We start from the raw sequence: 144,179 nt of genomic DNA, 5'->3' as shown, positions 1-144,179 counted from the left end.
TGGAGACTTAACAGCACACTTGAAAGCTCTAGAAAAAAAAGAAGCTGATTCACCCAGGATGTCTAGAAGACTGGAAATAATCAAACTGAGGGCTGAAATCAACAAAATAGAATCACAGAAAACAATCTGAAGAATCAATGAATCAAAAAGCTGGTTCTTGGAGAAAATCAACAAGATTGACAAACCCCTATCCAAATTAATCAAACGGCAGAGAGAGAACATGCAAATTAATAAGGTCAGAAAAGAAAAGGGGGACATAACCACAGACACAGAGGAAATTCAGAGAATCATTAGATCTTACTATGAAAATTTATATGCCACAAAGTTAGAAAATGTAAAAGAAATGGACATTTTTTTAAGATAAGTACCATATACCAAAGTTTAAACAAGACCAGGTGAACACTCTAAATAGACCTGTCAGTCGTGAAGAATTAGAAGCTGTTATCAAAAATCTCCCTACCAAATAAAGTCCACGACCAGATGGTTTCAATGCAGGATTCTACCAGAACTTCCAGGAAGAGCTAATACCTATACTCCTTAATGTATTTCACAATATAGAAACAGAAGAATCACTGCCAAACTCTTTTTATGAAGCTACAGTTACCCTGATACCAAAACCACACAAAGACACAACCAAGAAAGAGAATTACAGACCAATCTCACTCATGAACATTGACGCAAAAATACTCAATAAAATACTGGCAAACCGAATCCAAGAATACAGTAGAAAAATTATCCATTATGATCAAGTGGGCTTCATCCCAGAGATGCAGGGCTGGTTCAACATACGCAAATCTATAAATAAACTGAAAGAAAAAAACCCATATGATCATCTTATTGGATGCTGAGAAAGCATTTGACAAAATTCAACACCCCTTTATGATAAGGGTGTTGGAGAGATTGGGTATACGATGATCATACATAAATATAACAAAAGCAATATATAGCAAGCTGACAGCTAACATCAAACTGAATGGAGAGAAACTCAAAGCCATTCCACTAAAATCAGGAACACGACAAGGCTGTCCACTCTCTCCATACGTCTCCAATATAGTACTTGAAGTTCTAGCAATAGCAATAAGACAACATAAGGGGATCAAGGGGGTTCAAATTGGAAAGGATGAAGTTAAACTTTCGTTATTTGCAGACAATATGATAGTGTACATAAGCGACCCCAAAAACTCTACCAAAGAACTCCTACAGTTGATAAACACCTTTAGTAATGTGGCAGGATACAAGATCAACTCCAAAAAATCGGTTGCCCTCCTATACACAAAGGATAAAGAAACAGAGAGGGAAATCAGAGAAACATCACCTTTCATGATAGCCACAAATAGCATAAAATATCTTGGGGTGACTCTAACCAAGAAAGTGAAAGACCTATTTGACAAGAACTTTAAGTCCTTGAAGAAAGAGATTGAGGAGGATACCAAAAAATGGAAAGACCTCCCCTGCTCTTGGATTGGGAGAATTATAGTCAAAATGGCAATTCTACCAAAAGCAATCTATAGATTCAATGCAATTCCCATCAAAATCCCACCAAACTTCTTCACAGACCTTGAGAGAACAATAATCAAGTTTATATGGCAAAACAAAAAACCCATATAGCCAAAACAATCTTATACAATAAAGGAACTTCTGGAGGCATTACCATCCCTGACTTCAAACTCTATTACAGAGCAACAGTATTGAAAACAGCTTGGTATTGGCATAAGAACAGAGAAGTCGACCTATGGAATCGAATAGAAGACCCGGGTATTAACCCACAAACTTATGAACACCTGATTTTTGACAAGGGATCTAAAGGTATACAATGGAAGAAGGATAGCATCTTTAACAAATAGTGCTGGCATAACTGGATGTCAACCTGTAGAAGAATGAAAATAGATCCATATCTATCACCATGCACAAAACTCAGGTCCAAATGGATTAAAGACATCAACATTAATCCGACCACTCTGAACCTGATAGAAGAGAAAGTGGGAAGTAGTCTACAAGATATAGGCACAGGAGACCACTTCCTAAGCAGAACCCCAGGAGCGCAGACAATAAGAGAAACAATGAATAAATGGGACGTACTGAAACTGAGAAGCTTCTGTAAAGCAAAGGACACTGTCAGTAAGACAAAAAGGCTACCTTCTGACTGGGAGAAGATCTTCACCAACCCCTCATCAGACAAAGGTCTGATCTCCAAAATATATAAAGAACTCAAGAAACTAGACACTAAAACTCTAATTAACCCAATTAAAAAATAGGGTACTGATCTGAACAGAGAATTCACAACAGTTGAACTTCGAATGGCCAAAAGGCACTTAAGGTCATGCTCAACCTCCTTAGCGATCAGGGAAATGCAAATCAAAACAACTATGAGATACCATTTTACACCTGTCAGAATAGCCAAACTCAAAAACACCAATGATAGCCTATGCTGGAGAGGATGTGGAATGAGGAAAACACTCATCCATTGTTGGTGGGAATGCAAACTTGTGCAGCCACTGTGGAAATCAGTGTGGTGGTTTCTCAGGAAACTGGGAGTCAACCTCCCTCAGGACCCAGCAATTCCACTCTTGGGAATATACCCAAGAGATGCCCCAACATACTACAAAAGCATTTGTTCAACTATGTTCATAGCAGCACTATTTGTAATAGCCAGAACCTGGAAACAACCTAGGTGACCCTCAATAGAAAATGTTTAAAAAAATTTGTGGAATATATACACTTTAGAGTTTTAATCAGCGGTAAAAAACAATGACGTCTTGAATTTTGCATGCAAATGGATGGAAATAGAAAACGCTTTACTGAGTGAGGTAAGCCAGACTCAAAAAGAGGAACATGGTATGTATTTACTCATAAGTGGATTCTAACCATTATTAAAGGTTTTTGAGCCTATTATTCATGATCCTAGAGAAGCTAAATAAGAAGATTAACCTGATGAAGATTATCTAGCTATTCTCCAGGAGATCGGAAATAGACAAGAGTCCCAAGTAACCTTGGGTGCATGGGGGGTGGTGGGAGGGTTGTTGGAAGAGGAGAGGGTTAGAGAGAAGGGAGTAGGGGAGGAATGGGGAAAGCTCAGTGGACTGGGATCGGGGGAAGGAGGAAGGATGGGTATGGGATCAGGGAAGAATATATTTCAACTAAGGGAGTCATTTTAGGGTTTACATGAGACTTGATTATAAATGGGATCCCAGGTCCAAGGAGAGATCCCCAGATTGTTCTCTGGACAGAGGAGAGGGTGCCTGAACCGGCCTTGGCCCATAGCCATAGTGATGAATATTTTGCTTATCACCATAGAACCTTCATCTGGCGATGGATGGAGATAGAGACAGAGACCCACAGTGGAACACTGGACTTAACTCCCTAGGTCCAAAGGAGAAGCAGAAGGAAAGAGAATGTGAGCCAAGAAGGCAAGACCAGAGGGAACCTTCATCCGATGATGGATGGCGATACAGATGGAGACCCACATTGGAGCACTGGACTGAGCCCCCCAAGGTCCAATTGATTAGCAGAAGGAGGAAGAATATGAAAAAGGAAATCAGGACTGCGAGGGATGCGATCACCCACTGATTCAAGGGGACTGATCTAATGAGAGTTCACCAAGGCCAGTTGGACTGGGATTGAACGAGGATGTGATCCAACCAGATTCTCTGAATGTGACCAGATTCTCTTAATGTGGCTGGCCCAGAGTCTTTCTGAAAAGCCATTGACAATGACACTGGGACTTGTTTCCTCTGCATATACTGGATTTTTCGGATCCAGTCTGTTTGGATACTCACCTTCCTGGTCCTGGAGGAAGGGGGGAGGAACTTGAACTTCCCCACAGGGCAGGAAACCCTGACTGCTCTTAGGGATGGAGAGGGAGGAGGAGAGGGAGTGGGGGGAGTGGGAGGGTGTTGGGAGGAAAGGCGGAAATGGAAACTTTTATAATTTAATTAACTTTGAAAAAAAAGAAACTATGACCTGTTTTAGACAAGTGGCCCTGCATAGCCTGCCCCCCCCCTTTTTGTACAGTCTCGCTGGATTTCATAAACAGTTTTACAATTAAATTTGTTCCCTCATGTTTCTAATAATGGTTACTATTATTAGCAGTTTCTAAGTTTACCACTTTCCCCTTTGGCCTCCCACTTTCCCACATGTAACCATTACCTAGTTGATTTATAGCTCCAATGTTAGAAGCATGAGCAGTCTTGCAAGCCACTAAGGAAGTGTTCTAACTAAGCACCCTTATTAGTAGAACGGTGTATCTAGTCAACCAGCATTTGTGATTACGGGCTGTATTTGTTTTTACACTGTCATGCAGAGTGATATAGTTTTTTTTCCTCTCTCTCTTTTTCTCTTTCTTTCTTTCTCTCTCTGTCTGTATATATATTTATTAATGTTAGGGTCTGAGTTTTCACCATCAGTGCATCAGCCAAAGCTGGATCGATTCATTCTACATTCTGAACTAGTCTATCACCAATTGGATATATCAGGTTTTTTTTTTCAACCATCCTGTAAGTAACATAACACAAAGCTTACTCTTCATATTTGGTACTGTTTAGACCTTGTGCTCACGTCTCTTCCTCTTAACTTCCTGCAGTATCAGCATAGCTATTTGAAATGAGGGCGTCTTGGATGTGTGAGATCTACTAAATTCCCTGTTCATAGACTGTTCCCATTAACTCCTGATGTCATTAAACAATAGTGTTTCTCCTAGACACTTGTGGTTAAAATCATTCTCTCCAGAACATTTAGGTGACTTGGTAATGTCAGGAAATATTGTGACTCTTTCAGGGTTTTCCCAAGGTGTCTTGAAAAGCACCTTTCTCTTCTTCAGAAGTCTCAATTCATGGTCACACTGGAAAGAAATAGCAAAGCCTTTACAGACTGAACAAGGACCACTGTATATTTTTCAAAACATTCCCTCTGGCTCAGGCTACATCCACGGCTGTCTCGCCAGTGTAGCAGAAATGCTGACTGAATGGGCAAATATTGCTGGAAGGATCAGGATCCGTGCTTCTCGGAGTTGTGTCCTGGGCTGTCCCTTGGCAACCAGTTGTGGTGTAATGCTACCTGAGTCGCCATTTGTACTGACTCGACCTGGCTGTCCTTGGAGCCATATATCTGTCTTTTCCCCTTGTCTGTGTGCTCTTTGTGATCCTTGCATATTGCTAACAGATCAGACTATTCCAGGCAGTTGCGAATACAAACAAGACTGCTGACGACATTTTTGAGTTTTGTGCCCCTAATTCATTAAATCCTTTAAAGAAATAGCCAGTTCTGGAAATAGGGAAGTCATCGTTAAAATAATTCCTTAATGATGTGAAGCAAAAGGAGTTGCTCTTATCAGGAGAAATCTTAGAAGCCTTCTGTAGGAAAACAGCTGCAGCAACACTAGATGTTTGCCTGAGAATTATGTGCAGGAGGCCTATGCAGCCTTCATTATAACCAGAATAAACCTAGGCTAATTACAACATCTGACCATGAGATTCGGGGAGGGAAGAAAGTTGAGATTTATGGTATGAAACCAGATTCAGACAAGTTTGAGATCATGTCTAAAATTTCCTAGCAGAAAGTTTTCCCAGGAAGATAGTGGCCTTCTCCTCTCACACCCCAAGATATTCTGAGCACAAGGTCACTTAGCCCAGCCAGCCGCCTGGTACAGACTGGGCAAAAGTCCTTGTGCCCAAGTCAAAGCATTTTCAAAGATTCTTTTTGTAAACTGTTCTATGCTTTTTTTTAATGATCTGATGATGTATACCTTTGCCAAGTTCTTTGTTTGTAATAATATAAAAACCTCACACCGAATAAGTAAAACACAGCAGCATTTTCAAAAATACATTGAAAGTGGTCTGTCTGTCAATTCCTCCGCCGTATCCTGAAATCTTCCGTCCTTTGCCCTGATTCCCTCACGGTCTGAGTGGCTCCCCTGAGCTGGTCCTTAGCAGGCTCACCCAGAGGAGAGTCATCAGGAGAAAGTTTTCTCTTTCAAACAGCTATTTCATCTGTAGCTCTGAGAAAGTGAAACTAGAGGAAACCAGCAATATGGGTTGTGTAATGAAAGCAAGGAGAGCAGGACGCACCTATGCTCCTAGGGTCATGACCAGAGTTATGCAGAGAACTGTCCATAGACTTTACCAAAATGGGTCCAGTTCTCCAGTGTTAGAGACCAGTTTCAACAAATTACCATTTTGTTACCAGGGTAGGGTTACTGGGAGCGAGAAATGATTACTGAAATTGCCTGTATTTAATTTCCATTTGCTTAAAATACTCCAGACCAGAGAAGGCAGGAGTAAGATAAAACTACATTTACATAATACTAGGAAATGAACAGACCAGTTGAAAGTTGCAGGCTACATTCTTAGTTAAACATTCTGTCTAATAACAAGATAGGTAGCGCTCACACCCTAGACCAAAATGGAATCCATAGTTATCTCCCCACATGACTAGGAATTAAGTTGGATCCTTAGAGGTTTTTTTTGTTGTTTGTTTGTTTTGTTTTGTTTTGTTTTTGAGGCAGAAACAGATCTTTTTCTCTACATCTGAAATACAAAAATCTGAATATTAGCCACTCCTGTTGGCAATAACCTTGAAAGAGCAGAACTCTCAGATCTAAATCTCCATGGGACCTTTGTTTGAGGTAGAAACAGACTATAACCTTGAAGGAATGGAAAGATGTCTCAACACTCTGACTTGAAAAATCTCTGACCTTCAGGCAAGGTGGAAGTAGGCTCACATGTTTGGACCTTCATACTTCAGGGCCTTGCAACAGGTAGAATCTGCTCATGGTATTCTCAGGCCTTGACCCCTGAAGAAGTCACATGGTTCCTGAGACGGCACTTGAGATACCAAGTAAAGAAGGATTTAAAAATAAGGAGATGCTTTTTTAGATGGAATATTGACTCTATTGGATGGTATTACTGAAGACTCATTCAGGTGCTTAGTGGAAATGAAGCTGATGTGGTAGAAAATAATGAAAAGTCTGTTTTGCAGAGAAAATTAGTACTAGATAGTGTCAGAGGGCAGTCATATGGTGAGATGGAGGTTGAAAATTTCAAGGTGTTCAGTGCCATTGAAGAGAAGACCCTTGCTCAGCATTGGATGCCTAGAACAGACTCCTTCCAGCTAAGCCTTCACTCTGTGCTAGGAATAGACAAAGAAATTCCAATCTCAAGTAAGCAACTTAATGGTGCGGGAGAATTGTCTGTATTCTGTCAATCATGTTTTAAATAAATGCTAATTGGCCAGGCAGGAGGTGTAGGTGGGAAAACCAGACAGGAAGTGGACATGATGCAAGGAGAGCAGGAGGAATTCTAGGGAGGAGGAAGTTGATTCCCCCACTCCTGCCCAGATCACCGAAGCAGCAGGATGTGAGCTGCCCCACTGAAAAAGGTACTGAGCCACATGGCTAAAATAGATCAGAAAAATGGGATAATCAAGATGTAAGAGTTAGCTAATAAGAAGCCTGACCTAAGGGGCCAATCAGCATTATAACTTATAGAGATCTCTTGTGTGATTTTTTCTCTGGGTCTAAACAGCTGGGGGGCTGGGCAGGACAGAAACAGAAACAAACAGGCCCAGCCCTTTCATGTTACAACTTCACACTGAATCTGCTGTAACTCAGTTCCGAGTGTGGCAGAGTATATTACAACACAGATTCAAAATTTGGGTGGATCTTTGTGGTTTTATTGTTTTTGTATACAAAAAAGATGCAGAATTTGAAGTCATGGATTGTTGGTCTGTGATTGCCTTTCAGTATTGTTACAGACATCTGTGTTTGCCAAAAATACACATTAAGACCTTGGCTCCCTTGAGATAAATCACTCTAACAAATAAAAAGATAGGTACACTGGCTTCTGCCGTCTAAGTTTTGGAATTAAATGCATGAGTCAATGCACACAGCATGCATATTATTTTTGTTGCTTGTTTTTGTTAGTAATAGGATATACAGATTCTCTGACATTTACTGAGTACTACATTTCTCTTGCAAAGTGTATCTCATTCAAAGGTTACAGAAATAACAGGGATGAACCTCCTATTCAGCTTCCTTCTATAGTGATGTGGTGATGGCATTATAATGTCCCTGTCATAAAATAAATGTGAGAAGCACCAGAATTATATGACTATACTGACAAAGACGTATATATTTATAATGTTGTTGGTATCACACCTTTTGTTTTCAACATGTATGGGATATATTAGAATGCAGTGACCTATGATGATGTGCATGTGAAATTCACCCCGGAGGAGTGGGCTTTGCTGGACCCTTCCCAGAAGAATCTCTACAATGATGTGATGCTGGAGACCTTCAGGAACCTCACTGCTATTGGTAAGATGGTGAAAATTTCTTCATGTTTAAAAATGAGGGAACTAGTGTTTCCTAGTTTGAGGGTCTTCTATAATTTGTATTGATAAATACAAAGAATGTGGTAAATAAATTATTTATGGTGCTAAGATTCATTAAAAATAATACCTTAATTTTTCTCAATTTCCAATAATACATACTTTCTGGTATTATTTTTAGGCTACAATTGGGAAGGTCATGATATTGAAGAGTATTCTCAAAGTTCTAGAAGATGTGGAAGGTAATTTACATATGCAAGATTATATACACATGCATTTGAACAAATATTAATGTTTTCTGAATGTTTTAAAGGAAAGTAACAAGATAAAAAACACAACTTTAAATTGTATTGATGATTATTAAATTCTCCAGAAGCTATATAACTTATTGTCAGGTAGGAAATTTGTGTTTGCAAGGCATTAAGAAAGAAGACAAGGAAAGAGTGCCTTTAACAGATATCACCATCTGAATCACAGCTGAGGGAGAGGTGTGCTGTAGAGGTGCCAGTCTGTTTAATTTGGTACGACTCTAATTGCACTAGGTATACACGTTAACAGGTGATAAGTATGTTTCCAAAACCCACTACTAAGCAAACAATTCATAGGAAAGCTAGTGTTTTAAATACTGGTGATGGGTTTGCTAAGTATATTGAGTTGAGTAGATAGAGTCGAGGGACAGTTTTTTGCAGAGAAACTGTAATCCCTATACCACGTGTTTATGAGGAACAGATAGTCATACTGTGTAAATGCAATGTGGAAAGCTTTTGTTATTCTTCCTTTAATAGGTACATCAATTCTCACCCTAGATAGAAAGCATATGAGTATAGGTGTACAGAAAGAAGTTACACTGTCTCCCTCAGAACAGTTTGAAGAGATGTGGTAGTCTCTATTTATACTGGACTCGATGATTCTGGTTCAAGGTTATAAGTAATTGATTTTCCAGATTCATTGAGAATACATTAACAAACTGACAATTCAGAAAAGCTTACAAGTACTAGTGATCTGTAAACACTTCTGTTTGTCATGAGTCACTTTGCAAATGTAGTATGAGACTCACATTCTTGGAAAATATATGAATATAATAAGTGTGTTAATGCTCTGAGTTTTTCCAGTGCTCTTCACATATGTGAAAAAGCTCATCTAGAAAAAAGAAGCTCTGAATATGAACCATGTAATAAAAGCTTACCATGAAAGGCATCTTCAAAGATGCAAAACAACCCTTAAAAATATAAACCATAAGTTTAAACAAAGAGATAAAACCTTAACTTCTGAATTCTCTTTAAAATTTTAAGGTTCAGAGGCTACGAGCACTGGTTGTTCTTCCTGAGGTCCTGCATTCCATTCCCAGCAACCACATGGTGGCTTACAACCAATTGTAAGGAGACCTGGTGCACTCTGTACTGAAGTATACAGGCAGGAGGAACATTGTATACATGATAAAATTAGACAAAACTGTAAAATTAATTTTTACTAATGTAAAGATTTACCAGTGTAATGAATGTGGTAAAACTTTTACTTGTGCCAAGTAACCTTCTGAATATAGGTAATGCATTTGTTCCTTTACACATTACAGTTCTCTTGAATGGCATGAGAGAATTCACATGGAAGAGAAGCCCTGTGAAGCTATTCAAGATGATGAACCCATTGAATATCACAGTCAACTGCGACTATATAAAAGAACACATACCGGAGAGAAGCCCTACAAGTGTACTCAGTGTGGTAAAGCTTTTACATCTCCCAGTCATCTTCAAGTGCATAAAAGAACACATACAGGAGAGAAACCTTACAAATGCAAGCAGTGTGATAAAGCTTTTGCATATCCTAGTTATGTTAAAATTCATGCAAGAACACACACTGGAGAGAAACCCTACAAATGTCATCAGTGTGCTAAAGCTTTTATGCATTCCAGTCATCTTCAAATGCATAAAAGAACACATACTGGAGAGAAACCCTATAAATGCAATCAGTGTGGTAAAGCTTTTATATCTTCCACTCTTCTTCAAAGGCATAAAATAACACATACTGGAGAGAAACCTTACAAATGTAAGCAGTGTGATAAAGCTTTTGCATATCATAGTTACATTCTAATTCATGAAAGAACACATACTGGAGAGAAACCCTATGAATGTAATCAGTGTGGTAAAACCTTTATACATTCTGGTCATCTTCACAGGCATGCAAGAACACATACAGGAGACAAACCTTATAAATGTTATCAGTGTGGTAAAGCTTTTGCATATCCTCATAATGTTCTAACTCATGAAAGAACACATACTGGAGAGAAATCTTACAAATGCAGCCAGTGTGGTAAAGCTTTTGCATATCATCATAGTGTTTTAGTTCATGAAAAAACACATACCGGAGAGAAACCCTTATGAAGGTAATCAGTGTGGTGAAGCCTTTTCACACCAGAATCTTCTCCAAATACATAGAAGTACCCATATGGGGGAGAGAAAAATTATCACTGTGATCAATGTGATAAAGCTTTTATATACTACAGTAGTCCTCTAAGGCATAAAAGAAGACATAGCAAAAAGAAACCCTATGAATGAAATCAGTGAAGTAACGCCTTTGCAATTCATATTAATCTCCAAATATAAAGGAACACATATCAGAAAGAAACCCTATCAATGTGACTAATGTTGAAAAGCCTATATATGTATCAGAAGTCTTCAAATTCATGAGAAAATACACTGTACAGACACCTTATAAATATAGTCAGTGTTATATTGTTATTATTTTATGGTACTTTTTTATAAGAATAAGGTTTTAGTGAAAAATTGGTTAAAACCTTTTCATATTAGAGTATTCTTTGAGAAAATGTAAAAAAAATACTGAAAAGATTCTAACTCTTTCTGATTTTGTTAATTTGGATATTCTCTCTCTGCCTTTTGGTTAGGTTGGATAAAGGTTTGTCTTTTATTATGATATTTTAAGTAAATTTTTTTTCTCACTTTCCATAGCTACCCCAATCTCCCTCCCTCCCCTCCCGCCATCCCACACTTCCACCCACCTCACCCTCATCCATTTCCCAAAACTGGTTTGGCTTCCCCATGGGGAGTCTACAAAATTTGACACTTCAAGCCAAGACCAAAGGACTCTGTCCTATATCTAGGCTGAGCAATGTATCCCTTCAGAGATTATGTGCTCCCAGAGGCCAGATCAAGCACTAGGCACAAGTCTTTGTCACACTGACACTGGTCCCAGAGAAAGTCCAAGCTTCATAATTGTCCCCCACTTTCAGTGGGCCCAGTTTGGTTCTATGTAGATTCCCCAACTATCAGTCCAGAGGCAGTAAGCTCTCACTAGCTCTGCTCAACTGTTTCTGTGGATATTACTAATGGGATCTTGACCACTTTACTCATCATTCCTCCCTCTTTTGGGCTGGTCTCCAGTAGTTTGGCCCAGCACTTTGCTATAGATCTCTACCTGCTTCCATGAGTTGCTAGATAAACATTCTATGATGACAATTAAGGAAGTCATTAATTTGATAACAGGGAAAAACCAATTTAGGCATCTCCTCCACTGTTGCTTAGGGTTTTAGATGGGGTTATGCCTTTGAATTCCCGGCAGTTTCCCAAGAGTCATGTTTCTCACAGGCCCTTCAACAACTCCCTCAGTCAAGATACCACTTTCCTTTCTCTCTCTCTCTGTTCTTCCGCCCTTTTGAGCATCTCGTTCCCTCATGATCTCCTTCATCCCCTTCTCACCTCCCCTTGTACTCCCTCTACCTTACCCCCCCCCCCATTCCCAATTTTCTCAGGAGATCTTGTGTATGTCTCCTTCCCAGAAGGAATTATATGTTTCTTTCTGAGTTCTTCTTGTTACCTGATTTCTCTGGGACTGTGTTCTATAGGATGGTTATCCATTGGTTTATGTCTAATACCCACTTATGAGTAAGTATATACAATGTCTATCTGGTTCTGGGTTACCTCATTCAGGATGATTATTGAAAGAAAATGTGGCAAATTTATACAATGGGGTACTACTCAGTGGTAAATAAACAATGGCATCTTGAAATTTGCATGCTTCCTACTTTTTCAAAGTCAGTGTTGTTAAGAGTTCTTCCATTTTCTTTTATCTTTTTAAAAAGTTAAAAATTGATATTACTTTTAAATTTATCATTCTATACAAGAAACTGCTGGAATCACTATTTGTTTCTGTTCTCCAATGGTTTGCAGACATTAAGAACTTCAGTCCACTTTTCTCCAGTGGTTATTATTTATTTCTATTTTGAGCAATGTCAATGTCACCTGTAACCTATGCTTGCCTCAAACTGTGTAACTGAGAATTGCTTTCAGCACCAATCTTGTCTCAGCTTCAAAGTGCAATGAAGACATGTGTGTCAATCATTCCAGACTGGGTCTTGATTGGACACAGAGAAGGAAGAAGTTACAGGGGAATGAGTATCCTCCAATTTCTCTGTGTTTCACTGGGAACTTAAAAATGAACAGGGATCTGTAAAATAATTGAGTTCACCGACCACTTTAAAGGAGGTGTAGTGACCATGCAGAAGCAGAGGAGTAAGAAAGAGGGTAAAAGCTTCGTGTTTTGTCAGTAGTTGATTTCAGCCATGAGTGATGAGATCACCAATCTCAGATGACCCATAAATGTCCTGACTGGCCACAGATCAGGCAATCAAGAATCTAGATAAAGAACAGAACTTATTGTAAAACTAAATTACAGTAGTTGCACCAGTTCACCCAAAATAGAAGATCTGGGTAAAATCATGTGGCCCTGTCTAACAGGGCTGTGGTTTTCCTGGCTGAAGAAACACAGTTGGAGAGAAAAGGTGTGAGTGCTCTGTTGTGTGCTCTAATTCAGATCCGCAGACTGTGCACAACACATGGCCAGGGAGCCTGTTGCAAATTTTTACTGGGATTTTTGGAATTATATTTCCATCATTCCCACCATCACTTTCCTACCTCCAAGCACAAGAATGTCAGTCATTCCAGGCTGATCCTTGACTGGTCAGTGACAAGGAAAATGAGACAGGAGATTGAGTGTCCTAACCAGTCCAGGCTTTTACTGGAAAGTGACAATGCAGAGACACTTCTGCAAGAAAGGAAATTCATTGTCCACACATTACAAGTGTTATGATCACAGTACAGAAAAGGGCGGGCAGTTAGAAGTGTGAAGATTTACCAGTATTCTGTGCATTTGGGATTGCCAACGTTCAATCAGTCAATCAATTATATGTGATGCAAAATGCTCTAGGTGGCCATTTGTTGGGGTCCAAAGTCAGGTTCGTTGGCAGGAGACTAACGTTTCCTCATTGAAATATTAGGTCTGCCTCCAGGACAGAGATTCTGTTCTCTTGTCCAAGGGACTTTTTCTCTTAGCAGATCTTTAAATGTTCTGCTTCCTAAGGCCCCTATAAACACTTAACTTCAAAGATCAGAGCTCCCAAAACCATTTTGTCATCTTTGGCCTCTACCAAGGGTGAAACTGCTCAGAGTTCCAGTGATACATCTTGATTTTAGACAAGAAAGCAAACCAGTTACTTTTCTTTGGGGTCTTTGTACCCTAAACTGCCTCATCGATTTCTCCCTCCAGTTCCTATCCCACCTCCCTCTGACGAGGTAACACTAACTGCTATTGTGGTATTGGGTTGATGTTCAATATGGCTTATACGCAGCTGAATTTGGTGAATCTAGTGGCAGTACTGGGATGCCATTCTAGAGGGCCTCTCATAAAGTGGAAATTCTCAGATATTGACAGGAAAGGAATTCCTTTACTGGTGTCTCAAAAGATCTGCAATGTCCAAAGTCCGTAAGATTTTCCTTATGGATTCACAGTAGCCCCCTTCTGTTAGATATTTTTCTATGATATCTATGGTTTGGGTCCAGAGTGAGGAACCCACGATCAGCTTTCATATACTTTCACGGCTGTTTCATAAGTCAGATGTCAGCATGGCGCCCTTCATGCATGGTGTCTCTCAAGGTCATTGAGCAACTAGTCTTCAGGGGACACTGGGTATGAGGTGAATGTCAGACTCTTCTAGCCTTTCTTTTAGCAGTTGTCTACCAATGTTGAGGATAAGCCAAAGGCTTTGCTTTATGTACAGTGGGTTCCTCTGAAACCTTGAAGAAACTTTTTTTCCACATTACCCCTCATATTTGTTGACTGCAAAATGTTTCAAATTCATGAAGAGGGTCTCTATGGCCTCCTTGACAAGACAACAAGTGACCAATTGCCCAAGGGACTTAGACCTTATTGATCTTTTAGGAGAGGGGAGAAATATTCTCTGTTTTAGTCTCTCTAAGCACATTAGAATAGCGTCTAAGAATGACTATGAAACACCCAGAAGACCTATTTTCACCAGTTCAGTACTTTTAAGTGCTGTATAATATTTTGATAGCTAACAATCTTAAACATCTATGCACCAAATTCAAGAGCAACCACATATGTAAAAGAAACATTACTATAGCTTAAATGGCATATCATACCCCACATGCTAATAGTAGGAGATTTCAATACCCCATTCTCCACAATGATTAGGTCAACCAGAAAGAAACTTAACAGAGAAATAAGAGAACTAGCATGCCATGACACAAATGGACTTAGCAGATTTCTACAGAGCATTCCACCCAAACACAAAAGAATATACCTTCTTCTTAGCACCCCATGGAAACTTCTCTAAAACTGTCCACATGCTCGGTAACAAAGCAATCTGCAACAGATACAAAATATAGGGAAACCCCCCTGTATTTTTTATCGGATTATCATGATTTAAAGTTAAAATTTAACAACAATACTAATTGCATAAAGCCTGCAAACTCATGGGAAAAAAATCAAGAAAGAAATTAAAGACTTCCTAGAATTCAATGAAAATGAAAGCGCAAAGTACCCAAACCTGTGGGGCACTATGAAAGCAGTGCTAAGAGGAAAGTTCATAGCAGTAAGTGCCTACATAAAGAAAGTGGAGCAATCTCACACTAGTGACGTAACAGCACACCTGAATGCTCTATAACAAAATAAAGCAGACTCACCCAGGAGGAGTAGAAACAGAAAATAACCAAATTTATCACTGAAATCAATAAAATAAAAACAAAGATAACAATAAAAAGAATTAGAAATAAAAATGGGGATATAACAACAGATACAGTTCTTCACAGACCTTGAAAGACCAATAATCACCTTCATATGGAAAAACAAAACAAACAAACAAACAAACAAAAAAACCAGGATAACCAAAACAATGTTTTACATTAAAGGAACTTTTAGAGTCATCACTATCCCTAACATCAAGCTATATTATAGAGCTACAGAATTGAGAACAGCATGGTTTTTCCATAAAAGCAGACAGGCTGACCAATGATATCAAATCTAAGACCTGGATATTAATCCACACACATATGAACACCTGAATTTTGACAAAGATGCCAAAAAATGTACAATGGAAAAAAGAAAGCATCTCAGTAAATGATGTTGGTGTAACTGGATGTCAACACATAGAAGAATGAAAATAAAACCATATATATCCCCACTAATGCAAATCCTGCATGAAGGTTAGGGATTCACACCATTACCAGCTGACCCAAGCATAGTCCTGATTTCAGAGAACGATACTGTTTCTTTCTCTATACATTAGGGCCTAAGAGAAATGCTTCCAAGTCATAGACAGGCTGCCAAATTTGGAGAGATCTCACTTCTCAAGAATTTCTGGAAATTCTGCACTTTTCATTAGAATTTACCTGTAAAATACATTTTGAGATTATTTGTAGAGGTTTTTCTCACATACTTGGTAGCACTGCACTGTGAAACTGTAATTTCGAAGAGCAGACTTGATGATATAAAAAATTTACCAATGGTTAGAAGATATGAAGAGACACAAGGTAGAATTTAGCTAAGGGAGGACTGTCTCTAAAAGACCCAGAAAGTAAGTAGTATGCCAAGAAGTCCTGATTGAGATTAGGATGTTAGGGTGCAAATGTTTATTCACCTTTCGTGTATGTTGTTATTGGTCACATTTCTGTGTTAAAGACAACAAACTGGGTGCTTATGGTGGAGATGGAAGAGAAACACTCTGTGTAAAGCTCTTTCTATAATAAGCTGGAGCACCATAGTTTTGAAAGGAATTTCTGAGATTTGTTGTACTGGATGATGATTTTAAAAATGTATTTGCTGCTTCTTTATTGCGTAATTACATCCATAAAAATGCAAAATCGTAGCTATAGTAACAATGCTAAGAATTATATGAAGACTGCCTCGTGTTTTTGCTAAGGTTTAGTTTAACACATTATACCTAGGAAATAGTAATTTATTGCACTTTCCTATATACAGTTTTCAGTTTGTTTTCTTTATTTAATTGTTGTTGCTCAGCACTATCAGGAGACAATAAATTGGTACCATCCAGTGATCAGCTGTGCCTGTTTACAAAGAAAAACAGCCACCACATTTGCTGTCTGTTGATAGTCGATAATAAAGGAGGTATTATAAAAAGAAAGCAGTGTACAAAAGGAAATTTGGAAGAACACACGCATGGAAATATCTTTAGTAAAGAAAGACTTACATATATTAAGATGATAATGACTCTTCTGGAAACCAAAAGACTGGAAAGCATTTGCAAGTTATGAAGGTCTAAATCAGTTGCTTGTGGTAAATAAAAGATGGCATTTAGACATAAATTATTCTATTAACTTTGGCAAGTTCAGATACAAAATACTTTGAAATGTATATCAAACAAAACTTTATTTATTTATGTCTGTCTATCAAAATATTATATAGTAATTAAAAGAACTAAATTGGAGAAAACTGATCTTCTGTGTGTCATTATTTTTGCCCCCTTCCTGAAAAGTTCAATGAGTTCTAAGACACTGGGGTCAATGGTCACTCATTGTCTTGTTCAAGGAGGCCATAGAGACCCACTCAATGTATTTGAAACATTGTCCAGTCTAAAAAAGAAGGGTCATTTTGAAACATATTTCCTCAAGGCTTCAGAGGAATCCACTGTACATTAAGAAAGCCTTTGCCTTATCCTCACGTTGAAGGATAACTGCTAAAGAAACGGTAGAAGAGTCTGACTTTTCCCTCATATTTAGTGTACCCTAGGACTAGTTGCTCAATTGGTCTTGAGAAAAGCCATGTGGGATGAGCTTCATACTGACATTTGGCTGATGAAACAGCTATGAAAAGGCATTAAAGTTGAATGTGGGTACCTCACTCTGGATCCCACCATTGATGTCATAAGGAAATATCTAATAGATGTGGGCTACTGTGAGCCCTTTGGGAATATCTTATGGACTTTGGACATTGTAGACTTTTTGAGACTCCAGTAAATCAATCCCTTTCTTGTCAATATCTGAGAATTTGAACTTTGTGAGTGGCCCTCTAGAACGGTTTCCCAACACTGCCACCAGATTACACATATTCAGCTGCAATAAACAGTATAGAGCAATCACACAATAGCAGTTAGGTTTATCTCTTTACAGGGAAGTGGGATAAGAATTGGAGGTAGAAATCGACTAGGCAGTTTAGTGTGAAAAGACCCCAAAGAAAAGTTAACTAGAGGTTTTCTTAACTAAAAGCCAGGCATGTCCCTGGGATTCTTAGCTGTTTTATCCTTGCCAGAAGCCAAAGATGCCAAAAATGTTTTGGGAGCTCTGATCTTTGAAGTTAAGCAATTATGGGGGCCTTAGGAAATTTAAAGATCTCTGTGAAGAGAAAAAGTCCCTTAGTCAAGAGTCTAGACTCTCTGTTCTGAGTGCAGACCTAATAGTGCATTGTAGACATTGATAATTACTTAAAGCCTCTCTTGTTAGAATCCCCTGGTTATCTTAAGCATGTCCCTTACATAAATCAAGGATTAGGCATTGTAAGTGATCATCAGGTCATTTTAGTTAGTTTAAAAATGCTGTTATTCTTCCTTTTCTGTTTGTAGTAGGACAGACTTCACTTGGATTAATGAACAAGTAGTCCCTGCAAAAACATCCTAGAAGCTACTGGAAGGGGTTTGCCATTCCAGTCCACCCTCTATCCAGATTGTTGACCTGTCTGTGTGTGCACAGTGCACAGTCATATTAAAATCAATACAGCCTCCCATAGCCAGGAGGGCAGATCCTAGGACGCCCCCCAAGGGAAATCCACATTCAGAATGACTCAGAGGCGAAGAACCACTGCCAGTGTCACCCCATGAAGCACCAGAACCACAGTCTGGCTCAGAGTCCACCGAGTCCCAGCAGATCTGAGAGCTCTGCAGATTTGCTTCTCCTTGGGAGTCAATGTTAAAGCATGAAATTTCTCTCTCTATTTCCTGCCCATCCCCTATTGTACTGTGATTTCACCAGCTTCAATGTTGGTTAATGAAATCAGTTCTTGTACAAGATACTCTTCATTTGTAAGTCCCCATTAAATATTAGAGAGGTTGAGGAATTCATTAACTGGCTATTTATCCTTATTACTGACCAGGCAAGGCCGATGCTGGAAGGAGTTACAGGACTAAGTTTCCTCCCAGGAATGGGCCACAGAGGCAGGATTAAGTGTTTAAAACATCTCTCTGTTGCTTTGTGTGTGGCAAGTCTTGAGTGGAGGAAGTATTGTATTAAACAGAAATGAATAAATCAATAGCACTTGACAAAAAAGAATAAAATTCTTACTGATCGAGAAACATGAGAGAACAGAAATAGAGATTAGAGAAGCAACACACTTAAGAATGAATTGTGAATTTTAAAAACCAAAATTTTGTATTTAAAATGGTAAAAAAATTAATGAGGTTAAAATGCTTAATCTATATTGATTTTGAAAAATTTTAGGCACTTCCTAAGTAGGCTGTTTTTTGTTTTGTTTTATTTTTTGTTTTTTACCCTTTTTACTCTTTTGTTCTTTGTTCATTGCTCTTCTGGGTACTCACAACACAGCACCCAAATTTCTGTGGGAACTCCTTCAATCAATATCCTTATGATACTGACAGTTTTGGCATGGACTCATGTACTATAAACTCAGACAAGAAGCATGCATGTATCTCTTGGCTGCAGGATCTGTGTCTAGTTCCCAGTGCTTCCGAGAAGTGTGGATCACTGCTGTTTCTGTGAGTTTATACCCAGGTAAATAAACCTTTGTTATATTACATTCTGGGCAATTGGGGGACTCCTTTGTATGTCAACAAATTATCAGACACTTTCAGAGACATGGATCCACAAAAGACCTATAAAAGCTTAAGGGGAAAAAAGATCCACAAAAATAAAGACCAAGCACAGATTCTTGGTAGCCACATTTTTTCAGATATGTTCTGTTTGTTGTCTACAAGAAATGGTACAGCTCCTTTAAGAGGAATCTTCCTGGGGCATGCTGGCAACTGATGGCAGTATGAATGGCTCTTGAAGACTACTGTGATATGAAAAGGCTTTACCACACTGACTACTCTCATAGGGTTTCTCTCCAGTATGCGTTCTGTTATGACTCTGAAGACTTTTGGGATATGTAGAAACTTTATCACACTGATTACACTCATAGGGTTTCTATCCAGTATCAGTGTAACATGAAGGGGCCTGCTTGTTGGGGTATCTGTCCTGTCCAGTACCCCACAGCTGTCAAGCCTCAAAGAAAATCACATGGAGTCTACATTAGGTTATAAACTGATTGGCCCATTAGGTCAGGCTACTTATTAGCTCTTATAACTTATGTTACCCCATTATCCTTATCTACATTAGCCATATGGCTTGGTACCTTTTTCAGCTGTCAGCTCACATGTTGCTTCTTTGGTGGGCTGGGTAGGAATGGTGGAGGGAGCTTCCTCTTTCCCAGAATTCTCCTGTTCTCATTGTATCACCTCTACTTTCTGTCTGGTTTTCCTGCCTATACTTCCTGCCTGACCAATCACCATTTAATTAAAATATGATTGACAGATTACAGACAATTCTGCCACACCATTTCCCCTCCTCCTCCTCCTCTTCCTCCTCCTCTTCCTCCTCTTCTTCTTCTTTATTTTTTTTTAACAAAGGAAAATATCCATAGTCCATTTTTTGGGGAATGTGGGCGTAGTTTTCCAGGCTACTTCCTGCTGACTGGGGGCACTGGTAATCTTATGGGGACCTAAAGAAAATTTAGAGTTATAATCAAGTCCTGACTACAGTATCCTGTGAGTATCGATCATCTCAGTCAGCAGTCTTGAATCAGTTCTGGATGTAGAACTCAGACATCCAGATCATCTGTTTCTACCGGGAATTTCTTGGGTTGTCTTCCTTGATCAAATCTGATTTTTCTTAGCTCAGAATGAATCCACAGCCTCTCATTTCCTGTGGAAACAAAAGCAAAATCTCTTCTCCAAAGTAGCATACCTTTTGACTTCAATTTTGAAGCCAAGGTATTTTCAAAATATCTATGTTGGATTCATTCAGCAGCATTTATAAGCAAATACCTTTTAGCAGCTGTTGCTCCTTCCTCAGCATTCAAACAATTCAAAGAGAGCATAATAGCATAGTATCAAGATTCTCTGTGTATTTTCCATCTTCATGCGGCTTTATTTCAACCTCTATTTCTTTTATTTTTACTTTTAACTTTTGGCTTTTTGAGACAGGTTCTTTGTGTATATCTTTGTCCTGGAATAACTCTGTAGACCAGGCTGTCCTTGAACTCACAGAGATCCCTCTGTCTCTGCCTCCCAGGCATTGGGATTAAAGGTGTGTGCTACGACACTTTGAATTCACAGAGGTCAATCTACCTCTGCCCTTTGAAGTCTCAGAGGTCAATCTACCTCTGCCTCCCAAGTGTTGGGATTAAAGGTGTGTACCACCACACCCAACTACTCTCTTTCTTTCTTTTAAACTTTAAGAACTTTAACTTTTAGCCTGCATATATTTTTAACACACTGTAAAACATTTAGAGGTTTTCTTTATCTTTGAATCTCTCTTTACTGTATATCTCTTTTTCTGACCACATGAGTCTTTAAGGAGAGGATTAAAGCAGTGACTTTGATGGCTAGATCCAGCCCATTCCTTAGCTTTCCAGCCTCATGGCAGAGATACCAGTTGTAGCCATTTTTATTGCCACAACTCTATGGCATTTCAAGGTCCCTGACAGCAAACAAGCTGCATCATTCTGCTCAAAGACTACACTCAAGTGCTTCGGGCTGCCTGCCTGAAAGAGTCAGAGTTTGCCCTGGCAGGTCGACCCAGAAAGTCGGCATTTTAAAACGATGCAGCTTTTTTCCTGCTATGGCTGAAAACTGAAAAGCATGCATTCAGCTTTTCATCAACACCATTTAAGTGTTTTGTGGCTGGACCTCTTAAAACAGGCACAGGGTTTTGCAGCTAAAGCTGAGTCAGGAAGCCTCTCTTAGATGAGAGCATTTGCTTGCCTTGAGCAAGCAGAGCAGACCCGAGAAATTGCTGCCTCCAAGAAAACATGCTTTACTCTATTCTTCCCCAAACTTTCTCAGGCTTTCTGTGGATTCAATTATCCACGAGGGCACCATCTGTAATATGAGGGGCTGGCTTGTTGGTGTATCTGTCCTGCCTGGCAACCTACAGCCGGCATACCCCAAAGGAAATCACACACAGGACTCCATAAGATTATAAACTGATTGGCCCATTAGCTCAGGCTTCTTGTTAACTCTTATAGCTTATATTAACCCATTATTCTCATCTATGTTAGCCACATGGTTCAGTACCTTTTCTACCTAGCCAGCTCACATGTTGCTTCTTCAGTGATCTGGACTGGACTGCAGAGGGAGCTTCCTGCTTCCCAGAATTCTCCTGTTCTCATTGTATCATCTCTACTTCCTGTCTGGTTTTCCCACCTATACTTCCTGCCTGGTCAATCAGCATTTATTTAAAATATGATTGACAGATTTCAGACATTTCTCCTACACCATATAAATTCTTACATGACTCTGAACACTACTGTGATATGAAAAGGCTTTACCACACTGACTACACTCATACGGTTTCTGTCCAGTATGTGTTCTGTTATGACTTTGAAGACTACTGTGACATGTAAAAGATTTACCACACTGATTACATTCACAGGGTTTCTCTCTCTCCAGTATGTGTTCTTTTATGCCTTTAAAGACTACTGTGACATGTAAAAGATTTACCACACTGATTACATTCATAGGGTTTCTCTCCAGTATGTGTTCTTTTATGTATTAGTAGTCGACTCTGACATGCAATGGCTTTATTATGATGAATATGTTCACAAGCCCTGTCTTCCATAAGAATTCTTTCAAGCCTTTCAAAATGACTGTAATATGGAAAGGTTTTAACATGTTAACTATATTCAGAAGATGACTTGGCACATGTAAAAGCTTTACCACATTTATTATACTTTTACATCTTTATATCTGTATAAATTAATTTTACCATTTGTCTAATCTTATTGTGTATAGAATGTTCCTCTTGCCTCTATACCTCAATGCCAGATGAGGGCATCAGATCTCATTAGCAATGGTTGTGGGCCACCATGTGATTGCTGTGAGCTGAACTCAGGACATGAACTCTTAACCTCTGAGACATGGTCTAATTTTGAAGAAAATCAGACCTTTAGGTTTTATCATGTAAGTTTTCCCTTCTGTTTTTATTAAAGCTGTATCTTTTGTAAGATAGTCTGGGGACTTTTCATTACCGATTGCCCTGCATCATCATCATGTCATTTAAATTCATGTTTTCTCCTTTATTAAAGGTTGCTGTGCATCTTTGAAGATGCCTTTGATGGGAGGAGCTTTAATTACACAGCTCACTTTTAGAACATCTTATTTCTCTATGAGATTTTTCACAAATGTAAAGAGAACTGGCAAAACTCAGAGAATTAACAAACTTATATAAAATGCTGTGAGTCATACTACATTTGCAAAGTGACTCATGACAAACGGAAGTGTCTAAAAATACCGAGTACTCATAAGACTTTTCTGCAATGTTAGTTTGTTGATGTTTTCCCAATGAACAAGGAAAATCAATTACTTTTGAACTTTAATCACAATAAACATGTATAGTCAGATACTACTACATATCTTCTAATTGTTCTGAGAGAGATAATGTAACTTCGTTCCATATCCCTAGGCTCATATGGTTATTATCCAGACTGACCTATGATATCTCTATTAAAGAAAGAACAACAAAGAATAGGTTTCCACATTGAATTTACACAGTTTGACTCTCTGTTCCTCTTAGACATGTGGTGTAATTATTACGGTTTCTCCACCAAAACTGTCTTTAGATTCCACTTACCCATCTCAATAAACTTAGCCAAGTCATCCCCAGTATATGAGTTACACTAGCTTTCTATGGACTACTTGCTTAGTAGAAGGTTTTGGATGTATGCTTATCACCTGTTCAAAGTGTACACCTGCTGTGATACGAGTGGTATGAAACTGAATAGATTGGCAGTTCTACAGCACAGCTCACACTCAGCTGTGTCAAATGGTAATATCTGCTAAGGCACTCTATTCTTGTTTTCTTTCTTGATGATTTGCAAACCAAACTTTCCTACTTGACATTGAGGTGTATGGCTTCTTGAGAATTTAATAATCATCAATCCACTTTAAGCTCTGCTTATTAACATTGCTGCATTCCTTTTAAAGTACCAGGGCACATTAAACTTTTCTCAGACACACACTTAAATAATCTTGCTTATTCAAGTTACCTTCCATGTCCTCCAGAACTTTGAGAATGCTCTTTAATATTTTGATCTTCCCAAGCGTATCCTAAAAATAATATCAGAGAATATGTGATATGTGATTGAAAATTGTGCAAAATTTAAGTTATTATCGTCAATGAACCTTAGCAACATGAATTACTTATTCACCATACTCTTCCTCCTTATCAGTCCACATTACAGAAGAACCTCAAAAATCAGGAAACACTTGTTTCCTTATTTTATTTATTTTTTGGTAATTTTATTAAATTATAAAAGTTTCCATTTCCGCCCCTCCTCCCACCACCCTCCCACTCAACCCACTCCCTCTCCTCCTCCCTCACCATCTTACCTGAGGCTCCTGCAGGTCTCCAGCATCACATCATTGTACAGATTCTTCTGGGAAGGGTCCAGCAAAGCCCACTCTTTCGGGGTGAAGTTCACATGCACATCATCATGGGTCACTGTATTCTAATATATCCCATACATATGGAAAACAAAACGTGTGATACCTACAACATTGTAAATGCATGCAGTATGATCTTCTAATTCTGGTGCTTCCTGCATTTGTTTCATGACAGGGACTTTGTTATGCCATTACCACATCACTACAGAATGAAACTGAATAGGAAGTTCACCGCTGTCATTTCTTCAACCTTTAAGTAAGATTCATCTTGCAAAGAAATGCAGTCCTCAGTAAACATCAGAGAAATTGTATGACTTATTACTAAAAACAAAATATAATAGGCTATAATAGGTATTGACTCATGCCCTTAGAACCAGCACTTAGAAGGCAGAGGCATCTATGTATGTGTCTTTTAGGGGTCCTCATTGTTGTCTAGGTTCTCTGATGTTGTGATTTGTGGGCTGGTTTTCTTTGTTTTATGTTTAGAAGCCACTTATGAGTGAGTACATGTGATAATTGTCCTTCTGGGTCTGGGGTACCTCACTCAAATTGATGTTTTCTAGCTCCATCCATTTGCCTGCAAAATTGAAGATGATGTTATTTTTTTCTGCTGTATAGTACTCCATTGCATAAATGTACCACATTTTCCTTATCCATTCTTTTTTTTTTTTTTAGAAATTTATTGGATATAACCAATGTTACCGTACAAGTAGCTACTTAGGCATATTTGTCTTGTCTTAGCTGCTCTAGTTTCTCTCGAATTCCCCCAAAAGTTTTCTCCCATCACTCATTTTAAAAACAGAGAGCCAAGGATCTGAGTCCACTTTTCAAGGATCTTCATCACATTTATGGGGAGCAGTTATTCGGTACATATTTCACATTTCCATTTAAATGATATGATACAGATGGCTTTATAGGTGCTGTCGCGGGCCCACCTGGTGGCGGGGACTCGGTGTGCCCATGATGTACCCTTCACTGGCCCTACTGCTCTTTCCCATCCCTCCACCCCACCCCGACGTCCTGAGTAAACCTGATTTATCACAGAAAACTGACATTCTTACATTCAAAGACAGAAAATTTTTAATTCTCACATTTTGATGAAAATTGTTGTGGAATTGCCCCAACTGTTTGTTATGTAGCTTTTAATAAAGTCAATGTGGCTAAGTCTAGATTTTCTTTTCACAGACTAGAACAGAAACCATCTGTGAACGTTCCTGTCCTGGAATGTGTATGTGTGTTGGTGGGGGCGGGGTGTGAGGCAAAGGACTCTTTAGTCTGGAAATGCTGCCGATGGTTATGAGATGGTAGAGGAATCACATTGGTAAGAACCAGAACAAACCTCTGACTTCAATTTTTGTTAGCGCCAATTTCCTTATCTGTCATGGACTATGTGATAGGCACCACAGTGACCTTTCACCCTCTTTCACCTCCGTTTCCTCTGCTGTACCCTCGCTGACCCGAAGCATTATCTGAGGCTTCCACCCAGACACATCTTACACCCCAAGGGTCCTGACGGTTTCCTGAGTCTACCTTTGGACACAGTAAGGACACACTGCAGCAATGGCCAGGGCCAACAGGCTAGGAGGCTCGAAGCCCAGCTCCCCTCCATACCACACTGACACCTGTGGGGTCAGGGGTCAATAACAGATGGGAGGAGAGGGAGGCCTTAACCAGAGCCAGAAGTGCCATGCACCAGCTCTGATGAAATCAAGGACCCATACAAACAAATCCACAGTTCTAGTTTCTTCGGGTCTTCTGTGATTTCTTTCCTTTCCATTTTTATTCACTCAGCAAACATTAAGCTCTTACGGGGCATATAAAAATACTCAGTAATGTTACCTGAAGGGAAAATACTCAGAAATCCCGAAGTTACTGCAGCATTTAAAAAATGTTTCCGTCTGCATGAGCCATTGCTGGTCCCACTTCTCACATTGCAAGTTGGTAAGACACTCACATGATTAAACAATTAATCACTGTGAGACCCTGTGACAAAAACAGACGTTTGCTCCACTAAGTTGTTAGCTTCCAAGCCTCTGAACACCTAGTGGGTCTTCAGTTTCAACTGAGGATACACTATTGTGATGAGGCCGGCCACGGAGGACACAAGACCCCCCAGTCCCATGACACCGAGATTGGATTTGTAGATCCCCAGCTGATTCAGAGGGATAAGGATGTCACACAAGTTCTTCACTGTGTCTAGGAGCAAGGGGGGATGCCGCTTCAGAGACTGGAATAAGAATAGGAGAAAGGATTGGAGCCAGTCCGTGTCTTCAGTGACCACGCTGTACCCAGGAAGGTCCCCGGATGACTTCTCTCTCTTGGCCCTGTCCCGGGCCACTCGTTTCATCTGCAGCAAGATCTCCTACAGATCGCGGGCCAGGCTCAGCAGGAGGAAGTAGTAGTGTCAGGTTGCCCACATTTGCCATTTCTCTCTGTTGACGCCAGAGGTCAGACCCACACTCTTCACCCACAGGACAGTGTCACAGATGTAATAAATCACGCGATTCCGGTTGACTAGCATAGGGCATAAGCGGGGTACTAGGTCCGTGACTTGGATGCTCTGCTCTGTTGCCTGGATGGTGTGAACCACGTTGCCTAGTCTGAACCATTTAAGGCCAGTGCTCACACTGGACTCCAGACTCTTGAGCTTCATTACCACCGCCTCTTTGCCAGCTCTAGACTCTAACAAATATCTAAGCAACATGCATGCCTGTTGAGAGGCTCTGAAAAGTCGGTCCTGGCCCTGGCTCTGGTTGGTGAAGCGGATGAAGGCGTCCATGACTTCCACCCACGGCCACGCGTTGCACCTTGCTCACTCGTGGTTCCTCTGGGGCATCGCGGGTCCCAGGGGAAAGTCGGGGTCAGGGCAGCTGACTGGGTCTCTCCGCCCACTTGGGGGCGAACACACTTTCCGAAGCGTGGCTTTTTAGGTTTCCCTTCCTTATCCATTCTTAAGTTGAGGGTCATTCTTTCCAAGATCTGGCTATGACAAACAATGCTGCTATGAACATGGTTGAGCACATATCCTTGTGGCATGATTGATAAGTAATATCACTTTGGGATAGATATTTTTCTATGATATCTATGGTTTGGGTCCAGAGTGAGGAACCCACGATCAGCTTTCAGATACTTTCACAGCTGTTTCATAAGTCAGATGTCAGCATGGCGCCCTTCATGCATGGTGTCTCTCAAGGTCATTGAACAACTAGTCTTCAGGGGACACTGGGTATGAGGTGAATGTCAGACTCTTCTAGTCTTTCTTTTAGCAGTTGTCTACCAATGTTGAGGATAAGCCAAAGGCTTTGCTTTATGTACAGTGGGTTCCTCTGAAACCTTGAAGAAACTTTTTTTCCACATTACCCCTCATATTTGTTGACTGCAAAATGTTTCAAATTCATGAAGAGGGTCTCTATGGCCTCCTTGACAAGACAACAAGTGACCAATTGCTCAAGGGACTTAGACCTTATTGATCTTTTAAGGGAGGGGAGAAATATTCTGTTTTAGTCTCTCTAAGCACATTAGAATAGCGTCTAAGAATGACTATGAAACACCCAGAAGACCTATTTTCACCAGTTCAGTACTTTTAAGTGCTGTATAATATTTTGATAGCTAACAATCTCAAAGGAACTCTGAAATACAGGCTGTAAATTCACAGAGAGGACTAAGTGAGGACCAAGAGAGGAGCCCTGAAGCACAGGCTGTGACTTCAGAGAGTGAACCAAGAAAGCAGACCAAGAGAGCGGGCCAAGAGAGACCTCAGTGGCTCCCTGAGACAGACAGTGACAGTACAGAGCAGACCAAGAACAATTCCCAAAGACACTGAAAGGGTTGGACCAAGAGGCAAAGAAACTGCTGGCAACAATTGGAGGAACAGATGGGTAGGAGCCAATGCAAGAATTCATCCACTAACCTAAAATGCCATATGGTAACACCAGAACCCAGTGGTCATATAATGGGAAAACTTGATCATCCTAAACCAGAAGGTGCAAGAAGCTCACAGAATAACAAATAGACTGTACCAAAAAAGTCCCCTTACAACATAATAATTAAAACACAAAACATACAGAATAAAAAAAGAATATTAAGACATGGAAAGGTAAAAGTCAAGCAACATAAAGGCAGACCTATCAGAATTACAACCAACTTCTCAATGGAAAACATGAAAGCCAGAACCTCCTGGAAAGATGTGTTGCAAACACAAAGAGATCCTAGAAGCAAGCCAAGAATAATATGCCCAGCAAAACTTTCAATTACCATCTATGGAGAAAACAAGATATTCTATGACAAAACCAGATTTGAACAATGTGTATCCACAAATCCAGCCCTGCAGAAAGTACTACAAGGAAAACTCCAAACAAAGGAAGCTAGCTGCACCATCAAAAGTACAGGCAACAGACAACTTCCCACCAGCAAACCTCAAAGTAGAGAAACACACAAACACTACCTCTGAAAAATAACAGAAATTAGCAATCACTGGTCATTAATATCTCTTAATATCAATGGACTCAATTCACCTATAAAAAGGCACAGGCTATGAAAATGTATACAAAACGGGATCCATGTTTCTGCTGTATACAAGAAACACACTGCAACCTCAAAGATAGACATTACCTCAGAGTAAAGAGTTGGAAAAAGATTTTCAAATCAAATGAACCTAAGAAACAAGTAGGTGTAACTGCCCCAATATCTAACAAAATAGACTTCTGCCTAGTATCAATCAGATAAGATGAAGAAGGACACTTTATACTCATAACAGGAACAAGCCATCAATATGAAGTCTCAATCTTAAACATCTATGCACCAAATTCAAGAGCAACCACATATGTAAAAGAAACATTACTATAGCTTAAATGGCATATCAAACCCCACATGCTAATAGTAGGAGATTTCAATACCCCATTCTCCACAATGATTAGGTCAACCAGAAAGAAACTTAACAGAGAAATAAGAGAACTAGCATGCCACGACTCAAATGGACTTAGCAGACTTCTACAGAACATTCCACCCAAACACAAAAGAATATACCTTCTTCTTAGCACCTCATGGAAACTTCTCTAACACTGACCACACACTCGGTAACAAAACAATCCACAACAGATACAAACAATAGGAAAAACTCCCTGTATTTTTTATCTGATTATCATGATTTAAAGTTAAAATTTAACAACAATGCTAATTGCAGAAAGCCTGCAAACTCATGGAAGAAAATCAAGAAAGAAATTAAAGACTTCCTAGAATTCAATGAAAATGAAAACACAACGTACCCAAACCTGTGGGGCACTAGGAAAGCAGTGCTAAGAGGAAAATTCATAGCACTAAGTGCCTACATAAAGAAAGTGGAGAAAGCTCACACTAGTGACGTAACAGCACACCTGAATGCTCTAGAACAAAATAAAGCAGACTCACCCAGGAGGACTAGAAAACAGAAAATAACCAAATTGATCACTGAAATCAATAAAATAAAAACAAAGATAACAGTAAAAAGAATTAATGAAATAAAGAGCTGGTTCTTTGGGAAATTCAACAAGATAGACAAACTCTTATCCAAACTGAACAAAAGGCAGGGAGAGAACATCCATATTAACAAATCAGAAATAAAAATGGGGACATAACAACAGATACAGTTCTTCACAGACCTTGAAAGACCAATAATCACCTTCATATGGAAAAGCAAAATAAACAAACAAAAAAAACCCAGGATAGCCAAAACAATGTTTTACATTAAAGGAACTTTTAGAGTCTTCACTATCCCTAACATCAAGCTATATTATAGAGCTACAGAATTGAGAACAGCATGGTTTTTGCATAAAAGCAGACAGGCTGACCAGTGGAATCAAATCTAAGACCTGGATATTAAACCACACACATATGAACACCTGAATTTTGACAAAGATGCCAAAAATGTACAATGGAAGAAAAGAAAGCATTTCAATAAATGATGTTGGTATAACTGGATGTCAACACATAGAAGAATGCAAATAAAACCATATATATCCCCACTAATGCAAATCCTGCATGAAGGTTATGGATTCACACCATTACCAGCTGACCCAAGCATAGTCCTGATTTCAGAGAATGATACTGTTTCTTTCTCTATACATTAGGGCCTAAGAGAAATGCTTCCAAGTCATAGACAGGCTGCCAAATTTGGAGAGATCTCACTTCTCAAGAATTTCTGGAAATTCTGCACTTTTCATTAGAATTTACCTGTAAAATACATTTTGAGATTATTTGTAGAGGTTTTATGGCATCTCACATACTTGGTAGCACTGCACTGTGAAACTGTAATTTCGAAGAGCAGACTTGATGATATAAAAGATTTACCAATGGTTAGAAGATATGAAGAGACACAAGGTAGAATTTAGCTAAGGGAGGACTGTTTCTAAAAGACCCAGAAAGTAAGTAGTATGCCAAGAAGTTCTGATTTAGATTAGGATGTTAGGGTGCAAATGTTTATTCACCTTTCGTGTATGTTGTTATTGGTCATATTTCTGTGTTAAAGACAACAAACTGGGTGCTTATGGTGGAGATGTAAGAGAAACACTCTGTGTAAAGCTCTTTCTATAATAAGCTGGAGCACCATAGTTTTTAAAGGAATTTCTGAGATTTGTTGTAGTGGATGACGTTTTTTAAAAATGTATTTGCTGTTTCTTTATTGCCTATATACACCCATAAAAATGCAACATCATAGCTATAGTAACAATGCTAAGAATTATATGAAGACTGCCTCGTGTTTTTGCTAAGGTTTAGTTTAACACATTGTACCTAGGAAATAGTAATTTATTACACTGTCCTATATACAGTTTCCAGTTTGTTTTCTTTATTTAATTGTTGTTGCTCAGCACTATCAGGAGACAATGAATTTGTACCATCCAGTGATCAGCTGTGCCTGCTTACAAAGAAAAACAACCACCACATTTGCTGTCTGTTGATAGTGGATAATAAAGGAGGTATTATAAAAAGAAAGCAGTGTACAAAAGGAAATTTGGAAGAACACACACATGGAAATATCTTTAGTAAAGAAAGATTTACAAATATTAAGATGATAATGACTGCTTCTAGAAACCAAAAAACTGGACAGCATTTGCAAGTTATGAAGGTCTAAATCAGTTGTTTGTGGTAAATAAAAGATGGCATTTAGACATAAATTATTCTATTAACTTTGGCAAGTTCAGATACAAAATACTTTGAAATGTTATTTATTAACATTATTTTGTTATATAAACAAAATGTTATTTATGTCTGTCTATCAAAATATTATATAGTAATTAAAAGAACTAAATTGGTGAAAACTGATCTTCTGTGTGACATTATATTTCCCCCCGTCCTGAAAAGTTCAATGAGTTCTAAGACACTGTGGCCAATGGTCACTCATTGTCTTGTTCAAGGAGGCCATAGGGACCCACTCAATGTATTTAAAACATTGTCCAGTCTAAAAAAGAAGGGTCATTTTGAAACACATTTCCTCAAGACTTCAGAGGAATCCACTGTACATTAAGAAAACCTTTGACTTATCCTCACATTGAAGGATAATTGCTAAAGAAATGGTAGAAGAGTCTGACTTTTCCCTCATACTTAGTGTACCCTAGGAGTAGTTGCTCAGTTGGCCTCAGAAAAGCTATGTGGGATGAGCATCATACTGACATTTGACTGATGAAACAGCTATGAAAAGGCATTAAAGTTGAATGTGGATACCTCACTCTGGATTCCACCATTGATATCATAAGGAAATATCTAATAGATGTGGGTTGCTGTGAGCCCTTTGGGAATATATTATGGACTTTGGACATTGTAGACCTTTTGAGACTCCAGTAAATCAATTCCTTTCTTGTCAATATCTGAGAATTTGAACTTTGTGAGTGGCCCTCTAGAACGGTTTCCCAACACTGCCACCAGATTACACATATTCAGCTGCAATAAACAGTATAGAGCAATCACACAATAGCAGTTAGGTTTATCTCTTTACAGGGAAGTGGGATAAGAATTGGAGGTAGAAATCGACTAGGCAGTTTAGTGTGAAAAGACCCCAAAGAAAAGTTAACTAGAGGTTTTCTTAACTAAAAGCCAGGCATGTCCCTGGGATTCTTAGCTGTTTTATCCTTGCCAGAAGCCAAAGATGCCAAAAATGTCTTGGGAGCTCTGATCTTTGAAGTTAAGCAATTATGGGGGCCTTAGGAAATTTAAAGATCTCTGTGAAGAGAAAAAGTCCCTTAGTCAAGAGTATAGACTCTCTGTTCTGAGTGCAGACCTAATAGTGCAGTGGGGATATTGATAATTACTTAAAGCCTCTCTTATCAGATTCCCCTGATTATCTTAAGCTTGTCCCTTACATAAATCAAGGATTAGGCATTGTAAGTGATCATAAGGTCATTTTAGTTAGTTTAACAATGCTGTTATTCTTACTTTTCTGTTTGTAGTAGGACAGACTTCATTGGGATTAGCAAACAAGTAGTCCCTGCAAAAACATCCTAGAAGCTACAGGAAGGGGTTTGCCCTCTATCCAGATTGTTGACCTGTCTGTGTATGCACAGTGCACAGTCATATTAAAATCAATACAGCCTCCCATAGCTAGGAGGGCAGATCCTAGGACCTTCCCCCAAGGGAAATCCACATTCAGGATGACTCAGAAGCGAAGAACCACTGCCAGTGTCACCCCATGAAGCACCAGAACCACAGTCTGGCTCAGAGTCCACCCCAGTCCCAGCAGATCTGAGAGCTCTGCAGATTTGCTTCTCCTTGGGAGACAATGTTAAAGCATGAAATTTCTCTCCCTACTTCCTTCCCATCCCCTATTGTACTGTGATTTCACCAGCTTCAACGTTGGTCAATGAAATCAATTCTTGTAAAAGACACTCTTCATTTGTAAGTCCCCATTAAATATTAGAGAGGTTGAGGAATTCATTAACTGGCTATTTATCCTTATTACTGACAAGGCAAGGCCGATGCTGGAAGGAGTTACAGGACTAAGTTTCCTCCCAGGAATGGGCCACAGAGGCAGAATTAAGTGTTTAAAACATCTCTCTGTTGCTTTGTGTGTGGCAAGTCTTGAGTGGAAGAGGTATTGTATTAAACAGAAATGAATAAATCAATAGCACTTGACAAAAAAGAATAAAATTCTTACTGATCGAGAAACATGAGAGAACAGAAATAGAGATTAGAGAAGTAATGCACTTAAGAATGAATTGTGAATTTTAAAAACCAAAATTTTGTATTTAAAATGGTAAAATAATTAATGAGGTTAAAATGCTTAATCTATATTGATTTTGAAAAATTTTAGGCACTTCCTAAGTAGGCTGTTTTTTGTTTTGTTTTGTTTTTTGCTTTTTACCCTTTTTACTCTTTCGTTCTTTGTTCATTGCTCTTCTGGGTACTCACAACACAGTACCCAAATTGCTGTGGGAACTTCTTTAACCAATATCCTTATGATACTGACACAGTTTTGGCATGGACTCATGTACTATAAACTCAGATAAGAAGCATGCATGTATCTCTTGGCTGCAGGATCTGTGTCCAGATCCCAGTGCTTCCGAGAAGTGTGGATCACGGCTGTTTCTGTGAGTTTATACCCAGGTGAATAAATCTTTGTTATATTACATTCTGGGCAATTGGGGGACTCCTTTGTATGTCAACAAATTATCAGAAACTTCCAGAGACATGGATCCACAAAAGACCTATAAAAGCTTAAGGAGAAAAAAGATCCACAAAAATAAAGACCAAGCACAGATTCTTGGTAGCCACATTTTTTCAGATATGTTCTGTTTGTTGTCTACAAGAAATGGTACAGCTCCTTTAAGAGAAATCTTCCTGGGGCATGCTGGCATTTGATGGTAGTATGAATGGCTCTTGAAGACTACTGGGATATGAAAAGGCTTTACCACACTGATTACACTCATAAGGTTTTTCTCCAGTATGTGTTCTGTTATGACTCTGAAGACTATTGGGACATGTAGAAGCTTTACCACACTGATTACATTCATAGGGTTTCTATCCAGTATCAGTGTAACATGAAGGGGCCTGCTTGTTGAAGTATATGTCCTGCCCAGTACCCCACAACCGGCAAGCCTCAAAGAAAATCACACGGAGTCTACATTAGGATATAAACTGATTGGCCCATTAGGTCAGGCTACTTATTAGCTCTTATAACTTATGTTACCCCATTATCCTTATCTACGTTAGCCATATGGCTTGGTACCTTTTTCAGCTGTCAGCTCACATGTTGCTTCTTCGGTGATCTGGGTTGGAATGGTGGAGGGAGCTTCCTGCTTCCCAGAATTCTCCTGTTCTCATTGTATCACCTCTACTTCTTGTCTGGTTTTCCCACCTATACTTCCTGCCTGGTTAATCAGCATTTATTTAAAATATGATTGACAGATTACAGACAGTTCTCCCGCACCATTTCCTCTTCTTCTTTTTTTTTTTATCAAAGGAAAATATCCATAGTCCATTTTTTTGGGGAACATGGGCATAGTTTTCCAGGCTACTTCCTGCTGACTGGGGGCACTGGTAATCTTATGGGAACATAAAGAAAATTTAGAGTTATAATCAAGTCCTGACTGGAGTATCATGTGAGTCTCGATCATCTCAGTCAGCAGTCTTGAATCAGTTCCAGATGTAGAACTCAGACATCAGGGCCATCTGTTCCTACTAGGAATTTATTGGGTTGTCTTCCTTGATCAAATCTGATTTTTCTTAGCTCAGAATGAATCCACAGCCTCTCATTTCCTGTGGAAACAAAAGAAAAATCTCTTCTCCAAAGTAGCATACCTTTTGACTTCAATTTTGAAGCCAAGGTATTTTCAAAATATCTATCTTGGATTCATTCAGCAGCATTTGTAAACAAATACCTTTTAGCAGCTGTTGCTCCTTCCTCAGCATTCAAACAATTCAAGGAGAGCATAATATCACACACTATCAAGATTCTCTGTGTATTTTCCATCTTTATGTGGTTTTATTTCAACCTCTATTTCTTTTATTTTTACTTTTAACTTTTTGCTTTTTGAGACAGGTTCTCTGTATATATCTTTGTCCTGGAATAACTCTGTAGACCAGGCTGTCCTTGAACTCACAGAGATCCCTCTGTCTCTGCCTCCCAGGCATTGGGATTAAAGGTGTGTGCTACCACACCTTGAAGTCACAGAGATCAATCTACCTCTGCCCTTTGAAGTCTCAGAGGTCAATCTACCTCTGCCTCCCAAGTGTTGGGATTAAAGGTGTGTACCACCACACCCACCTACTCTCTTTCTTTCTTTTTAACTTTAAGAACTTTAACTTTTAGCCTGCATATATTTTTAACACACTGTAAAACATTTAGAGGTTTTCTTTATCTTTGAATCTCTCTTTACTGTATATCTCTTTTTCTGACCACATGAGTCTTTAAGGAGAGGATTAAGGCGGTGGCTTTGATGGCTAGATCCAGCCCATTCCTTAGCTTTCCAGCCTCTATGGTGGAGGTACCAGTTGTACCCATTTTTATTGCCACAACTCTATGGCATTTCAAGGTCCCTGACAGCAAACAAGCTGCATCATTCTGCTCACAGACCACACTCAAGTGCTTCGGGCTGCCTGCCTGAAAGAGTCAGAGTTTGCCCTGGCAGGTCGACCCAGAAAGTCGGCATTTTAAAACGATTGAGCTTTTTTCCTGCTACGCCTGAAAACCAAAAAGCATGCATTCAGCTTTTCATCAACACCATTTAAGTGTTTCGTGGCAGGATCTCTTAAAAGAGATGCAGGATTTTGCAGCTAACGCTGAGTCAGGAAGCCTCTCTTAGATGACAGTGCTTGCAAGGCAAGCAGAGCAGACACGAGAAATTGCTGCCACCAAGAAAACATGCTTTACTCTATTCTTTCCCAAACTTTCTCAGGCTTTCTGTGGATTCAGTTATCTACATGGGCACCATCTGTAACATGAGGGGCTGGCTTGTTGGTGTATCTGTCCCGCCCGGCACCCCACAGTCAGCATACCTCAAAGAAAATCACACACAGGACTCCATAAGATTATAAACTGATTGGCCCATTAGCTCAGGCTTCTTGTTAACTCCTATAGCTTATATTAACCCATTATTCTCATCTATGTTAGTCACATGGCTCAGTACCTTTTCTCGCTGGGCAGCTCACATGTTGCTTCTTTGGTGATTTAGGCTGGACTGCAGAGGGAGCTTCCTGCTCACAGAATACTCCTGTTCTCATTGTATCACATCTACTTCCTGTCTGGTTTTCCCACCTATACTTCCTGCCTGGCCAATCAGCATTTATTTAATATATGATTGACAGATTACAGACAATTCTCTCACACCATATCAATTTTTACATGACTTTGAACACCACTGTGATATGAAAAGGCTTTACCACACTGAGTACACTCTTAGGGTTTCTGTCCAGTATGTGTTCTGTTATGACTTTGAAGACTACTGTGACATGTAAAAGATTTACCACACTGATTACATTCACAGGGTTTCTCTCTCTCCAGTATGTGTTCTTTTATGCCTTTAAAGACTACTGTGAGATGTAAGGGTTTACCACATTGATTACATTCATAGGGTTTCTCTCCAGTATGTGTTCTTTTATGTATTAGTAGTCGACTCTGACATGCAATGGCTTTATTATGTTGAATATATTCACAAGCTCTGTCTTCCATAAGAATTCTTTCAAGCCTTTCAAAATGACTGTAGTATGGAAAGGCTTTAAAATGTTAACTATATTCAGAAGGTGACGTGGCACATGTAAAAGCTTTACCACATTTATTATACTTTTACATCTTTATATCTGTATAAATTAATTTTACCATTTGTCTAATAGTATTATGTATAGAATGTTCTGCTTGCCTCTATACCTCAATGCCAGATGAGGGTATCAGATCTCATTAGCAATGGTTGTGGGCCACCATGTGATTGCTGTGAGTTGAACTCAGGACATCAGTCCTCTTAACCGCTGAGACATGGTCTAATTTTGAAAAAAAATCAGACCGTAAGGTTTTATCATGTCATTTAAATTCATGTTTTCTCCTTTATTAAAGGTTGCTATGCATCTTTGTAGATGCCTTTGATGGGAGGAGCATTAATTACATGGTTCACTTTTAGAACATCTTATTTCTCTATGAGATTTTTCACAAATATAAAGAGAACTGGCGAAACCCAGAGAATTAACAAACTTATATAAAATGGTGTGAGTCATACTACATTTGCAAAGTGACTCATGACAAACAAGTGTCTAAAAATACTAAGTACTCATAAGACTTTTCTGCAATGTTAATTTGTTGATGTATTCCCAATGAACAAGGAAAATCAATTATTTATGAATTTTAGTTACAATAGACATGTATAGTCAGAGACTACTACATATCTTCTAATTGTTCTGAGAGAGATAATGTAACTTCGTTCCATATCCCTAGGCTCATATGGTTATTATCCAGACTGACCTATGATATCTCTATTAAAGAAAGAACAGCAAAGAAAAGGTTTCCACATTGAATTTACACAGTCTGACTCTCTGTTCCTCTTAGACATGTGGTGTAGTTATTATGGTTTCTCCACCAAAACTGTCTTTAGACTCCATTTACCCATCTCAATAAACTTAGCCAAGTCATCCCCAGTATATGAGTTACACTAGCTTTCTGTGGACTACTTGCTTAGTAGAAGGTTTTGGACATATGCTTATCACCTGTTCAAAGTGTACACCTGCTGTGATACGAGTGGTATGAAACTGAATAGATTGGCAGTTCTACAGCACAGCTCACACTCAGCTGTGTCAAATGGTAATATCTGCTAAGGCACTCTATCCTTGTTTTCTTTCTTGATGCTTTGCAAACCAAACTTTCCTACTTGACATTGAGGTGTATGGCTTCTTGAGAATTTAATAATCATCAATACACTTTAATCTGTGCTTATTAACATTGCTGCATTCCTTTTAAAATTCCAGGTCACATTAAACTTTTCTCAGACACATACTTAAATAATCTTGCTTATTCAAGTTACCTTCCATGTCCTCTAGAACTTTGAGAATGCTCTTCAATATTTTGATCTTCCCAAGCATATCCTAAAAATAATATCAGAAAATATGTGATATGTGATTGGAAATTGTGCAAAATTTAAGTTATTATCGTCAATGAACCTTAGCACCACGAATTATTTATTCACCACACTCTTCCTCCTTATCAGTTCACATTACAGAAGAACCTCAAAAATCAGGAAACACTTGTTTTCTTATTCTAAAACGTGAGTAAATTTCACCATCTTTCCAATAGCAGTGAGGTTCCTGCAGGTCTCCAGCATCACATCATTATACAGATTCTTCTGGGGAGGGTCCAGCAAAGTCCACTCTTTCGGGGCGAAGTTCACATGCACATCATCATAGGTTACTGTATTCTAATATATCACATACATGTGGAAAACGAAAGTTGTGATACCTACAATATTGTAAATGCATACAGTATGATCTTCTAATTCTGGTGCTTCTTTCATTTGTTTCATGACAGGGACTTTATTATGCCATCATCACATCACTACAGAATGAAACAGAATAGAACGTTTACCTCTGTCATTTCTTCAACCTTTAAGTATGATTCATCTTGCAAAGAAATGCAGTCCTCAGTAAACATCAGAGAAATTGTATGACTTATTACTAAAAACAAAATATAATAGGCTATAATAGGTATTGACTCATGCCCTTAGAACCAGCACTTAGAAGGAAGAGGCATCTATTTATGTGTCTTTTAGGGGTCCTCATTGTTGTCTAGGTTCTCTGCGGTTGTGATTTGTGGGCTGGTTTTCTTTGTTTTATGTTTAGAAGCCACTTATGAGTGAGTACATGTGATAATTGTCCTTCTGGGTCTGGGGTACCTCATTCAAATTGATGTTTTCTAGCTCCATCCATTTGCCTGCAAAATTGAAGATGATGTTATTTTTTTCTGCTGTGTAGTACTCCATTGCATAAATGTACCACATTTTCCTTATCCATTTTTTTTTAGAAATGTATTAGATATAACCGATGTTACCGTACAAATAGCTACTTAGGCATATTTGTCTTGTCTTAGCCGCTCTAGTTTCTCTCGGATTCCCACGAAAGTTTTCTCCCATCACTCATTTTAAAAACAGAGAGCCAAGGATCTGAGTCCACTTTTCAAGGATCTTCATCACATTCATAGGGAGCAGTTATTCAGTAGATATTTCACATTTCCATTTAAATGATACAGATGGCTTTATAGGTGCTGTCGCGGGCCCACCTGGTGGCAGGGACTCGGTGTGCCCATGTACCCTTCACTGGCCCTACTGCTCTTTCCCATTCCTCCACCCCACCCCCATGTCCTGAGTAAACCTGATTTATCACAGAAAATTGACATTCTTACATTCAAAGACAGAAAATTTTTAATTCTCACATTTTGATGAAAATTATTGTGGAATTGCCCCAACTGTTTGTTATGTAGCTTTTAATAAAGTCAATGTGGCTAAGTCTAGATTTTCTTTTCACAGACTAGAACAGAAACCATCAGTGAAAGTTCCAGGCCTGGAATGTGTATGTGTGTTGGGGGGGGGTGTCAAGGGGCAAAAGGCAAAGGACTCTTGAGCTCGGAAATGCTGCCGATGGTTATGAGATGGTAGAGGAATCACCTTGGAGAGAACCAGAACAAACCTCTGACTTCAGTTTTGTTAGCGTCAATTTCCTTATCTGTCATGGACTATGTGATAGGCACCACAGTGACCTTTCACCCACTTTCACCTCCGTTTCCTCTGCTGTACCCTCGCTGACCCGAAGCATTACCTGAGGCTTCCACCCAGACACATCTTACACCCCAAGGGTCCTGACGGTTTCCTGAGTCTACCTTTGGACACAGTAAGGACACACTGCAGCAATGGCCAGGGCCAACAGGCTAGGAGGCTCGAAGCCCAGCTCCCCTCCATACCACACTGACACCTGTGGGGTCAGGGGTCAATAACAGATGGGAGGAGAGGGAGGCCTTAACCAGAGCCAGGAGTGCCACGCTCCAGCTCTGATGAAATCTAGGACCCATACAAACAAATCCACAGTTCTAGTTTCTTCGGGTCTTCTATGATTTCTTTCCTTTCCATTTTTATTCATTCAGCAAACATTAAGCTCTTACGGGGCATATAAAAATACTCAGTAATGTTAGCTGAAGGGAAAATACTCAGAAATCCCGAAGTTCCTGCAGCATTTAAAAAATGTTTCAGTCTGCATGAGCCATTGCTGGTCCCACTTCTCACATTGCAAGTTGGTAAGACACTCACATGATTAAACAATTAAGCACCGTGAGACCCTGTGATAAAAACAGACGCTTGCTCCACTAAGCTGTTAGCTTCCAAGCCTCTGAACACCTAGTGGGTCTTCAGTTTCAACTGAGGATACACTATAGTGATGAGGCCAGCCACAGAGGACACAAGACTCCCCAGTCCCATGACACCGAGATTGATTTGTAGATCCCCAGCTGATTCAGAGGGATGAGGATGTCACACAAGTTCTTCACTGTCTAGGAGCAAGGGAGGATGCTGCTTCAGAGACTGGGATAAGAGTAGGGGAAAAGACTGGAGCCAGTCCGTGTCTTCAGTGACCACGCTGTACCCAGGAAGGTCCCCAGATGAATTCTCTCTCTTGGCCCTGTCCCGGACCACTTGTTCCATCTGCAGCAAGATCTCGTACAGATCGCGGGCCAGGCTCAGCAGGAGGAAGTAGTAGTGGCGGTTCGCCCTCATTTGCCATTTCTCTCTGTTGACGCCAGAGGTCAGACCCACACGCTTAACCCTCAGGACAGTGTCACAGATGTAATAAACCATGCGGTTCAGGTTGACTAGCGTAAGGCATAAGTGGGGCACTAGGTCCGTGACTTGGATGCTCTGCTCTGTTGCCTGGATGGCGTGAACCACGTTGCCTAGTCTGAACCATTTAAGGCCAGTGCTCACACTGGACTCCAGACTCTTGAGCTTCATTACCACCGCCTCTTTGCCAGCTCTAGACTCTAACAAATATCTAAGCAACATGCATGTGTGTTGAGTGGCTCTGAAAAGTCGGTCCCGGCCCTGGCTCTGGTTGGTGAAGCGGATGAAGGCGTCCATGCCTCCCACCCACGGCCACGCGTTGCACCAGGCTCACTCGTGGTTCCTCTGGGGCGTCTCGGGTCCCAGAGGAAAGTCGGGGTCAGGGCAGCACACCGGGTCTCTCCACCCACACAGGGGCGAACACACCTTCTGAAGCGTGGCTTTTTAGGTTTCCCTTCCTTATCCATTCTTAAGTTGAGGGTCATTCTTTCCAAGATCTGGCTATGACAAACAATGCTGCTATGAGCATGGTTGAGCACATATTCTTGTGGCATGATTGATAAGTAATATCACTTTGGGGTATATATGAAAAAAATGTTTTTTTCTTTGTATCTAAAAGCCAAATATGAGTAAGTACATATGATATTTTATAATAATATTCTTAGTGACTGGGAAAGACTGAAAAATAGAAACAATAGAGTATAGAGCAGTAATAGAGTTAAAATGAAATTTAAATAACTATACCACAATTGACTTGTTAAAAAGACAAAAATAATTGTAAGAGCACATAGCTAAACGTAATTTGAAAAAGATAGGGAAATTTTCTTGTTGAGAGATGGCCATAACTTTGTCTGTATGACTGTATGACTTTGTCCCATGTAAAATTTTAGCTGCTGAGTTCCTCTAGTGACAGCCAATGGCCTGTGTCTCAAACCTCTCAGCAGACTTAACTGTGTCACTCAGGATCGCACACATCTGCATTGGAGAGACTGCTACTTGGAACTGAATACTCAGTGGTTAAAGCTGCTATCCCACAATTGTAAGTCCACCAATAATATCTGTCATTATTTACATGGAAGGAATTAATACATGCTGGGAAATTACACACAGTCACTTGTCATGCCCCATCAGGTCCTTCTCTATGATCTAGAGCTCTGCAGCTTGGTACCTAAAAGATTAGTCTGTGATCTAGCTGTTTCCTAGCTTGTTTTCCAGTGCCATGTACACAGGACACTGTCCCTTCTCTTCTGGTCTGAAGGGAGAGTCATGCTCCTCATGCAAATTCTTTCTGTTTTTGTTGTTACTGTTGTTCCTGCAGTAGACAGTCCACTATGTGACTTCAACTGGTAATTTTCAAATTTCATGGTGCTGCAGTGGTGTAATCCTAAAATTTAGGATGGTTAGGATGGTTAGCAAGGGCAATGCCCTGTGGGTCTACAGACAGGATTCAAATCCATCTTAATGAACACTGTAGACCTTGACACAAAACTCCTTTTCAAATCAGTTGAATTATTCAGTTGAAATCAGTTGAAGTGGTTCAATCATTAATATTTTTTATGGCACATTGGAACTTAATGCTGATTGTGATCATATAATGGCCTCTTGAGCAGTGTACTGGAATCCTGTGTTTTGGTATGGAGAAGGGATGGTTTGGGCCCACTGAATCAGATTTTTTTTCTTTTTTTATGCAAATGTGGATTAATGGCCGATTAATGCTGTTGAACAATCATTTACATATTATCTTTTTAAAAAGTTATTTGATTATTTTTCTAAAAATACCAATCCAAGTTTCTACTCCCTTCTCTTCTCCCATTCCCTCCATAAAGATTTCCACCCCACCCCATTCTACTCCTCAGAGAGGGTAAGGCATATTGCCTTGTGGAGGGTCTAATGCTCTTCCTACAATATATATATGCTAAGCAAAGTATACATCTCAAGAAAAGAGGATCCCAAAAATCCAGTAAATGATGTAGGGATAATTTCTGGTGCCACTGCCAGTGGCCCCTCAGTGTACCCTCATCATGCAACTGTCAACAACATTCAAGGAGACTAGTTTAGTCTTCTGTTTGTTCTTTCCCATTTCAGCTGGAATTAGTGCACTCCCATTAGCTCAGGTAAGCTGTTTTAGAGGGTAAACCATTATGATCTTGACCTCTTTGCTCATATTCTCAATCCTTCTACTCTTCAACTGGACACTAAGGGCTCAGTCCAGTGCTCTGATGTGGGTCTCTGACTCTACCTCTCTCAGTTGCTGGATGAAAGCTCTATGGTGAGATTTACATTTTGCCTTAATAATCTCTATCAGGCATAGTTTTCATACTAGTTATCTTTCTGGTATTAGAGGTCGTACTCCTTTAGCTAAATTTTACTTTATATGACCTAATGTCTTTTTAATGTTTGGTAAATCCTTCTATATAATCAATTCTATTACTAACAATTCTAATCTTCTTTATCAGTTTAGCAGTGGAAAGCCACTCTACACAGGAGGTATCATTTAAAAGCTCCGCCAAATAAAATAGAGATAGATCATAAACCTAAATGTTCAATTTTACTAGAGCAGAAATTCTGGAAGATTCTAGAGAGACCAGGCTTCTCTAACATTGGAAAATATTTATTCCATAGTTACAATACAAGCAAAACAGGCACCAACATTTCACAGCAAAGTCAACAAAAAGGGATTTTCTAAACACGATCCCACTCCAGGTGCTCTTCGTAGATGCAGACAACAGAGTTAAATTATTCCAAGACTGCTATTCTAGTTCAGGGAATTACAAGGATCACACAGTAACCATGGGAACCAAGAAGAAACATGCAATACTCAGAAAGTGCCCACTAGCTCACTCTAAAACAAGGGAGGACCCAGCACAAGTGCTCCTGTATTTCAGCCAGCTGCTCCACCCAGTCTGGAGACAGTGGCACATTACTCACCATGGCCAGCCACTTTTCCATCTACGAGGACAGCTGCCCATATCTCATCATGGCCTGGCTGCAGAGCTCAGCCATGCTCTCTGCACATGGAGCCCACAGTGCAGCAGAATGTGGGCCAACTTCTGAATTGTACAAGAGAGCATAGGAGCCTGGAAACTGGAAGTACCCTCCCATCTGAATGGCAGGAAGGGCAAAGACTCTGATTGGCTATTGTTGCTTGAGTGACAAACATAGTGAGCAATAGGAACAATTCACAATGGTTGTCAGGTGGAGTACCTTTGTAAACACAACCTTATCACAGAGTTGCTGGAGATTTGTGCCAAATTCTCAACAAGTCTCTTATTAATGCAAACCAGTGCCTTCTGTATTAAAGAGAATTATAAAAATTCAGAAGGTAGCTAATCAAGCAATGCTGCACTTAACAAACACATCATAACTAGTGATTATAATAAAAACAAGTCTACAGTGGCATTCTCCGTAAAGTGTTGGGTTTTCAGGACCTGAAGCAAACCCATCACAAAGGCCATGGTTGCAAGACATTACAAGCTCTTCCAAACATATTCCTGGTTTCAAAGGAGATCTATTTCTCTGTCTATATATCAGGGTTTCAGTGAAACACCACATTGCCTAGGTAGGTGAATGTATTTTGAGAGGCCTAGGGACTCAATTATCATCTAGAAATAATTCAATTTTCATTTGACATTTAGGTGTAAAATCCATTTGGAGATAATTGTGGAGGCTGTGTATGGTGTCTCTCGAACTGGGTAGAACTCCCATGCTAATCTGTACTGTATAAGAGCAGAACTGCTGATATAAAGGAGTTACTAATCCTTAGAAGATATTAAATGAATCAAGGTAGGATTCACCTGAGGGAGGGCTGCCTCTAAAACATCCCAAAGGCTGGTAGTATGCCAAGCAGGCCTCAATAAGATTAGGATGCTTGGGTGTAAATTATTCATATTTTGTACATACTGTCAATGGTCACTTTTCCATGGTAAAAACAGCAAATGGGATGCATATCGACTGAGAGGATAGAGAGACCCTCTGAGTAAAGATCTTTCTATAGAAAGCTGGAGAATCATAGTTTTAAAAGGGATTTCTTAGATGTGTTGTACTGGATGCTGTACACATCAATTTAATGATTTTTTGGTAATCATTTGCTGGGTCTTAGTATGCCTACATACTCCAATAGAAATCCAAAAGTATAGTTAGAACAGCAATGCTCTGTATTGTATGTGTTTGCTCTAAGGTTTAGTTGAGCACAATGTGATTAGGAAATATTAATTTATTGCATTATGTCATACACAGTTTCTATTGAGCATTCTGGTACTTAACTGTTGTTAACCTTTATCTTAAGACCAGCAAGTGTACATTCATATTATTGGAATGTTATGAATGTGTAAGTCAGAAGATTAAGGTACCTTAAGGATAATATTTAAAGATCATATATTCTATTAAGATTCACAAGTTCAAATAACAAGTATTTCCAGGACAGGCTTTTGCCTGAAGATTAAGGTACCTTAAGGATGATATTTACAGATCATATATTCTATTAAGATTCACAAGTTCAAATAGCAAGTATTTCCAGGACAGGCTTTTGCAAGCCAAATGAAAATTTATTGTGTTACCTCTGGATTTTGAAATATTAAACAGTAGTTAATGGTAACAAAATGGTTAAAACAGATATTTTGGGTATTTCATAATCATTCTTGGAGGGTATTCTATTATGCTGAGTGTGACTAACACAAAAAATATTTATCTCTTTTTCCTTGAAGTTCAATGAGTTTCAAGTGGCTGGGGATGAAAGCCATTAGTAACTTGCCTTATTCAAGGAGGTCATAGAGACCACACTCAATTTGAAACATTTTTCATTTTACAGCAAGGAAAGTCAATGTGGAAAAAAATTTTGGAAAGGTGTCAAATGAACCCACTGTACATAAAGGAGTACCTTTGATTCATTTTAGCGTTGATGGACAACTATGAAAAGATGGGATAGAAGAGTCTGAGTTTTTCCTTTAACCCAAGAGGCCCATGTGGACTAGCTGCTCAATTTGTCTTGAGAACATAGAAAGAAAAATTAATTTTGGCCATCTGCATGATCTTCAGCACACAGGAGGAATGCTTAAACAAAGACTGAATGAATGAATTGGTCACAACCCAAGGGATTACACTCCACAAACATTAGACATGAATCTACATGAGGTATTTAGGCAACCAACCACAGCAATATTTTCCTCTTCAAACAAAGACATTACACAGATGTGAGACTTCACACTTTGCCTCAATAATCATTAACTCACAGTTAAATGTAAACAGGCCCACGATTATTTCAACCTCCAAAATGAAATGGTGGCTAATAATCCCGTCTCTTTCTATCCAGAATCCTCATGGAAAGGGCATCAACTGACTTTTCACTGATAAAAGTGCTAAGAAAGGGTATGGAAGCTGATTTTGGGTTCCTCACTCTGGATTTCAAGTACAGATGTCAAAGGAAAACATGTAGTAGAATGGGGCAATTGTGAGCCCATCTAGAATATCTTATGAATTTTGGACAATTTAGTCCTTTGAGACACCAGCAAAAGCATTCCTTTTTTGTACTTCTCTGAGCTTTTGGACTTTATGAGATGCCATCAGGGATGGCATGCCAATACATCAAGCAGATTCTTCAAATTCTGCTGGAAGGGGTCATATATATCAACCCAATCTCACAAAAGTACTTAGGGATAACTTCTTCAGAGGCAGGCGGGGTAGGAAATAGAGGTAGAAATTTAACAGGCAGTTTGGGGTAAAAAGACAGCAACAAAATAAATAGATGTTTCTTGACTAAAATCCAGCAGTGTTACAGGGAGTCTATGCAGTTTTTCCCTTGCAAGATGTTTGGGTAGAGTTTCCATTCCAAGCCTCCTGCAGTGGAAGTTGCTTCAGTCCAGACTCCACCTCTTGAAATGCCTGCCAAACAGTGACTCTTCTTCAGAGATGCTCAAGACCACTCCCACAGGATATTTAAACTGCTTCCCAGAGAACAAACAAGATGTTTGAAGGGCTTAGTTCCCCAATGCTCTCTCAGGGCCTGGGGGCCACCCAAGAATGTTGGTATTCATGAACCTGGGCTTTTTATTTATTTTGCTTTGTTTTGGTCTGATTCAGATTATTGTGTTTGAGAGGTTTATTGGACTCCAAAACCTTCTATCTCGAGGTTCCACCAAGGGGGCTGTTTTTCCACTGACCCAGGGCTACATGTTGAGAAGCCAGGCTATGATTGGCTTCATCTGGTTAAGTTCTGAGTTCCAAGTCATTGCCTTAGAGGATCAGGGCCTCATAGGATTCTGGCCATCTATTAAAGATGCAGCCATATCAGGCACCCGACCTGACTGGGTCAAGGACCTGCCTTTTTCTGGGGGTACAATGACTTGCTATGCACCTATAGGCTTTCTTCATCAGGAGACATGCTTTTTAAGCAACTTCTGACACCCATCTGCATTTTTTTTGTTTTTTTGTTTTTTCTCAAAAGTCTATCACAGTGGAAGTATTAAGGTTTGGGATCACCATAGACTTGCAAGACAAAACACAATTCAAGGCATGATCCCCAAAACCCTTGGGTGACCTTTTACAAAAAATTTCTTTAAATTGGGACTATCTAACCCTTTATATTTTTCCAACATGTAAACAAGCCCCTCATATGCCCATGGATTCTGGATGCTATGCTCCTGCTCTTCTTTCCCCTCCACAACTCCCCTCCCTGCTTCTTTAACAGTTTGCTGTTTGTCTCATGCTGGGATTTCCCTACAATGGATCTGTCCCCCTGTCCTTCTACTACACAGGCGTTCTGTCCTAATGTTTCTGTTCTCCCTTATAGTATCTGCTAACCTGGTCCTCAGTGGGACCTCCTGTGTTCAGGCCTGGCTTCTGCAGCCTACATCAGAATTTTAAGTTGGTCAGATGACATGTTTCCTAAAAAATGTCTTGTTCCTTTGTCTGTTAATAAATGTGTGTTGTTTTACACAGTATCTTTGGCTTATGTCTGTGTGTGTATGTGTGCTTGTTTTAAAATATGTAAATTTTTTAACTACAGATTACAACAGCTCTGGGAATATATAAACATGTGGATATGTGGACATAAGAGTGCCCACATATGCTAGACCTACCGAGGAGATATTCCACCTCCAATATTCTTTGGCGTACTAAAATATTTCTTCAAATCTACTTGTCTATACTATCATTGGAAAGAGGTAACTGATTGTGTAGACTATATGTCTAAATCCAATTTACATGTGTAATTTGGATATACCTGACAGATATACCCTGATCCAGTGCCTTTACAGACTTGAGAGTATGGCATTTAAGAACAGGGCTTCTTATGGCAGAGAGACGTGCTGGCTCCTGCAGCATCCTACCACTTCTCCAAGAAGAAGCATGATTGCAGAAGACTGTCTGCCTGGAGGCTTGCCTTTGGATAAGGCAAAGTCACATATATAGCAAAAAGCTGTGTTCTACCTCATCAATTTACAGGACACTACACTGGGTGAATTATCATCTCATCCTACCAAGACAGGAAGACTAAACCCTCACCACACAGGAAAATTTTCAGGGCTCCTGGTGTGAACAGCTAAAGGTAAGTATTACTTTTAAGACTGGTGTTCACCAAATACCATGGACAAATTTGGGATTGCTTGTGTAGCTAAAACATGGCATGTCATTGCTGCTCATGTATCCCTCTTAGGTCGGTCTAATGTCATTTGATGACTTAAGATACTCGTAGCATATTCCTTCATTTGTCAAGTTTCCTCCTAAAAATGCAGACAGGTGTGCCTCTTTCACAGGCTTCATAGTCCATGATTAACAGGTTTTAGATATTTTCAGACATATAGAGTTTCCAAATCACTTTGTCTTTTAAATTGTTCATTGCTTTTAACCTAAAGTCATAGGTTTTTTAATTTTTTGGCTTTGACACCAAGATGTAAATCTGTTCCAGTTGTCTTAGATACCAGTAGATTCCTGGGAAAAAGTTCTGCTCCTTTATCAAAAATTATGTCTGGTGAAAACTTACAGAATCCAGAGCTTATTTTTATCCCAGCATTTTCCAGCATATTTTACACATTACTCCCGCTGTCTGGGTCAAGATCATCTTACAGAACGTTTTCCAGATAACACCAACACTTCACCACTGATACCACCTCTCCAGACTCAAATGGACATCTATGTAACAATGAAAATATAGCTTTAAAGAGATAAAATGCATTCATGTCTGAGTTATTCAAAGTGCCTCTCCATTATGACCTGGGCAGTTCTCTTTTTGACAGTTAATAACCCTTTCTATAACTAGCCTCTTTCATGGTGCCAATAATAACAATCTATTTTTTCCCTAGCAACCTGCCTTCTCATCTCTTGCAAGGAACAGATGCCTGAGTCCTCCAGGATGGCAGTTACCTGGATGCCTCTCCAGGAACACCTACTACAGAGCATGAGCCCACCCAGCTTTCTCATCACCCATGTCACCCAACACTTCCAGGAAGTAGCCAGACTTGAGCCAGTGCCCCTACAACCAAAATGTCTGGGATGTTTGGTTGGAAGTGTCATCTCAACCTTGGGCATCCATATACCCAAAGAGTTGAAAGGTTGAGATAAGGCTTCACGTCAGCCTTTGGTGTCCTTATATCCAAAGAGTCTGAAATATTTTGGTGGGAATCCCATACCACGCCAAATTCCATGGTAGTTGCCTCATTCCAAACACTACTTCAGAGTGCCTTTTCCTCAGAGATGCTGAAGACCACACCCAAAGGATATTTAAACTGCCTCCCAGAGAACAGGTAACCACCCGTTCTTCTTCCCCCATCTCCATCTCTTCTCTGAGGGCCTGGAGGGTCACTCAAGAGCACGAGCAGCCATTAATCCTGGACATTTTCTAACTTCGTTTGATTTGGTCTGATGCAGATTATACCTCAGAGATGTTTATAAACTTCTCATCACAGCCCAAAGATGCCAAAACTGTTTTCGGAGCAGGCAGAACAGAGATAACAAAGAATCACAGAGACACAGGATAGTAACAGGTAGGCAACTCTGAATACTGAATTCTGAGTTGTTATTTTGTGTTTGCGTTCACTTACTTTCCCATACACTTCCTTACCCAAATACAAATGGGGCAAGAAGGCAAGACTGCTGTAACAAGACTCTTATATTGATCAGAACAGTTATTTGCCCCAATACTTGAGAAACCAAGTCATTATTTCTTGACAATAGCATTCTATTGTTTAGAGAGTAAACCACACTTGCCCACATATCCCAAAATTACCACTCCCTTGGTCAAATCTCCTCTGTCAAAGAAGCAGCAGAAATATGCTGGAATTGTAAGAATGTTGGTTAATGCGTAGTGAATCTACCTTTATGGTATATCTTCATGCCCAAAACCACAAGTAACAACACCCTATTTCAGTGTGTGTGGTGACAGTTGCCAACAACTTTGAATAAGCTCAAACTCTCTGATCTTCTGACAAGGTGGAATTGGCTCATATTTTTGAGCTTCCTTAACATAGGAGGATAAGACTCCTGAGGAAAGAGGACCCTTTTTACACGTCAGATCTAACAATTGTTGGTACCATATTTCCTGAAGTTCTGGAGCTTCTGGAAATACAACTCACACTGGCCAACTGGCTTGCAATTGGTATCTACACAGGCAAATCTATATGTGTAAATTAATTTTAATTATTTTTTTAAAAAACCCATACTGATAGGAAGCAGTTGTCATAAGATGGAATCACATATGGATTTTTATTTTCATCATTTGCATACATGGTTTCCTACAGGACAATAAAATGCATCAGATCTCCAGAACATGGAAACACAGGCAGTTTTGAGCCATCAGATGTGGGTTCAATCAAACAATCATGACTACCCAAGAACACTACTATTGAGTCCCAAAATATGGCATGACAATTCAGAGAATAAAGATCCCCATTATTCTTCTGTCTCCTATCACTTGTGGGTGATGAATACTCCACTGGATGACTTTGAAAGGACTCATTGACTCATTCTCTGTCTGTGAATGGAGCCTACGTATGTCTTCTTATTATCATTTTAACACAGTATTCTTAATGTGAATAATGACAACAAAAGTGTTTGTTGATACCTAAGAGTGTTTAGTAAGATTATTACTAAATAATCTTATTTATTTAATTAATTATGGAATGGAGAATATTCCATAATTTGAGATATGCTTTCTCTTTTCAGACGATTTTAGAGACAGGCCATTACTCCTTAGCCAAGACTAATCTAAACCTCACTATATGTAATAAGCAGGTCTCACATTCAGGGAGATTGTCCTCCCAGTGTCTAACAAGTCCAGGGATTGCAGGCATGTGCAAAAGCAGCTATGACTCTTTATTCATTTATTGTCTACAAATCAGAGAATATGGGGTAAAATAATATGTAAAATATAAAAATCAGTGTTTTTATTAATGGTGATTATTTCTGAAATTCTATAAAAATTTGAATTGGCAACTCATTTCATATATTTTCAAAAACTGGGCTATTTGTTTTGTTCATCTCATCCATTTAAATGTGTGAAGTGTGTCTGTGCACACATCTGTGCCATTGTGAGTCTATGGCAGTGAGAGGATAACATAGAGGTTTCCATGATCTACTTTCTCCACGTGAGTTCTAGAGATGAATCCAAGGGAGTTGTTTGAATGCACTTGACCATATTGGTGTTTATTTGGTTTTCAAGGTTATTGATGTATGTTGTGAGGTGTGATTGTGCAGATACTGTAGACCAACTGCAGATATAATAAAAAAATTGCTGGAGAAATATAGGTCGCCAAGTGATATACCTTGGGTCATCTGGCTTACCAAATATATAACAAATTATACCTCTTGAGACAAATCTGTGGTATCCTTCTGTGTACTGAGAAAGTGTTATGAAGAAGTATTCAGTCTGTAGAATAACACAAACAAAATAAAAAGATAACAATATATCTCTTTCATTTACAAATGGAAATTCAAAGACTTATGGTATGAGGAAACTTGGCAGGTGCCACTGAGGACAAGGGACAATGGAAACAACCAGAATATGCCATGCAGAGAGAGTTTGGAAGTATAAAGTGTTATTTAGGAAGAAAAAAATTGGGAGGGTAGGACAGAGGAAGGAAGAGAAACATGGACAGTGTGAGAGACAGAGAGGAGAGAAGGTGACAGAGAGTTAGGAGAGAAGAGAAAGAGTGGAGAGAGAGAGGCCCAGATTTGCCTCTTCAGAAGAAATGCAGGCAGAGAGAAAGGTTTCCAAGGTAAGTTTCCCCAGTGAGAAGAAAGACACTGGGAATGGTGGAGCTTGTCTCTTAAAGGGACAGGGTACTGAAGAAGAATGTTGATTTCTCAAAAAATTAGGAAACAACCTACTTCAAGATCTAGCAATACCATTTTGGGGTATATCCCCAAGGGATACTACAAGCATGTGTGCTTAACTATGCTGCTAGCAGCATTATTTTTCATAGCCAGAACCTAGAGAAAAACTAAATGCCTGTCAGCTGAAGAATGGAGAAGGAAAATGAGTGCATTTACACAGGTGAGTACTATTCAGTGGACAAAACAATATCTTGAAATTTGTGGGTAAATGGATGAATCTAGAAAATATCATGTTGAGTGAGGTACCCTAGGCCCAGAAAGACAAATATAATATGTACTCACTCATAAGTGGCTTTTAGACATAGAGAAAAGTTAAACCAGCCTGCAATTTACAATGCAAGAGAATATAGACAACAAAAAGGGCCCGAAGAGATACATACATGGATCTAATATACTTGGAAAGTAGAAAATAACAAGATCACAGACTGGCAAGATGGCTCAGAGGTTAAGAGCACTGACTGTTCTTCAAAGGTCCTGACTTCAATTCCCAGCAACCACAGGATGGCTCACATGATAGCCCATCTGTAATGAGATCTGATGCCCTCTTCTGGCCTGCAGGTGTACATGCAGTCAAAAGACTGTACACATAATAAATAATAAAGAAAACATTTAAAAAAAAGAAAAAGATCTCCCGATAAATTGTGAACATGCCAATCATGGGAGAGGGTAGAAAATGAGGGGAGAGAAAGGGAGAAGAGTAGAGAAAAATATATACATCAATGAAAACAATTAAAACCATGAAATGACAAATGGAAAAGTAATGGGGATATGAATTTGAAAATGGAACACTAAATAGGGTAGGCAAATCTATAACACATCAAGCAATGTTGTGAGATATAGAGTTGATTGCTGAGTATCTTACTTTCTGATATATAAACCAAAGAATATCTGGCTTTCAATATGGACATGATATATTTACTGTTTCTTTATTTACTTATTTACTTACTGTATTTAGTTATTAGATTCTCTAATATTAAATATTCTAACATTAATTACATTAAAGCATGTTATATCACATGTAGAGAAAAGGCCAAAGTACACATCCATAAATGCTTACAGCTGGATTAGATAATTCATATAATTGAAGAGCATTTGGAAATCTAAAAGTGTTACATCATTTTTTTTTTAAAAAAAATTATAGGGCTTTCCCTCATATGAGTTTGCAGGTACAAACAAAATAAAGAACATAAAAATGCTTAGACAGATTGCTGATTTTGATAGAATATTTTTCAGATACAACAGAAATGTGTACCTTAGCAATGAATGATGGCTGAAGATGTTGCCAAATATTTTATAGTTAGATTTCCTTTGATATTGGTTTGCACGTCCTCAAAGAGTACTGTAATAAGACCAGGGTTTAACTGGCTGATTGTGCACTAAAAGTTTATTCTTATAGAAAAACAACCATGAAATTGAAAAAATTACTTCATTGACAAGAATTATCGAAGTTCTACAGTGTATTTTGTCCTGATTTCAAAGACTTCTGATACACACAAATGTTTAACCACATTGATCATATTCATATATTTTCCTCAAGTATGTATTCTTTTATGATTCTGAAGATTATTGCAACTTAAAAAGGCATCATTACAGTGACTGCATTCACAGGGTTTCTCTCCAGTATGTGTTCTGTTATAACTTTGAAGATTCCTGTGATATGTAAAAGCTTTACCACACTGATTACATTCATAGGGTTTCTCTCCAGTATGTGTTCTTTTATGTCCTTGAAGATAACTGGGATGTGTAAAAACTTTACCACACTGATTGCATTCATAGGGTTTCTCTCCAGTATGCGTTCTTTTATGTCTTTGAAGATGACTGGGACGTGTAAAAGCTTTACCACACTGATTACATCCATAGGGTTTCTCTCCAGTATGTGTACTTTTATGTATTTGTAGTCGAGTCTCACAGGCAATGGCTTCATCATGTTGAATACGTTTACACCCTTTTTCTTCTATAAAACTTCTTTCATATCTTTCAAAGTGACTGTTATGGATAGAGTTTAACACTTTAACTATATTCAGAAGGTGTCTTGGCACATGTAATAGCATTAAAATATTCATTATACTTTAAATCCTTATATCTGCATGAATTAGTTTACCATTTAGTCTATTTTATTATGTACAGAATGTTCCTCTTGCCTGTACACCTCCATCTCTTTGGAGGGCATCAGATCTCAATAGCAATGGTTGTGGGCAACCATGTGTTTGCTGTGAGTTGAACTCAGGACATCAGTGCTCTTAGCTTCTAAGACATGGTCTAATTTTGAAGAGAAATCAGAACTTTAGGTTTTATCATGTCATTTCAACTCACGTTTTCCCTTTAGTAAAGGTTGCTGTGCATCTTTGAAGACGCCTTTCATGGTAAGAGCTTTTATTACATGGTTTACTTTTGTAACATCTTATTTCTGTATGAGATTTTTCACAAATGTAAAGAGAACTGGCAATATCAGAGAATTAACGAACTCATATTCAAGAGTGTGAGTCATACTACATTTGCAAATTGACTCAAGACAAACAGAACTGTCTACAAATACCTAGTACTCATAAGACTTCTGCAATGTTAGATTGTTGATGTATTCCCAATGAAACTGGAAAATTAATTACTTATGAACTTAAATCACAGTTAAAAAAGTCTAGTCAGAGACAACTACATATCTTCTAATTGTTCTGAGAGAGATAGTGTAACTCCTTTCCATATCCCTCTGCTCATATGGTTCCTTCCAGACTGACATACAATATTCCTATTAAAGGAAAAACAACAAATCAAAGGTTTGCACATTGAATTTACACAGTTTTATCTCTGTTCCTCTTAGACATGTGGTATAGGGATTATGGTTTCTCCATAAAAACTGTCTCTTGACTGCATCTGCCCATCTCAAAAAACTTAGCTGAGTCATCACCAGTATATGAGTCACATTAGCTTTCCTATGGACTGCTTGTTTAGTAGAAGATTTGGGACCTATGCTTATCACCTGTTCAAACTGAACAACTACTGTAATATGAGTGGTATGAAACTAAACAGATTGGCAGTTCTACAGCATAGCTCACACTCAGTTGTGATTCAGATGCTGATAACTTTCCTTGTCTTCTTTCTTACTACCTTGCAAACACTACTTTCGTAACTTACATTGAGGTGTATGGCTTTTTGAGAATTTAATAATCATCAATCCAGTTTAGGCTGTGCTTATTTACATAACAGCATTTCTTTTAAAAATCCAGGGAACATTTAGCTTTTCTCAGACACACACTTAAATATTCTTGCTTATTCAATTTACCTTCCATGTTCTCTAGAACTTTGAGAATGCTCTTCAATATGTTGATCTTCCCAAGTGTATCTGAAAAATAATATCAGAAAATATGTGATATGTGATGGGGAAATTGTGCAAAATTTAAGTTATCATCTTCAATGAACCTTAGCACCATGAATGATTTATTCACCATACTCTTTCTCTTTCTCAATTCACATTACATAAGACCCTCAATAACCAGAAAACCCTTGTCCCCTTATTTTAAAATGTGCATAAATTTCACCATCTTACCAATAGCAGTGAAGTTCCTGAATATCTCCAGCATCACATCCTTGTAGAGATTCTTCTGAGAAGGGTCCAGCAAAGCCCACTCTTCCTTAGTGAAGTTCACATGCACATCATCATAGGTCACTGTATTCTAAAATATCCCATACATGTGGAAAACAAAAGGTGTGATACCTACAACATTGTAAATGCATACAGTATGATCTTCTAATTCTGGTGCTTCTTGAATATTTTTCATGACAGGGACTTTATTATGCCATCAGCACATCACTACAGAATGAAACTGAATAGAAAGTTCACCTCTGTCATTTCTTCAACCTTTAAATGTGATTCATCTTGCAAAAGAGGTGCAGTCCCCAGTAAACATCAGTGAAATTGTTTGACGTATATCTAAAAACAAAATATAATAGGCTATAATAGGTATTCACTCATGCCTTTAATACCAGCACTTAGAAGGCAAAAGCAAGCCTATCTTTCTTTCTTTGTGTTAGATTGATATTTTGAAGGGAGAAAGGTCTAAATATGTATTTTTGTCAAACACAGATGTCTATTACATAACTGAAGTGAAATCACACACTAAGAATCCATGACCTGTAATGTTGCATCTTTTTGTATACTTTACCAATAGAACCTCAAAAATTCACCCAAATTCTGAGTCTACATTGTAATGGCCCATGCCATGCTTGGAACAGAGTTGCAGCAGATTCAGAATGAAGTTGTTTCCTTGGACAAAGAATCTCTTTCTCTATTCCTGCCATATACTGAAGGAATTGAGGATGCCTTCCTAGGCATCTTATTCTGAGGTTGAGCCTTCTCTTCAATGAAGCTAAACACCTAGAAATGTCCTTTCTCTGTTTCATCATACAACTGCCTTCTGTAACAACCAAGTGCTGATTGTCTCTACAAAACAGAAGTGTAAGTCTGCTATAGTTATAGGTTGTATAATAAACGGATGTGTTTTCTGATGGGCATAGGTGAAGCCTTGTATAGAATTTTTGAGCCTCTAGGTTTATGACCTATATTGTAAGAATCACTACTCTAAAATGATATGAATGTATAAATATATAAATTTGTTCTTAATAAAAATAAGATAAAATTCTTTTGTGTGTGTTTTATTTTTTTTAATAAAGCTATATATTTTTTTCTGCACTCCCCTTCTCAAACTCCCATGGTCCCCAAGCTACCAACTTTTTCAGCAGATTGATCTTTTCTTTTCTAATTGTCATGTAGATAAGATCCATGTGTGTCTCTCTTAGGCTCCTTGTTGTTGTCTACGTTTTCTGGGATTGTGGGTCGTTTTTCTAATTGATTGTTATTGAGCTCTACATTTTTCTCTGCCCCTCTCCCTGCCTTTTTCCTCCCCTTCAACAGTCTCCCAAGTTTCCCATGATCCCAATTTATTCAGGAGATCTCTTCTTTTTCTAGTACCCATGTAGATTACATCTATGTACATGTCTCTTTGGGTCCTCATTGTTGTCTAGGTTCTCTGAGGTAGTGATTTGTGGTCTGGTTTTCTTTATTTTATGTTTAAAAACCACTTATGAGTGAGTACATGTCATAATTGTTCTTCTGGATCTGGACTACCTCACTCATAATGATGTTTTCTAGCTCCATCCATTTTTCTGCCAAATTAAGATGTCATTTTTTTCTGCTGTGTAGTACTCCATTGTTTAAATGTACCACATTTTTTAAAATCTATTCTTCAGCTGAGGGACATTGTTTCCAGGTTCTGTCTGTAACAATCAAACAATGTTGCTATAACATAGTTGAGCGCATGTCTTTGTGGCACGATTGAGCAGTAATACCACTTTTAGTTATATATTCAACAATGTTTTCTAATTGTATCTAAAAGCCAATTATGAGTGAGTACATGTGATATTTTATAATAAAATTATTAGTGAAAGGAAAAGGTTATAAAATAGAAACAATACAGTTTAGAGCAGTAATAGAGTTAAAATGAAATTTAAATAATTATGCCACAATTGACTTGTTAAAAAGATAAAAAGTATTGTAAGAGCACTTAGCTAAACTCAATTTGAAAAAGAGGAGGAACTTTCCTTATTGAGCAAAGCCCAGAACATTGTCTGTATAACTACATGACTTTGTCCCATGTAAAATTTTAGCTGCTGAGTTCCTGAAAGCTGACAAAGAGTGACAGCCAATGGCCTGTGTCTCAATCCTCTCAGCAGACTTAACTGTGTCAGCCAGGATAGCACACATCAGCATAGGAGAGTCTGCTACTTGAAATCTAATACTCAGTGGTTAAAGGTACTATCCCAATATTGTAAGCCAACCAATAAAACCTGTCATTATTCACATGGAAGGAATTAATACATGCTGGGAAATTACACAGACAGTCCCTAGCCATAGCCCATCATGTCCTTCTCTTGATCTAGAGCTCTGTGATCTAGGTATTGTGTAGTCTGTTTTTCATTGTTATGTACACAGGACACTGCCCTTCCTCTTCTGGTCTGAAGGGAGAGTCAGGCTCCACATACAAATCCTCTTTTTTTTGGTCCTGCAATGGACAGTCCATGATGTGACCTCAACTGGTAATTTTAGAACTCTGTGGTGTGTCAATGGTGTAATCCCAAAATTTGGGATGGTTAGTCAGGGGGATAGCAAAGACAATGCCCTGTGGGTCTACAGACAGGGTTCAAATCTATCTTAGTGAACACTGAAGACCTTAACACAAAACTACTTCTCAAACAGGTTTAACACGAAGTGGTTCAAGAATTAATATATTTTATGGCACATTGACACTTAATGTTGATTGTGACCATATAATGGCCGCTTGAGCAGCGTACTGGAAGCCTGATCTTTTGTATGGAGAAGGGATGGCTTTGGTCCACATAGGCAAATTTTTTTTCTTATTTTTTCATGGGAATGTGCATTAATGGCTGATTAATGCTGGTGAACAATCACTTACATTTTATCCTTTTTAAATTTATTAGAATTTTTTTAAAAAAACTAATCCAAGTTCCTACTCCCTCCACTCCTCCCATTCCCTCCATGCATCCTTCCACTCAACCCTCATCTAATCCTCAGAGGGTAGGGCATATTGCCTAGTGGAAAGTTCCAAGGCCTTTCCTATTGAATATTGGCTGTGCAAGGTATACATCCCAAGACAATAAGAACCCCAAAATCCAACACATGAAGTAGGGATAAGTCCTGGTGCCACTGCCAGGAGCTCCTCTGTCTGTCTTAACAACTGTCAACCACATTCAGAGGGACTAGTTTCATCCTATGTTTCTTCGTTCCCTGTTGCTTTGGAGTTGGTGAGCTCCCATCAGCTCATGCAAGATATTTCAGTGAGTGAACCCATCGTTCTAATTCTCATTCCTCTCAAATTCAATTAGACTTTGGGTGCTAAGTCCACAGCTTTGATGTGGGTCTCTGCCTCTCCCTCCATTGGTTGCTAGATGAAAGCTCTATAGGTGATATTTACGTTTTATCTTAATAATCTCTAACAGGCATGGTTTTCCTACTACTTATCTTAGTGTATTTGGGAGGCAGTACTCCCTTAGCTAAATTCTACTTTATGTGACTTGATGCCACTTTAAGATTTGTTAGATCCTTACACATGATCAATTCTATCAGCCACCGTTCTAATCTTCTGTATTGGTTAACACAGGGAAGCTGCTCTACATCGGGGGTATCATTTACAAACTCCAAACAATCAACTCCTGATGGATCATAAACTTAAATGTTCAATTTTACTAGTGCAGAAATTCTGGAAGAGACTAGAAAGACCAGGCTTCTCTTCCTTTGGTAAATCTTCGTTCTATAGCACAACACAAGCACTACAGGCACCAACATTGCACAGTAAAGTCAACAAGAAGGGCCTTTCTAAACACGATTCCACTCCCAGTGCTCCATGCAGATGCAGATAGCAGAGCTAAATAATTCCAAGCCTGCTCTCCTAGCCTAGGGAAACACAAGGATCTCACAGAAACCATGGAGATTCAAGCAGAAATATTCAAGCTCAGCAACTTCCCATTAGCTCTCACCCAAACAAGGGAGGACCCATCACATGGGTTCCTGTATTTAAGCCAGCTGCTCCAACCAGTCTGGAGACAGTGGCACATCTCTCACCATGGCCTGCCGCTTTTCCTTATCCGAGGACCGTTGCCCATATCTCACCATGGCCTGGGTGCAGACCTCAGCCATGTGCTCTGCACATGGAGCCCACAGTGCAGCAGAATATGGCCCAACTTCTGAATTGCATAAGAGCATACACAAACCTGGAAACCGGAAGAGCCCTCCCATCTGAGTGGCAGGTCGGCCGAAGGCTCTGATTGGCTATTGTTGCTTGAGTGACATACATACTGAGCATAAGGAACAGGGCACAGTGGTTCTCAGGTGGAGCTTCCTTTCTAATCACACCCCTAGCTCAGAGTTCCTGGAAGATTTGAGATGATGTCCTCAAGTCTCTTGTTAATGTAAACCAGTAGTTTCTGTTCTAAAAGGAAGTATTCAAAATCAGAAGGAGGATTTTCAAGCAATGCTTCACTAAACAAACACATGGTGATTCGAGATTATAATGAAATTAAGTCTGCAGTGGCATTCCCAGTAAAATGTTGCATTTTCAGGACCTGAAGCAAACCTTTCTTTTCTAAAGGCCATGGTTGCAAGACATTACTAGCGCTTTCAAGCATATTCTTGATTTCAAAGGAGATCTATTTTCCCTCGATATAGCATGGTCTCAGAGAAACACCACGAGGCCTAAGCAGATTACAGTTTTTGGTGAAGCCTAGTTGCTCAAGTGTCATCTAGAAATAATTCAATTTTCATTTGATATTTAGGTATAAAATTAATTTGGAGATATTTGTTGAGGCTGTGAGCTGCGCCTCACAATCTGGGTAGAACTCCCATGCTGATCTGTAATGTATAAGAACAGAACTGCTGGTATATAGGATTTAATAACTCTTAGAAAATATTAAATGACACAGGATAGGATTAACCTGAGGGAGGGATGCCTCTAAAACATCCCAAAGGCTAATAGTATGACAAACAGGCCTGAATAAAATTAAGATGCTTAAATGTAAAGGTTTATTTACATTTTGTGTACACTGTTAATGGTCACTTTCCCATGGTAAAATCAGCAAATGGGATGCATATTGATGGAGAGGATAGAGAGACCCTCTGTGTACAGATCTTTCTATAGTAAGCTGGAGCATCATAGCTTTAAAAGCGATTTCTTAGATGTGTTGTATTCGATGCTGTACACAACAATTTAATGATGTTTTGTTAAAACTTTGCTGTGTCTTAGAATGCCTACATACTCCCTTAGAAATCCAAAAGGATAGTTAGAGCAGCAATGCTGTGTATTCTACTGTTTGCTCTAAGGTTTAGTTGACCTCATTGTTTCAAGAAAGTATTTATTGTATTATTTTATATATAGTTTCTATTTAGCTTTCTTGTGCTTATCTGTTGCTCAGCATTATCTTAAGGCCAATAAATGATCTATTTCTATGACTGGACAGTTATGAATGTTTAAGTAAATGGCTCAAGGTACATAAAGGATGATATATAGAGACAATATATTCTATTCAGGTTCACAAATTCATATATCAAGTATTTTGAGACTGTATTGCATGCTAAATGAAAATTTATGGCGTTACATCTGGTTTCTGAAGTATTAAACAGTAGTTACTGGTTCCAAGATGGTGTAAAACTGATATTTTGGACATTTCATAATCATTCTTGGAGGGTATTCTATTGTGCTTAGAGTGACTAACACAGAAATACCTATCTATTTTTCCTTGAAGTTCAATGATGATCAAGTGGCTGGGGATAAAGGCCATTAGTCACTTGTCTTATTCAAGGAGGTTATAGAGTCCCCACTCAATGAACTTGAAACATGTTCCATTTTACAGCAAGGAGGAGCAATGTGGAAAAGATTTTCTGAAGGCGTCAAATGACCACTCTGTACTTAAAGCAGCGACTTGTACTCATCCTCTCATTGATGGACAACTACTGAAAGAGGGGCTGGAAGAGTCTGAGTTTCTCCTCTAACCCATGTGGCCCCTGTGGACTAACGGCTCAATTTTTCCTGAGAGTACAGAAAGAAAAATTAATTTTGGCCATTTGCATGATCTTCAGCACTCAGGAGGAATGATGAAATAAAGACTGAACAAGTGAACTGGTTACAGCTCAAGGGATTGCACTCCACAAATATTTAACATGAATCTACATGACATATTATTTAGGCAACCAACCACAGTAGTATTTTCTTCTCCATCCAAAGACCTTACCTAGCTGTGAGACTTCACACTTTGCCTCAATAACCATTCACTCAGAGTAAAGGTAGGCAGGCTCATAAGTATTTCCACCTCCATCTAAAGCTTCATGGGAAGGTTTTGCTGCTGACTTTTCACTGATTAAGATGCTATGAAAGGGTATGGAAGCCGATTTTGGGTTCCTCACTCTGGATTTCAAGCACAGATGTCAACGGAAAACATGTCATAGATCAGGGCTACAGTGAGACCATCTAGCATATCTTATGAATTTTGGACAGTTTAGTCCTTTGAAAACAGCAGCAAAGCTATTACTTTTTTGTACTTCTGAGATTTTAGACTTTACGAGACGTCATCAGGGTTAGTATGCCAAGACTGCAAGCACATTCTCCAAATTCTGCTGGAAGAAGCCATATATATCAACCAAATCCAACAATAGCAGTTTGGGCTAACCTCTTCAGAGGCAGGTGGGGTAGTAAGTGGGGGTAGAAAATTATCAGGCAGTTTAGGATAAAAGGACAGCAACAAAATAAATAGATATATATTTCTTTTTTTGCCGTTAAATAATTTAAACATTCCCCCTCTTCCCATTCCCCTTTCGCTACCCCACTCACTTGCCTCTCTCTCCCTCCCTTCTTAATAGAGGGCTGGGAACCCTGCCCTGTGGGAATTCCATGGCCTTCCCCCCTACAGCCAGGCATAAAAAGGTATGCTTCCAAATAGTCCAGAATCCCCAAAAGCAAGTACATGAAGTAGAGACAAATTCCAGTGCCATTACCATTGGCTTTTTAGTCATCCCCAATTGTCAGCCACATTCAGAGGGTCCACTTTGATCCCATGTTCCTTCAGTCCCAGTCCAGCTGGATTTGGTTAGTTCCCATTTGCTCAGGCATACTGTCTCAGTGGGTGGACCAACCCCTCGAGGTGCTGACTTCTTTGCTCTTCCTCTCCCTCTTTCTGTTCTTCAACTGTACATGGGGAACTAAGTCCATTGCTCTGATGAGTGTCTATTGTCTCTATCTCCATCCCTTGCCAGATGAAGATTCTATGGAGATATTCGAGAAAATTATTGGTGTGATAGTGGGGCAAAGCTAGTTTGGACACCCTCTCCTCTGCTGCCCAAGGACTTAGTTGTGAATATCCCTATGGATGCCTGGGATCCCCTCTAGAGCCAAGTCTCTTGCGAACTTTTAAATGGCTTCCTTAATGTAGATACCTTCTTCCCTGCTCCTATATCCCCCCTTCCTCCATCTCCACCCTCTCACTCCCCCAAGCTCTCTCCAGTCTTTCTTTTCTCCCTTCTCTCTCCCCCTAACCCCTTCCCCCATCCTCACCCCACCTCTGCCCCCACCCCGATGCTCCGAACTTTTGCCTGGCAATCTTGTTTCCTTAAAATTTCCATGAGGATCTATATATGTATTTTTGCAAACTTGTGCAACCACTTTGGAAATCAGTGCAGCGGTTCCACAGGAAATTCGGGATCAACCTACCCCAGGATCCAGCACTACCACTCCTGGGAATATACCCAAGAGATGCCCTATCATATTACAAAAGCATTTGTTCAAGTATGTTCATAGCAGCATTGCTTGTGATAGCCAGAACCTGGAAACAACCTAGATGCCCCTCAATGGAAGAATGGGTAAAGAAAGTGTGGAATATATATGCATTAAAGTACTACTCAGCAGTTAAAACTATGATATCTCGAATTTTGCATAAAAATGGATGGAAATAGAAAACCCTCTACTGAGTGAGATAACCCAGACCCAAAAAGAGGAATATGGTATGTACTCACCCATTAGTGGATTCTAGCCATAAATAAAGGACATTGAGCCTGTAATTCATGATCCTACAGAAGCAAAATAGGAAGGTGAACCCAAAGAAAACCATGTAGTTATCCTCCTGGATATTTGAAGTAGACAAGATTGCCAGGCAAAATTTGAGAGCTAGGGGGTGGGGGTGGGGTGGGGGTAAGGGGAGATAGGGAGAGAGAAGTGAGAAGGGGATGATGGGGAGAACTTGGGGGAAAGGAACATTTGGGATGGAGGAGGAGTGCATATGGGAGCAGGGAAGTATAGATCTTAATTAAGGGAGCCATTTTAGGGTTGACAAGAGACTGAACTCTAGAGGGGTTCCCAGGTGTCCAAGGAGATGTCCCCAGCTTGTTCCTTGAGCAGCTGAGGAGAAGGTGCATGAACAGGCCCCATCCTATAGCCACACTGATGAATATCTTGCATATCAACATAGAACGTTCATCTGGTGATGGATGGAGAGAGCGACAGAGACTCACATTGAAGCACTGGACTTAGCTCCCAAGGTCCAAATGAGGAGCAGAAGTAAAAAGAACAGGAGCAAGGAAGTCAGGACCCACCCATTTTGAAGGTGGGGCTTATCTAATGGGAATTCACCAAGGCCAGCTGGACTGGGACTGATGGAGCAGGTGATTAAACCTGACACTCTGTACATGGATGACAATGGGGGCTGACTGAGAAGCCAAGGACAATGGGACTGGGATTTGATTTTACCGCAAGAACTGGCTTTGGGGGAGCTAGTCTGTTTGGATGCTCACCTTCCTAGACCTAATGGAAGGGGAGGACTTTGTACTTCCCACAGGGCAGGGAACCCTGACTGCTCTTTGGATTGGAGAGGGAGGGGGAAGGGAGGAGAAGGAGAGTAAAAAGGGAGGAGGGTAGGAGGTTAAAATTTGTAATAGTAAAAGAAGTAAAAGGGCCTGTAATAGACAAAGCAGGGGAACTTCTCCTCTCTAGCCTGAGGGATCTCTGCCAAGGCAGCAGAATAAATATTCCTCTTGCTATTGCATCAACCACACTGAGAATGTCTCTTGGGTCAACCTCCTCCTTGGTGGGGCTTAAGGTCCAACAATGCTAAAAGTTTGAAGGCCTTAGTTTCCAAACTACACTCTTAGGACCTTGTGGGTCACCCAGGAATGCTGTCATTCATGCACTGGCCTTTTTTTTTTATTTTACTTTCATTTGGTCTGATTCAGATGATTGTGTTGGAGAGGGTTATTGGGCTCAAAAACCTTCTAGCTGGTGGTTCCACCAAGGGGGCTGTTTTTCCCACTGACCCGGGACTGCATATTTGGAAAACACCCAACTCTCAACCACCCAACTCTCAAACCACCCAACTCTCAAACTACCCCAAAGTCCTGTCAACAATAGAATCACACTTTCTGTGGGCAAGAGCGGTTTATCTGGAATGAGTCCCAGTGATGATCTGGTATTTATCGTCCATAAGAAAGCAAAAAAGGTCAGATGGTAGTGACTACAACCTTTATCCCAGCATTCTTCAGGCAGTGTCATCCACATCTGACTGTGAGTTCAAGGCTAACCTGGCTTAAAAATTGAATTCCCAGACAACCAGAGCTGCTACACAAAAAAATCTCTCCAAACCAAAAATTAAAAAATCTGAGGAGCCAAAAAGCCTAAGAGGTAAAAAGAACTGGAAGAAAGAAAGGAAAGAAAAGATAAAATCAAATGACTAATTGCATTGTAAGACTGGTTGGGAGGAAGAACATGTTGTGTGAGACATTGCAGTTTTCTAAAGCTTGAGTGGGGAGCTTAACCACTAACATCTCTAATTAAATCAGAAAGCAGAGACAGCAAATGATGAAGGCTATGCTCCTTACTCTCAAGGTCAATGCCACTGAAGGAATTCTGCCATTGAGATGGTTACTTTTGGTTGCCAACTTGACTACATCTGGAGTGAACAGCAATCCAGAAAAGGAGGGCACACCTGCAATAGATCATTTTTGATTGATTTGTTCTGAATCTCAACGAAAGAAAGACACTCCTTTGAAGAGTGGATTTGGTGGGAAGATAATCCTTTAATCCAGTTTATGGTGCCAGAAGACACACCTTTAATTTTGGCCACGCCTTGAGCTGGAAGAATATATAAACACCTGAGTGGAGGCTTTTGCTTATTTCTCCCTGGCCCTCATCTTGTTAGCATCTCCATTCTTTCATGGGAATAAGAGCCAACTCCTTTGGGATTCCAGCAGATACTGGAGACCAGTCAAGAGAGAAAGCACTCTGGACTGAGCAACTCCTGAAATTTTTGAAGTTTCAGTTCATAGCCAGCCATTGTCAGATTACCTGGACAGCAGCCTATAAGTAATTCCCATAAGTTACAAGGGGGAGAGAGGTTGATGTTACTGTTGTATATGGTGCTATGTTGTTTAGAGAACTCTGACTAATAAGGCAACAAGGCTCTACCACATGAAATTACCCAAATGGGCCCAAAACTGGTGCTCAAATGCCCAATACTGTAGGGACCTGTCTCATTAAAGCTACCACAGTGGTGTTCTTAGCAGTATCTCAGGTCTTTGAGCACTAAGTGACAATTAGCTAGTGCTGATTGGAAAGCTTTGGAAGTCATAGAGGCAAAACTTTATAGGAAGTAAGCCATTGGTGAATAATTTCTAATGTAATGTCACCAGCCACATAACAAGACATTTCCAGCACCATGGCTTTCTATGTTGTTTAAATTCTGAGTGCTGAAAAACCGTTCCTTCCTAGAACTGATTCTTTTGATTGTTTGTTTGTTTCATTGTTCGTGTTTTGATACAGGATATCTCCGTATCTTTGGAGTCTGTCTAGGAATTAGTTCTTGTAGACTAGAGATGTCTGGACTCACAAAGTTCCTCCTGCCTTTGCCTCCTGAGTACTGGGATTAAAGGCGTGTGCCAACATCACCTGACTAGAATTGATTCTTAATTGGGACTTGATTACAGTCATGTAAAAATAACCAGGGCTCTGGTATCATATAAAAGCTTAGAAAAACAAGACACTTTCGGATTTGAGAAGACAAGATTGATTGGTTTCTTGTGGTGAATTACAAAGAGGCATTATAAATAATAGCAGATACTGGTCCATAAGGGTCACAACCTGCAGCTGTGCCATTTCTTTGTACATTGGAGTCACTGTTAGATGCTTACACAACAGTTGGGATGTAACAGTGGTCCTGATAGATTTGGAGTTCGCTATTCTATGGGACCTCAACATATAGATGTTCATTCTCAATGAATCGGTTTAGCTTTCTGCGATTTTTGTTTGGTGTTTATATTTATATTTATATTTATAATTTTTTGTTTCTTTTAGGGTTGAATTTGTGAATCTATTGTCCCTTTCTTAACCAAATATTACCTAAATGTCTGTTTTCAAAAATTTAATCCTTTATTTCCCTTTTATTTTGTTCTGTTAAAATATCTTAATTGTTATACCACACATAACCAACTTGATTATAACTTTCCATGTATGCTTCTACTGTACTTTGACCGTATTTTATGAACTGTTTAACTCCATCCAGTTTGTCTTTGTGACTTTTACAAAACCTCAGACTCCTTCCTTATGACCAAAGCAACACAAAATTTATCTTATTTCTGTACATGGAACTGCTTTGTTTCCTGAAAAATTTTATCTAGTTGTAGCTGTAGTTATTATACCACAATGGTTCCCTACTCACTGTGATTAGTGTGGTACCATCCCCACAGTCTACTTACCTGCTCTGCTAAGGTTTGATTTGTTTAATTTGAATTCTCCTCTGGGTCCACAATGAGGCCATTTTGACTGTGAATGAATAGGTCTTTTTTGGTGTGTTTGTCTTAGTAATTTTATCTTTTATTTATTCATTTATTAAAAATTTCCACATCCTCCCCCCTCCTTTTATCCTCCTCCTCCCTGCCTCCCCCTCACTCTCTAGTTCTAAGAGCAGTCATGGTTCCCTGACCTGTGGGAAGTCCAAGGTCCTATCCACTCCATCCAAGTCTATAAAGGTGAGCATCCAAACAAACCAGGCTCACACAGAGTCAGTCCATGCAGTAGAATCAAAACCCAGTGCCATTGTCCTTGGCTTCTCAGTCAGCCTTCATTGCCAGCAACAATGAATAGGTCTTGAGTGGAATTCTGAAACGGAAATGATGTATCGAGGACTCTCATTAATATTGTTCTCAATAAGTTAATGAGGTAAAGGAGTTTGGACTTTATTTACTGTGCTCATTTGGTTGTGGGCTCAGGGTAATCCTGCCTTAAGCAACAGTGTAGATAGCTTCCTTTATGTTCTCTTTCTTAAAATATTTTCTCTCACTAAGGTGTTTATCATAGTTAGGGTTTCTATTCCTTTATCAAAACACCACGAACAACATGAGTAATGGGGAGGAAAGGGTTTATTCATCTTACACGTCCATTACTGCTGTTCATCTCTGATGGAACTTAGGACAGAAACTCAAACAGAACAGGATCCTTGAGGCAGTAGGTGATGTAGAGTCATAGAAGGGTGCTGCTTACTAGCTTGCTCACTCTGCTTTAGTATAAAAATATGACAATTGGTAGTATCCTTGAAATGGTTGTCCTGGGTTCTATTTAAGTGGACTGGACCCTCCCACATTAATCACTAATTGAGAAAATATATAGCAGCTGTACCTCAGAGAGGGATTTCCTCAACTAATTTCCATCCTCTCTGATGTCTCTAGCTTATGTCAATTGTTTATTCTTAAGTTTTTTTCAAGGTTTATTAAATTATGAAAGTTTCCATTTCTGCCCCTCCTCCCAACACCCTCCCACTCCCCCCTCCCCCTCCTCCACCCTTTCCATCCCTAAGAGCAGTCAGGGCTTCCAGCCCCATGGGAAGTCCAAGTTCCTCCCCTCTTCCTCCAGGTCCAGGAAGGTGAGTATTCAAACAGACTGGATCACAAAAATCCAGTATATGCAGAGGAAACAAGTCCCAGTGTCATTGTCAATGGCTTTTCAGAAAGGCTCCAGGCCAGCCACATTCAGAGAATCCGGCCACATTCAGAAAATCTGGTTGGATCACATGCTCCTTCAGTCCCAGTCCGACTGGCCTTGGCAAACTCTCATCAGACTAGTCCCCTTGTATCAGTGGGTGATCGAACCCCTCGCGCTCCTGAGTTTTTTGTTCATGTTCTTCCTCCTTCTGCTCCTCATCTGGACCATGGGGGGGCTCAGTCTGGTGCTCCAAAGTGGGTTTCCGTCTGTATCGCCATCCATTACCGGATGAAGGATCTATGGTGATAAGCAAAATCTTCATCAGCATGGTTATAGGCCAAGGCCGGTTCAGGCACCCTCTCCTCTGTCCAGAGAACAATCTGGGGATCTCTCCTTGGACATGGGATCCCATTTATAATCAAGTCTCTTGCAAACCCTAAAATGACTCCCTTAGTTGAGATACATTCTTCCCTGATCCCATATCCATCCTTCCTCCCTCCCCCATCTCAGTCCCCCGATTTTTCCTCATTCCTCCCCTACTCCCTTCTCTCTAACCCTCTCCCCTTCCAACAACCCTCCCACCCAACCCCCCATGCACCCGAGGTTACCTGGGACTCTTGTCTATTTCCAATCTCCAGGAGGATAAGTACATGATTTTCTTTTTTTTAATATTTATTTATTTATTATGTATACAATACTCTGTGTGTATGTCTGCAGACCAGAAGAGGGCACCAGACCTCATTACAGATGGTTGTGAACCACCATGTGGTTGCCGGGAATTGAACTCAGGACCTTTGGAAGAGCAGGCAATGCTCTTAACCACTGAGCCATCTCTCCAGCCTCCAAGTACATGATTTTCTTCAGGTTCACCTTCTTGTTTAGCTTCTCTAGGATCTCGAATAATAGGCTCAAAGACATTTAACTATGGCTAGAATCCACTTATGAGTGAATACATACCATATTCCTCTTTTTGGGTCTGGCTTACCTCACTCAGTAAAGCATTTTCTATGTCCATCCATTTGCATGCAAAATTCAAGATGCCATTGTTTTTTACCGCTGAGTAAAACTCTAGTGTATATATGTTCCACACCTTCTTTAACCATTGTTCTAAAGAGGGGCACCTACGTTGTTTCCAGGTTCATGCTATTACAAATAGTACTGCTATGAACATAGTTGAACAAATGCTTTTGTGGTATGATAGGGCATCTCTTGGGTATATTCCCAAGAGTGGAATTGCTGGGTTTTGAGGGAGATTGACTCCCAGTTTCCTGAGAAACCGCCACACTGATTTCCACAGTGGCTGCACAAGTTTGCATTCCCACCAACAATGGATGAGAGTTCCCCTCTCTCCACATCCTCTCCAGCATAGGCTATTATTGGTGTTTTTGACTTTAGCTAATCTGACCGGTGTAAAATGGTATCTCGTAGTTGTTTTGATTTGCCTTTCCCTGATCGCTAAGGATGTTGAGCATGAACTTAGGTGTCTTTTGCCCATTGGGAGTTCTTCTGTTGAGAATTCTCTGTTCAGATCAGCACCCCATTTTTTAAATGGATTAATTAGAGTTTTAGTGTCTAGTTTCTTGAGTTCTTTGTATATTTTGGAGATCAGACCTTTATCTGATGAGGGTTTGGTGAAGATCTTCTCCCAGTCAGAAGGTAGCCTTTTTGTCTTACTGATGGTGTCCTTTGCTTTACAGAAGCTTCTCAGTTTCAGGAGGTCCCTTTTATTCATTGATTCTCTTATTGTCTGTGCTACTGGGGTTCTACTTAGGAAGTGGCCTCCTGTGCCTATATCTTGTAGACTACTTCCTACTTTTTCTTCTATGTGGTTCAAAGTGGTCCAATTAAAGTTGATGTCTTTAATCCATTTGGACTCAATATTTGTGCATGGTGATAGATATGGATCTACTTTCATTCTTCTACAGGTTGACATCCAGTTATGCCAGCACCATTTGTTAAAGATGCTTTCCTTCTCCCATTGCATACCTTCAGCCCCCTTGTCGAAAATCAAGTGTTCATAGGTTTGTGGGTTAATATCTGGGTCTTCTATTCGATTCTATAGGTCGACTTCTCTGTTCTTATGCCAGTACCAAGCTGTTTTCAATACTGTAGCTGTGTAATAGAGTTTGAAGTCAGGGATGGTTATACCTCCAGAAGTTCCTTTATTATATAAGATTTTTGTCTATCCTGGGTTTTTTGTTTTTCCATATAAACTTGATTATTGTTCTCTCAAGGTCTGTGAAGAAGTTTGATGGGATTTTGATGGGGATTGCATTGAATCTATAGATTGCTTTTGGTAGAATTGCCATTTTTACTATGTTGATCCTCCCAATCCAAGAGCAAGGTAGATCTTTCCATTTTCTGGTATTCTCCTCTATTTCTTTCTTCAAAGACTTAAAGTTCTTGTCAAATAGGTCTTTCACTTCCTTGGTCAGAGTTATCCCAAGATATCTTATGCTATTTGTGGCTATCGTGAAAGGTGAAGTTTCTCTGATTTCCCTCCCTGTTTCTTTATCCTTTGTGTACAGGAGGGCAACTGATTTTTTGGAGTTGATCTTGTATCCTGCCACATTACTAAAGGTGTTTATCAGCTGTAGTAGTTCTTTGGTAGAGTTTTTGGGGTCGCTCATGTATACTATCATATCGTCTGTAAATAACGAGAGTTTAACTTCTTCTTTTCCAATTGGAATCCCCTTGATCCCCTTATGTTGTCGTATTGCTATTGCTAGAACTTCTAGCACTATATTGAAGAGGTATCGGGAGAGTGGACAGCCTTATCTTGTTCCTGGTTTCAATGGAATGGCTTTGAGTTTCTCTCCGTTCAGTTTGATGTTAGCTGTTGTCTTGCTGTAAATACCTTTTATTTTATTTAGGTATGATCCTTGTATCCCTAATCTCTTCAACACCTTTATCATAAAGGGATGTTGGATTTTGTCAAATGCTTTTTCAACATCTAATGAAATGATCATATGGTTTTTTTCTTTCAGTTTATTTATATGATGGATTACATTGATAGATTTGTGTATGTTGAACCAGCCCTGCATCTCTGGAATGAAGCCTACTTGATCATAATGGATAATTTTTCTAATGTGTTATTGGAATTGGTTTGCCAGGATTTTGTTGAGAATTTTTGCGTCAATGTTCATGAGTGAGATTGGCCTGTAATTCTCTTTCTTGGTTCTGTCTTTATGTGGTTTTGGTATCAGGGTAACTGTAGCTTCATAAAAAGAGTTTGGCAATGACTCTTCTGTTTTTATATTGTGAAATACCTTAGGGAGTATAGGTATCAGCTCTTCTTGGAAGTTCTGGTAGAATTCTGCATTGAAACCATCTGGCCCTGGGCTTTTTTTGTTTGTGAGGTTTTTGATAACAGCTTCTAATTCTTCGCGACTAACAGGTCTATTTAGATTGTTCACCTGGTCTTGATTTAACTTTGGTAAATTCTATTTATCTAAAAACCCATTCATTTCTTGTACATTTTCCAACTTTGTGGCATATAAACTTTCATAGTAAGATCTAATGATTCTCTGAATTTCCTCTGTGTTTGTGGTTATGTCCCCCATTTCATTTCTGATCTTATTAATTTGAGTGTTCTCTCTCTGCCTTTTGATTAATTTGTCTAGGGGTTTGTCAATCTTGTTGATTTTCTCCAAGAACCAACTTTTTGTTTCGTTGATTTTTTGGATTGTTTGCTGGGTTTCTATTTTGTTGATTTCAGTCCTCAGTTTGATTATTTCCAGTCTTCTACTCCTCCTGGGAGAGTCTGCTTCTCTTTTTTCCAGAGTTTTCCGGTGTGCTGTTAAGACTCCAATATGTGCTTTCTCCATTTTCTTTAAATGGGCACTTAGTGCTATGAACTTTCCTCTTAGCACTGCTTTCACTGTGTCCCATAGGTTCGAGTATGTTGTGTCTTCATTTTCATTAAATTCAAGGAAGACTTTAATTTTTTTCTTTATTTCTTGCTTGACCCAGGGATGATTCAGTAGTTGACTTTTCAAGTTCCACGCATTTGTAGGCTTTCTGGTGTTCGAATTGTTATTGAATTCTAACTTTATACCATGGTGATCTGACAAGACACAGGTGGTTACTAAAATTTTTCTCTATCTGTGTAAGTTTGCTTTGTTACCGAGTATGTGGTCAATTTTCTAGAAGGTTCCATGAGCTGCAGAGAAGAAGGTATATTCTTTCCTATTTGGGTGGAATGTTCTATAGATATCTGTTAAGTCCATTTGATTCATTACCTCTAGAAATTCTCTTATTTCTCTGTTGAGTTTCTGTTTGTTTGACCTATCCTTTGGTGAGAGAGGTGTGTTGAGGTCTCCTACTATTAGTGTGTGTGGTTGGATGACTATCTTGAGTTCTAAAAGTTTTTCTTTTACATAAGTGGGTGCTTTTATATTAGGGGTGTAGATATTCAGGATTGAGACTTCCTCCTGATGAATTGTTCCAGTTATGAGTATGAAATGTCCATCTCCATCTCTTCTGATTGATTTTAGTTTGAAGTCAATTTTGTTAGATATTAGAATGGCCACACCTGCTTGTTTCTTATGTCCGTTTGCTTGGAAAACCTTTTCCCAACCCTTTACTCTGAGTAGATGTCTATCTTTGTGGTTGAGGTGTGTTTCTTGTAAACAGCAGAATGTTGGATCCTGTTTTCGTATCCAATCTCTTAGTCTGTGCCTTTTTATAGGTGAGTTGAGTCCATTAATATTAAGTGATATTAATGACCAGTGGTTGTTGATTCCGGTTATTTATTATTATTCTTTGTGTGTGTGTGTGTGTGTGTGTGTGTGTGTGTGTGTGTAGTAGAGTTTGTGTGTTTCTCTTCTTTGATTTATGGTTGTGAAGGGTCGCTAGATGTCTAGGTTATTGTAGGTAGTGATGACAATGTTGGATTCCTTGGGTTGTGATTTTCCTTCTATTACTTTCTGTATGGCTGGATTTGTGGCTACGAATTGTTTAAATTTATTTTTATCCTGGAATATTTTGCTTTCTCCGTTGATAGTGAATGATAGCTTGGCTGGGTATAGTAGTCTTGGCTTGCATCCATGGTCTCTTAGTTTCTGCAGTACCTCTATCCAGGATCTTCTGGCTTTCATGGTTTCCATAGAGAAGTTCGGTGTAAGTCTGATAGGTTTACCTTTATAAGTTACTTGACCTTTTTCCTTTGCAGCTCTTAATATTCTTTCTTTAATCTGTATGTTTTGTGTTTTGATTATTATATGGCGAGGGGATTTTTTTTTCTGATCCAGTCTATTCGGAGTTCTGTATGCTTCTTGAACCTTCATAGGAATATCATTCTTTAGATTGGGAAAGTTTTCTTCTATAAATTTGTTGAATATATTTTCTGGGCCTTTGAGCTGTCGTTCTTCTCCTTCTTCAATCCCTATTATTCTTAGATTTGTTTTTTTTATTGTGTCCCACAATTCCTGAATGTTTTGTGATGAGAATTTGTTGGATTTGCTGTTTTCTTTGGTCAGAGCATTTAATTTCTGTATGGTGTCCTCAGAGTCTGAAATTCTTTCTTCTATCTCTTGTATTCTGTTGGTTATTCTTGTTTCTGAAGTCTCTGTTCATTTACCTAGATTTTCCATAGCCAGCCAGCCCTCGGTTTGTGATTTCTTCATTACCTCCATTTCAGTTTTCAAATCTTGAACTGTTTCCATTACCTCTTTGATTGTTTTTCTTGGTTTCCCAGAATTTCATTTACGGATTTACTCATTTCTTCAAACTTTTTGGTATATTTCTCTTCCATTTCTTTACTCATTTCCTCAATCTTTTTGTTATACTTATCTTTTATTTCTTTATGACAGGTTTTCACCTCCTGTTTAAGTTCCTCTATTATTTTCATATAGATCCGTTTAGAGTCGATTTCTTCTATTTCTTCTGGAATAGGGTGTTCAATTCTTCTCATTTCATGCTCCCTGGATTCTGGAGATGTCATGTTGCCTTTCAGGTTGTTGGAGGAATTCTTGCATTGACGCCTGCCCATCTCCACCTCTCTGGATGAAACTCCTCCACACTCTCTGGATAGAACTCCTCAACACTCTCTGGATAGAGCTCCTCAGCACTGCAGCTGGGATAGCTGGCCTTCCCAGGGCCCAGGAGACAAGAGATCAGCAACAGTGGGGGCAGGGAGGGGTCCGGTGAAACACGGAAGACCCTGCCACAGAAGCTGAGGGGGGAGGGGCTGTGCTCTCTTCCCGGGCTGGCTGCTCAGGCTAGCACCCACTCACCTCTCCGGGTAGAACTCCTCGGCACTGCTACAGGGGTAGCTCTATTCTTAAATTTTGAGAGATGTGGAGAAACCCAGATATGTGGAATCTGCCTGACCTGGAATTATTTTTGTGCATAGCCACACTTGCTGCATGTGTCTCATGTGTTTAAGTGTTTTCCTTTTACTTTATTTCAATGATCGCACAAGTCTAGGAATTCCTTTCAATCTTTGAAATTACTTAGGTTTTAATATTGAAAGATCCAGACAACATCCACTGGATTGTAATTTGGGTAGGACATAACCTATTTTTACTATAATTCAATTTGTATTTTTTATCACTTGATAAAGTTGGCCAAGGATTTTCATTTTGATTCATTGTTGAAAATACCCAAACCTTTACTTCTCTGATCTAAGTATTTGGATTTGCATGAACTTATCAATGAATACCTCTTTGATCTCTACTGTGATTCCTTATCTACTGTTGGGCTCTTCTAGTATTTCTATGTCCTTGAAGTGCATCATTTGGTTTGTATGGTATATCTAAGATTTGATGACCATGGATACATAGTGATAGACCTTCATCTTAAGATTGATTAAATTTTGTTTTTTTAGCATTGTCTGCCAACAAGAAAAGCTGGTGAAACTGAATGAACACATCATGGCCGTCTCCTTGGACCCGAACATCCTTCAAAAAGATTTCAGGATCTTAACACCTCTAGCTGTAGGTTCTTTTTGGGAGGTGAAGCTTGCCTGCCACATTCCCACAAAAACAAAGGTTGCCGTCAAGGTTCTTAGGAAAAAAAGCAATACTCTGTGTGAGATAAAGTCTGAAGTAAAGATTCTTCAGACTCTGGAACAAAGTAACATCATTAAATTTTTTCACATCATTGACACAGAGTCAAGGACTCATATAGTCATGGAGTATGTGGCAGGAAAAGACCTGAAGATGTTCCTCAGTGAGGTTGAACATCTAAAGGAACAGGAGGCAAGACCCATCTTCCAAGAAGTCATATCAGCGGTGCACTTTCTCCACCAAAGACTCATTGCGCATCGTGATATTAAATTGGAGAATATCCTTATTGATAGAGAAGGCAACGTCAAGCTTTGTGATTTTGGCTTGGCCATTCAGCTCGCAGAGGAGCAGATGTTGAAGAAAGTCTGTGGTTCGTTGCTCTATATGGCTCCAGAGATCTTGGCAAGGGAACCTTATGATGGGCTGGCTGTTGACATGTGGAGCTTGGGAGTCGTCCTATATGTACTGGTCACAGGAGAATTTCCATACACAGAAAACACATTTCATGGTATGCACAGGCTCATCACCAACACAATGTATCCCATCCCCTTCGACTTGTCAAAACCCTGTTTCATCATCATTGCACAATTTCTCACAGTCATCACCAACAGGAGAATAACAATATGTCAACTTGTGAAAAGACCATGGCTGGGTCCCATTAAAAAACATACAGCCCCTACAGCTAAAGATATTCTTTCAAACTTGTACAGACTATGTGCACCATGGGTTATGACTTGGAAGAGATTTTGTTATCCATAAAACACAGGCAACCAAATAACATAACAGCAACTTTTAATATTCTAAAACACAAATTGAGCTGTGAAGACAGTTATCAGCAAACTGAGCATCCCTGTTTAAAGAGCTGCCACAGAGGTGCTCATCACCCCCTTTTCCCTTTGAAGAGGAGAGCCAGTGAACCAGCCCTTCCAACAATTAGAAAAGCTGGGAAGAGACAACCTAAAGAAAAATGTGAAGAAGGAAGATGCAAGAGATGCCAAAGTCTTATCAAGTTCAACAAATACTCGTGCCTGGAGCTGAAGCCCTGTTCAGAAGACACAGTCCCAGAAGGAGATGTCCTGATGCCTAATGTTATCCAGTGTGCTACTGGGGACATTGGAGACAACATGGATTCTGTGGACAGGTCACCTGGTGATTTCTCCTTATGTGAATCACTCTTGAATGGAAGACCCACATTGTTTCTTAACATGGACTTCTCAACAGAGAAACCATCCATGGAACCCAATATGCCCCACTACCAGCCTCAGATTGGATCCACAACCTCGGCATCCAGGCCATTCAAGGGCTGGAAACAGATGAGGAAGTGAATTTCCCATGTACTCGGTGCACTGTTGATCTGTGTCATGCCCATTCCAAAGTGAACTCTGAATCTTTGTGTAAGCTACAAAGAAAGAGATGATATTGTAATCTGTAAGGGGTCTAATTGCTTATGGCCACCAAGATGTTCTTTTCTATTGTATTTTAACTATGTTATGTTAATAAATATATTTTTGTAAATGACACACATACAATCTCATATGACACCTTTTATGCATCTCTCCCCTGAAGTCAAAACCACACACAAACACACAGAGAAATGCATGAATACATACAACTGGGTGTCAGGGCCTGTAGGGTATACAAACATAAACTCCAAGCTTTTCACATAGTGTTGGTTCATGACTTATTCTGTGTCTCGTGCTACCGTCTCGCCAGCAAGAACGACGCGGGACACTTAGGATCCTTCTGCAGAAAAGCTTTAATGCGTCTTGAGATAGAGAGCATAAGCTTACAAAGCAGAGACCCAGAATGAGGGGAACCCATCTCTTATATAGGAAACAGTCCTCACTTCGGACGTGGCACTCTTGGATTGGTCCACTGCCCATCAACCCAGATGACACCTCTGGAGTAGGCAGGGACTCAGCAGTGGAAAGTTAACAAGCACATGCGCATTATAGTCCCACTGTCTCTGCCTCCCCAATGCTGGGATTAAAGGCCTGTGCTACAATACCTTGAACTCACAGAGATCTGTCTCTGCCTCCCAGGCATTGGGATTAAAGGTGTGTACTGCCACACCCTGAAGTCACAGAGGTCAACTACCTCTGCCCCTTAAAGTCTCAGAGGTCAATGTATCTCCACCTCCCAGGCATTGGCATTAAAGGTGTGTACTGCCACACCCTGAAGTCACAGAGGTCAACTACCTCTGCCCCTTAAAGTAATGGAGAATGTGGTTGCGGTCCTCCACAATTCTATATCAAATTGTTTACAGACAAAGTCTCACCTATACATACATGTATTTGTTTCAAGTCTTCCTTGCTATTCCCTGTCCTCCCTACAAAGCACCAGTCCATTTCTCCTATGTACACATCAGGGTCTACTATATAACTCACCTCTATCAACTTAAAGCCCACTTAAATAAACCCAATTCATTATTAAACTTTACTATGTATCCCCCTGCCTGATTATCATGGTCACAATATTCACAAAAGGAAGTGTCTCTTTCTGTTATGTTTCTCTTCCTTTCAGCTCACCCATTCACAGGGATCGATAACTATCACGTCCTACACAGAAGTTCCTACCCTACATTCAAATAACTACCAGTACATGACAGGATAGGTGGCAATTCTTCCTGTGCATTCTCTCCAAAACAGCCATGGTGCTCTCATATAGAATGGGTTTAGCTCCTGCTAGGTATAAACTTTCCTATAACAAAACACACATAAACTGGTGTTCATTAGCACACAGCAAGCTGTTACATTTTCTATTGTTGTGGAGTACACATTGACTACTTACAAAGGAAAATATTTAGCTAGATTGCTAATTAAAGCTTCAGAGGTTTAGTCCAGTATCATCCTGCCCAGTCACGGTGGCATGCAAGAAGACGTGGTGCTGATAAAGAGCTGAGAATGGATGAGGATGTAAATTTTCATCCTACAGATAATGGGAAGTGGTGTAGTACACTGCACATGGCTTGAGTCCATATGCCACCTCAACACTCACCTCCATAGTGACACACAGCCTAAAATAAGGGCACAATTCTCCAACAAATGCACACTTCCTAATAATGCGTCACCCTGGGATTCTATGGAGGCTGGTTACATTCAAGCTATCACCTTTCATCCCTGTACCCTATAAATTTGTAGCAATATCATAATGCAAATTTCTTTTTATGCAGCTTCAAATTCGCCCATTGTATACCACAGTCTCAACAATGTTTGAACTCAAAGTTGAATGTCTCCTCTGAGTAGGTTCATACAATCTCTTAATTATACTTTGCTATAAAATTAACAGTTAAAAGCCATTTCAACACTTTCAAGTTATAATGGCAGGAGATATGCACTACTGTTCAAAAAGTAGGGAAGAGAACATAGTGAGGAGACACTAGGCCATAGCTAAGTTAGACCAAAAACACCAATGCTTACTGCAAACTCTGCATTTCTAAGTCTGATGCCAAAAAGCTCTTCAGATGTCCAACTCCTTTCAACTTCACTGTCTGCAACATACTTTCTTTTTTCCATTTTAAATTATTTTTAAAATGCGATCTTTTTCATTTCACATAGCTGCCAGTTCCCATTTCCTTCGCATTTCCTGCCGCACCCATTCTCCAATGCTCTCCCGATCTAATAATAATGTGAACCCAAGGAGAAACATATATAGATATTCCTGGAAGTTGGAAGCAGACTAGATTGCCAGGCAAAAGTTGGGAGCATGGGCGTGGTGTGGTATAGCAGAAGAGGGGAGGGAGAGAGAGAAGAATGAAAGGGAGGTTTGGGGAGAACTTGGGGGAGTAGGATGGTTAACATGGAGGAAGGACGGATATGGGAGCAGGGAAGAAGAAATCTTAATTAAGGGAGCCAATTTGGGGTTGGCAAGAGGTTTGGCTTTAGAAGGATTCCCAGGTGTCCACGGCGATGACCCCAGCTAGGACCCTGGGCAGTGGAGGAGAGGGTGCCTGAACTGGCCTTGTCTCATAGTCAGACTGATGAATATCTTGAATATCACCATAAAACCTTTGTGCAGCGACAGATGGAGATAGAGGTAGAGACCCACATCAGAGCACTGGACTGAGTTCCAAGGTCCAGTTTAAGAGAAGAAAGAGGGAGAATATGAGCAAGGAAGTCAGGAATGCAAGGGGTTGGTCCACCCACTGAGACAGTGTGCCTGATCTAATGGGAACTCAACAAAGCCAGCTAGACTGGAACAGAATCAGCATGGGATCAAACTGGACCCTCTGAATGTGACTGACAATTGGGGCAGACTGAGAAGCCAATGATAATGGCACTGGGATTTGTCTCTACTTCATGTACTGGCGTTTTGGGATCCTACAGTTTTTGGATGCATACCTTCCTAAGCCTGAATGGAGAGGGGAGGTCCTTGGACTTCCCACAGGGCAGGGTGGTACCCTGCTCTCTCTTAGGACTGGAGGGGGAGAGGGGTAGCAGGAGTGGAGGAGCTTGAGTGAATTGGGAGGAGGGGAGGAAGTGGAAATTTTGAATGGTATTATTTATAAAGCAATAAAAAATAAAAAAAGCTACCACAATTAAAGGAATGGGAAAAAAAGAGAGAGAGAATGAGCATAGGAATCAAAACCATGATAGAGATACCCACAGGAATAGCTGATCAGAGATAGTGAGAGATACTGACTCTGGACTGACAGCAAGAAAACCTGCAAAAAACCAAATTAGAACCCCTGAAAGTGATTTAGAGTCTTGCAGATTGGGCCACTGATTTGGAACCATAATTTATCCCTGGTGCTTTAACTGTCAACATACTATTTCCACTTTGGCTGGTGCTACAACAGAAAAGCAGCTACTCTTGACAGATAACCAATAGTTCTGGCATCCACAAAATCTTGGTGTACTCTAGGCAATACAGGCTTCAAGATCACACCTTCACACAATTTCACTATAGGCTTTCATTGAGGGTCACTCTTGACAAATGCCTGGGCTCAACTGCTTTTCTTAGGTAGAAGAAGAGTTACTAAAATGCCATTCTTCTACTTTTGACTCTAATGTATGAACCATGTAGCTAAAGCTGACAAGTTTTGTTACAAGCTGAATCATGGACCCTGGTATAATTACACCTTCACCAATTTTTGGTTTCTCTTTGTCTCCTATAGTAACTTTGCTTGACTCCTCAGGAATTTGCTGTGGATACTGTGCTTGCCTAAATCTCAGAGATCCATTGGCCTATAATTTACTAGAGTTGGGATTTAAGGCATGTACCACAATACCTGGCGCTAAGCTTTTCTTTAATTCTTTTTCATTAGTTGTTAACTAGGTTGACCTTGCCCTGAGGTCACCACTCCATGTATTTCATTTTCTAAAGTGTTTTTCTCCTTAAACACAGGATTTAATTCCATTTCACTTCCTGGTGCTCCTTTTTGACTTGAATTTTCTACTTCTTTCATTTTTTAAATGCTCAGTTTGGCTCTTTTCATTATAAATATTACTCAAAGTCACTACTACCAACAGCTTGACAGAGACTATTTGAATGGTTTTCTCTTTTTCCTTTCTTTTTAGAATTCCTAACTCCAAAATTTAGACTTAGAGAGACTCTTCAGAAAAGGGCAAAACCCAGATACATTCTTCATGTTATTATCACAAGAATATCCAGGGCACATACTAATGTTATTCTCCTCTGAACCCTCTCAGTGAAGTCACACACAGTTCAAATCCCACTCAGCACCACTGTCTTCTTTTCTCCTAATTGTATGCCCTAACTAGGAGCACTTAAACCTTTGAACTGCTTTTCTAATCCACAGTTGCAAAGTCCATATTTCTTCATCAGAAACATGATCTCACCTATCACAGCAAGACTGCAGTTCTTGGCATCATCTTCCATATTAGTTATTGTTCTGCTGCTGTAAAGAAATATCATGATAATTGAAATATCATAATAATTGCAACTCTAATAATGGAAATCATTTGATTTGGTGGCTTACACTCTCAGATGCTTAGTCATTTGTCGTGATGTTACCATACAGTATTGTGTTGACAGACATTCTACATACATGTTAATTCTCAGAAATAGGAAGTGAACTGAAATACTAACCAAGTTTTGTGCATATATGAGAGGTCAAGGCCTACTTCCACAGTGGCACACTTCATCCAACAATGCCATAACTACTCCACCAAAGTCACATCTGCAAATGCCTTTCCTATTAGCATTTAGTTGGCAAATACTTCAAAGTACCACAAATGATAACCTGACAATCAGATCACGTTTTGAAAGGTAGAGAATTCTCTAGACACACACACACACACACACACACACACACACACACACACACTCATATATGGATACATTTCTAGTTCTCTGTCATGCTGGTACAAATATCCATGAACATGAAAGCAATGTCACCAGCCACAAAACAACCCAGCTCTCTAATAAGAAGTTAATGTGAGCCCTATGGCTTTCTATATCATTGAAAATCTGAGTGCTGAAAAACCCTTCCTTTCTAGAACTGATTCTTTTGATTGTTTCTATGCTTGCTTGTTTGTTTGTGTTTTGAGACAGGATTTCTCCATAGCTTTGGAACCTGTCCAGGAATTAGTTCATGGAGACTAGAGTTGCCTGCCATGCTAAAAGTTTCTCCTGCCTCTGCCTCCTGAGTGCTGGGATTAAAGGTGTGTGCCACCACCACCTGACTAGAATTGATTCTTAACTGAGACTTGATTACAGTCATGATAAAATAACCAGGCCTACTTTGTAGTGTAGAAGGTGAGAAAAAAAATTAAAAGCACTGCTGGGTTTGAGAAGAGAATAGTGATTGGTTTCTTGTGGTGAAAATACAAAGAGGCATTAAAAATAATGTCACATACTAGTCCATAAGGGTACAGCCTGAAGCTGAGCCTATTCTTTCTATATTGGAGTCACTGGTAGATGTTTTGGAAACCTGATTTTTGTCAAAGAAACTAGAACCTCATACTGGAAAGTAGACAGAAACATCAACAAATGGTACTGGTCAAACTGGATGGCTGAATGTAGAAAAATCCAAATAGACTCATATTGATTAACCTGCATAAAACCTAAACCCCAATAGATCAAGTATCTCATCATAAAAACCAGATACACAGATCCTGATGGAAGAGATCATAAAGAATAGTCTTGGAAATAGTGTAGGAAAACTTACTGAACAGAACACCATTAGCACACATACTAAGATCAAGAGTTAATAAACTGGAACTTGTGACATTGAAAAGTGTCTGCACATCAACAGACACCACCATTGAGACAAAGAGGCAGCCTACAGATCACGACAAGATTTTCAATAACTACATATTCAATAGAGCGATAATATTCACAATAAATAAAAATTGAATAACTGAATATAAAAAAGCAGTAACCCACCTAAAAACGGGGCAAAACATAAACAGAGAATTTTTGAAGAAGAAACTGCAATGAATGTGAAATAAACAAATTTTCTGAAGCCCTGCATGACTGGTAGAAGCCTCAAGCAGGTTAACCCACTCTGGTGCCATCAGGCATTAGATCTGGTTTTTCAGTCCACACACCCCAACAACTACTCCATCTACAAGTTTCTGGAGCACATGGAGGAGCTGGTCCTGTAGAAGCAGGTGTCATCCGTAAATAAGGGACTTTGGTCCACCAGGAAGCTTCTAACTTGGAGGTGATGTGGGTGCATTCATCACTGCTTGATTTCTTGGGAGACTCACATAGTGGGTTTGGGTTATGGGTGGGGGTAGGACAGTGGTGCTGTCTGCAGAACAAGCATAAAGGAAGAGCCTGGTAAATCTTAGAGAGGAAGACATCAAGCGAAGAGTGGTAGCTTGTAGCCTGGAATTCACAGGGAAAGTTTCATGGCCCCGACCCAAAGCTGTCAACAATAGAATCACCCTCTCTCTGGGAAACAGCAGGTTATCTGAGATTATCCCCAGTGATGATGTGGTATTTTTTGTCCACATGAAATCAGAAACTGCCAAATGGTGATGATTCACACATTCAGTCTCAACATTCTTAAGACGGAGTCATTAGAACAGATTGTAAGTTTAAGGATACCCTGGTTTTCAATTTGAGTTCCAGGTCAATCAGAGCTGTTACACACAAAAACCTTCTCTCAAACATCAAAAAGTCAAAAAACCAAAGAGCCATCAAGCCAAAAAGAAGAAAGAGTGAGTGAGAGAGAGCGAGAGAGAGAGAGAGAGAGAGAGAGAGAGAGAGAGAGAGAGAGAGAAGAAACAGAAGCAGAAGCAGAAGCAGAAGCAGAAGCAGAAGCCTGGTAAATCTTAGAGAGGAAGACATCATGGGAAGAGTGGTAGCTGGTAGCCTGGAATTCACAGGGAAAGTTTCATGGCCTCGACCCAAAGCTGTCAACAATAGGATGACCCTTTCTCTTGGAAACAGCAGGTTGTCTGAGATTATCCCCAGTGATGATGTGTTATTTATTGTCCATATGAAAGCAGAAACTGTCAGATGGTGATGATTCACGTGTTTAATCTCAACATTCTTCAGACAGAGTCATTAGAATGGATTGTGAGTTTAAGGCTACCCTGGTTAACAATTTAAGTTCCAGGTCAACCAGAGTTGTTACACACATAAATCTTCTCTCAAAAGTCAAAAATTCCAAAAGCCAATGAGTCATAAAGCCAAAAAGTAGAGAGAAAGAGAGAGAGAGAGAGAGAGAGAGAGAGAGAGAGAGAGAGGAAGAAGAAGAAGAGACGGAGGAGGAGAAGGAGGAGGAAGAAATGGGAAAGAGAAGAGAAGAGAAGAGAAGAGAAGAGAAGCGAAGAGAAGAGAAAAGATAATTACTAATTGCATTGTAAAACTGACTGGACAGAAGAATATGTTGTGTGACACAATACAGTTTTTTAATGTGTTTAAGGCCTGAGTGGGGAGATGAAAATCTTCATATTAAATCAGAAAGCAGAAGGAGTTTGATGAAGGTTAGGCTCCTCAATCTCAATACTCTCAGTAACCCCGCTGAGGGAATACTGCTATTGTGATGGCTATTTTTGGTTGTCACCTTGATTACATTTGGAATGAACTACAATCCAAAAATGGAGGGCACACCCATAATAGATCATTTTGGATTAGTTTGTTCTGAATCTCGACGAGGGAAAGACAGTCTTTCAATGATTGAAAATTGAGGTAAAACACATGCCTTTTATCCAGTTTCTGATGCCAGAAGACACACCATTCATTTTGGCCATGCCTTTTATGGAAGACTGTGTAAATTCATTAAAGGAGACTTTTGCTCATTTCCCCTTTTCCCTTGCCTTTTTAGCAAGTCCATTCCTACACTGGAATGAGAGCCAACTTCTTTTGGATTCCAGAAGATACTGAAGACCAGCCAGAAGCTACAGCTTTTTCAGCTGAGCAACTCCTGGATTATGCAACTTTCAATTCATGGCTAGCCATTGTTGGATTAGCTGGACAGCAGCCTATAAATCCTTCCAATAAATTCCAAGAAGGAAGAAAATTGATTGGATCATCGTATAATGTATTCTGATGTTATAGAGAATTCTGTGTAATTAGTTACCAAAGTTCTGCCACATGAATTTACCCAAACAGGTCAAAACTGGTACTCTAATGCCCAATACGATAGGGACCTGTCTCACTAAATCAACCACAGTGGTTTTCTAAGCACTATCTCAGGATTTTGAGCAGTAGTGACAATTAGCTAGTGCTGCATGGAAAGCTTTGGAAGTCATGGGGTGAAACTTTATAGGAAGTACGTAACTGCTGGATAGAGAATTTCTAAGTCAATGTCACCAGCCACAAAACAAACCAGCTCTATAAGGAGCAAGATATTTCCAGCCTCATGGCTTTCTATGTCTCTTGAAAATCTGAGTGCAAAAAATTTTCCCTTCCTAGAACTGATTTTTTTATTGTTTCCTTGCTTGCTTGTTTGTGTTTTGAGACAGGGTTTCTCTGTATCTTTGGAGTCTGCCCAGGAATTAGTTCATGTAGACTAGAGTTGCTTGGACTCACAAAGTTGCTTCTGTCTCTGCCTCCTGAGTCCTGGGATTAAAGGCGTGTGCCACCACCATCTGACTCGACTTGATTCTTAACTAAGGCTTGATCACAGTCATGATAAGATAACCAGGGCTCCCTTGTGGTGTAGAAGGTGAGAAAAAAAGAAAAAACAACCAATAAAACCACTGCTGGGTTTGATAAGAGAAGATTGATTGGTTTCTTGTGGTGAAAATAGAAAAAGGCATTATAAATAATGTCAGATACTAGTCCATAAGAGGCACATCAACATTGACCACCATTCAGAAAAAAAGGCTGCCTACAGATCAGGACAACATTTTCAATAACTACATCTCCAATAGAGGGATAATAGTCTCAATACAGAAAACTCAATAAACAGAAATGAAAACAAACAGAAACCCACAAAAAAAGGAATAAAACCAAAACCAGAGAATATTCAAAGAGGAAACTGAAATGAATGTGAAACAAAGAAATTTTCTGAAGCCCTGCATGACTGATGGAGACCCAAGCAACTGATCCACTCTACTACCATCAAGGCTTAGCTTGTTGGACCCTAGAGTCCAAACAATGAGGAGGATTTACCTTGAGAGACCATCTCTCACACCACAGCTGATGTAAAATCATGAGGATTTTATTAATTCTGTCATTACAGGGTCCCTCAGCATTCGGGAAGCAGAGAGACCTCAAAAAGCTGGTACAGGCTACTTCGAAAGGAGAAGGCCACAGATCCAAGGAGGGTTGTTCTTTGACTATTATGTTTAGGCTATTTGAATGGGCTATTACCAATATTTGCCTGGAGAGCAGTTGCCAGATCAGATGAGGTAAGAGGTCATTTTGAACCTATTTCCCAGGGACTTAATCAAAACATACATGTATAGGTAATTGTTCAGGAACTGAGTCAACATCTTAAAGGTTATCTTGCCCCAATTTCTGTAGAACATATGTGCATGTATAGCTGTTAGGTCCTTGGTTCCCAGGGGAGGAGGGAAAGCACTATGGCACAGAGGCTGAGAGGGTTCAGAATTTGTCAGAAATGGCTTCAGAATTGTCTTAAAGTATTACAAGATTCAATGCTTTCAGTCCACGCACACCAACAACTACTCCACAAGCTGCTAGAGCACATTGAGAAGCTGGTTCTGCAGAAGCAGATGTCATTCTTAAATAGGACAGTTCTTTGATGTACCCAGAGCTTGTAACTTGGAGGTGCTGTGATTGCAGTAAGTACTGCCAGCTGTCCTGGGAGATTCAACTGGTGGGGTTTGGGGGAGGAGGTGAGGGTGGGACAGTGGTGCTGTCTTCACCTACAAGCCTAAATGCTGAGCCTGGCAAATCTTAGAGAGGAAGACCTTAAGGAAAGAGAGGTTGCTAGCAGCCTGGAATTCACAAGAAAACTTTCATGGTCCTCACACCAAAGCCCTGTCAAAAATAGGATCACACTTTCTGTGTAATATCTGAGATGAACCCCAGGGCTGATCAGGTATTTATCATCCATAAGAAACCAGAAACTGTCAAATGGTGGTGATTCACACCTTTAATCCTAACATCCTTCAGGCACAATCATTCAGGTCTGACTGTGAGTTCAAGGCTAACCTGGTTTATACATTGAGTTCCTGGACAACCAGAGCCGTTACACACATAAACCCTATTTCAAAAGATAAAATGACAAAAAAGCCCTAGAGCCTAAAACCTAAAGAGCCAAAAATAAAAGTAATGGAAGAAAGTAATGAAAAGAAAAGATAAAGCCCAATGCCTAATTGCACTGTAAACCTGACTGGGCAGAAGAATATGCTGTGTGACACACTGCAGTTTTCTAAAGGGTTGAGTGATCAAATGAACCACTAACACTTTCAAATTAAATCAGAAAGCACAGACAGCAAATGATGAAAGCTAGGCTCCTTAATCTCAAGTTCAATTAAGGAAGGAATTCTGTCATTGTGAGAGTTATTTTTGGTTGCCAACATGACTACATCTGGAATCAACTACATCTGGAATCCAAAAATGAAGGGCTCACCTGTAAGAGATTATTTTTGATTGATTTATTTTGAATCTCAACGAGGGAACGACACTTCTTTGAAGAGTGGATTTGGTGGGAAGACACACACCTTTAATCCGGTTCATGATGCCAGAAGACACACCCTTAATTTCAGCCACGCCTTCTGCTGGAAGAGTATATAAGGACTTAAGAGGAGGCTTTTGCTCATTTCTCTGTTGCCCTTGCCTTGTTAGCAAATCCATTCCTTTATTGGAATAAGAGCCAATTTCTTTGGGATTCGAGCAGATACTGAAGACCAGACAAGTGATAGACCATTGTGAACTGAGCAACTCCTGGAATTTTGAAGTTTCCATTCTTAGCCGGCTTTTGCTGGATTAGCTGGACAGCAGCCTGTAAGTCATTCTAATAAATTCCAAGGGGGAGAGAGATTGATTGTACCATTGCATCAGGTGCTCTATTGTTCAGAGAACTCTGACTATTAAGTCATCAAGGATCTACCACAAGAAATTAAACAAATGGGTACAAAACTAAATGCCCTAAACTGTAGAGACCTGTCTCATTAAAACTATCACAGTGGTTTTCTTAGCATGATCTCAGGATTTTGAGAACTTAGTGAAAATTAGCTAGTGCTGCTTGGAAAGCTTTGGAAGTCATAGGGGTGAGATTTATAGGAAGTGAGTCACTAGTGGATAGAGATTTTTAATGCAATGTCACCAGCCACATAACAACTCAGTTCTATAATAACAAGATATTTACAGTCCCATGGTTTTCTATGTCTGTTGAAAATCTGAGGAGTGAAAAACCCTTCCTTCCTAGAACTGATTCTTTTGGTTGTTTCTTTGCTTGCTTGTTTGTGTTTTGAGACAGGATTTCTCTGTAGCTTGGGTTCCTCTCTAGGAATTAGTTCATGTAGACTAGAGTTGCCTGGACTCACAAAGTTCCTCCTGCCTCTGCCTCCTGAGTGTTGGGATTAAGTCGTGTGCCACCACCTGATTAGATTTCATTTTTTTTTTACTGTACTGTTTTTTCTTTTTTCTTTTAAGTTTATTAAATTATAAAAGTTTCCATTTCCGCCCCTCCTCCCAACACCCTCCCACTTCCCCCACTCCCTCTACTCCTCCCTCTCCATCCCTAAGAGTAGTCAGGGTTTCCTGCCCTGTGGGAAGTTCAAGTTCCTCCCCCCCCCCCCTCCCTCCAGGTCCAGGAAGGTGAGTATCCAAACAGACTGCATCCCAAAAATCCAGTATATGCAGACGAAACAAGTCCCAGTGTCTTTGGTCAATGGCTTTTCAGAAAGACTCTGGAGACTTGATCACAGTCATGATAAAAATAACCAGTGCTCTGTTATTGTGTAGAAGCAGAGAAAAAAAAGAAAAAAAAACAGTAAAACAACTGCTGGTTTTGACACAACATGATTGAATGATTGATTGTGGTAAAATTATAAAGACGCATTCTAAATAATGTCAGATATGGTTCCATAAAGGTCACATCCTGAAGCTGCGCCTTTTCTTTGTACATTGGAGCCAACGTTAAATGCTTAAATAGGAATTGAAATGTAACAATGTTCCTGATGAATTTGGAGGTCTCTAATCTATGGGATGTCAACATAGATGTTCATTCCCAGTTGGTTGGTTAAGCTGTCTGGTATTTTTTTTTGGTGTTTCATATTTATATTTATAAATTGGGGTTTGTTTCTAGGGTTCATTTGTCAATCTATTGCCCCTTTCTTAACTAATTATTATCTAATTCTCTATTTTGAAAATTAAATCCTGTCTTTACCTTTTGATTATTTTGTCTAATACTTAAAAAATATTTAAGAATAAACCACACATAACTAATTTAATTATAACTTTCCGTGCATTACTCTACTGTGTTTTGACCATATTTCCTGAACTATTTCCTTCCCATTTATCTTCGTGACGGATCCTATGACTTTTACAAAAGCTCAGTCCACCTCCTTCATCATGATCCAAACAACACAAAATATTTCTAATTTCTGTATGTGGACCTGCTCTCTTTCATGCAAAATTATATCTAGTTGTACCTCCATTTCTTATAAAACAATGGTTCACTAGTCACTGTGCTTAGTGTGGTACCATCCCCACAGTCTCCTTACATACTATGCTAATGTTTGATATGTTTAATTTGAATTCTCCCCTGGGTTCACAGTGAGGCCGTTTTGATTGTGAATGAATAGGTCTTTAGTGGGATGCTGAGATGGATGTGATGTACCAAGGACTCTCATTATTAATTTTCTCAAGAAGTCAATGAGGTAAAGGAGTTTAAGCTTTACTTACTGTGCTCATTTGATTGTGGGCACAGGGTAATCCTGCCATATGCATCACTGTAGATGCATTCCTTTGCATCCTCTTATCTAAAGTATTTTCTCTCACTATGGTGTTTGTCATAGTTAGGATTTCTACTGCTTTAGCACAACACCATGACCAACATGAATGATGGGGAAGAAAGAGTTTATTCATATTGCACTTCTAAGACTGCTGTTCATCTCTGATGAACCGTAGGACAAGAACTCAATAGAACAGGATCTTTGAGGCAGGAGATTATGAGGAAGCCATAGAAGGGTGCTCTTGCTAACTTGTTCAGTCTGCTTTAGTATAGAACCCAGGACAACCAGACCAAGAAAAGTACCATTTAAATGTACTGGATCCTCCCACATTAATCACTAATTGAGAAAATGCCAAACAGCTGTACCTAATAGAGGGATTTCATCATCTGTGTTCCCTTCCTCTCTGATGACTCTAGCTTATGTCAATTGTTTATTCTTATGTTCTGAGAGATTTGGGGAATTCCAGATGCCTGGAATATGTCTGTCCTGGAGTCATTTTTCTCAATAGCCATATTTGCTATGTATGTCTCTGTAGGGAGCCACCTGGAGGCACAGGTGGTTCTGCAGTTTGGAGGTATACAAGTCCATACCTGGCTTAGCCACGTGGGGCTGAGAACCGTTGCCTGCACATGCGCAGACCAGCAAATGGTATTAACCAATCAGGACAGCATTCAAGCCTCTCCACTGTTTAAAAGCAGCTGCCTCTGGGCTCTGCTTCCTCTCTGGCTTCCTCTCTCTAGGTTCTCTAGGTTCTCTCTGGCTTCCTCTCTCTAGGTTCTCTAGGTTCTCTCTGGCTTCCTCTCTCTAGGCTCTCTCATCGCTCTCTCTGGCTTCCTGCTCTCTCTCTTCCTCTCTCCCTTGCTCTCCCTCTCTCTGTCTTTTCTCTCTCTTCCCTTCCCCCAATTTTCCTCAACCGAGTGGCTCCGAATAAAGACGTGATAAGGGAAGGAATCTCGATTTTCGTGGCCGTTCATTCCTGCTGGTCAGGAAGCATGCCGCATGTCTCATGTGTTTAAGTATTTTTCTTTTATCCTATTTCAATGTTCACACAAGTCTAGGATTTCCTTTCATTTCAAATATCCTAGGTTTTAATATTTGAAGTATCAGAAGAGATTCTCTGAATTTTAATTTTGCTAGAAAATTATCTTTTTTTACCTATAATTTAATTTGTATCTCTTATCACATGATAAGAATGGCCAAAGATTTTCATTTTGGTTCATTGTTGAAAATAACCAAATCATTATTTCTCTGATGTAAGTATTTGTATTTGCATGGACACATCAGTGATTCCCTCTTAGATCTTACTGTGATTCCTTTTGTACTGCTTTGAGGTTGGGTTCTTCTAGTATTTCTATGTCCTTGAAGTACATCATTAGGTTTCTTGGGGATATCTAAGATTTGATGACCATGAATTCATAGTGCTAGACCTGTGTCTTAATGTTGCTTAAATTTTTGTTTTCAGCATTGCCTGCCAACAAGAAAAGTAAGTGGATAGAGACAACATATCATGGCCAGCCCATGTGACGAGGACATGCTTGACAAAGATTTCAGGATCTTAACACCTCTAGCTGTAGGTTCTTTCGGGGAGGTGAAGCTTGCCTGCCACATTCCCACAAAAACACAGGTTGCTGTCAAGATCCTTAGGAAAAAAAGCAATGATCTGGATGAGATCAACTCAGAAGTAAAGATCCTTCAGTCTTTGGAACACAGTAACATCATTCGCTTTTTTCACGTTATTGACATGTGGTCAAAGACTTATATAGTCATGGAGTATGTAGCAGGAAAAGATTTGCAGATGTTCCTCTGTGAGGTTGGATATCTAAAGGAACAGGATGCTAAACCCATATTCCAACAGGTTGTATCAGCGGTGCACTTTCTCCATCAAAGATGCATTGCACATCGCGATATTAAATTGGAGAATATCCTTATTGATAGAGATGGCAACGTCAAGCTTTGTGATTTTGGTATGCCCATTCAGCTCGCAGAGGGGCAGATGTTGATGAAAGTCTGTGGTTCCTTGCTCTATATGGCTCCAGAAATGTTGGCAAGGAAACCTTATGATGGGCTGGCTGTTGACATGTGGAGCTTGGGAGTCCTCCTATATGTACTGGTCACAGGACAATTTCCATACACAGAAGACACAATACATGGTATGCACAGTCTCATCGTCAGCACAATGTATCCCATCCCCTTCAACTTGTCCAAACCCTGTTTCACCATCATTACACAATTACTCATGGTCCCCACCAACAGGAGAATAACAATATGTCAACTTCTGCAAAGCCCATGGCTGGGTCCCATTAAAAAACAAACAGCACCTACAACTAAAGAAATCCTTCCAAGGCTTGTAGAGATTATGTGCACCATGGGTTTTAACTTGGAAGAGATTTTGTCATCCCTAAGATACAGGCAACCAAATAAAGTAACAGCAACTTTTGATATTCTAAAATGCAAATTGAGCTGTGAGGACAGTTATCAGCAAACTGAGTATCCCTGTTTAAAGAGCAGTCATGTAGGTGCTCAACACCCTCTATTCTCTTTGAAGAGAAGAGCCAGTGAACCAGCCCTTTCTGAAATTAGAGAAGCTGGGAAGAGACAATCTAAAGAAAAGTGTGTAGTACAAAGACACAAGAGATGTCAAAGTCTTTTCAAGCTCAATAAATATTCCTGCCTGGAGCTGAAACTCTGTTCAGAAGACACAGTCCCAAAAGAAGATGTCTTGATGGCTAATGTTATCAAGCATGCTACAGGGGACATTGGAGACAACATGAATTCTGTGGACAGCTTGTCTTGTGATCTCTCCTTATTTGAATCAGTCTTGGATGGAAGACCCACATTGTTTCTGAACATTGACTTCCCAACAGAGGAACCGTCCATGGAACCCAATATGCGCAATGACCAGCCTCAGATTAGATCCACAACCTCTACATCCAGACCATTCAAGGGCTGGAAACGGATGAGAAGTGAATTTCCCATGTACTTGGTGCACTGTTGATCTGTGTCATGCCCATTCCAGAGTGAATTCTGAATCTTTTTGTATGATCCAAAGAAAAGATGTGCTGGTGTAATTGGTGAAGTGCCCAATTGCTATTGCCACCAAGATGTTCCCTTTCATTGTTTTTTTAACTCTGTTAGATTAATAAATATTTTTTTCTAAATGAGAAAAGTACAATCTCATAAGGCACCTGTTATGCATCTCCCCCTTGAAGTCAAAACCACACACAAACACACAGAGATAAGCATGAACTCACACAACTGGGTTCAGGGCCTGCAAGTTATATAAACTCCAAGCCCTCCACATAGCATTGGTTCATGACTTACTTAGTGTCATATTGTGTATAGATAAAGTCTCACATATACATATATGTATATATTTCAGGTCTTCCTTGCTATTCCCTGCCCTTCCAACAAAGCAACAGCTCCTTTCTCACATTTACACATCAGGGTCTACTATATAGCTCACCTCTATCAATTTGAAGCCCACTTATATAAACCAAATTCATTATTAAACCTTACTATGTAACCCCCTGACTGATTATCATGATCACGATATTCACAAAAGGTAAGTGTCTCTCTCTGTTATAGTTCTCTGCTTTTCATCTCACCCATACATAGGGATGGATAAGTATTATATACTGCACAGAATTCCCTACACTACATTCAAATAACTACAAGCACTTGATAGGGTAGGTCGCAATTCCTACTGTGTATTCCCTTCAAACCATCTCTGGTTCTCTCATACAGAATGGGTTTACATCCTGCTAGGTACAAAATTTCCTATAAGAAAAATACACATAAACTGGTGTTCATGAGCACACAGCATGCTGTTGGAGTTTCTATTGCTGTGGAGTACACATTGACCACTTACAAAGGAATATATTTAGCTAGATCTCTAACTATATCTTTAGAGGTTTAATCATCCTGCCCAGTCATGGTGGCATTTAAGAAGACACGGTGCTGAAGAAGAGCTGAGTGTGGATGAGGATGTAAAATTTCATCTTACAGATAATAAGAAGTGGTGTAGTACACTGCACATGGCTTGAGTCCATATGTCACCTCAATGCTCACCTCCATAGTGACACACGTCCTAAAACAAGGGCATGATTCTCCAACGAGCCACAATTTTTAGTAATACCACTCCCTGGGATTTTATGGAGGTTGGTTACATTCAAACTACTACCTTTCATCCCTGTACCCTATAAATTTGTAGCAATATGATAATGCAAATTTCTTTTTATGCAGCTTCAAATTCGCCCATAGTCTACCACAGTCTCAACAATGTTTTGAACTCAAAGTTGAACATCTCCTCTTAATCATAATCTGCTATGAAATTAAAAATCAAAAGCCATTTGCAACACTTTCAACCTATAATGGTTGAAGATATGCACTACTTTCAAAAATGTAGGGAAGAGAACACAGTGAGAAGACACTAGGCCAAAGCAAAGTTAGACCATAAACACCAGTGCTTACTCCAAACTCTGTATCTTGTAAGTCTGATGCCAAAATGCTCTTCAAATATCCAAGTCCTTTCAGCTTCATTGCCTACAACATACTTTCTTTTTTTCATTTTAATCATTTTTATAATACGATCTTTTTCATTTCACATAGCTATGCCAGTTCCCACTCCCTTCCCATTTCCTGCCCCAACAAATCTCAATCCCTCCATCTCCCCATCTAAGTAATAATATACACACAGGGGAAAACATATAGATCCTCCTGAAAATTGAAAGCAGACAAGGTTGCCAGGCAAAAGTTGGTAGCATGGGCATAATTGTGTCTTAGGGGAAGAGGAGAGGGAAAGAGAGTAGGGAGAAGTGGAGGATTCGGGAGAGCTTGGGTGAGTGGGATGGTTGAAATGGAGGAAGGATGGATATGGGAGCAGGGAAGAAAACATCTTAATTAAGGGAGCCAATTCGTGGTTGGCAAGAGGCTTGGCTATAGAGGGCTTCCCAGGCTTCCAAGGGGATATCTGTAGCTGGGACCCTGGGCAGTGGAGGAGAAGGTGCCTGAACTGGCCTTGTCCCATAGTCACACTGATGACTATCCTGAATTTCATTACAGAACCTTCTTCAGGCGACAGATGGAGATGGAGACAGAGACCAAATTGGAGCACTGGACTGAGCTCCCAAGGTCCAGTTGAAGAGCAAAAAGAGGGAGAATATGAGCAAGAAAATCAGGAATACGAGGGATTGGTCCACCCACTGAGACAGTGTGCCTGATCTAATGGGAGCTCAGCAAAGCCAACTGGACTGGGACTGAATGAGCATGGGATCAAACTGGACCCTCTGAATGTGGCTGACAATTGGGGTAGACTGAGAAGCCAATGATAATGGCACTGGGATTTGTCTCTACTTCATGTACTGGCTTTTTGGGATCCTAGTCTATTTGGATGCACACCTTTCTAAGAGTGGATGGAGAGAGGAGGACCTTGGACTTCCCACAACATGGGATGGTACCCTGTCCTCTCTTAGGACTGGAGGGGGAGAGAGGTAGTTAGAGAAGGGGAGCATGAGTGAAATAGGAGTAGGGGAGAAAGTGGACATTTTGAAATTTATTATTTATAAAGCAATAAAAAAGTTACCACAATTAAAGGAATGGAAAATGAGAGAGAGAATGAGAATAGGGATCAAAACCATGATAGTGATACCCACAGGAATAGCTGATCTGAGATAGTGAGAGCTCACTGACTCTGGACTGACAGTAAGGGAACCTGCAAAAACACCAAATTAGAACCCCTGAATGTGATGGAAAGTCATGAGGATTGGGCCACTGATTATGGAACCAAAATTTATCCCTAGTGCTTTAACTTTTAACATACTATTTTCACTTTGGCTGGTGCTACACCAGAGAAGCAGCTACCCTTGGCAGGTGACCAACTGTTCTGGCATCCACAAAATCTTGGTGTACTCTAGGAAAGACAGGCTCCAAGTATTGCTCCACCTTCACACAATTGCACTATAGGCTTCCATTGTGGGTCACTCTTGACAAATGCCTGGCCTCATCTGCTTGCCGTAGGTGGAAGTAGAGATACTAAAATGCCATTGTTCTACTTTTGACTCTAATGCCAGAACCATGTAGCTAAGGCTGACAGGTTCTGTTACTAGCTGGATCATGGTCCCTGGTATAATTACACCTTCACCAATTTTCAGATTCTCTTTGTATCCTACACTAACTTTGCTTGACTCCTCAGAAATTTGCTGTGAATACTGTGCTTGCCTAAATCTCAGAGATCCACTGGCCTATACCTTACTAGGGTTGGTATTAAAGGCAAGTACCAGAATACCTGTCTCTAAGCTTTGCTTTAATTCTTTTTCACTAGTTGTTAACTTAATTAGGTTGATCTTTTTCTGAGGTCACCACTGCCTTTATTTCATTTCCTAATGTGTTTTTCTCCTTAAACACAGGATTTAATTCCATTCCTCATCCTGGTGCTCATTTTTGACTTGAATTTTCTACATCTTTCATTTTTTTAAATGCTCAGTTTGCTACTTTTCATCATAAATACTACTTAAAGTCACTACAAACAACAGCTTAACAGAGATCATACTAGTGGTTTTCTTTTTCTTTCTTTTTTTTTAAGATTTCCTCTGCCATAAGGATCAATTCCAAGCCCCACAATTTAGAAAGCAGACTCTTCAGAAAAGGGCAAAACCCAGATACATTCTTCATGAAAATATCACAAGAATCTCCAGGACAGATACTAATGTTATTCTCCTCTGAAATCTCTCAGTGAAGTCACACACAGTTTAAATCCCACCCAGCACCTCTGTTTTCTTTTTTCCTAATTGTATGCCCTAACTAGGAGCACTTAAACCTTTGAACTGCTTTTCTAATCCACAGTAGCAAAGTCCATATTCCTTCATCAGAAACATGATCTCACCTATCACAGCAAGACTCCAGTTCTTGGCATCATCTTCCATAATAGTTATGGTTCTGTTACTGTAAAGAAATATCATGATAATTGAAATATCATAATAATTGCAACTCTAATAAAGGAAATCATTTGATTTGGTGGCTTACACTCTCAGATGCTTAGTCCTTTGTCATGATGTTGCAACATTGTCGTGTGTAGACAGACATTCTACATACATGTTAATTCTCGGTAATAGGAAGTGAAGTGAAACACTAATCATAGTTTTTGCATATATCAGAGGTCAAGGCCTGCTTCCACAGTGGCACACTTCCTTCAACAAGGCCATACCTACTCCACCAAAGCCACATCTGTAAATGCCTTTCCTTTTAGTGTATAGGAGGCAAAAACGTCAAAATACCCCGAATGATATCCTGACAAACAGACCGGGTCTTGGAAGGTAGGGAACTTCATAGACACACACACAACACACACACACACACACACACACACACACACACACACACACTGACTCATATTTGGAGACATTTTTAGTTCTCTGGCATGTTGGTACAAATATCCATGAACATGTAAGCAATGTCACCAGCCACAAAACAACCAAGCTCTGTAATAACAAGATACTTTGAGCTCCGTGGCTCTCTATGTCATTGAAAATCTGAGTGCTGCAAAACCCTTCCTTTCTAGAACTGATTCTTTTGATTGTTTCCATGCTTGCTTGTTTGCGTTTTGAGACAGGATTTCTCCTTAGCTTTGGACCCTGTCCCGGAGTTAGTTCTTGGAGAATAGATTTGCCTGGCACTAACAAAGTTCCTCCTGCCTCTGCCACCTGAGTGCTGGGATTAAAGGCATGTGCCACCACCACCTGACTAGAATTGATTCTTAACTGAGGCTTGATGACAGTCATGATACAATAACCAGGACTCCTTTGTGGTGTAAAAGGTGAGAAAAAAGAAAAAACCAATAATACCTGATAGAAGAGAACATAAAGAATAGCCTCGAACTCATTGGTGCAGGAAAACTTAATAAATAGAACACCATTAGCACACATACTAAGAACAACAGTTAATAAACTGGAACTTGTGACATTGAAAAGTGTCTGCACATCAACAGACACCACCATTCAGAGAAAGAGGCAGCCTACAGATCAAGACAAGATTTTCAATAACTACATATACAATAGAGGGATAATATTCACAATAAAACTGAATAACTGTATATAAAAAACCAGTAACCCACTTAAAAATGGGACAAAACATAAACAGAGGATTTTTAAAGAGGAAACTGAAATGAATGTGAAATAAAGAAATGTTCTGAAGCCCTGCATGACTGGTGGAAGACACAAAAAGGCTGACCCACACTGGTGTCATCAGCGCTTAGATACAATGCTTTCAGTTCAAACACCCCAAAAACTACTTGACAAGCTACCTGAGTACTTGAAAAAGCGGGCTCTGCAGAAGTAGATGTCATCTCTAAATATGACAGGTCTTTGATGTACCTGGAGCTTGGAACTTGGGGGTGCTGTGATTGCAGTCAGCACTGCCTGCCTTCCCGGGAGTCTGACCTGGTGAGGTTTGGGTTGGGGGTGAGGGTGGGACAGTCATGCTGTCTCCACCTACAAGCTGGAAGGTAGATCCTGGCAAACCTTAGAGAGTAAGACCTCAAGGAAAGAGAATTGGCTGTCAGCCTGGAATTCACAAGGAAACTTTCCAGGTCCTCACTGTAAAGCCCTTTCAAAAATAGGATCACACTTTCTCTGTGATATCTGAGATGAACCCCAGTGCTGATCTTGCATTTATTATCCATAAGAAATGAGAAACTGTCAAATGGTAATTATTCGCACCTTTAATCCCAACATCCTGCAGGCAAAATCATCCAGATCTGCCTGTGAGTTCAAGGATAACCTGGTTTACAAATCAAGTTCCAGGAAACTACAACCGTTACACACATAAACCCTATTTCAAAATATAAAAAGGAAAAAAAGTCATAGAGCCTAAAACCCAAAGAGCCAAACAAAAAAAAAGAAAGAAAGGAAAGAAAGTAATTAAAGTCCAATGACTAATTGCATTATAAACCTGACTGTACAGAAGAATATGCTGTGTGACACAGTGCAGTTTTCTAAAGGCTAGAGTGGGGAGAGGAATCACTATCATTTTCAAATTAAATCAGAAATCAGAGACAGAAAACGATGAAGGTGAGGCTCCTTAATCTCAAGGTCAATTAAATGGAGGGAATTCTGCCATTGTGAGAGTTATTTTTGGTTGCCCAAATGACTACATCTGGAATAAACTACAATTCAAAAATGGAGGGCATACCTGTAATATATCACTTTTGATTAGTTTGTTCTCAATCTCAAGGTGGAAAAAACGATCATTTAATGAGTGGATTTGGTGAGAAGATACACGCCTTTAATCCAGGTCATGACGTCAGAAGACACACCTTTAATTTCGGTCATGCCTTCTGCTGGAAGAATATATAAGGACATAACAGGAGGCTTTTGTTCAATTCTCCCTTGGCTTGACTTGTTAGCATCTCCGTTCCTTCATTGGAATAAGAGCCAACGTTTTGGGATTCCAGCAGATACTGAAGACCAGACAAGAGATACAGCATTGTGGACTGAAAAACTGGGTTTTTTGAAATTTCAGTTCATAGCCAGCCATTGTTGGACTAGTTGGCCAGCAACCTGTAAGTCATTCCAATAAATGCCAAGGGGGAGAGACACTGATTGTACTGTTGCATAAGGTGTTCTGTTGTTTAGAGCACTCTGATTAATAATTCACCAAGGCTCTACCACATGAAATTACCCAAATGGGCCCAAAACTGGTGCTCAAATGCCCAATAAGGACCTGTTTCATTCAAACTACCATAGTGGTTTTCTTAGCAAGATCTCAGGATTTTGAGCAGTTGGAGAAAATTAGCTAGTGCTCTTTGGAAAGCTTTGGAAGTCATAGGAGTGAAATTTATAGGAAGTAAGTCACTGGTATTTGAGAATTTATAATGCAATGTCACCAGCCACAAAACAACCCAGCTCTAAAATAACAAGATAATTTCAGCCACATGACATTCTATGTCGTTGAAAATCTGAGTGCTGAAAAACCCTTCCTCCTCTCTAGAACTGATTCTTTCAATCGTTTCATTGCTTGCTTGTTTGTGTTTAGAGAATTTTTCCTCCATAGCTTTGGAGTCTGTCCAGGAATTAGTTCTTGTTGACTAGAGTTGCCTGGCACTAACGAAGTTCATCCTGCTTCTGTCTCATGAGTGCTGGGATTAAAGGCGTGTGCCAACACCACCTGACTAGATTGATTCTTAACTGAGGCTTGATCACAGGCATGATGAAAATAACCAGGACTCTTTGTTGTGTAGAAGGTAAGAAAAAAAACCAATAAAAACACTGTCGATTTTGAGAAGACAAGATTGAATGGTTGCTTGTGGTGAAATTACAAAGAAGCATTATAAGTAAGGTCAGATACAAGTTCATAAGGGAAACAGCCTGCAGTTGTTTCTTTTCTTTGTACAATGGTTTCACCATCAGATGCTTACACAGCAATTGGATTGTATCAGTGGTCCTGATTGATTTCGAGTTCTCTAATCTACAGGACCTCAACATAGAGATGTTTATTGCCAGTTTGTTGGTTTAGCTTTCTGGGATTTTTGTTTGGTGTTTCATATTTTTTATATATAATTTTTGGTTTCTTTCTATGGTTAATTTGTGAATCTATTGTTCCTTTCTTAACTGATTATTATCTACATTTCAATTTTGAAAATTAAATCCCGTATTTCCCTTTTGATTATTTTGTCCTATATTAAAATACGTTAATGGAATACAACACATAACAAACTTAATCATAACTTTCCATGCATGCCTATACTATGCTTTGGCCATATTTTCTGAACTTTTTTAACTCCCTCCTGTTTATCTTTGTGCCTGATCCTATGACTTTTACAAAACTTAGCCTGCTCCTTTCTCATAACACAAACAACACAAAATGTGTCTAATTTCTGTATGTAGACCTCCTTTGTTTCTTGCAAAATTATATCTAATTTTACTTCCATTCATTATAAAACAATGGTTCACTAGTCACTGTGCTTAATGTGGTACTGTCCCAACAGTCTCCTTAAATGTTATGCTAAGGTTCGATTTGTTTAATTTGAATTCTCCTGTTCCAGAGTGAGGCCATTTTGATTGTGAAAATGAGGCCATTTTGATTGTGAATGTAAAGGTGTTTAGTGTGATGCTGAGATGGATGTGACGTACCACGGACTCCCATTATTATTTTTCTCAATAAGTTAATGAGGTAAAGGCACTCATACTTTATTTACTGTGTTCATTTGATTGTGGGCTCAGGGTAATCCTGCCACAGGTATCAGTATAGAGGCAATCCTTTGCATCCTCTCTCATAAAGTGTTTTCTCTCACTAAGGTGTTTGTCATAGTTAGGCTTTCTACTGCTTTAGCACAACACCATGACCAACATGAATGATGGGGAAGAAAGAGTTTATTCATATTATTCTTCCAAGAATGCTGTTCATCTCTGACATATCTTAGGGCAGCAACTCAACACAACAGGATTTTTGAGGCAGGAGATTATGTGGAAGCCATAGAAGGGTGCTCTTACTCGCTTGCTCAGTCTGCTTTAGTATAGAACCCAGAACAACCAGTCCAAGGATAGAACCATTTAAATGGGCTGGACCCTCCCGCATTAATCACTAATTGAGATGATGCCTAACAGCAGTAGAAGGATTTCTTCAACTGAGTTCCCTTCCTCTCAGGCTCTAGCTTACGTCAATTGTTTAGTCTTAAGTCTTGAGAGATATGGGGAATCCAAGATGCCTGGAATCTGTATGTCCTGAAGTCATTTTTTTCAGTAGCCACACATGCTATATATGTTTCATGTGTTTAAATGTTTTTCTTTTATCTTATTTCAATGTTCACACAAGTCTAGAAATTCCTTTCATTCTTTCAAATTTCCTAGATTTTAATACTTGAAACATTCAGAATAGATTCTCTGGATTATAATTTGGTTAGAACATTACCTCTTTTTACCTATAATTTAATTTGTATCTCTTATCACCTGATAAGATTGGCTAAAGATTTTCATTTTGGTTCATTGTTGAAAATAATCAAATCATTATTTCTCTGATGTAAGTATTTGCATGGACACATCAGTGATTCCCTTTTTGATCTTTACCGTTATTCCTCTGTGATTCTTTGAGGTTGGGCTCTTCTAATATTTCTATGTCCTTGAAGTGCATCATTAGGTTTCTTGGGGATATCTAAGATTTGATGACCATGAATTCATAGTGTTAGACCTGTGTCCTAACGTTGATTCAATTTCCATTTAGCATTGCCTGCAAACAAGAAAAGTAGGTGGACTGAGACAACACATCATGGGCAGCCCCTATGATGAGGATATGCTTGAAAAATATTTCAGGATCTTAACACCTCTAGCTGTAGTTTCTTTCAGGGAGGTGAAACTTGCCTACCACATTCCCACAAAAACACAGGTTGCTGTCAAGATTCTTAGGAAAAAAAGCAATATTCTGGGTGAGACCAACTCTGAAGCAAAGATCCTTCAGTCTTTGGAACACAGTGACATCATTCATTTTTTTCACGTCATTGACACACGGTCAAGGACTTATATAGTGTGTCAGGAGTATGTGGCAGGAAAAGACCTGAAGGTGTTCCTCAGTGAGGTTGGGTATGTAAAGGAACAAGAGGCTAGACCCATCTTCCAACAGGTCGTTTCTGCGATTTACTTTCTTCAACAAAGATGCATTGCTCATCGCGATATTAAACTGAAGAATATCCTTTTTGACAGAGATGGCAACGTCAAGCTTTGTGATTTTGGTATGGCAATTTAGCATGCAGAGGGGCAGATGTTGATGAAAGTCTGTAGTTCCTTGCTCTTTATGGCTCCAGAGATGTTGGCAAGGAAACCTTATGATGGGCTGGCTGTTGACATGTGGAGGTTGGGAGTCCTCCTATATGTACTGGTCACAGGACAATTTCCATACACAGAAAACACACTACATGGTATGCATAGGTTCATCATCAGCACAATGTATCCCATTCCCTTCGACTTGTCAGAACCCTGTTTCACCATCATTGAACAATTACCCACAATCACCACCAATAAGAGAATAACAATATGTCAACTTCAGCAAAGACCATAGCTGGGCCCCATTAAAAAATATACATCTTTTACAACTAAAGATATCCTTCCAAGGCTGGTAGAGACTATGTGCACTATGGGCTATGACTTGGAAGTGATTTTGTCATCCCTAAGACACAGGCAACCAAATGAATTTACAGCAACTTTTAATATTCTAAAACACAACTTGAACTGTGAGGACAGTTATCAGCAAACTGAGCATCCCTGTTTAAAGAGCAGCCACATAGGTGCTCATCACCCCCTTTTCCCTTTGAAGAGGAGAGCCAGTGAACCAGCCCTTCCAACAATTAGAGGAGCTGGGAAGAGACAATCTAAAGAAGAGGGTGTAGAAGAATGACGCAAGAGATGCCAAAGTCTTTTCAAGCTCAACAAATACTCCTGCCTGGAGCTGAAGCCTGGTTCAGAAGAGACAGTCCCAGAAGAAGATGTTTTGAAGACTAATGCTATCAAGCATGCTACTGGGGCCATTGGAGACAACATGAATTCTCCATACAGCTCACCTGGTGATATCTCCTTATGTGAATCAACCTTGGATGGAAGACTCACATGGTTTATGAACATTGACTTCTCGACAGAGGAACCATCTATGGAGCCCAATATGCCCAATGTCCAGCCTCAGATTGGATCCACGACCTCTGCATCCAGGTCATTCAAGAGCTGGAAACGGATGTGGAAGCAAATTTCCTATGTACTCTGAGCACTGTTGATCTGTGTCATGCCCATTCCTCTGTGAAGTCTCAATTTTTATGTAAGAACAAAGAAAAGTGATGATAGTGTAATCGATACGTGTCCAGTTGCTTTGGCCACCAGTGTTCCCTTCCATTGTGTTTTAACTGTGTCATATTAATAAATATCTTTATGTAAATTACAAAAGTACACTCTCTTTCCTTTATCTCTCTTTCTGAAAACACAAACAGAAACAGAAAAGTGTAGGTGACAGCACTCATTAGGCATGCCCTGCCTTACACAACAAGTGTACCACACATAATAGAGTTCTCAGTCTTGCTGGGTAGCCTCCCTCTACAGTAAAACCCAATATATGCATACATATCTACATATCAGGGCCTGTGCTTTAATGCTTCTCCATTAATTTAAGGCCCACTAATATAAACCCAAATCTTTGTTACAATGTCCTATATAACCCCCTGCTTGATCATCATGGTCACCATGTTCATACATGGCACAAGGCACATTCTGCTACATTTATCTACAATTCCAGCTCACACATTCACATAGATGGCTAAGTATCAGGTTGTACACTGTAGCCCCTCTGCGATTAACCACTATCATGCAATTAACTACTATCACATGACAGGGTAGGGGTCAGATACTACTGTATATTTCCTCCCCTATAACTTAGACAGATATGTTTTAACTCCTACTTGGTAAAAATTTTCCATAAAACACACCCACAAACATACACACACACATGCACACACACAATCACACACATACTCACACAAAACTATGTTAGTTAACACAGTGAAGATTATCGGTTTCTCTTCCTGTGATGAGACATCTTGACCACTTAAGAAGGAATAGATTTAACTGGATGTCTTAAAGTTTCAGACGTTTAATTGAGGATCTTCATGTCAAGCCATTGTGGCATGCAGGCATACATGGTGCTTTGCAATGAGCTGAGAGAATATCAGGAGTTGCAATTTGATCCTACAGACAACAGGAAGTTTTGTGGGACACTGGACATGGCTTGAGTAAATTTGCCACCTCAAGGCCCACCTCTATAGTGACACAGTTTTCACAACAAAGTCACAGCTACCAAAAAAGGAACACCTCCTAATAATGCCTCACACTGGAAATTTATGGAGGCTGGTTCCATTCAAACTACCACATTTCCTCCCTATCCCCTATAAACTTGTAGCAATATCATAATGCAAAATTCATTTTCTGCTACTTCAAAATCCCCCATGGTGTATCACAGTCTCAACAATGTTTTGTAGTCTAAAGTTGAAAGTCTCTTCTGAGGAGGATCATACAAACTCTTAATTCCAATCTTCTTTAAAATTAAAAATCAAAAGCCATATCTCAAATATTTTTAACATATAATGGCACAGGTTATGTATCACTGTCCAAAACATAGGGAAGAGTACATTGTGAGGAAATACTTGACCAAAGCAAGATAAAAAAAATCATCAGTGCTTACTCCAAACTCTGCACATTTATGTCTGATGTCAAAACGCTCTTCAGAACCCAACTTCTTTCAGTCTCATTGCCTGCAACATAAATTCTATGTTTTCCTTTTTAATGATGATTTTAACACAATTTTGTCTTATTTTACAGAGCTATCCAAGTTCCCACTCCTTTTTTTCCCATCCCACACAACCTCAATCCCTGTTTCCATCCAAACTTCAAAAAGGGTAAGGATCTCAATTGGGGTCAACAAAGTCTGACACTTCACTTCTAAAAGGGCCTTCCCTCCCTTATCAAGACTGAGCAAGGAAACCCCCCAAAGAGAATAAGTATATTGATAAAAACCATGATGGTGATACCCACAAAAATAGCTGATCTAAGTCTGTGAGAGCCCACTGACTCTGGACTGATAGCAAGGGAACCTACAAAGGGCCAAACAAGGACCACAGAATGGGGGGAGGTGAGGTACTGACTGCAAGGGAGCCTGCAAAAAACAAATTAGAACCCCTGAATGTGCTGGAGAGTCATGAAGATTGGGCCACTGACTGTGGAACCAGAATTTATCTCTAGTGCTTTAACTTTTAACATACTATTTTCACTTTGGCTGGTGCTACACCAGAGAAGCAGCTGCCCTTGGCAGATAACCAATGGTTCTGGCATCCACAAAATCTCTGTGTATTCTAGGCAATACAGGCTTCAAGTTCCCACCTTCACACAATTTCACTGTAGCCTTCCATTGAAGGTCACACGTGACAAATGCCTGAGCTCAACTGCTTTCCGAAGGTGGAAGGAGAGATACTAAAATGCTGTTCTTCTACTTTTGACTCTAATGCCACAAGCATGTAGCTAAGGCTGACAGGTTCTGTTACTAGCTGGATCATGCTCACTGGTTTAATTACACCTTCACCCATTTTCGTTTTTTCTTTGTTTCCTTCACTAACTTTGCTTGACTCCTCAGGAATTTGCTGTGAATACTGTGCTTGCCTAAATCTCAGAGATCCACCAGCCTATACCTTACTAGAGTTGGAATTAAAGGCATGTGCCCAACACCTGGCTCAGAGATTTTCTTTAACTTTTTTTCACTGGTTGTCCTCACTTAAGTGGATTTATCTTACCCTGAGATCATCACTCCCTTTTTTTCATATCTTAATGTGTTTTTCTCCTTAAACACAAGATTTAACTCCATTCAACTTCTTTCCTGGTGCTCTTTTCAACCTAAATTTTCTACATCTTTTATTTTTTAAATGCTCAGTTTGCCTGTTTTCATTATAAATACTACTTAAAGTCACTACTAACAATAGCTTGACAGAGACTATTCTACTGTTTTGTGATTTGTGTGTGTGTGTGTGTGTGAGAGAGAGAGATTTCCTCTGCAAGAAGGATCAATTCCAAACTCCTCCCTTCAGACTTAGGCAGACTCTTCAGAAAAGAGAAAACCCAGATACTTCTTCATGAATATATAACAAGAATTTCTAGGGTGTCTACTAATGTTATTCTCTAAAACCTCTCAATGCAGTCACACACAGCTCAAATCCCACTCAGCACCACTGTCTTCTTTTCTCCTAATTCTATGCCCTAACTAGGAGCACTTAAACCTTTGAACTGCTTTTCTAATCCACAGTAGCAAATTCCATATTCCTTCATCAGAAACATGATCTCACCTATCACAGCAAGACTCCAGTTCTTGGCATCATTTTCCATATTAGTTATGGTTCTGTTGCTGTAAAGAAATCTCATGATAATTGCAACTCTAATAAAGGAAATCATTTGACTTGGCGGCTTACACTCTCAGATGCTTTGTCCTTTGTCATGATATCGCAACACTGTAGTGTGTAGACAGTCATTCTACATACATGTTAATTCCTGGCAATAGGAAGTGAATTGAAACACTAACAATGGTTTGTACATGTATGAGTCGTCAAGGCCTGCTTCCACTATGGCACACTTCCTCCAACAAGACTATACCTACTCTATCAACCCACAACTGCAAATGCCTTTCCTATTAGTATATAGGAGGCAAATGCTTCAAAATACCACAAATGATATCCTGACAAACAGATCAGGTCTAGGAAGGTAGAGAACTACACACATACACACACACACAAACACACACACACACACACACACACACACAGAAATGGATACATTTCTAGTTTTCTGGCATGCTGGGTAAAAAATCCATGAAGGTGCCAGCAATGTCACCAGCCACAAAACAACCCAGCTCTGTAATAGCAAGATACTATCACCCTGTGGCTTTCTATGTCATTAAAAATTGGAGTGCTGAAAAATCCTTGCTTTCTAGAACTGATTCTTTTGATGTTTGTGTGCTTGCTTGTTTGTGTTTTGAGACAGGAGTTCTCCATAGCTTTTGAGCCTGTCCAGGAATTAGTTCATGTAGACTAGAGTTGCCTGGCACTAACAAAGTTCCAACTTCTTCTGCCTCCTGAAGGCTGGGATGAAAGGCATGTGCCACCACCACCTGACTAGAATTGATTCTTAACTGAGGCTTGATCACAGTCATGATGAAAATAACCAGGGCTCCTTTGTGGGATAGATGGTGAGAAAAAGAAAAAAAAACCTGATAAAACCACTGTTGGTTTTGATAAGAGAAGATTGATTAGTTTCTTGTGGTGAAAATACAAAGAGGCATTATAAGTAATGTCAGATACTAGTCCATAAGGGTACAGCCTGCAGCTGTGCCTTTTCTTTGTACATTGGAGTCACTGTTTAGATGTTTTGGAAACTTGATTTTTGTTAAAGAAACCAGAACCTCACACTGGAAAGTAGACAGGAACATCAACAAATGGTGCTGGTCAAACTGGACGGCTTCATGTAGAAAAATCCAAATAGATTCACATTGATTAACCTGCATAAAACCTAAACTCACATAGATCAAGGATCTCATCATAAAAAACAGATACACAGATCCTGATAGATGAGAACATATAGAGTATCCTTGAACTCTTTGGCACAGGAAAACCTACTGAACAGAACACCATTAGCATACATACTAAGATCAACAGTTAATAAACTGGAACTTGTGACATTGAAAAGTGTCTGCACATCAACAGACACCACCACTGAGACAAAGAGGCAACCTACAGATCAGGACAAGATTTTCAATAACTACATATCCAATAGTGCGATAATATTCACAATAAATAAAAACTGAATATCTGAATATAAAAAACCAGTAACCCACCTAAAAATGGGGCAAAACATAAACAGAGAATTTTGAAAGAGGAAACTGAAATGAATGTAAAATAAAGAAATTTTCTGAAGCCCTGCATGACTGGTAGAAGCCTCAAGCAGGCTGACCCACTCTGGTGCCATCAGGGCTTAGATCTGGTTTTTCAGTCCACACACCCCGACAACTACTCCATCTACAATCTGCTGGAGCACATGGAGGAGCTGGAGCTGTAGAAGCAGTTGTCATCCGTAAATAAGGGACTTTGGTCCACCAGGAAGCTTCTAACTTAGAAGTGCTGTGGTTGCAGTCAGCACTGCTTGCTTTCTTGGGAGACTCACATAGTGGGTTTGGGTTATGGGTGGGGTGGGACAGTAGTGCTGTCTGCAGAACAAGCATAAAGGTAGAGCCTGGTAAATATTAGAGAGGAAGACATCAAGGGAAGAGTGGTAGCTGGTAGCCTGGAATTCACAGGGAAAGTTTCATGGCCCCGACCCAAAGCCGTCATCAATAGGATCACCCTTTCTCTGGGAAACAGCAGGTTGTCTGAGATTATCCCCAGTGATGATGTTTTATTTATTGTCCATATGAAAGCAGAAACTGTCAGATGGTGATGATTCACATGTTTAATCTCAACATTCTTCAGACAGAGTCATTAGAACGGATTATGAGTTCAAGGCTACCCTGGTTTACAATTCGAGTTCCAGGTGAACCAGAGCTGTTACACATAAACCTTCTCTCAAAAGTCAAAAATTCCAAAAGTCAAAGAGTCATAAAGCCAAAAAGAAGAGAGAGAGAGAGAGGAGGAGGAGGAGGAGGAAGAAGAAAGAGAAGGAGAAGGAGAAGGAGGAAATGGGAAAGAGATGAGAAGAGAAGAGAAGAGAAGAGATAGAGAAGAGAAGAGATAATTACTAATTGCATTGTAAAACTTACTGGACGAAGAATATGCTATGTGACACACTGCAGTTTTCTAATGTGTTTAAGGCCTGAGTGGGGAGATGAACCATGAACATCTTCATATTAAATCAGAAAGCATAAAGAGCTTGATGAAGGTTAGGCTCCTCAATCTCAATACTCTCAGTAACCCCGCTGAGGGAATACTGTCATCGTGATGGCTGTTTTTCGTTGTTTCCTTGATTACATTTGGAATGAACTACAATCCAGAAATGGAGGGCACACCCATAATAGATCATTTTTGATTAGTTTGTTCTCAATCTCAACGAGGGAAAGACACTCTTTCGATGATTGAAAATTGAGGTAAAACACATGCCTTTTATCCAGTTCTTGATGCCAGAAGACGCACCTTTAATTTTGGCCATGCCTTGTATGGAAGATTATATAAATACATAAAAGGAGGATTTTGCTCATTTTCCCTTTTCCCTTGCCTTTTTAGCAAGTCCATTCCTACACTGGAATGAAAGCCAACTTCTTGTGGATTTCAGAAGATATTGAAGACCAGTTAGAAGCTACAGCCTTGTCAACTGAGCAACTCCTGGATTTTGCAACTTTCAATTCATGACTAGCCATTGTTGGATTAGCTGGACAGCAGCCTATAAATCATTCCAATAAATTCCAAGAAGTAGAGAAATTGATTGGATCATCGTATAATGTATTCTGATACTATAGAGAATTCTGTGTAATTAGTCACCAAAGTTCTACCACATGAATTTACCCAAACAGGTCAAAACTGGTACTCTAATGCCCAATACGATAGGGACCTGTCTCATTAAATCAACCACAGTGGTTTTCTAAGCACTATCTCAGGATTTTGAGCAGTAGTGACAATTAGCTAGTGCTGCTTGGAAAGCTTTGAAAGTCATAGCGGTGCAACTTTATAGGAAGTATATCACTGCTGGATAGAGAAATTCTAAGGCAATGTCACCAGCCACAAAACAAACCAGCTCTATAAGGAGCAAGATGTTTCTAGCCGCATGGCTTTCTATGTATGTTGAAAATCTGAGTGCAAAAAATTCTTCCTTTCTAGAACTGTTTTTTTTATTGTTTGTTTTGCTTGCTTGTTTGTGTTTTGAGACAGGGTTTCTCTGTATCTTTGGAGTCTGCCAAGGAATTAGTTCATGTAAACTAGAGTTGCCTGGACTCACAAAGTTGCTCCTGCCTCTGCCTCCTGAGTCCTGGGATTAAAGGAGTGTGCCGCCACCATCTGACTTGACTTGATTCTTAACTAAGGCTTGATCACAGTCATGATAAAATAACCAGGGCTCCTTTGTGGTGTAGAAGGTGAGAAAAAAAGAAAAAAACCAATAAAACCACTGCTGGGTTTGATAAGAGAAGATTGATTGGTTTCTTGTGGTGAAAATACAAAGAGGCATTATAAATAATGTCAGATACTAGTCCATAACGGGCACATCAACATTGATCACCATTCAGAAAAAGAGGTTGCCTACAGATCAGGACAACATTTTCAATAACTACATCTCCAATAGAGGGATAATAGTCTCAATACAGAAAACTCAATAACCAGATGAAAAGAAACAGTAACCCACATAAAAAGGAATAAAACCAAAACCAGAGAATATTCAAAGAGGAAACTGAAATGAATGTGAAACAAAGAAATTTTCTGAAGCCCTGCATGACTGGTGGAGGCCCAAGCAGGCTGACCCACTCTGCTACCAACAAGGCTTAGATTGTTGGACCTTAGAGTCCAAACACTGAGGAGGATTTGCCTCGAGAGTCCATCTCTCACACCACAGCCGATGTAGAAGCATGAGGATTTTATTAATTCTGTCATTACAGGGTCCCTCAGCATTTGGGAAGCAGAGAGACCTCAAAAAGCTGGTACAGGCTACTTCTAAAGGAGAAGGCCACAGAAGCAAGGAAGGTTGTTCTTTGACTATTATGATTGGGTTATTTGAAAGGGCTTTTACCAATATTTGACTGGAGAGCTGTTGCCAGATCAAATGAGGTAAGAGGTAATTTTGACCCTATTTCACTGGGATTTAATCAAAACATACATGTATAGGTAATTGTTCAGGAACTGAGTCAACATCTTAAAGGTTATCTTGCCCCAATTTCTTTAGAACATACGTGCACTTGTAGCTGTTAGGTCCTTGGTTCCCAGGGGAGGAGGGAAAGCACTATGGCACAGAGGCTGAGAGGGTTCAGAATTGTCAGAAATGGCTTCAGAATTGTCTTAAAGTTTTACAAGATCCAATGCTTTCAGTCCACACACATCAACAACTACTCCACAAGCTGCTAGAGCACATTGAGAAGCTGGTTCTGCAGAAGCTGATGTCATCCTTAAATAGGACAATTCTTTGATGTACCCAGAGCTTGTAACTTGGAGGTGCTGTGATTGCAGTAAGTACTGCCAGCTCTCCTGGGAGATTCAGCTGGTGGGATTTGGGGGTGGAGGTGAGGGTGGGACAGTGGTGCTGTCTTCACCTACAAGCCTAAAGGTTGAGCCTGGCAAACCTTAGAGCGCAAGACCTCAAGGAAAGAGAGGTTGCTGGCAGCCTGGAATTCACAAGAAAACTTTCATGGTCCTCACCCCAAAGCCCTATCAAAAATAGGATCACACTTTCTGTGTAATATCTGAGACGAACCCCAGGGCTGATCAGGTATTTATCATCGATAAGAAACCAGAAACTGTCAAATGGTGGTGATTCACACCTTTAATCCTAACATCCTTCATGCAGAATCATTCAGGTTTGACTGTGAGTTCAAGGCTAACCTGGTTTATACATTGAGTTCCTGGACAACCAGAGCTGTTACACACATAAACCCTATTTCAAAAGATAAAAAGGCAAAAAAGCCATAGATCCTAAAACCCACAGAGCCAAAAATAAAAGTAATGGAAGAAACTAATGAAAAGAAAAGATAAAGCCCAATGCCTAATTGCACTGTAAACCTGACTGGACAGTTTTCTAAAGGGTTGAGTGGTCAGATGAACCACTAACACTTTCAAATTAAATCAGAAAGCACAGACAGCAAATGATGAAAGCCAGGCTCCTTACATACATGGATCTAATATACTTGGAAAGTAGAAAATATCAAGATTACAGATTGGCGAGATGGCTCAGAGGTTAAGAGCACTGACTACTCTTCAAAGGTAGGTGAGCCATTCTGTGGTTCCCAGCAACCACAGGATGGCTCACATGGTGGCCCATCTGTAATGAGATCTGATGCCCTCTTCTGGCCTGAAGGTGTACACGCAGGCAAAAGACTGAACACAATAAATAATAAAGAAAACATTTTAAAAAAAGAAAAAAATCAAAATCTCCCGATAAATTGTGAACATGCCGATCATGGGAGAGGGTAGAAAATGAGGAGAGAGAAAGGGAGGAGAGTAAAGAAAAAAATATATCAATGAAAACAATTAAAACCATGAAATGACAAATGGAAAAGTAATGGGGATATGAATTTGAAAATGGAACACTAAATAGGGTACACAAATCTATAGCACATCAAGCTATGTTGTGACATATAGAGTTGATTGCTGATTATCTTACTTCATGATATATCAACCAAAGAATATCTGGCTTTAAATATGAACATGATATATTTACTGTTTCTTTCTTTATTATTTATTTACTTACTCTATTTATTTATTAGATTCTCTAATATTAAATATTCTAACATTAATTACATTAAAGCATGTTATATCACATGTACAGAAAAGGCCAAAATACACATCCATAAATGCTCACAGCTGGATTAGATAATTAATATAATTGAAGAGCACTTGGAAATCTAAAAGTGTTACGTAAATTTTTTTAAAACAATTGTAGGGCTTTCCCTCATATGAGTTTGCAGGTACAAATAAAATAAAGAACATAAAAATGCTTAGACAGATTGCTGATTTCTATACAATATTTTTCCAGATACAACAGAAATGTGTACCTTAATAATAAATGATGGTTGAAGATGTTGCCAAATCTTTTATAGTTAGATTTCCTTTGATATTAGTTTGCATGTCCTCAAAGAGTACTGTAATAAGACCAGGCTTTAACTGACTGGTTGTGCAATAAAAGTTTCTTCTAATAGAAAAACCACCATGAAATTGAAAAAATTACTTCACTGACAAGAATTATCGAGGTTCTACAGTGTATTTTGTCCTGATTTCAAAGACTTCTGATACATACAAATGTTTAACCACATTGATCATATTCATATATTTTCCTCAAGTATGTATTCTTTTATGATTCTGAAGATTATTGCAACTTAAAAAGGCATCATTACAGTGACTGCATTCACAGGGTTTCTCTCCAGTTTATGTTCTTTTATGCTCTTGAAGATCATTTGATATGAAAAGGCTTCACAACACTGACTATATTCTTAGGGTTTCTCTCCAGTATGATTTCTTATATGCCTCTGAAGACTACTGTGATATGAAAAGACTTTACCATGCTGACTGCATTCGTAGGGTTTCTCTCCAGTATGTGTTCTGTTGTGTCTTTGAAGATGACAGGGATGTGTAAAAGTTTTACCACACTGATTACGTTCATACGGTTTCTCCCCAGTATGTGTACTTTTATGTATTTGTAGTCGAGTCTCACAGGCAATGGCTTCATCATGTTGAATATGTTCACACCCTTTTTCTTCTATAAAACTTCTTTCATATCTGTCAAAGTGACTGTTATGGAAAGAGATTAACACATTAACTATATTCAGAAGGTGTCTTGGCACATGTAATAGCATTAAAACATTCATTATACTTTAAATCCTTATATCTGCCTGAATTACTTTACCATTTAGTCTCTTCTATTATGTACAGAATGTTCCTCTTGCCTGTACACCTCCATGCCATTGGAGGGCATCAGATCTCAATAGCAATGGTTGTGGGCCACCATGTGATTGCTATGAGTTGAACTCAGAACATCAGTGCTCTTAGCTTCTGAGACATGGTCTAATTTTAAAGAGAAATCAGAACTTTAGGTTTTATCATGTCATTTAAGCTCACGTTTTCCCTTTATTAAAGGATGTTGTGCATCTTTGAAGATGCCTTTGATGGTAAGAGCTTTTATTACATGGTTTACTATTGGAACATCATATTTTGTATGAGATTTTTCACAAATGTAAAGAGAACTGGCAATATCATAGAATTAACGAACTTATATGCAAGAGTGTGAGTCATACTACATTTGCAAAGTGACTCAAAACAAACAGAACTGTCTACAAATACCTAGTATTCATAAGACTTCTGCAATGTTAGATTGTTGATGTATGCCCATTGAAACTGGAAAATCTACTACTTATGAACTTAAATCACAATAAAAAGTCTAGTTAGAGACAACTACATATCTTCTAATTGTTCTGTGAGAGATAGTGTAACTTCTTCCATATCCCTCTGCTCATATGATTTCTATCCAGACTGACATACGATATCCCTATTAAAGGAAGAACAACAAATCAAAGGTTTCCACATTGAATTTACACAGTTTGATCTCTGTTCCTCTTAGACATGTGGTATAGGGATTATGGTTTTTCCACAAAAACTGTCTCTTGACTGCATCTGCCCATCTCAAAAAACTTAGCTTAGTCATCACCAGTATATGAGGCACATTAGCTTTTCTACGGACTGCTTGCTTACTAGATGATTTGGGATATATGCTTATCACCGGTTCAAATTGAACAACTATTGTAATATGAGTGATATGAAACTAAAATGATTTGCAGTTCTACAGCATAGCTCTCACTCAGTTGTGATTCAGATGGTGATAACTTTCCTTGTTTTCTTTCTTACTACCTTGCAAACACTACTTTCATGCCTGACGTTGAGCTGTATGGCTTTTTGAGAATTTAATAATGATCAATCCACCTTAAGCTGTACTTATTTACATCTCAGCATTTCTTTTAAAAATCCAGGGCACATTTAGCTTTTCTCAGACACACACTTAAATAATCTTGCTTATTCAAGTTACCTTCCATGTCCTCTAGAACTTTGAGAATGCTGTTCAATATGTTGATCTTCCCAAGTGTATCCAAAAAATAATACCAGAAAATATGCAATATGTTATGGGGAAATTGTGCAAAATTTACTATCATCTTCAATGAACATTAGCACCATGGATGATTTATTCACCATACTCTTTCTCTTTCTCAATCCACATTACAGAAGACCCTCAATAACCAGGAAACACTTGTCCCCTTGTGTTAAAACATGAGTAAATTTCACCATCTTACCAATAGCGGTAAAGTTCGTAAAGATCTCCAGCATCACATCCTTGTAGAGATTCTTCTGGAAAGGGTCCAGCAAAGCCCACTCTTCCTTAGTGAAGTTCACATGCACATCATCATAGGTCATTGTATTCTAAAATATCCCATACATGTGGAAAACAAAAGGTGTGATACCAACAACATTGTAAATGCATACAGTATGATCTTCTAATTCTGGGGATTCTTGCATTTGTTTCGTGACAGGGACTTTATTATGCCATCATCACATCACTACAGAATGAAACTGAATAGGAAGTTCACCTCTGTCATTTCTTCAACCTTTAAATGGGATTCATCTTGCAAAAGAAGTGCAGTCCCCAGTAAACATCAGTGAAATTGTTTGACGTATAACTAAAAACAAAATATAATAGGCTTTAATAGGTATTCACTCATGCCTTTAATACTAGCACTTAGAAGGCAGAAGCAGGCCTATCTTTCTTTCTATGTGTTAGATTGATATTTTGAATGGAAACAAGGTCTAAATATGTATTTTTGTCAAACACAGATGCCTATTACAGAACTGCAGTGAAATCACACACTAAGAATCCATGTCCTGTAATGTTGCATCTTTTTTGTATACCGGACCAATAGAACCTCAAAAATTCACCCAAATTTTGAGTCTACATTGTAATGCCCCATGCCATGCTTGGAACAGAGTTGCAGCAGATTCAGAATGAAGTTGTTTCCTTGGACAAAGAATCTCTTTCTCTATTCCTACCATATACTGAAGGCATTGAGGATGCCTTCCTAGGCATCCTATTCTGAGGTTGAGCCTTCTCTACAATGGTGCTAAACACCTTGAAATGTCCTTTCTCTGTTTCATCACACAACTGCCTTCTGTAACAATCAAGTGCCAATTATCTCTACAAAACAGAAGTGTAAGTCTGCTATAGTTATAGGTTGTATAATAAACACATGTGTTTTCTGATGGACATAGGTGAAGCCTTGTATAGGATTTTTGAGCCTCTAGGTTTGTGACTTATATGGTAAGAACCACTACTCTAAAATGATATGAATGTAGAAATACATAAATTTGTTCTTAATAAAAATAAGATAAAATTCTTTTGTGTGTGTTTTTTTTTAATAAAGCTATATATTTTCCTCTGCACTCCCCTTCTCAAACTCCCATGGTCCCCAAGCTACCAACTTTTGCAGGAGATCTTTTCTTTTCTAAATGTCATGTAGATAAGATCCATGTTTGTCTCTCTTAGGCTCCTTGTCGTTTTCTAGGTTTTCGGGGATTGTGGGTCGTTTTTCTAATTGATTTTTATTGAGCTGTACATTTTTCTCTGCTTCTCTCTCTGCCTCTTTCCTCCCCTTCAACAGTCTCCCAAGTTCCCCATGATCCCAGTTTATTCAGGAGATCTTTTCTTTTTCTACTACCCTTGTAGATTACATCTATGTACATGTCTCTTAGGGTCCTCATTGTTGTCTAGGTTCTCTGAAGTTTTGATTTGTGATCTGATTTTCTTTATTTCATGTTTAAAAACCACTTATGAGTGAGTACATGTCATAATTGTTCTTCTGGGTCTGGACTACCTCACTCATAATGATGTTTTCTAGCTCCATCCATTTTTCTGCCAAATTAAGATGTCATTATTTTTTTCTGCTGTGTAGTACTCCATTGATTAATGTACCACATTTTCTTTATCTATTCTTCAGCTGAGGGACATTGTTTCCAGGTTCTGTCTGTAACAAACAATCAAACAATGTTGCTAAGATACAGTTGAGCACATGTCTTAGTGGCACAATTGAGCAGTAATACCACTTTTAGTTATATATTCAAAAATGTTTTCTAATTGTATCTAAAAGCCAATTATGAGTGAGTACATGTGATATTTTATAATAAAATTCTTAGTGAATGGGAAAGAATATAAAATAGAAACAATACAGTTTAGAGCAGCAATAGAGTTAAAATGAAATTTAAATAATTATGCCACAATTGACTTGTTAAAAAGATAAAAAGTATTGTAAGAGCACTTAGCTAAACTCAATTTGAAAAAGAGGAGGAACTTTCCTTAATGAGAAAAGCCCAGAACATTGTCTGTATAATTACATGACATTGTCCCATGTAAAATTTTAGCTGCTGAGTTCCTGAAAGCTGACAAAGAGTGACAGCCAATGGCCTGTGTCTCAAACCTCTCAGCAGACTTAACTGTGTCAGCCAGGACCGCACACATCTGCATGGGAGAGTCTGCTACTTGAAATCTAATACTCAGTGGTTAAAGGTACTATCCCAATATTGTAAGCCCACCAATAATACCTGCAATTATTCACATGGAAGGAATTAATACATGCTGAGAAATTACACAGACAGTCCCTAGCCATACCCCATCAGGTTCCTCTCTATGATCTAAAGCTCTGTGATCTAGGTATTGTGTAGTCTGTTTTTCATTGTTATGTACACAGGACACTGCCCTTCCTCTTCTGATCTGAAGGGAGAGTCAGGCTCCGCATGCAAATCCTCTTTTTTATTTTGTTCCTGCAATGGACAGTACATGATGTGACCTCAACTGGTAATTTTAGAACTCTGTGGTGTGGCAATGGTGTAATCCCAAAATTTAGGATGGTTACTAAGGGCAATAGCAAGGACAATGCTCTGTGGGTCTACAGACAGGGTTCAAATCTATCTTAGTGAACACTTAAGACCTTAACACAAAACTAATTCTCAAACAGGTTTAACAGGAAGTGGTCCAAGAATTAATATATTTTATGGCACATTGGAACTTAATGTTGATTGTGACCACATAATGGCCCCTTGAGAAGCGTCCTGGAAGCCTGATCTTTCTTATGAAGAAGGGATGTCTTTGGTCTACTTAAGCAAATTTTTTTCTTACTTTTTTATGAAAATGTGGATTAATGGCTGTTTAATGCTGGTGAACAATCACTTACATTTTATCATTTTTAAATTTATTAGATTTTTAAAAATATCTAATCCAAGTTCCTACTCCCTCTACTCCTCCAATTCCCTCCATGCATCCTTCCACTCAACCCTCATCTAATCCTCAGAGGGTAAGGCATATTGCCTAGTGGAAAGTTCCAAGGCCTTTCCTATTGAATATTGGCTGTGGAAGGTATACATCCCAAGACAATACGAACCCCAAAATCCAATACATGAAGTAGGGATAAGTCCTGGTGCCACAGCCAGTAGCTCCTCAGTCTGTCCTAGCAACTGTCAACCACATTCAGAGGGACTAATTTCGTCCTATGTTTCTTCCTTCCCTGTTCCTCTGGAGTTGGTGAACTCCCATCAGCTCATGCAAGATATTTCAGTGGGTGAACTCATCGTGGTCCTTACCTTTTTGTTTTAATTCTCATTCCTTTCAAATTCAATTGGACTTTGGGTGCTAAGTCCACAGCTTTGATGTGGGTCTCTGCCTCTGCCTCCATCGGTTGCTAGATGAAAGCTCTATAGGTGATATTTACGTTTTATCTTAATAATCTCTAACAGGCATGGTTTTCCTACTACTTATCTTAGTGTATTTGGGAGGCAGTACTCCCTTAGCTAAATTCTACTTTATGTGACTTGATGCCTCTTTAAGACTTGGTAGATCCTTATACATGATCAATTCTATCAGCCAGAGTTCTAATATTATGTATTGGTTAACACTGGAAAGCAACTCTACACAGGGGGTATCATTTACAAAGTCCAAAAAATCAACTCCTGATAGATCATAAACCTAAATGTTCAATTTTACTAGTACAGAAATTCTGGAAGAGACTAGAGACACATGTCTTCCTTTGACATATTCGTTTCATAGCACAATACAAGCACTACAGGCACCAACGTTTCACAGTAAAGTCAACAAGAAGGGCTTTTCTAAACACGATTCCACTCCCAGTGCTCTTTGCAGATGCAGACAGCAGAGTTAAATTATTCCAAGCCTGCTGTCCTAGCCTAGGGAATTACAAGGATGAAACAGAAACCATGGAGAATCAAGCAGAAACACGCCAAAATCAGTATGACAAACAGGCCTGAATAAAACAAGGATGCTTAAATGTAAAGGTTTATTCACATTTAGTGGATACTGTTTATGGTCACTTTCCCATGGTAAAATCAACAAATGAAATGCATATTGATGGAGAGGATAGAGAGACCCTCTGTATAAGGATCTTTCTATAGTAAGCTGGAGAATTATAGTTTTAAAAGCGATTTCTTAGATGTATTGTATTCGATGCTGTACACGACAATTTAATGATGTTTTGTTAAAAATTTGCTATGTCTTAGAATGCCTACATACTCCCTTAGAAATCCGAAAGGATACTTAGAGCAGCAATGCTGTGTATTCTACTGTTTGCTCTAAGGTTTAGTTGACCACATTGTTCCAAGGAAGTATTTATTGCATTAATTCATGTATAGTTTCTATTTAATTTTCTTGTACTTATCTGTTCCTCAGCATTATCTTAAGACTAATAAGTGGTATATTTATATGATTGGACAGTTATGAATGTTTAAGTAAATGGTTTAAGGTACATAAAGAATGACATTTAGAGACAACATATTCTATTCAGATTCTAAATTCATATATCAAGTATTTTTAATAGAGACTGTATTGCATGCTAAATGAAAATTTATGGAGTTACATCTGGCTTCTGAAGTATGAAACAGTAGTTACTGGTACCAAGATGGTGTAAAACTGTTATTTTGCATATTTCATAATCATTCTGGGAGGGTATCCTATTATGCTTAGAGTGATTAACACAGGAAATATTTATCTCTTTTTCCTTGAAGTTCAATTAGGATCAAGTGGCTGGGGATAAAGGCCATTAGTCACTTGTCTTATTCAAGGAGGTTATAGAGTCCCCATTCAATGAATTTGAAACACGTTCCATTCTACAGCAAGGAGGGGCAATGTGGAAAAGATTTTCTGTCGGCGTCAAATGACCACACTGTACTTAAAGCAGCGACTTGTACTCATCCTCTCATTGATGGACAACTACTGAAAGAGGGGCTGGAAGAGTCTGAGTTTCTCCTCTAACCCATGTGGCCCCAGTGGACTAGCTGCTCAATTTTTCTTGAGAGTACAGAAAGAAAAATTAATTTTGGCCTACTTCATGATCTTCAGCACTCAGGGGGAATGTTAAAATAAAGACTGAATAAGTGAACTGATTACAACTCAAGGGATTGCACTCCACAAATATTTAACATGAATCTACATGAGATATTATTTAGGCAACCAACCACAGTAGTATTTTCTTCTCCACCCAAAGACATTACCCTTATGTGAGACTTCACACTTTGCCTCAATAACCATTCAGTCACAGTAAAGATAGGCAGGCCCATGAGTATTTCCACCTCTACCCAAAGCTTCATGGGAAGGTTATACTGCTGACTTTCCACTGATTAAAGTGCTATGAAAGGGTATGGAAGCCGATTTTGGGTTCCTCACTCTGCATTTCAAGCACAGATTATTGTTCTTTAAAAATCAGATAGGTTGGGATGCCCCAAGCGGCCTGCAAGCCAGGCAGAGGCTGCCGCCAGAGCAATACAGGGTCCCTGGGCGAGTGGCAGAGTCAGGAGACTGGATGCGGTGTACGACAGAGTAAATGCACATAAGGCTATATATAAAGCTAAACATTTATTATTTAGAAAAGAGGGAGACATATATTACTTAAAGAAGAGGAAAACAGAGAGACATAAAAACAAACAGAGAGAGAGACAAGGACACGGACAAAGACACGTGTATACACAGAGACAGACAGAAGAGAGGAAGCCAAGATGGCGACGAGGTCAGAGTGGATGGAACTGGAAGTGATTAGCCCTTAAAGGGACCATAACAAAGGAATAACACAGATGTCAATGGAAAACATGTAATAGATTGGGGCTACTGTGAGCCCATCTAGAATATCTTAAGAATTTTGGACAATTTTGTCCTTTGAAAACACCAGCAAAGTTATTACATTTTTGTACTTCTGAGATTTTAGACTTTATGAGACATCATCAGGGATGGTATGCCAAGACTGCAAGCAGATTCTCCAAATTCTGCTGGAAGAAATTAAATATATTAACCAAATTCCACAATGGCAGTTAGGGCTAACCTCTTCAGTGGCAGGTGGGGTAGGAACTAGAGGTAGAAAATTACCAGACAGTTTATGGTAAAAGGACAGCAATAAAATAAATAGATACATTTTTTTTCCATTCAAAAATTTAAACTTTCCCCCCTCCTCCCATTCTTCTTTTGCTACCCCATGCATGCACTTGCCTCTCTCCCTCTCCCTTCTTAAGAGAGGGGAGGGAACCCTGCCCTGTGTGAATTCCACGGCCCTCACCCCTACAGCCAGGCATAAAAAGGTATGCTTCCAAATAGTCCAGAATCCCAAAAAGTAAGTACATGAAGTAGAGACAAATTCCAGTGACATTATCATTGACTTCTTAGTCCTCCCCAATTGTCAGCCACATTCAGAGGGTCTGGTTTGATCCCATGCTTTTTCAGTCACAACCTAGCTGGCTTTGGTGAGTTCCCATTGGCTCAGGCACACTGTCTCGGTGGGTGGACCAACCTCTCAAGATGCTGACTTCCTAGCACTTCTCCCACTTTCTGCTCTTCAACTGGACATGGGGAACTAAGTCCATTGCTCTCATAAGGGTCTATTGTCTCCATCTCCATCACTTGCCAGACGAAGATTCTATGGTGATATTCAAGATAATCATCAGTGTGGTAGTGGGGCAAGGACAGTTTAGGCACCCTCTCCTCTGCTGCCCCAGGACCTAGTTGGCAATATCCCTGTGGACACCTGGGATTCCCTCTAGAGCAGTCTCTTGCCAACCCCTAAATGGCTCCCTTAATGTAGATACCTTCTTCCCTGCTCCTATATCCACCCTTCCTCCATCTCCACCCTCTCACTCCCCCAAGCTCTCTCCAGTCTTTCTTTTCTCCCTTCTCTTCCCCTCTTTTACAAATATATACGGTATATATATACATTTGGAAACTTGTGCAACCACTTTGGAAATGAGTGTGGCATTTTCTCAGGAAATTCGGGATCAACCTACCCCAAGATCCAGCAATACCACTCCTGGGAATACACCCAAGAGATGCCCTATCATATTACAAAAGCATTCGTTCAACTATGTTCATAGCAGCATTGTTTGTGATAGCCAGAACCTGGAAAGAACCTAGATGCCCCTCAATGGAAGAATGGGTAAAGTGTGGAATATATACACATTAGAGTACTACTCAGTGGTAAAAAACAATGACATCTTGAATTTTGCATACAAATGGATGGAAATAGAAAACACTTTACTGAGTGAGGTAAACCAGACCAAAAAGAGGAATATGGTATGTACTTACTCATTAGTGGATTCTAGCCATAAATAAAGGACATTGAGCATATAATTCATGATCCTAGAAAAACATGTAGTTAACCTCCTGGATATTGGAAGTAGACAAGATTGCCAGGCAAAATTTAAGAGCTAGGGGGTGGGGATGGGGTGGGGGTAAGGGGAGATAGGGAGACAGATGTGAGAAGGGGAGGATGGGGAGAGTTTGGGGGAAAGGGACAGTTGGTATTGAGGAGGAGTGGATATGGTAGCAGGGAAGTATAGATTTTAATTAAGGGAGCCATTTTAGGGTTGGCAGGAGACTGAACTCTAGAGGGGTTCACAGGTGTCCAAGGAGATGTCCCCAGCTTGTTCCTTGAACAGCTGAGGAGAGGGCACCTGAACTGGCTGTATCCTATAGCCACAGTGATGAATATCTTGCATATCACCATAGAACCTTCATCTGGCGATGGATGGAGAGAGAGACAGAGACTCACATTGGAGCACTGGACTGAGCTCCCAAGGTCCAAATGAGGGGGAGAACAGAGAACAGGAGCAAGGAAATCAGGACCCATCCAATGTGAAGGTGGGGCTGAGGTAATGGGAACTCACCAAGGCCAGCTGGACTGGGACTGATGGAGCAGGTGATTAAACCTGACACTCTGAATGTGAATGACAATGGGGGCTGACTGAGAAGCCAAAGACAATGGGACTGGGATTTGATTCTACAGCAAGTACTGGCTTTGTGGGAACCTAGTCTATTTGGAAGCTCACCTTCCTAGACCTAATGGAAGGGGAGGACTTTGTACTTCCCACAGGTCAGGGAACCCTGACTGCTCTTTGGATTGGAGAGGGAGGGTGGGGAAGGGTAGTAAAAAGGGAGGAGAGAAGGAGGTGAAAATTTGTAATAATAAAAAATAAAAGGGCCTGTAATAGACAAAGCAGGGGTCCTTCAACTCTCCAGTCTGAGGGATCTCTGCCGAGGCAGCAGAAGAAAAATTCCTCTTGCTATTGCATCAACCGCACTGAGAGTGTCTCTTGGGGCAACCTTCTCCTTGGTCAGGCTTAAGGTCCAACAATACAAGAAGTTTGAAGGCCTTAGATCCCCAAATACTCTCTTAGGACCTTGTGGGTCACCCAGGAATGCTGTCAATAATGCACCTGGGATTTTTTTTTATTTTGCTTTCATTTGGTCTGATTCAGATGATTGTGTTGGAGAGGGTTATTGGGCTCAAAAGCCTTCTAGCTAGCGGTTCCACCAAGGGGTCTGTTTTTCCCACTGACCTGGGACTACATATTTGGAAAACACCCAGCTCTCAACTACCCAACCCTCAAACCACCCACTATCAAACCACCCAACTCTCAAACCACCCAACTCTCAAACTTCCCCAAAGCCCTGTCAATAATAGAATCACACTTTCTGTGGGCAACAGCGGTTTATCTGGGATGAGTCCCAGTGATGATCTGGTATTTATCATCTATAAGAAAGCAAAAAAGTTCAGATGGTAGAGACTACAACCTTTATCCCAGCATTCCTCAGGCAGTGTCATCCACATCTGACTGTGAGTTCAAGGCTAACCTGGCTTACAAATTGAGTTTCAGGACAATCACAGCTGATACACAAAAAATCTCTCCAAAGTCATAAAGTAAAAAATCTGAAGAGCCAAAAAAAGATCTGGAAGAAAGAAAGGAAAGAAAAGATAAAATCAAATGACTAATTGCATTGTAAGACTGACTGGGAGAAGAACAGGTTGTGTGAGACATGGCAGTTTTCTAAAGGCTTGAGTGAGAAGCTGAACCACTAACACCTCTAATTAAATCAGAAACCAGAGACAACAAATGATGAAGGCTAGGCTCCTTACTCTCAAGGTCAATGCCACTGAAGGAATTCTGCCATTGAGATGGTTACTTTTGGTTGTCAACTTGACTACATCTGGAGTGAACAGCAATCCAGAAAAGAAGGGCACACCAGTAATACATCATTTTTGATTGGTTTGTTCTGAATCTCAACGAGGGAAAGACACTCCTTTGAAGAGTGGATTTGGTGGGAAGATAATCCTTTAATCCAGTTCATGGCACCAGAAGACACACCTTTAATTTTGGCCACGCCTTGTGCTGGAAGACTATATAAACACCTAAGACGAGGCTGCTTTTGCTCATTTCTCCCTGGCCCTTACCTTGCTAGCATCTCCATTCTTTCATGGGAACAAGAGCCAACTTATTTGGGATTCCAGAAGATACTGAAGACCAGCCAAGAGAGAAAGCACTCTGGACTGAGCAACTTCTGAAATTTTTGAAGTTTCAGTTCATAGCCAGGCATTGTCAGATTACCTGGACAGCAGCCTGTAAGTGATTCCAATAAATTCCGAGGGGGAGAGAGGTTGATGTTACTGTTGTATATGGTGCTCTGTTGTTTAACAAACTCTGACTAATAAGGCAACAAGGCTCTACCACATGAAATTACCCAAATGGGCCCAAAACTGGTGGTCAAATGCCCAATACTGTAGGAACCTGTCTCATTAAAACTACCACAGTGGTGTTCTTAGCAGTATCTCAGGTCTTTGAGCACTAAGTGATAATTTGCTAGTGGTGATTGGAAAGCTTTGGAAGTCATAGAGCCCAAAATTTATAGGAAGTAAGCCATTGGTGAATAATTCCTAATGTAATGTCACCAGCCACATAACAAGACATTTCTAGCACCATGGCTTTCTATGTTGTTGAAATTCTGAGTGCTGAAAAACCATTCATTCCTAGAACTGATTCTTTTAATTGTTTATTTACTTGATTGTTCGTGTTTTGAGACAGGATATCTCCGTATCTTTGGAGCCTGTCTAGGAATTACTCCTTGTAGACTAGAGTTGCCTAGACCCACAATGTTCCTCCTGCCTTTGCCTCCTGAGTGCTGGGATTAAAGGCCTGTGCCACCATCACCTGACTAGAATTGATTCTTAACTGGGTCTTGATTACAGTCATGCTAAAAATAACCAGGGCTCTGTTATGGTATAAAAGCTTAGAAAACGAAGGCAATTCCGGATTTGAGAAGACAAGATTGATTGGTTTCTAGTGGTGAATTACAAAGAGGCATTATAAATAATAGCAGATACTGGTCCATAAGGGTCACAACCTGCATCTGTGCCATTTCTTTGTACATTGGAGTCACTGTTAGATGCTTACACAACAGTTGGGATGTAACAGTGGTCCTGATAGATTTGGAGTTCGTTATTCTATGGGACCTAAACATATAGATGTTCATTCCCAATGGATTGGTTTAGCTTTCTGTGATTTTTGTTTGGTGTTTATATTTATATTTATAATTTTTTGTTTCTTTTAGGGTTTAATTTGTGAATCTATTGTCCCTTTCTTAACTGAATATTACCTAAATATCTGTTTTGAAATTTAATCCTTTATTTTTCTTTTGATTATTTTGTACTGTTAAAATATGATAATTGATATACCACACATAACAAATTTGATTATAACTTTCCATGCATGCTTGTACTGTACTTTGACCATATTTAATGAACTGTTTAACTCCATCCAATTTGTCTTTGTGACTGATCCTATGACTTTTACAAAACCTCAGGCCCCTTCTTCCTCATGACCCAAGCAACACAAAATTTTTCTAATTTCTGTACATTGAACTGCTTTGTTTTCTGCAAAATTATATCTAGTTGTAGCTACATTCATTATAACACAATGGTTCCGTACTCACTGTGATTAGTGTGGTACTGTCACGACAGTTTACATACCTGCTCTGCTAAGGTTTGATTTGTTTAATTTGAATTCTCTTCTGGGTCCACAGTGAGGTCATTTTGATTGTGAATGAATAGGTATTTTTTTGTGGTTGACTTAGCAATTTTATCATTTATTTATTTATTTATTAAAAATTTTCACCTCTTCCCCGCCTCCTTTTTTCCTCCTCTTCCCCGCCTACCCTCCCTCTATAGTCTTAAGAGCAGTTATTGTTCCCTGCCCCTTGCAAAGTCCAAGGTCCTACCCCCTCCATCCCGGTCTATAAAAGTGAGCATCCAAAGAAACCAGGCTCCCACAGAGTCAGTCCATGCAATAGAATCAAAACCAAGTGCCATTGTCCTTGGCTTCTCAGTCAGCCTTCATTGCCAGGCATAATGAATAGGTCTTGAGTGGAATTCTGATATGAATATGATGCATCAAGAACTCTCATTAATACTGTTCTCAATAAGTTAATGAGGTAAAGGAGTTTGGACTTTATTTACTGTGCTCATTTGGTCGTGGGTTCAGGGTAATCCTGCCATAAGCAACAGTGTAGATACCTTCCTTTATGTCCTCTTTCTTAAAGCATTTTCGCTCACTAAGGTGTTTGGCATAGTTAGGGTTTCTATTCCTTTATCAAAACACCACGAACAACATGAGTAGTGGGGAGGAAAGGGTTTATTTATCTTACACTTCCATTACTGCTGTTCATCTCTGATGAAACTTAGGACAGAAACTCAAACAGAACAGGATTCTTGATGCAGGAGGTGATGTAGAGGCCATAGAAGGGTGCTGCTTACTAGCTTGCTCACTCTGCTTTAGTATAGAAATATAACAAATGGTAGTATCCTTGAAATGGTTTTTTGGGTTTTATTTAAGTGGACTGGACCCTCCCACAGTAATCACTAATTGAGAAAATGTATAGCAGCTGTACCTCAGAGAGGGATTTCCTCAACCAATTTTCTTCCTCTCTGATGTCTCTAGCTTATGTCAATTGTTTATTCTTAAGTTTTGAGAGATGTGGAGAATCCAAGATGCCTGGAATCTGCCTGACCTAGAGTCATTTTTGTGCAAAGCCAATGTGTCTCATGTGTTTAAGTGTTGTCCTTTTACCTTATTTCAATGTTCACACGAGTCTAGGAATTCCTTTCAATCTTTGAAATTACTTAGGTTTTAATATTGACAGATCCAGACAAGATCCAAGGGACTGTAATTTGGGTAGGACATTACATCTTTCTACCACAATTCAGTTTGTATCTTTATTACTTGATAGGGTTGGCCAAGGATTTCCAGTTTGATTCATTGTTGAAAATAACCAAATCTTTATTTCTCTTATCTAAGTATTTGGATTTGCATGAACTGATCAGTGAATCCCTCTTTGATCTCTACTGTGATTCCTTATCTACTGTGGGGCTCTCCTAGTATTTCTATGTCCCTGAAGTGCATCATTAGGTTTGTATGGTGTATCTAAGATTTGATGACCATGATTTCAGAGTGCTAAACCTTCATCTTAAGATTGATTAAATTTCTGTTTTAGCATTGCCTGCCAACAAGAAAAGCTGGTGAAACTGAACGGACACATCATGGCTGTCTCCTCAGACCCGAACATCCTTCAAAAAGATTTTAGGATCCTAACACCTCTAGCTGCAGGTTCTTTCGGGGAGGTGAAGCTTGCCTGCCACATTCCCACAAAAACAACAGTTGCTGTCAAGATCCTGAGGAAAAAAAGCAATATTCTGGGTGAGATCAACTCTGAAGCAAAGATCCTTCAGTCTTTGGAACACAGTAACATCATTAAATTTTTTCACATCATTGACACATGGTCAAGGACTTATATAGTCATGGAGTATGTGGCAGGAAAAGACCTGAAGGTGTTTATCAGTGAGGTCAGACATCTAAAGGAACAGGAGGCTAGACCCATCTTCCAACAGGTTGTCTCAGCGGTGCACTTTCTCCACCAAAGATGCATTGCACATCGTGATATTAAATTGGAGAATATCCTTATTGACGGATATGGGAAAGTGAAGCTTTGTGATTTTGGTTTGGCAATTCAGCTCGCAGAGGGGCAGATGTTGAAGAAAGTCTGTGGTTCGTTGCTCTATATGGCTCCAGAGATCTTGGCAAGGGAACCTTATGATGGGCTGGCTGTTGACATGTGGAGCTTGGGAGTCCTCCTATATGTACTGGTCACAGGACAATTTCCATACACAGAAAACACATTACGTGGTATGTACAGGCTCATCACCAACACAATGTATCCCATTCCCTCTGACTTGTCAAAACCCTGTTTCATCATCATTGAACAATTACTCACGGTCCCCACCAACAGGAGAATAACAATATGTCAACTTGTGAAAAGACCATGGCTGGGTTCCATTATAAAACATACAGCCCCTACAAGTAAAGATATCCTTCCAAGACTTGTAGAGACTATGTGCACCATGGGTTATGCCTTGGAAGAGATTTTTTCATCGATAAGACACAGGCAACCAAATAATATATCAGCCACTTTTAATATTCTAAAACACAAATTGAGCTGTGAGGACAGTTATCAGCAAACTGAGCATCCCTCTTTAAGGAGCAGCCACATAGGTGCTCATCACCCCCTTTTCCCTTTGAAGAGAAGAGCCAGTGAACCAGCCCTTCCAACAATTAGAGAAGCTGGGACAAGACAATCTAAAGAGGGTGTAGAAGGAAGACGCAAGAGATGCCAAAGTCTTATCAAACTCAACAAATACCCCTGCCTGGGGTTGAAGCCCTGTTCAGAAGACACAGACCCAGAAGGAGGTGTCCTGATGGCTAATGTTATCAAGTGTGCTACTGGGGATATTGGAGACAGCATGGATTCTCTGGACAGTTCACCTGGTGATCTCTCCTTATGTGAATCACTCTTGGATGGAAGACCCTCATTGTTTCTTAACATGGACTTCTCGACAGAGAAACCATTCATGGAACCCAATATGCCCTACTACCAGCCACAGATTGGATCTACAACCTCTTCATCCAGGGCATTCAAGGGTTGGAAACGGATGAGGAAGCGAATTTCCCATGTACTCGGTGCACTGTTGATCTGTGTCATGCCTGTTCCAGAGTGAATTTTGTAGCTTTGTGTAAGCTACAAAGAAAGAGATGGTAGTGTAATCCAAAAGGGGTCTAATTTCTTTGGTCACCAAGATGTTCTTTTCCATTGTATTTTAACTATGTTATATTAGTAAATATATTTTTGTAAATGACACAAGTACAATCTCATATGTCATTTGTTATCCATCTCTCCCCTGAAGTCAAAACCACACACAAACACACAGAGAAATGCATGAACACATACAACTGGTTGTCAGGGCCTGCAAGGTATACAAATATAAACTCCCAGCCCTCCACATAGCATTGGTTCATGACTTATTCTGTATCATATTGTGTAAGGTCAAAGTCTCACCGCATACATGTCTTTGTTTCAGGTCTTCCTTGCTATTCCCTGCCCTCCAGACAAAGCACCAGCCCATTTCTCATATCTACACATCAGGGTGTACTATATAACTCACCTCTATCAACTTCAAGCCCACTTATATAAACCCAATTCATTATTAAATTTTTCTATGTATCCCCCTGCCTGATTATCATGGTCACGATATTCATAAAAGTCAAGTGTCTCTTTCTGTTATATTTCTCTTCCTTTCAGCTCACCCATACACAGGGATGGATAACTAACGTATGACACAGAAGTTCCTACCATACATTCGAGTAACTACCAGCACATGACAAAATAGGAGCAATTACTCCTGTGCATTCTCTCCAAAACAGTCATGGTGCTCTCATATAGAATGGGTTTAGCTCTTGCTAGGTATAAACTTTCCTATAACAAAAACACACATAAACTGGTGTTCATTAGCACACAGTGTGCTGTTAGAGTTTCTATTGTTGTGGAGTACACATTGACCACTTACAAAGGAAAATATTTAGCTCGATCGCTAATTAAAGCTTCAGAGGTTCTGTCTAGGATCATCCTGCCCAGCCATGGTGGCATGTAATAAGACATGGTGCTGATGAAGAGCTGAGAGTGGATGAGGATGTAAATTTTCATCCTACAGATAATGGGAAGTGGTGTAGTACACTGCACATGGCCTGAGTCCTTATGCCACCTCAACACTCACCTCCATAGTGACACACGTCCTAAAACAGGGCACAGTTTTCCAATAAAGGCACACTTCCTAGTAATGCCACACCATAGTATTCTATAAATGCTGGTTACGTTCAAGCTATCACCTTTCATCCCTGTACTCTATAAATTTGTATCAATATTATAATGCAAATTTCTTTTTATGCAGCTTCAAATTCGCCCATTATATACCACAGTCTCAACAATGTTTGAACTCAAAGTTGAATGTCTCCTCTGAGTAGGTTCATACAATCTCTTAATTATACTCTGCTATAAAATTAACAATCAAAAGCCATTTTCAACACTTTCAAGTTATAATGGCTGGAGATATGCACTACTGTTCAAAAAGTAGGGAAGAGAACATAGTGAGGAGATACTAGACCAAAGCAGTGCTAGACCAAAAACACCAGTGATTACTCCAAACTCTGCATTTGTAAGTCTGATGCCAAAAAGCTCTTCAGATGTCCAACTCCTTTCAGCTTCACTGCCTGCAACATACTTTCTTTTTTCCATTTTAAATGATTTTTAAAATATGATCTTTTTCATTTCACATAGCTGCCAGTTCCCATTTCCTTCCCATTTCCTGCCTCACCCATTCTCCAATGCTCTATCAATCTAAGTAATAATGTGAACCCAAGGAGAAACATATATAGATCCTCATGGAAGTTGGAAACAGACTAGATTGCCAGGCAAAAGTTGGGAGCATGGGCATGGGGTGGTGGTATAGTGGAAGAGGAGAGGGAGAGAGAGAAGGGAGAAAGGGAGGTTTGGGGAGAGCTTGGGGGAGTGGGATGGTTGACATGGAGGAAGGATGGATATGGGAGCAGGAAAGAAGATATCTTAATTAAGGCGCCAATTTGGGGTTGGCAAGAGGTCTGGCTTTAGAAGGCTTCCCACGTGTCCACGACGATGACCCCAGCTAGGACCCTGGACAGTGGAGGAGAGGGTGCCTGAACTGGCCTTGTCTTATAGTCAGACTGATGAATATCCTGAATATCACCATAAAACCTTTGTGCAGCAACAGGTGGAGATAGAGACAGAGACCGACATCAGAGCACTGGACTGAACTCCAAGGTCCAGTTTAAGAGAAGAAAGAGAGAGAATATGAGCAAGGAAGTCAGGAATGCGAGGGGTTGGTCTACCCACTGAGACAGTGTGCTTGATCTAATGGGAACTCACCAAAGCCAGCTGGACAGGAATTGAACTAGCATGGGATCAAACTGGACCCTCTGAAAGCGGCTGACAATTGGGGCAGACTGAGAAGCCAATGATAACGGCACTGGGATTTGTCTCTACTTCATGTACTGGCGTTTTTGGGAACCTACTCTATTTGGATGCACACTTTCCTAAGCCTGAATGGAGGGGGGAGGTCCTTGGACTTCCCACAGGGCAGGGTTGTACCCTGCTCTCTCTTAGGACTGAAGGGGGATACGGGTAGCACAAGTGGAGGAGCTTGATTGAATTGAGAGGAGAGGAGGAAGTGGAAATTTTGAATGGTATTATTTATAAAGCAATAAAAAATAAAAAAGTTACCACAATTAAAGGAATGGGCCAAAAAGACAGAGTGAATGAGCATAGGGATCAAAACCATGATAGTGATCCCCACAGGAATAGCTGATCTGAGATAGTGAGAGATACTGACTCTGGACTGATAGCAAGGGAATCTGCAAAAACCTAAATTAGAACCCCTGAAAGTTATTGAGAGTCTTGCAGATTGGGCCACTGATTGTGGAACCATAATTTATCCCTAGTGCTTTACCTGTCAACATACTATTTCCACTGAGGCTGGTGCTACACCAGAGAAGCAGCTGCCCTTGGCAGATAACCAATGGTTCTGGCATCCACAAAATCTTGGTGTACTCTAGGCAATACAGGCTTCAAGATCACACCTTCACACAATTTCCCTATAGCCTTCTATTGAGGGTCACTCTTGACAAATGCCTGAGCTCAACTGCTTTTCTTAGATAGAAGGAGAGATACTAAAACGCCATTCTTCTACTTTTGACTCTAATGTAAGAACCGTGTAGCTAAGGCTGAAAGGTTCAGTTACTAGCTGGATCATAGTTCCTGGTAGAATTACACCTTCACCAATTTTCTGTTTCTCTTTGTCTACTATAGTAACTTTGCTTGACTCCTAAGGAATTTGCTGTGCATACTGTGCTTCCCTAAATCTCAGAGATCCATCGGCCTATAATTTACTAGAGTTGGGATTAAAGGCATGTACCACAATACCCGGTGCTAAGCTTTTCTTTAATTCTTTTTCACTAGTTGTTAACTTAACTAGGTTGACCTTGCCCTGAGGTCACCACTGCCTTTATTTCATTTCCTAGTGTGTTTTTTTCCTTTAACACAGGATTTAATTCCATTCCACTTCCTGGTGCTCCTTTTTGACTTGAATTTTCTACTTCTTTCATTTTTTAAATGCTCAGTTTGCCACTTTTTATTATAAATACTACTTAAATTCACTACTAACAACAGCTTGACAGAGACTATACTAGTGGTCTCTTTTTTCTTTTTTCATGGAATTCAAAACTCCACAACTTAGACATAGAGAGACTCTTCAGAAAAGGGCAAAACCCAGATGCATTCTTCCTGAAAATATCACAAGAATCTCCAGGGCACATACTAATGTTATTCTCCTCTGAAACCTCTCAGTGAAGTCACACACAGTTCAAATCCCACTCAGCACCACTGTCTTCTTTTCTCTTAATTGTGTGCCCTAACCATGAGCACATAAACCTTTGAACTGCTTTTCTAATCCACAGTACCTAAGTCCATATTCTTTCATCAGAAACATGATCTCACCTACCACAGCAAGACTCCAGTTCTTGGCATCATCTTCCATATTAGTTATGGTTCTGTTGCTGTAAAGAAATATCATGATAATTAAAATATCATAATAATTGTAACTCTAGTAAAGGAAATCATTTGATTTGGTGGCTTATATTCTCACATGCTTAGTCCTTTGTCATGATGTTGCAACACAGTATTGTGTTGACAGACATTCTACATACATGTTAATTCTTGGAAATAGGAAGTGAACTGAAACTCGAACCAAGGTTTGTGCATATATGAGAGGTCAAGGCCTACTTCCACAGTGGCATACTTCATCCAACAAGGCCATAACTACTCCACCGAAGCCACATCTGCAAATGCCTTTCCTATTAGTATATAGTTGGCAAATACTTCAAAGTACCACAAATGAAAACCTGACAAACAGATCAGGTCTTGGAAGGTAGAGAATTCTGTAGACACACACAACACACACAAACACATACACACACAAACACATACACACACACACACTCATATATAGATACATTTCTAGTTCTCTGGCATGCTGGTACAAATATCCATAACCATGCAAGCAATGTCACAAGCCACAAAACAACCCAGCTCTATAATAAGATAATGTGATCCCTATGGTTTTCTATGTCATTGAAAATCTGAGTGCTGAAAAACCCTTCCTTTCTAGAACTGATTCTTTTGATTGTTTCTATGCTTGCTTGTTTGTGTTTTGAGACAGGATTTCTCCATAGCTTTGGAACCTGCCCAGAAATTTGTTCATGAAGACTAGAGTTGCCTGCCAAGCAAAAAGTTTCTCCTGCCTCTGCCTCCTGAGTGCTGGGATTAAAGGTGTGTGCCATCACCACTTGACTGGAATTGATTCTTAACTGGGACTTGATTACAGTCATGATAAAAATAACCAGGCTTCCTTTGTGGTGTAGAAGGTGAGAAAAATTTTTAAAAAAAATTAAAAGCACTGCTGGGTTTGAGAAGAGAATAGTGATTGGTTTCTTGTGGTGAAAATACAAAGAGGCATTATAAATAATGTCACATACTAATCCATAATGGTACAGCCTGAAGCTGAGCCCTTTCTTTGTATATTGGAGTCACTGTTATATGTTTCGGGAACCAGATTTTTGTCAAAAAAAAACAAAAAAAAAAAACAAAACAGAGCCTCATACTGGAAAGTAGACAGAAACATCAACAAATGGTGCTGGTTAAACTGGATGGCTGAATGTAGAAAAATCCAAATAGACTCATATTGATTAACCTGCATAAATCCTAAACCCCAATAGATCAAGGATTTCATCATAAAAAACAGATATACAGATTCTGATAGAAGAGAACATAAAGAATAGTCTTGGAAATAGTGTAGGAAAACTTATTGAACAGAACACCATTAGCACACATACTAAGATCAACAGTTAATAAACTGGAACTTGTGACATTGAAAAGTGTCTGCACATCAACAGACACCACCACTGAGACAAAGAGGCAGCCTACAGATCAGGACAAGATTTTCAATAACTACATATCCGATAGAGTGATAATATTCACAATAAATACAAATTGAATAACTAATATAAAAAAATAACCCACCTAAAAATGGGGGAAAACATAAACAGAATTTTTTAAGAAGAACCTGCAATGAATGTGAAATAAACAAATTTTCTGAAGCCCTGCATGACTGGTAGAAGCCTCAAGCAGGCTGACCCACTCAGGTGCCATCAGGGATTAGATCTGGTTTTTCAGTCCACACACCCCGACAACTACTCCATCTACAAGTTGCTGGAGCACATGGAGGAGCTGGTCCTGAGAAGCAGTTGTTATCCGTAAATAAGGGACTTTGGTCCACCAGGAAGCTTCTCACTTGGAGGTGCTGTGGTTGCAGTCATCACTACTTGCTTTTTTGGGAGATTCACATAGTGGGTTTGGTTATGGGTGGGGGTAGGACAGTGGTGCTGTCTGCAGAACAAGCATAAACGTAGAGCCTGGTAAATCTTATAGAGGAAGACATCAAGGGAAGAGTGGTAGCTTGCAGCCTGGAATTCACAGGGAAAGTTTCATGGCCCCGACCCAAAGCTGTCAACAATAGAATCAACCTTTCTCTGGAAAACAGCAGGTTGTCTGAGATTATCCCAAATGATGATGTGGTATTTATTGTACACATGAAATCAGAAACTGCCAAATGGTGGTGATTCACACATTCAGTCTCAACATTCTTAAGACAGAGTCATTAGAACAGATTGTAAGTTCAAGGCTACCCTGGTTTCCAATTTGAGTTCCAGGTCAATCAGAGCTGTTACATACATAAACCTTCTCTCAAAAGTCAAAAAGTCAAAAAACAAAGATCCATCAAGCCAAAAAGAAGAGAGAGAGAGAGAGAGAGAGAGAGAGAGAGAGAGAGAGAGAGAGGTAATAGAAGCAGAAGCAGAAGAGGAAGAAGAAGAAGGAGGAGGGGGAGGAGGAGGAGGAGGAGGAAGAAGAAGAAGAAGAAGAAGAAGAAGAAGAAGAAGAAGAAGAAGAAGAAGAAGAAGAAGAAGAAGAAGAAGAAGAAGAAGAAGAGGAAAAAGAAAAAGAAGAAGAAGACAAGGACTAATTGCATTGTAAAACTGACTGGACAGAAGAATATGCTGTGAGAGACACTGCAGTTTTCTTATGTGTTTAAGGCCTGAGTGTGGAGATGAACCATGAATATCTTCATATTAAATCAGAAAGCAGAAGGAGCTTGATGAAGGGTAGGCTCCTTAATCTCAAGGACAATCCCGCTGAGGGAATACTGCCATCATGATGGCTATTTTTGGTTGTCAACTTGACTACATCTGGAATGAACTACTATCCAGAAATAGAGGGCATAATAGATCATTTTTGATTAGTTCATTCTGAATCTCAATGAGGGAAAGATACTTCTTTGATGATTAAAAATGGTGGTAAGACACATACCTTTTATCCAGTTCATGATGCTAGAAGACACACCTTTAATTTTGATCACGACTTGTGTGGAAGACTATGTAAATTCATAAAAGGAGGCTTTTGCTCATTTCTCTCTTTCCCTTGCCTTGTTAGCAAGTCCATTTCTACACTGGAATGAGAGTCAAATTCTTTTGGATTTTAGCAGATACTGAAGACCAGACAGAAACTATAGCCTTGTTGACTGAGAAACTCCTGGATTTTTGAACTTTCAGTTCATAGGTAGCTATTGTTGGATTAGCTGGACAGCAGCCTGTAAATCGTTCCATTAAATTCCAAGGGGGAGGGAAATTGATTGTGTCATTGTATAAGGCACTCTGATGCTATAGAGAATTCTGTATAATTAGTCAACAAGGCTCTACCACATGAATTTACCCAAACAGGCCAAAGCTGGCACACAAATGCTCAATACAATAGGGACCTGTCTCATTAAATCAACCACAGTTTTTTTCTAAGCACTATCTCAGGATTTTGAGCACTAGTGACCATTAGTTAGTGCTGCTTGGACAGTTTTGGAAGTCATAGGGGTGAAACTATCCTATCACTGCAGAATAGAGAATTTCAAAGGCAATGTCCCCCGCCACAAAACAAACCAGCGCTATAAACAACCCAGCTCTATAAGGAGCAAGATATCTCCAGCCTCATACCTTACTATGTCTATAGAAAATCTGAGTGCAGAAAATTCTTCCTTCCTAGAACAATTTCTTTGAATGTTTGTTTGCTTGCTTCTTTCTGTTTTGAGACAAGGTTTCTCTGTATCTTTGGAGTCTGCCAAGGAATTAGTTCATGTAGACTAGAGTTGCCAGGCACTAACAAAGTTCCTCTGGCCTCTGCTTCCTGAGTGTTGGGATTAAAGGCATGTGCCACCACCACCTGACGAAAATTCATTCTTAAATGAGCCTTGATCACAGACATGATAAATAACCTGACTCCTTTGTGGTGTAGAAGTTAAGAAAAAAGAAAAAAACACTAAAACTACTGCTGGGTTTGATAAGAGAGGATTGATTGTTTTTTTTGTGGTGAAAATACAAGGAGGCATTATAAATAATGTCAGATACTAGTCCATAAGAGGCACATCAACATTGATCACCATTCAGAAAAAGAGGCTGCCTACAGATCAGGACAACTCTTTCAATAACTACATATCCAGTAGTGGGATAGTATTCTCAATATATAAAACTCAATAACTAGATATGAAACAAAAGAGTAACCACCTAAAAATGGATAAAACCAAAACCAGAGAATATTCAATGAGGAAACTGAAATGAATGTGAAACAAAGAAATTTTCAGAAGCCCCGCATGACTGGTGGAGACCCAAGCACACTGACAAACTCTAATGCCATCAGGGCTTAGATTGTTGGACCCTGGAGTTCAAACACTGAGGAGGTGTTGCCCCCAGAGACAACCCCTCACATCACAGCTGGTGTAAAAGCATGAAGATTTTATTAATTTCTGTCATTACAGGCTCCCTCAGCATTCAGTAAGCTGAGAGACCTCGAATAGCTGGTACAGGCTACTTTTAAAGGAGAAGGCCACAGAAGCAAGGGGGGGTTTGTTCTTTGACTATTATGATTGGGTTATTCAACAGGGCTATTACCAATAACTGACTGGAGAACTGTTGCCAGATCAGATGAGGTAAGAAGTCATTTTGACCCCGTTTCCCAGGGATTGAATCAAAACATACATGTATGAGTAATTGTTCAGGAACTGAGTCAACATCTTAAAGGTTATCTTGCCCCAATTTCTGGAAACATATGTGCATGTACAGCTGTTAGGTTCTTGGTTCCCAGGGTAGAAGGTGAAGCACTATGGCACAAAGGCTGAGAGGGTTCAGAATTGTCAGAAATGGTTTCAGAATTGTCTTAAAGTTTTACAAGATCCAATGCTGTCAGTCCACACACACTAAAACTACCCCAAAAGCTGCTAGAGCACACGAAGAAGCTGGTTTGTAACTTTGCGGTGCTGTGATTGCAGTCGGCACTGCCTGCTATCCTGAGAATCTGACCTGGTGGGGTTTGGGTTGGAGATGAGGGTGGGACATTGGTGCTGTCTCCACCTACAAGCCTAAAGGTAGAGCCTGGCAATCCTTATAGAGTAAGACCTCAAGAAAAGTGAGGTGGCTGGCAGCCTGGAATTTACAAGAAAACTTTCATGGTCCTCACCCTAAAGCCCTGACAAAAATAAGATCACACTTTCTGTGTGATATTTGAGACGAGACTCAGTAATGATCTGGTATTTATCATCCATAAGAAGCCAGAAATTGTCAAATGGTGGTGATTCACACCTTTAATCCCAACATCCTTCAGACAGAATCATGCAGATCCCTCTGTGAGTTCAAGGCTAACCTAAATTACAAATCGAGTTGCAGGACAACCAGAGCTGTTACACACATAACCCTCTTTTAAAAGCCCAAAGTAAAAGGAGCCATAGAGCTTAAAACCCAAACAGCCAAAAATAAAAGTAATGGAAGAAAGTAATAAAAAGAAAAAAAAATAAAGTCCAATGACTAATTGCATTATAATCCTGACTGGGCAGAAGAATATGCTGTATGACACAGTGTAGTTTTTTAAAGGTTTGAGTAGTGAGATGAACCACTAACATTTTCAAATTAAATCAGAAAGCACAGATAGCATATGATGAAAGCTAGGCTCCTTAATCTCATGGTCAATTAAATGGAGGGAATTCTGCCATTGTGAGAGTTATTTTTGGTTGCCAACATCACTACACCTGGAATGAACTACAATCCCAAAATGGAGGGCAGAACTGTAATGGATCATTTTTGATTGGTTTGTTCTCAATTTCCAGGAGGGAAAGACACTCCTTTGAAGAGTGGATTTGGTGGGAAGACACACGCCTTTAATCCAGTTCATGACGCCAGAAAACACACCCTTAATTTCAGCCACGCCTAGTGCTGGAAGAGTATATAAGGACATAAGAGGAGGCTTTTGTTCATTTCTATGTTGCCCTTGCCTTGTTAGCAAGTCCATTCCTTCACTGAAATAAGAGGCAATTTCTTTGGGATTCCAGCAGATCCTGATGACCAGACAAGAGAGAAAACATTGTGAACTGAACAAGTCCTGGACTTTTGAAGTTTCAGTTCATAGTCAGCCATTGTTGGACTAGCTGGCCAGCAGTCTGTAAGTCATTCCAATAAATTTCAAGTGGGAAGAGAGATTGATTGCACCATTGTGTCAGGTGCTCTGTTGTTTAGAGAACTCTGACTATTAAGTCATCAAGGCTCTACCACATGAAATTAAACAAATGCGTCCAAAACTGGTGCTCAAATGCCCCAAACTGTAGAGACCTGTCTCATTCAGACTACCACAGTGGTTTTCATAACAAGATCTCAGAATTTTGAGTACTATTGACAGTTAGCTAATATTGCTTGGAAGTTTGGAAGTCATAGGGGTGAAATTTATAGGAAGTAAGTCACTGGTGAATAGAGAACTTATACTGCAATGACATCAGCCAAAAAACAACCAAGCTTTATACTAACAAGATATTTTCAGCCCCATGGCTTTCTATGTTGTTGAAAATCTGAGGGCTGAAAAATCTTACCTCTCTAGAACTGATTCTTTCGATTGTTTCAATTTTTTCAATAAGTTAATGAGGTAAAGGAGCTCATACTTTAGTTACCATGCTCATTTGATTGTGAGCTCAGGTTGATCCTGCCACATCTATCTGTGTAGATACATTCCTTTGCTTCCTCTTTCCTAAAGTATTTTCTCTCGGTATGGTATTTGTCATAGTTAGGGTTTCTATTGCTCTGGGACAGCACCATGACCAACATGAATGATGGGGAAGAAAGAGTTGATTCATATTACACTTTCAAGACTGCTGTTCATCTCTGACATATCTTAGGGTAGGAAATCAACAGAACAGGATTTTTGAGTCAGGAGATTATGCAGAAGCCATAGAAGGGTGCTCTTACTAGCTTGCTCAGTCTCCTTCAGTATAGAACCAAGGAAAACCAGTCCAAGGATAGTACCATTTAAATAGACTGGACCCTCCTGCATTAATCACTAATTGAGAAAATGCCTAACAGCTGTACATCATAGAGGATTTTTTCCCTTAATTAAGTTCCATTCCTTAATGACTCTAGCTCATGTCAGTTGTTTATTCTTTATTTTTGCGAGATTTGGGGGATCCAAGATGCCTGGAATCAAACTGTGCTGGAATCATTTATCTCAATAGCCACATTTGCTATGTATGTCTCAAGTGTTTAAGGGTTTTTCTTTTATCATATTTCAATGTTCACACAAGTCTAGGAGGAGTCTAGGCATTCCTCTCATTCTTTCAAATGTCCCTGGTTTTAATATTTGAAGCATCCAGAAGATATCCTCTTGATTGTTATTTGGCTAGAACATTATCCCTATTTACCAATAATTTAATTTGTATCTCTTATCACTTGATAAGGTTGAGCAAAAATTTGTATTTTGGTTCATTGTTGAAAGTAATCAAATCATTATTTCTCTGATGTAAGTATTTATATTTGCATGGACACCTCAGCGATTCCCTCTTTGATCTTTACTGTGATTCACTGTCTATTGCTTTGAGGTTGGGCTCTTCAAGTATTTCTATGTCCTTGAAGTGCATCATTAGGTATCTATTGGAAATCTAAAATTTGATGATAATGGATTCATAGTGCTAGACCTGCGTCTTAACGTTGATCAAATTTTTGTTTCTAGCATTGTCTGCCAACAAGAAAAGTAGGTGGATTGCGACAACACATCATGGCCAGTCCCTGTGACGACGACATCCCTGACAAAGATTTTAGGATCTTAACACCTCTAGCTGTAGGTTCTTTCGGGGAGGTGAAGCTTGCCTGCCACATTCCCACAAAAACACAGGTTGCTGTCAAGATTCTTAGTAAAAAAAGCAATTCTCTGGGTGAGATCAACTCTGAAATAAAGATCTTTCAGACTTTGGAACACAGTAACATCATTCGCTTTTTTCACGTCATTGACACACAGTCAAGGACTTATATAATCATGGAATATGTGGCTGGAAAGGATCTACAGATGTTCCTCAGTGAAGTTGGATGTTTAAAGGACCAGGAGGCTAGACCCATCTTTCAACAGGTTGTATCAGCTGTGCACTTTCTCCACCAAAGACGCATTGCGCATCGTGATATTAAATTGGAGAATATCCTTATTGACAGAGATGGCAACGTCAAGCTTTGTGATTTTGGTATGGCAATTCAGCTTGCAGAGGGGCAGATGTTGAAAGAACTCTGTGGTTCCTTGCTCTATATGGCACCAGAGATGTTGGCAAGGAAACCTTATGATGGACTGGCTGTTGACATGTGGAGCTTGGGAGTCGTTCTATATATAGTGGTCACAGGACAATTTCCATACACAGAGAACACATTACATGGTATGCACAGTCTCATCATCAGCACAATGTATCCCATCCCCTTCAACTTGTCCAAAGCCTGTTTCACCATCATTGCACAATTACTCACGGTCCCCACCAACAGGAGAATAACAATACATCAACTTCTGCAAAGCCCATGGCTGGGTCCCATTAAAAAACATACAGCACCTGCAACTAAAGAAATCCTTCCAAGGCTTGTAGAGACTATGTGCACCATAGGTTATAACTTGGAAGAGATTTTGTCATCCCTAAGATACAGGCAACCAAATAAAGTAACAGCAACTTTTAATATTCTAAAACGCAAATTGAGCTCTGAGGACAGTTATCAGAAAACTGAGCATCTCTGTTTAAAGAGTAGCCATGTAGTTGCTCAACACCCTCTATTCTCTTTGAAAAGAAGAGCCAGTGAACCAGCCCTTTCTGGAATTAGAGAAGCTGGGAAGAGACAATCTAAACAAAAGTGTGTAGTACAAAGACACAAGAGATGTCAAAGTCTTTTCAAGCTCAATAAATATTCCTGCCTGGAGCTGAAACTCTGTTCAGAAGACACAGTCCCAAAAGATGTCTTGATGGATAATGTTATCAAGCATGGTACTGGGGACATTGGAGACAACATGGATTCTGTGGACAGCTTGCCTGGTGATCTCTCCTTATTTGAATCACCCTTGGATGAAAGACCCACATTGTTTCTGAACATTGACTTCCCGACAGAGGAACCATCCATGGAACCCAATATGCTCAATGACCAGCCTCAAATTAGATCCACAACCTCTACATCCAGACCATTCAAGGGCTGGAAACGGATGAGGAGTGAATTTCCCATGTACTCGGTGCACTGTTGATCTGTGTCATACCCATTCCAGAGTGAACTCTGAATCCTTTTGTATGATCCAAAGAAAAGATATGCTGGCGTGATTGGTGAAGGGCCCAATTGCTTTTGCCACCAAGTTGATCCCTTTCCTTGTATTTTAACTCTGTTAGATTAATAAATATTTTTTTTCTAAATGAGAAAAGTACAATCTCAAGTCACCTGTTATGCATCTCCCCCCTGAAGTCAAAACCACACACAAACACACAGAGAAATGCATGAACTCATACAACTGGGTTCAGGGCCTGCAAGATATAAACTCCAAGCCCTCCACATAGCATTGGTTCATGACTTACTTAGTGTCATATTGTGTATAGACAAAGTCTCACATATACATATATGCTTATATTTCAGGTCTTTCTTGGTATTCCCTTCCCTCTCGACAAAGCAACAGCTCCTTTCTCACATTTACACGTCAGGGTCTACTATATAGCTCACCCCTATCAATTTGAAGCCCACTTATATAAACCAAATTCATTATTAAACTTTACTATGTAACCTGCCTGATTATCATGATCACGATACTCACAAAAGGTAAGTGTCTCTCTCTGTTATAGTTCTCTGCTTTTCATCTCACCCATACACAGGGATGGCTAAGTATTATGTACCGTACAGGAGTCCCTACACTACATTCGAATAACTACAAGCACTTGATAGTAGTAGGTCTTGATAGATAGTAGTAGGCACTTGATAGGGTAGGTCACAATTCCACTGGCATCCACTAAATCTTGGTGTACTCTAGGCAATACAAGCTTCAAGATCACACCTTCACATAATTTCACTACAGGCTTCCATTTGGGTCACTCTTGACAAATGCCTGGCCTTATCTGCTTTCCGTAGGTGGAAGTAGAGATACTAAGATGCCATTGTTCTACTTTTGACTCTATTGCCAGAACCATGTAGCTAAGGCTGACAGGTTCTGTTACTAGTTGGATCATGGTCCCTGGTATAATTACACCTTCACCAATTTTCGGGTTCTCTTTGTATCCTACACTAACTTTACTTGACTCCTCAGGAATTTGCTGTGAATACTGTGCTTGCCTAAATCTCAGAGATCCACCAGCCTATACCTTACTAGGGTTGGGATTAAAGGCAAGTACCAGAATACCTGTCTCTAAGCTTTGCTTTAATTCTTTCTCACTAGTTGTTAACTTAATGAGGTTGATCTTTTTCTGAGGTCACCACTGCCTTTATTTCATTTCCTAATGTGTTTTTCTCCTTAAACACAGGATTTAATTCCATTCCTCATCCAGGTGCTCCTTTTTGACTTGAATTTTCTATA

At 39.6% G+C, this 144,179-nt stretch overlaps 6 protein-coding genes and 5 pseudogenes across 6 annotated transcripts; 6 read left to right on the top strand and 5 right to left on the bottom strand.

Annotated features, from left to right (window-relative positions):
* Window positions 1-7,017: 7,017 nt before the first annotated feature.
* LOC146890790 (zinc finger protein 120-like) lies at window positions 7,018-8,568 on the top strand. The gene is made up of 3 exons (XM_087897809.1): window positions 7,018-7,185; window positions 8,182-8,308; window positions 8,504-8,568. Exons 1-3 carry the CDS (start codon window positions 7,018-7,020, stop codon window positions 8,566-8,568), a joined length of 360 nt encoding a protein of 119 aa, XP_087753935.1.
* A 1,348-nt stretch (window positions 8,569-9,916) lies between these two features.
* On the top strand, window positions 9,917-11,048 carry LOC148119141 (uncharacterized; annotated as a pseudogene).
* A 15,291-nt stretch (window positions 11,049-26,339) lies between these two features.
* On the bottom strand, window positions 26,340-26,682 carry LOC148119140 (peroxisomal membrane protein 11A pseudogene; annotated as a pseudogene).
* Window positions 26,683-26,702: 20 nt separating this feature from the next.
* LOC148119139 (peroxisomal membrane protein 11A pseudogene) lies at window positions 26,703-27,077 on the bottom strand (annotated as a pseudogene).
* Window positions 27,078-36,584: 9,507 nt separating this feature from the next.
* On the bottom strand, window positions 36,585-115,840 carry LOC148119134 (uncharacterized; annotated as a pseudogene).
* Window positions 40,624-41,361, bottom strand: LOC148119138 (peroxisomal membrane protein 11A pseudogene; annotated as a pseudogene).
* On the bottom strand, window positions 55,657-60,088 carry LOC148119137 (zinc finger protein 431-like). Its single transcript, XM_087897870.1, has 3 exons — window positions 60,014-60,088; window positions 55,925-56,051; window positions 55,657-55,721 (listed from the first exon to the last, which is right to left on the bottom strand). Exons 1-3 carry the CDS (start codon window positions 60,086-60,088, stop codon window positions 55,657-55,659), a joined length of 267 nt encoding a protein of 88 aa, XP_087753996.1.
* On the top strand, window positions 75,773-77,232 carry LOC148119136 (putative sperm motility kinase W). The gene is given in 2 exon segments (XM_087897869.1): window positions 75,773-76,601; window positions 76,604-77,232. Coding segments are annotated over 2 exon segments (1,458 nt in total).
* Window positions 91,709-93,222, top strand: LOC148119135 (sperm motility kinase-like). The gene is given in 2 exon segments (XM_087897868.1): window positions 91,709-93,164; window positions 93,167-93,222. Coding segments are annotated over 2 exon segments (1,512 nt in total).
* Window positions 115,841-128,325: 12,485 nt separating the features above from the next.
* On the top strand, window positions 128,326-129,837 carry LOC148119133 (putative sperm motility kinase W). Its single transcript, XM_087897808.1, has one exon. It carries the CDS (start codon window positions 128,326-128,328, stop codon window positions 129,835-129,837), a length of 1,512 nt encoding a protein of 503 aa, XP_087753934.1.
* Window positions 129,838-141,386: 11,549 nt separating this feature from the next.
* LOC146890784 (sperm motility kinase-like) lies at window positions 141,387-142,871 on the top strand. Its single transcript, XM_085680053.2, has one exon. The coding sequence runs from the start codon at window positions 141,387-141,389 to the stop codon at window positions 142,869-142,871; it is 1,485 nt and encodes a 494-aa protein (XP_085536179.2).
* Window positions 142,872-144,179: the final 1,308 nt, after the last annotated feature.

Source organism: Myodes glareolus, chromosome 18 (genome assembly GCF_982192425.1).
Source record: "Myodes glareolus chromosome 18, mMyoGla1.1, whole genome shotgun sequence".
Classification (NCBI taxonomy): Eukaryota; Metazoa; Chordata; class Mammalia; order Rodentia; family Cricetidae; genus Myodes; species Myodes glareolus.
Note: the sequence above shows the minus strand (reverse complement) of the source record. Positions and strands in the feature narration are given on the sequence as shown.

Excerpts from the sequence above, each read along its gene's own strand:
- LOC146890790 (XM_087897809.1), top strand. The coding sequence starts at position 7,018 with ATGGAGGTTGAAAATTTCAAGGTGTTCAGTGCCATTGAAGAGAAGACC. Across the intron at positions 7,186-8,181 it reads ATGGTGCGGGAGAATTGTCT|AATGCAGTGACCTATGATGA; the intron begins GTATTCTGTCAA and ends GGGATATATTAG. Across the intron at positions 8,309-8,503 it reads CAGGAACCTCACTGCTATTG|GCTACAATTGGGAAGGTCAT; the intron begins GTAAGATGGTGA and ends TATTATTTTTAG.
- LOC148119137 (XM_087897870.1), bottom strand. The coding sequence starts at position 60,088 with ATGGCTGAGGTCTGCACCCAGGCCATGGTGAGATATGGGCAACGGTCC. Across the intron at positions 56,052-60,013 it reads AGGAAAAGCGGCAGGCCATG|AATACAGTGACCTATGATGA; the intron begins GTGAGAGATGTG and ends GGGATATTTTAG. Across the intron at positions 55,722-55,924 it reads CAGGAACTTCACTGCTATTG|GATACACTTGGGAAGATCAA; the intron begins GTAAGATGGTGA and ends TATTATTTTTCA.
- LOC148119133 (XM_087897808.1), top strand. The coding sequence starts at position 128,326 with ATGGCTGTCTCCTCAGACCCGAACATCCTTCAAAAAGATTTTAGGATC.
- LOC146890784 (XM_085680053.2), top strand. The coding sequence starts at position 141,387 with ATGGCCAGTCCCTGTGACGACGACATCCCTGACAAAGATTTTAGGATC.